Source organism: Microtus pennsylvanicus, chromosome 15 (assembly GCF_037038515.1).
Source record: "Microtus pennsylvanicus isolate mMicPen1 chromosome 15, mMicPen1.hap1, whole genome shotgun sequence".
Classification (NCBI taxonomy): Eukaryota; Metazoa; Chordata; class Mammalia; order Rodentia; family Cricetidae; genus Microtus; species Microtus pennsylvanicus.
In genome coordinates this window covers 18,001,236-18,145,414 of record NC_134593.1, presented here as the reverse complement: position 1 = coordinate 18,145,414, position 144,179 = coordinate 18,001,236, and the positions used below count along the sequence as shown (strand labels likewise).

The 144,179-nt window shown below is 42.1% G+C and overlaps 1 protein-coding gene and 2 pseudogenes across 1 annotated transcript; 1 reads left to right on the top strand and 2 right to left on the bottom strand.

Moving 5' to 3' along the window:
* Positions 1-21,516: 21,516 nt before the first annotated feature.
* LOC142835998 (large ribosomal subunit protein eL21 pseudogene) lies at positions 21,517-21,997 on the bottom strand (annotated as a pseudogene).
* Positions 21,998-37,399: 15,402 nt separating this feature from the next.
* Micu2 (mitochondrial calcium uptake 2) lies at positions 37,400-125,410 on the top strand. The gene is made up of 12 exons (XM_075949775.1): positions 37,400-37,631; positions 71,395-71,533; positions 83,222-83,253; positions 83,354-83,429; positions 93,915-93,962; positions 95,546-95,628; positions 112,505-112,570; positions 115,718-115,815; positions 119,397-119,568; positions 121,513-121,621; positions 122,030-122,187; positions 123,535-125,410. Exons 1-12 carry the CDS (start codon positions 37,422-37,424, stop codon positions 123,625-123,627), a joined length of 1,284 nt encoding a protein of 427 aa, XP_075805890.1. The 5' UTR covers positions 37,400-37,421; the 3' UTR covers positions 123,628-125,410.
* LOC142836080 (profilin-2 pseudogene) lies at positions 83,583-88,144 on the bottom strand (annotated as a pseudogene).
* Positions 125,411-144,179: the final 18,769 nt, after the last annotated feature.

Below are 144,179 nucleotides of genomic sequence, written 5' to 3'. Positions count from 1 at the left end.
ACCTGTGACATATTTCTTTGGAAAGGCTGTGGTGGGAGAGGGTTTGGAGAAGACATGGAGTCTGTGCACCAGTGTACTTCACCCTGAAGCAGTGCAGAGCCCCGGCCTCTGAGTTTTGTTAACTTTAATCCTGTGTCATTAAAGTTTCTCCTCTCCTTTTCTCTCTTCTGCCTAGTTCATTATTTATTTTGCAATTTTATACCAAACCAAGAAGCCACAGTTTGGGGGAGTTTCCACTCTTACCTGTGGCATACCTACCCCCAGTGCACACAGGCCCTCTTCTTGGACAGACAACCCCTTTTTTACTCCCAAGTGACATCTGAAAAAAGGAGCCAAGTTACTCAGGTCCCAGCTTGTTGCCAGCAAGGTCTCCAAAGTGCTATAATAAGAAAATGTACCACACAATTGTTTCATGACTTTAAATGAATCAACGAGTTGTTTTCTGTGTTATGTAAATATTCTTTCAAATATGCAGAGGCATATTTCGGAGGCGATTTCACTGACAGATCTTGTTCGTAGGCACTAATGAAGAAGATGTTTTTGCAGATAATCCAAATAGCATCAGGCTCGTAAAAGGAGACTGTTAGCAGAAACACCGCCCGTGTTTTTCTAGTGTCTTAGGCTGGCATTCCAAAATCCCAAAGGAAAAAGATGTAACTGTTTGGAACGTCATAGAAATATCAAAATTACATGAAAGAAACCTCAAAATGATAAAACAGAAGTCACACGTGTGACTTCATTTGTGGCAGGATGAAAATACAAATTGTATTCTCAGTCAGAAAATGTAAACGAGGAGTCTAGGCTCCCTCGTGTGGAGGGAGTCGGCACTACCTGACCTAAATTGCCATCTTTCTCTGAATAGGTGTCCCAAATCCTGTGATTGTGTTTAAGGTCATTGTTGCTCAAGCAAGTATATGTCCTTCTAGACAATAGGGCAATAATTTCTTTCAGCCTACGGTCGGAGGTCCTTTCTCCAAATTTCAAATTCTCGGGCTAGCTAGGCAGACCCATCTGCCGGTTACAGTTGCAGAAACTTCCTGTCTCTGGACCTCTGTGGGTTATAGAGATGCCAAGTCAGCTCCTCTTGGGATCTGCCCCTTTGGGAAGATACTATAGCCACCATAGCCTATTCCTCCACGTCTAATGAATTACTTACTGCCCTTTTCAACACTACATGGATGTTAGCTTGTGGGAAAGCGGGTCGGTGGCCATGGTGATCCTCAGAGCAGCCATACTGCTGTTCTTGAGTGTTGAAGACATGCCAGGGCAAGAACTCCTCCAAAGCAATCAATGTGATGCATTTGAACTGCTTCTGCCTCATCTAAGGCTTCTTCGACTTTCAATGCTGTGAGGCTGGGGACCAGCATTTTAGCTGTAACATCCTGTAGTTTCTGACACACAAGGCGCGTTGCATACGTGTCAGTTCTACCCACACATATGACTTGACAGAAGTAACAACCAAGACAGACATACAAACATACAAGTATCAGCATGTACATTGGAGCATCAGGCGGCAAGGGAAATTGCAGCTGTGGTGGTAAAAGCTGCTCCCTTTTGCCAGCTGGGTAAGAGTGGAGGACAGAAAGAGGGAAGGCTGGGGCAACCAAAACAGGCACAGAATGCCCATTTGCCTAATGCAGCTTCACGCTAGCTTCAGTAGGCAACACACTCACCGGGGTGGTTGCTAAACGCTGGTTTTGGGCATCCACTGTGGAGACTCTGAACCAGTGTCTCTGGAGCCTTGGACTTGCACCTCTCCCACGCTCCCAAGCAATGTTGAGGCTGTCGATCTAAAGGTCACACTTTGGAAGCAGTTGGTGCAAAGCAATAGTAATAGTTTAATACTCACCCAGACAACATCCAGAGAGCACCAGAAGACTTCTGTTGAGTTTTCCAGAACACACCCAATACAACAGAAATAGGTGCGATCCTAGCAGCAGCGTTTAAAGTGCTCCCGAGCAGAAGACCCTGCACAAAGAAGAGCTTTAGCCAGGTATGGGCCTTGCATGCCTCCATAAGTGACAGGACCAGGCACTGAAATGCATGCCTCTGACAGCAAGGAGTTCCCGCCTTGACTCCATGGATCCTTAAGCAAACCTAGGAGTAAGAAAAAGAAGAAGAAAGAAGCCTCCCTTTTCAAAAAGAGAAGTCATGTGTCAAGTGTGAGTTCTTGGGCTTAAGTTGACTTTCTTTGGGGGCGCAATATCAAGCTTGGAATAGATGTAAGATCCAATCGGGAAAGCGGAGACACGTGCTGAAAACCAAAATGCATCGCTTGATGACAGAAACTACAGCAGAGCAGCACAGAATAACCTAAAGGCTGGCAACAGAAAAGACCACCACTCAAAGGGGAGGCAGTGTTCCTGGAACCAGGGGCCAATAATTCTGAACTGCCGTTGAAGCTATGGTGAACTGTGGGCTTAGCCATGAAGGAGGGTGAGGCAGGGCAGGGTGGTAGGAGGATCCAGCAGTTTCCGACTTCCAGTAGAATGTGGAAAAGGCAAAACATTTTCCCAGGGTGTTTTCACATACATGTGGAGTATTTTATTTTAACATCATTATTTTTTATTCTCAATCAGAAAGAGCATACTCGTCCTCTGATCACCTCCAGTTGAAAGAAACCGGATGCACCCCATATAAGAATTAATCTTTTAAGAGGAAAAAAAAATACAACAGAAAGGAGGAAGAGAAAAGAACTAGTCAGATCTGGTGGCACCAATCTGCAGTCCTAGCTACTAGGGCAACTGAGGCAAGAGAATCACAAGTACAAGGCCAGCCTGGGGTACAGAGTAAGTTCAAAAGCAGCCTGGGTAACTTACCGAAACTCCGTCTCAAAATAAAAAGTAAAAAGAAACGTTAGTAAGATAGCTCAGTGGCTAAAAGTACAGCCTGGGCTGTACCCTGAATGTAACAATGGAAGGAGAGACGAGAATCCCGGAAGTTATCCTCTGACCTCCATCACTGCACTGGGACGCATGTGCATCCTCATTCACACATGTAAAAATAACAAATTCCATAAAGGCACTTTCTAAAGTAAAATGAGATAGGAGCTGCAGCGTAGGGACAGGGTACTGGGATAGCACTGTGAGGCCTTAGGTCCCACTCCCAGAACTACAAACCATGAGAGAGGAGAAGATGGGGTTGGGGAAGAGGGACTAGGTAAGCAAAAGGAAAGTCAAAGTGTGAAATAGAGTTGTGTGATGACTTGGTAAGAAGTTAGCAAGACTTCATTCTTAGCCGAGTGTGGCAGGATTTGCTTCTTATTAGACTATTTGATAGGAAGCAAAATTATTGAAGCCCAATAAAAAGTGTAGGGAGAGGGGACAGCTAGAAAGATGGCTCAGCGGTCAAGAGCCCTGGCTGTTCTTTCAAGGGACCTGACTCAGTTCCCAGCACCCACATGAGCCCATAACCATTTGTAACTCCAATTTCAGGACCCCCGACATCCTCATCCAGCCTCCACAGGCACCTGGTGCACAGACTTAAATGCAGACAAAACTTCCTGACCTAGTTGAGCTTAGTTAGTTACCATTGCTGTGAAGAGACGCCATGACCACGGCAACTCCTATGAAGGAAACATTTAGCTGTGGCGGCTCACTCACAGTTCAGAGGTTCAGTCCGTCGTGGCAGGGAGCATGGCAGCGTGCAGGCAGACATGATGCTGGAGAAATAGCCGAGTGTCCTACATCTTACAGGCAACAGGAAGTCAACTGACCGTCACACTGAGCCGGCCCTCACGGTGACACACTTCCTAATAGTGCCACTCCTTTGGGGGCCATTTTCTTTCAAACCCTCATGCACCCATGCACATAAAAAATATATTTTTTAATAAAAATAAAATTTTTTAAAAAATGAAATCTTTAAATGAAAACACTTCACTCAGTTCTCCTGCTGGATTCAATGCAAGTCTCTAAATTTGTTTTATTTCTTTCTTAAAATCAGAGCTAGTATATAACTTTAAAGGTTTTCTTCAGACCTACAATTATAAAGATTGGGTTTTTTTCCTGAAAAGGAACCAAGTTGAAAAATAAATTACAAATTGTGTGACTTATACCCACTGAGAACTTATTAGCTGGGTTTCGAGGTCTGACTTTTCTATTTTTTTGAGGCAGCGTTTCTCTGTGTGTAGCTCTGGCTGTCCTGGAACTCACTCTGTAGACCAGGTTGGCCCTGGACTCACAGAAATTCACCTGCCTCTGTCTCCCAAGTGCTGGAATTAAAAGCGTGCACTACTACTGGAGTCTGGTTTTTTAACAGAAAGGGACTGAAATATGACTCCGTGACTCCCTCCCTGAGAAGCAGCAACACTGTGATCAAGAGCTGGGGCTGGGGTCCAAGTACATGGAAGAGTGGTAGCTAATCTGAATAATGCCCTGATTTCCACGCTCAGCAACACACACGTACACACATGTACACATAAGCAAGTGTGAGCACACACAGCGACACACACGTGTGTCCCTGGAATGCCATTTACATAGCTTTTCTGAACGTTTGTAGTTAAACCACTTGACGTCCTGGCATGAATGTTGGGGAGACTGAATGAGCCCTGTGCATTGCACACCGTCCCGTACCAGTGCTGGGCTTGTGCGTGGCGTCACTTAAGTTACCGATTCTATTTTTGTCACACAGTTAAATGCAAAGGGGAAAAAGAAAACCGTTTTCTTTTTCTTGGTCAGTATTTCAGAACTTTGCAGGACACTATGCCAACATTTACCACCCAAAAAGTCTTTTAAAATTCTGAGGTCAACTAAATCATTCAAAAATAAAATGAACTCTGGAGAAGGCAAAGAGTCCCACTGAGGCACAAGATGGCAAGCAGGCTTGCTTGCTTGCTGCTAACGCGGGTGCTATAATAACAACAGCCCTCCACCCAGGTAGCACTTCTTCCAAAGACTTGGTTGCATTTTTTTTCAGAGCTATTTTCTTTATCTTGGCTAGAGGAAATAATCCCAGTTAAAGTAAGTTGTGTTTTGTAGGAAATAATAATTATGATGGTTTTTTTTTACAACCTAAAACTTTATTGAGGGAAAAAATGATATATTTTCTGTCATCTTCAATATTATTTTTAAAAGCATCACATCTTAGAACAGGCTTTCTTATTAATTATTATTATTAACAATAATAACACTAATTATAACCATCAGCCGCTGGCAGCTGCTCAGACAGAGGAATGAGAGGCTCAATAAGCCTCTTCAAGTTTAAGGTTTTCCTGCAACATATAATTTTAAAATCCTGGAAATAGATTTAAACACAAGTAATTCTATATTTGCTCCCTTAATAGTGTTGTGACGTAAGCGACCCCTTCCTATTGAACCTGTTCCTTCCAGCTGCACAGGTAACAGCTATTCACACCCTTGCAACTCACACCCAGCAGAGACAGAAACCGCAGTAAACTTCACTGGGGTCTGGAGTAAAACAACTGGTTGACTTTCTTCGAGTTGAGCTGGCAGGGTGACAGTTGCCAGGCCTGGAAACTCGAGGTTGAGCCCCAGGCCTCACACAGTAGGAGAGAACTGACTCCCACTCCCGGTAAGCTGTCCTCCGACCACCACAAGTGCGCTATGGCACGCGTGTGCATTAACACACAATAAACAAGTAAATCTAACAAATTTTAAAACCAATAAAAGAAGTTTAAAAAATAATAATCACATTTATCAGAACTTAGGAGAGCTAATCCCACTGACACTGAGCAACCTCAATTAGCCAGAGGTAATGACTTCATCTAGGCATCACTGTGGCTATTCATCGGAGAAGAATCTGGGGAAGTGACAGTAGGTATTCTTACGCAATTTCCCTTGCGTTGTTCCTTTCCCCAATCTTATCTGAGGGCATTGCTCTCAAATAACTTCCCTCGCGTCTACCTGCTTTGTGGTGTGCTGTCTCTTTTCATATCCATTCTATTCTACTTCATCAAACTTACAGAAAGTAAAAGACACTTATGTATTATCTCCTTACTCCCAAGAGTGCATAAACTTTAGTCACTTAAGTTCTTACGGACTCAGAGAAGCATGTGTGGCAATTACTGGTTCTCAAATCCCAGTGTACTATTAGTCAGCTATCTGGAAATTCTGGTGCACAGAACACACTAGAAAGTCAAGCATTGGCACTGGGCTTTCGGTAGTTAGCCTTGTTGGCCGTTACTAGGACTCGCCAAAACCTGCTTCTCTGCTCCTTCCTGGGAATGCAGAAGACTGAAGGTCCCAGCTTCCTCACAGCTGCAGAGGTCAAGAACACTTCTGGCCAGTTAGTAAACAGGATGATGAGGATCATACTCGAGTGGCGAGAGCAAAGATTGTGTGTGCTTTCCACCACACTTTCTTAAATATTGACATACTAGAAGCTTAGTCATAGGTGGACAGCCGGGGCACGTAGGTGCTGTGACCTATAGCAAGGCCTTGCACAGACGGAGAGTCCATCTTTTACTCTTTTAAACCACTTAGACTAAAATCGTGGGACTTAGCCTATTCTAATTGGTCCGTGATGGAAACCTACAAGGAGGAAAAATAAGTAATGAGCTAAGAGGTGCAGGTGAGGAGGGGAGGCATTGCTCTGGAGACAAATGCTAGTGTCGGCCTAGCCAGAACTAAGGAACAGGTGGTAAGCTAAGATGCAAGAATTTCACCAGAGACTACAAAAGTCCAGTGAAAACTACGGCTTCCTACATCTGCAAATATCTTTAGTTTAATAGTTCTCCAGGTTTCCCACACATTAATATCAACCAAATACGAGATTCAAATTAAAGCTTACAAAATTGAAAAAGAAAAATCACTGTGAGCAAGAGTCAGCAGAAACCATCAGAAATGGACACTCAACATTTTTCAGACATCCAAACTTCCATCTACAGACTACAAAAAAAACCCATGTATAATGTATAAACTGAATCACAAAAATTAGTAATCAATAGAAAATTATCAAAAGTAAAACACACATAATCCATAAATGAAAAGTAGCTATTGTTAAACTAAAGGCCAAAGATGAGAAATCAGAAAACAGAAGTACAATTAAAATCAGCAAATTGGAGATCTGTTCTGAGGAAATTATTCGATACTCACAAGGGAGAGACAAGAAAATGAAAACTAAGAGTAATTGGCAGAGATAATATAGTGGAAAGTGCAACTCTTAGTAATAGGCCCAGTGTGGTGACACACGCCTTTAATCCCAGCACTCAAGAAGAAGAGGCCAGTGGATCTCCAGGAGTTCAAGGCTGGTGTGGTCTACAGAGTGAGTTCCAGGACAAGCAAGAGTTGCATAGTGTGACCCTGTCTCAAAAATGAGCAAAACCTCTAAAATGAAAAGGAGGGGAGGCAACAGTTGAAAAGATAGGGACATAGTTTTACAGATCTAAGCACGTGAATTCTCAGATTTTGAGAACAGCACATTGTTCAGGCAAGCAGTCTTTTAAATTCTGTCGTATGAAGAATTCAATTGTTTCGCAGTGAGAGAACCAATCTAGTCTATCATTTTGCTTAGTCGGAAGTTCCTTGGCAGTTCTTAGGCTGCACTAGATTTGAGTACCAACAGATATGACAAATATACATTAATCGGTGGTGAGATGATTTAGTAGGAAAAGCACTCGCTGCTATGCTTGAAGACCTGTGTTTCATCCCCAGAACCTACATAGTAGAAGGCAAGAAGTGACGCCAGCTGTCCTCTGCCCTCCACAAGTGTGTGATGGATTGTGTAAAACCAACACACACACACACAAATACACAAATAAATGTATGTATTTATTTGTTTGATATGTGTAAACAATACATTGAGGGTTTTTTTTGAGAGGTAAAGAGTGCTTTGCTCGCCAACTGCACATAGACACATTTTAAGCTGCTGTTTACAAATTTTACAAAGATTGCTGAAAGTTAAAAGACAGATCACAAAGCCAGTCACCAGACTGTGTCACATCTCTGGATCTGTTGATTTGGGCTTTGTGGTAGACTCTGCCTGACAGAAACAATCAAGGAAGGAGTTATTTTCGTTCATAATTTCAGAGGGTTCAGTCCATCATGGGGGGGGGGAGTCATGGTTTTCACCCACCTCTTGCTCCCTTTCCCTTCTCCAACCATCTCCACTTGCCCTTTGACCTTTAGGTCACATGTGTGTAATTACCCTCTCTTGTTTCCCGTTTCCTCCCTCTAGACATTTCCTCTCCTAGCTTAGACCTTTCATATTTCATATAGCTTATCTACATGTGTGTATAAATTTGTATCTTGGTTCTATAAATGTAAGAAAACATGGAATATCTATCTGCACGTGTCTAGGTCATTTCCCTTGCCCTTCAAGTACATACCCTGGACAGCCATAGCTGGGTCAAGAGGTGGCTCCCACTTGACTCTTTCTAGAAACTGTCATTCTGATTTCCATATTGCTGTACCAGTTTGCATTTCCACAAACTATTTCTCAGGGTCCTTCTTCTGCCTACATTCTTGAGTGCAGTTGTTGTTTGTTGTCTTGGTAAGTCATTCTGAATGGTGAGAAGAAGACCCTCAGTGTGCTTTTAATTCACAGTTTCCTAATGCCTAAGGACATTCAACATCCCATTTACTGCCTGGATGGCATACATAATTTTTTAGTTGTTTATAGATTGTAGATATTAATTCCTTGTCAGATACATAGCTGTCAAGGTTTATTCCTTAGATTGTCTCTTCACTCTTCTGACTGTGAAACCCAATTTTACTTCATAGACAAGGGGAGGATGAAGATTAGGATTTAATTTTATATTTAAGAAGTTAGTAAGAGAAAAGAAAAGTCATATGAGGAAAAGAAAAAACTGTAGAGTATAAAATAAAGAAAATGGTGCTCTAAGGATGTTCAGTTATCTAAGATGTAGGTAGCTCTTAACCTTTATCTTTTTTAAAACAATATTTTTAGTTATTTGTTGAAGATTGCATATGTATACAATGTATTTGATCATATCTGTCCACCATACCTCCTTCCAGCTCCCTGTAGTGTTCCCCCACCCTGCCTCCCTCCCAGCTTCATGTCTTCTTTTGTCATTGTTGCTGCTGTTGTTATTAAACCTGACTCCAGCTACTGCTTCCCATATGCACATGGGTGTGGTTTCATCCACTGGGACATTGGTAACCAACTAGTGTTCATGTCTCCAAAGGAGAGAGACTTTCCCTGCTTCAACGATCATCAATTGCCAAGAGCTCCACCACCAAGGATAAGACCTTGGGACTCCCTCCCCCATTCACGCTGGAACTTTGACTGACTTGATCTTATACAGGTCTTTCACATGTAAACTACAATTAGTGTTAGTTTGTGTGTCCAACAGCCATGTCATGTCCAAAAGTCAGCATTTATAGTGCTCTTTCCTACTCACCAGCGCCTACACTCTTGCTGCCCACTCTTCCATTCTATTCCCTGAGCATTAAATGGCAGGACTCATCCACAACTGAGCACTCCTCATTAATTATACTTGGCACTTTCACCAGATATGGGTCTCTACATTAACTGCTGCCCTCTGCAATAAATAAATAAATAAATAAATAAATAAATAAGTTTCTCTGACAAAAGTAAAAAACAACTCAAACCTGTGGATATTTATACCCATACATACCGTAGAGGGCAGTTTGATAATATGACCATTTCATTTAACACCAACAGTGTGTTCTCCCGCCAAAAAAGTCTATGACTCCCAATCATGGGTTTTTTGCCAGGCTTATAGAACTAAGCACGAAACCTCTTCTATGATGAAGACCTCACATCCAGGCTGAGAGTGGTTGGTTGCCCCTTAGCTGTCATGCCACTATTGCACCAGTAGGCACATTTTGCTAGGCTGGTCAGTTAAGCTTTATTTTTCACAGAATCACATGGAGAGAGCAAAGTGTGAAAGGACTGCCTCTACCCCAGAAAGGTTCTAGGTCAGCAGGTGCAGGATGCGCCTGAGATTTCATGTTTATAACTCACCCCAGATGATACTGCTGAGGTAGGAATCTGAAGACCAAATATTAAGAATCACTAATCTAAGTTAATGTTTTAAAATTCTAACCAAGGGACTGGAGAGATGGCTTAGTGGTTAAGAGCACTGGCTGCTCTTCCAGAGGTCCTGAGTTCAATTTCCAGCAACCATATGTTGGCTCCCAACTGTCTATAATGGGATCTGGTGCCCTCTTCTGGCCTGTAGGTATACATGCAGGCAGAATACTATATACATAATAAATTAATTAAAAATAAATAAAATTCTAAACAAAATAACCATAGAGGTTTATTCAGTTCAAGTAGCAGAAAGTATAGTACATATGTGTGTGTGCGACTCAGAGCTCCCCGCCTGCTCCTGGGAAGAAGGCAGAATCAGGCTTAGGCAGGCGGAAGAGCATGGCGGATTCCTGCCGCCATACAGGGACGTGTTTTCAGACTGCACAGTGCTCTGCGTGTCAGATTTGGATGTAACTTGGATGAAAAGAATTTCTGTGCTGTATGCTCAGTCTCAGAATTAAAGTGCTGAGTGCCGCTCCTACCTGGCGGCCCCAGAGCTAGCACAAAATGGTACGTCCTCCATTTTGAAATTTTCCTGACTCAGCTTCAGCTGCAAAGCCTGCAGCTCATTAAGAGGTCCTGCCACGAAACACTTAAATAGTGTTGACGAAAAGCTGAACGCATGCTTTTCGGTTTTCAACCTTAGCAGGAAAAAAGCTGCGCCGTTTAAAAATGCCAGCTTTCTGGGCCATCCTGCCAGGGTAAACTCTGACTGTTTGAGGCAGGAGGGCCGGCTACAGAGAGAGGACTTGAGTGTTGTCTGTTGTAGCTTGTTGGCTGGCAGGGACCTTGAAATGCTATAAACATGGCTACAGCCAGTACCTCAGCCTTGAGGCTGGAAAGCTAAGAAATGGACTGGATCTAGCTGGCAAAGCCACGCCTTTAGTCCTACTGATATTGCTTGGTAAATTAAAGGCTCTTGTGGTCAGAAAAAGAGATATACAGTAAAGAGAGATTCAAAGACAGAGAAAATTTCTGAACGATTTACAGCGTGTTAAAAATATATGCAGACTAAAAGTTAAAATTCTTAAAGTAAAACTCTGTGACTTCAAGGCATGGTAGCACACGCCTTTAATCCCAGTGCCTAGAAGGCAGAGACGAACAGATCTCTGTGAGTTCAAGGTGTAGTAGCAAACACCTTTAATCCCAATGCCTGGGAGGCAGAGACAGGCGGATCTCTGAGAGTTCAAAGACAGCCTGGTCTACAGATCTACGCTCAAAAAGCAAAAAGTTAACCTAGAAATGTCTCAGCTTAGATTCTTAAGCGCCTAATGATTTAAAGGCGCAAATCAAAAGTGCTCCTGGATAGTAAAAAATTGCAGATTCACAATAGGACAGATTCAGACCACTAAACGAGTCACACTGTTGGATGAATGTACGTAGGCTTGAGAGAGAGAAGAAAAGGAATATAGAGAATAAAGTTAATGGTTAAAAAAAAAAAAGGTAAAGTCTTTAAAGAGACAGAATAAAGTAAAGTGATAGAGTAAAAATAAGCCGCGTAAAGATGAAAAATTCACAGAGAATCTGGATTCTTTGTATTATTGTGTTTTCTTTAAAATTTTTGACTGTGAAGGAGCTAAGTACAGAGAGACATTTCATTACATGGGCTGCCAAGCTAAACCAGAATGGATATAAGGGTATTACGATTTCAGAATTTGGGTCTAAGGATATGATGCTTTGGAGAGAGTCTTCTTTTGTTTTCACAGAGGATGAGACTCTATGGATTTCTTCTATTCCGATTTGGTATGATGGACCACGTCCTCCTGAAGGGTTGCTGTGAACATCTTCAGAAAATTGCTTTGCTCAACTGCCAACTGAGATGAAACTAGCACACAGGTTATACCAAGAAAGACCTAATTAACGACGCCCCCATTCAGCAGGAAGCAGTTTGGAGAGAAAAACTGCGCCCATATTCCCAAATATGGTTTATAAATGTTCTTTTACATTTAAAGGGGGATATGATATAGACATGAATAATTTGCATTAGTATAGATTTTGCTTTATTGATAGAGATTTACGGTCAATTTTGTTATATGTATAAATGTTTCTGATGTAACTTTTACTTGATAACTGTTTTGTTATATGTAATTTTGCTATGTTAAAGTTAAAGCCTTTTTTGTTTAAACAGAAAAAGGGGAAGTGATGTGGGAGTGTCATATATCAATCTGTTGATTTCATTGTAAGCAATAAAGAAACTGCTAGGCCCATTGGATAGGCCCACCCTTAGGTGGGTGGAGTAGACAGAACAGAATGCCGGGAGGAAGAGGAAGTGAGGTCAGACTCCACAGCTCTCCTCTCCGGAGCAGACGCCTCAGGAGAGACACCATGCTACCCGCTCCAGGGAAGACGCACGCCATGCCCCAGCTCCGACCCAGGATGGACTTAGGCTAGAATCTTCCCGGTAAGCGCACCTAGGGGCGCTACACAGATGATTAGAAATGGGCCAGAGCAGTGTTTAAAAGAATACAGTGTCCGTGTAATTATTTGGGGCATAAGCTAGCCGGAGCCAGGCGGCTGGGGTATTGGGGACGCAGCCCAGCCGCCGCTCCATATTACTACATGTGCGTGTGCATTTGTCTTCATTCCTTTCTTACATCCATGAATTACATAGGTTTACCTATGTAAAAATAAGAAAATTGCAGGAAGTTCACTGATCAGCAGGAGAACACCACAATTAGGCTTTGGAAGAAAGCCATGGGACTAACATAGCAGCAGAAAGATAAAATACTGCTTTCTTCAAGACTAGAAGGGTGCTAGATTTCTGTTGATAGAACCTACACAGGATCAAGGTCAATAAAGAATGTGTTAATAGCAGACTAGAGGAAATTAGTGAAGGAGAAAAAGAAAAAGCAGCAAAACATTATCAGCAGAATATACAAGAAAACAATTTGGCTTCAAGTGCCCTCAGGTCTTCTAGGAGAGATCTATGCAAACGAAGACATAATTATCAAGCTCAGTCAAACTGGATGATTAGGGATGGTGAGGACTTTTCAAAAGAAGTAGACTTTGTCCTAGGCCATACGTTATCAGAGTTGTATGTGTTTCTTGAAGCTATTTTTTTTAATACTTTCTCTTCCAACATGTTTTGTATTATCAATAGGGGTTAAGTCATTAACAAGCCTATTACATTGCTAAGGGGAATTACTAATTTTAAGTGCCTGGTTTTAAAAAAAATAGCATTTTATTATATCCAAAGCTTCAGTGGGCAAACAGAAGTGGGTAGCAGGATGGAGTTTCAGCTCATCTGATGAGTACTTACCTGTCATGCTTGATTATCATCATGAAAAGGAAGGAGACAGATAACCATAAATTTAATTAGAAAAGATATCAAAAAGTATATATAATGTATATTTTATGTATGTCCAAAGAAATAAAGTTATACTCCAAAGACTATGAAGTGCAGAAACACCTCTAGTGGATGTTTGATATTAGGAAAGAAACAAAAGTAGAGAGGAAATTTAAAAGGCTTGCCTTTAAAACAATAAGATACAGCTGGCCAGGGGTGGCACACACCTTTAATCCCAGCACTTAGGAGGCAGAGGCAGGTGGATCTCTGTGAGTTCGATGCCAGTGTGGTCTACAAGAGCTAGTTCCAGGTCAGTCCCCAAAGCAATAGAGAAACCCTGTCAAAAACAAAAACAAAAAGAACAAGCTAGGATAGTTATAATCCCAGGTGTTTATGATTCTTTAAATGTTGTAGAATGATAGAAGAATATTTGAACATTCTACCTTTTATATTTGTAAAGAAGGTAAAGGAAACTCAGTGACATTAAATTAATCCATTAACCGACCTTTTCTATTTTTGTCTATCTATGGGCACGGGCATATGCACATGTATGCAGGTACATGTGGGTGTACATTCAGAGGTCAGAGGATAACGATGGGTCCTGGTCCTTACTTTCTAACTTGTTTGAGACGAGGTTTCTGGTTGGTTTCCAGTATAGAGCAGACTAGCCTGCCAGCAAACTCTAGGGTATTCTCCCATCTCCCAGCAGGAACGCCACGGTTACAGGTGTACTCAGCTTCTCGTGGGTCCTGGAGGTCTGACCTCAGTTCCCCATGCTTACACAGCAAATGCTTTACCCACTGAGCCATTTCTCCAGCCTTCTGCTTGTCTAATAAAGATTTCTAGTTTAAAGAGAACACTTAGCAGCAATTAGATTTTTATATGGTGGTATAAAATTAAACTTGGCTTATTTAGAAAGAAGTCTTTGTTTGATCATAATTGGCACCAATCTGGGGACAAACACGCAATTTGCAATGCTCCTTAAATAGAATTTAATGAGAGTAACTTTGCACCTGTGCAAGCCTTGCAGCCTTGGAGCTGTGAGTGACTTCTAGTGTCATATGGAAATTTCTTCCCTTCTTCATCTTTATGGGTGTTCTTCTCCCAAGCGCACATTTTGTTTAGACATCTAATGTGAACACCCCACTTTTTATACTTCTTAGAAAGAAATAAGCAGGAGGTATCAAGTACCTCTTACTGAGGTTTCAAATGTCCAAGCCAATGAATTATTATCCTAACCCTCATCCTTTTCCTTCCCCACACTTCCACATTGCCTTCTGCCAGGGCATTGCTGTGGACTTCGCTGGCACATTCTAGCATTCTTTTAGTGTTAACGACAGCAAGCTATGCTGTGTATCTGTGTAGTGTGAGTACATGGATCAAAGTGTCTTCTTGCTCCAGAACAACCTTCATGTCACATGGCTCCCCAACATATCTATGCATCAGAACAAAGTCCGTGAATCCAAGCAACTTGAGTCTCTGACACCTCCCTGTTGCCTGGGAGCACTGCTGGTGGATCAACAGGTATGAGATGCCGTGTGAGGCTCCCCTGTTGTTGAAAAGCTGACCTGACTGATTTGAGACTATCAAAGGATGGAGGTACCATTTTGTTCTAACCTGTGGCAGAAGCACCATGGCACTAAAGCATGCCATGCAGCTGTACTTTTCCTTCAATTTCCTTTGAGATTTATGAAGACTATTTTCACTTTTGTGCTATTCCTTTGGACTAATTTTATGGGGAAAAAAGATGAGTATAAAGACATAGTCCAAGCACAGAAAAAGACTAACATTCAAATATAAAAGGGAAGCACAATAATGAATTGTACCAAAAAATATAGACAAAACTGTAAGTTTTTTCAATTAAAAAGTTTAAGATATAAAGTTGGGTGTGGTCATGCACACTTGTAATCCCAGCACTTAGGAGGTGGAGGCAGAAGGATCAAAAGTTCAAGGTCATCCTCAACTATACAGTAAGTTAAAGAAGAACCTGGGCAGCAGCGTAAGACCATATCTCAAAGCACACAAAATATGAAGTTGCATATGTACACATATGGAAGCATTGTATGGTACTCATTGATAGGTGCATGGTTTGTGTTTTTATGATTTGGTTGAAAACTGATGTGGGAGTCCCCTCTGTGAATAAAGGAACTGGCTTGGACTGATAGGACAGAGTAGACTACGTGGGGAAAACTAAACTGAATGCTAGGAGGAAGAAGGCAGAGTAGAGGGAAGCCATGTAGCCCCGCCAGAAATAGACACCGGATGAACTCTTACTGGTAAGCCATAGTCACGTGGCAATACACAGATTAATAGAAATGGGTTAAATTTAGATGTAAAAGTTAGCCAATAAGAATCTAGAGCTAATGGGCCAAGTAGTGATTTAAATAATATAGTTTCTGTGTGATTATTTCGAGTCCGGGTGGCCAGGAAACAGACAAATGGCCTCCTTACAGAAGAAAATAAATTTCTAAATGAATGCATTTTATATAGGCACCAAGTCTTCAACTATGGTCACATAAACATAGTTTAATAAGTTTGCCATTTAAACATCAAGAATTGGCTTGCAGATAAAATTTATAGGTCCAATTTCTAAGTAGAACTTTTCTCCATGATTGGCTTTAAAACTCAAACATTATAACCATGTTTTTTTATTTCCTCCACTCAGAAGCTAGAAGTGTTATATGTTTAAAACATCAGAATCAAGGAGAAATATGAGCATCATTGGGGTTTCTTGCCATTTTCTATAGACCTTGAGTTCTTAAAGAGTCAACAACAGGATGACCCTGGGGACCAGAGGACCAGAACTATCCTCAGCACTAAGTACAATAAGGTCTCATCTCTATGAGGAATCTAAAAGAGCCAGACTCCCAGAATCAGAGAGGATGATGGTTGCCAACACGTAGGAGATGAGAGAAATGGGAAGATGTTGGCCAAAGGGCACAAGTTTTAATTATGATGAATGAGTCATACCAGTGGTTCTCAACCTTCCTAACACTGTAACCTTTTAATACAGTTCCTCATCTTGTAGAGACTCCCAACCATAAAATTATTTTTGTTGCTACTTCACAACTGTAATTTTGCTACTGTTGTGAATCATAATGCATATCTGTGTTTCCATGGTCTTAGGTGACCCCCAAAGAGGTCACAAGTCACAGGTTGAGAACCACCGCTCTAAAGGATTCCATTATGGACCATTAATAATTTTTGTTGTGTATGTACAAGTTTGTACATGTGTGTGCACATGGAGGGCAGAAGACAACTTTGTGGAGTCTATTTTGTCTTTCTATATCTTTTGAGCTCTGGGGATAAAACTCAGGTTGTCAGCCTTTCTAGGCAGACACTCAGCCTGCTAAGCCACCTTGTCTACCCTATTGTTGGTCATTTACAACTGTTGTGAAAATAATCTTCAATTTGTAAAAAAAAATATTTAATTTTTTGGTGTGTCTATATGTGGACTTGTGCACATGAATGCAGGGCCTACAGAAGTCAGAAGAGAACACTGGATCTCCTGAAACTGTAGTTGCAGACGCTTGTGAGCAGCCGGATGTAGGTGCTAGGATCTAAACTGCGGTCCTCTGGAAGAGCAGAAGGCTCTTCTCACTGCTGAGCCATCTCTGCAGCCCCCTCAAACACCTGATGAGACTTCTTCCCACCAACAAACATAGCTGCTCCTCCCTATCCACAAGGGACTGCTTCCAGGACACACACGTCTCCCATTCCTTGAGTTCTAAAATGTATGGATACTCCAGTCCCCTCAGTTGCCTTTAAATGACAGAATACCTTATAACATAAATCCTATGTAGACAGTTATCTGTATTGTTGGGGATCCTCACAGGATGAGTCTGTACATTTTCATTTCTGACACATTAATTTTCAAGCGGTTCTGATTCACTAAAGGGAGTCCACTGGCATGGAGGACTGTGCAATTCTTTAAACCAGCGCTAAGGAAATGCATTCTCCTCTTCCTAGAATACTTAAGCCTTTTTGTAACCTAATGTTCTCTCTCTCTCTCTCTCTCTCTCTCTCTCTCTCTCTCTCTCTCTCTCTCTCTCTCTCTCTCTCTGTTTTGTTTTGTGATGGGGGAGAAGTCTTCTGTTCTGTGTTAATTTCACTGGTTAAATAAAGAGACTGCCTTGGCCCTGATAGGACAGAAAATTAGGTAGGTGGAGTAGACAGACAGAATGCTGGGAGAAAGAAGCCGAGTGAGTCAGTTGCCATGATTCTCCCACTCCAGACACACACAGGTTAAGATATTTCCTGGTAAGCTAGCTCGTGGTGCTACACAGAATATTAGAAATGGGTTAGATCAATATGTAAGAGCTAGCCAATAAGAGGTTAAAACTAATGGGCCAAGCAGTGTTTAAAAGAATACAGTTTCCACGTAATTATTTCAGGTAAAGCTTGCCGCGTGGCGGGATGACACAGCCCGCCGCTCTTATTACAACAGTTTTGGTTTTCAATACAGGGTTTCTCTGTGGTTTTGGATCCTGTCCTGAAACTAGCTCTTGTAGACCAGGCTGGCCTTGAATTCACAGAGATCCGTCTGCTTCTGCCTCCCAAGTGCTGGGATTAAAGGCGTGCACCATCACCGCCTGATCTGTTCTTTCTATTTATACACAGTTACATTTAGAAAATGATGATTTTTTGTCTAGTTTTCCAATCACGATGCATTTACTTTAAAGAGGGACAATATAATGTTTCTATTGCATAAAAAGGGCTAAGTATCCTTTTCTCTCTCTGCTGCTCTCCGATTCCTTATGTTAGTCTACTTTCTGTGGGACTGTAGAGACCACAAGCCCTATTCTGCCCTCCATCTCATCTCCCTGCATAAACCTTGGTCTGCCCTGCCCTTTTCATGATGGTGCTGAGATTTTAGCTGCTCCCTGTTCCCCATCAGCAGCAAACTCATCTGCCAGGTTCTTTTGAGTCTACCTTGAACTTCAAGTCCCCTGGATCTCAGCTTTTTTTCCTATTTCCTGAGTCGTGGGCTGCTTCAAGAGCTTCTGAACTAGCCTTCTGCTAGTCCTACAGGTAGAAATACTGGTGACTCCCCATTAAATACAAGATGAAGATCAAACATTCCCACCTAGAATCTGAAGCAAACCCCACTATTCTTGGATTCATAGGCTTCTTGGCCTCATTTTCTACCATACTCCCCATGCCCTTCCCATACAGGCGTTCTTCCCAAATGTGTCTCACTGTATCAAATGACAGTCCCTTCGTTCAAGTACCCGGACGGTGAGTCCTTCACGGGAAAGCCACGGGTGAGTATAGTTTCCTTTTCCGAATTGCCAGAACGGGTCTACCTCTTCTAACAATACTCCCATCACGACTCCTCCTCCGTCAAACACAATAAACCTGGGACATTTGCAGCATATATCATAGTAATTTTAATTTTATACAGCCTTTCTCCCCCTAGATTATAAACTTCTCAAAAGCAAGGACTGTAACTTTGAATCATTTCCACATATTCTAGCAAGACCCTTCATTCCCAGTGGGCACTTTATAAATATTTGTAACAGAAATGAGCAAACATTTCCTTGAAATCCGAGTGGGTTAAGCCACGGTGTGAGAAAACTCCTCAGGATCCTGATATGGGCTCCAGCTCTGCCCATTTGCTTTCTGTCTCCTCGCTGACAGAAACATGTTGGACACTCTACTATGTGCTATAGAAATGAATGAGACAGAAAGGAAGGATCTGAGGACGTTGAGCAGAAGGGACTTTACAAACCCTGCTCCTTGGCTCGTGCTCAGAGTGCTGCATGGACATTGTCCTGATCACGAACAATAACATTGCATAAAGTGCTGATAACCTAATGGGGACATGCCAATGTCCTTTGGAAGTCCTTTGATCACATTAATATATTTCTTCCTTGCGTGGGGCTCAGAAAATGAGGATGACAGAGAAGACAGAGAAGGAGCAAGTGGCAGAAAAGAATGACTTGGGAAAAATGAAAGGTCCAAGGAGCAAGTTAAAAGGGCTAGAGGTGATTGATAACCTTCGGGGTGTCTAACTGGTACCTTGCTCTGCCCGCGGCCCCTGCTGGTCTTTGATCTTCCTCTCAGCTCATCCCATCTGCCTCCTGGTTGGAAGGACCAAGATCAGGGATGCAGCTACTTCTTCCTTGGCTCCATCTGCAGCTTTGCTTCCTTACGGCCTGAGTGGATATACACAGGTATCGAAATTTGAAGGGACTCAGTTAGGGCTGTGGCTCAATGGGGGAGCACTTCCTAGCATGAACAAAGCCCCAGGCTCTAGACTAGATTGGAGGGGCATTTTTGTGGGTCAAAGTATGTTCCCCAAAATGGTATGTTCAAATAATGGCCCCCAGATACCAACAAATGTGGCCCTGAGTGAAAATGAGTCAGATAGCATTGAATTTGCAGATGTAATTAAATAAACATAAGGCCATACTGGATCAAAGGAGGACCTAGTTCCACAGTCCCTTTAAAAGAAAAGGGGGATGATTGCAACATACCACACATGCACACATGCACATGCCAACAGCAGCAACAGCGATGTGATAAAGGAAACAGGGACCAGAACAATGCAGCAGTAAGCCATGGAACCGAAGTTAGAGGAGGCAAGAAAGGATTCTCCACAGAGCCTTCAGGAGGGGCATGACTGCCAGTGCTTTCAAACCTCCCCCACCTGGGAGAGAACGCACTTTTGTCATTTCGAGCCATCCGGTTGGTGGGCATTTGCACAGCACCCCTACGAAACTGATACAGGGACTAAGGAGATTGAGTAATCAGAGACCTCGGAGCAAGAAGAAAGCTATGAAAGTTCTCCCCTCCCAAGGCGGAAGCTAATCCATTTGGCTCGTGTCACTAAACAATGTGGTCTGCACTACTTAGAAACTATTCTGTAACATTAAGTTCTGGCTGGGCAATTTCACTTTATTAAGGCTTGAAATCCCAACCAGAACAAAGAAGCTGCCACTGAAGAAAACATGGGAGTCGGCCAACTCTTGGCATCCAGTAGTTAATAAATACTTGTTGAATGAATACATGGAAATGGAATTATCAGAAAAGATCCTAGGACATAAAAGCAGAACTTCTAATCCTGAGCCCCAGAATATGGAGCTTTTGCCGTCTGAGCTGAGAAACTCAAGAGCTGTAGGGGAGCCCCAAAATTCAAGAGGAGTGGGCCTGGCATGAAATGTGTATAAAGCAATGGGCTAAGGCATCGCAGAAAGCTCTCCAGTCAGGGAAACAGAATGGATGGATCCTAGGATGGATCTGAGAGGTAATGGAGCATGTACTCATGGCTCATAAAACACGTAGTGAGGCGAAATAATTGGTCATGATGCAAGCAAAGAATGCTTCATCTTTCTTTGTTCGCAGTTTCCTCCTCAGCATCTACTGATTGTCTCTAGCAGCAAGCAGGAGCAGTTGTCAAAAGGCTCCAGGTGAGATGCTGGTCACACTGCCCCTCCCTAACAGCCCATGGGAATCTCTCCTTCCCCAGCACCCAAAGACCCAAACCACCCCGACTGCACCAGGATCCTGCAGCCCTTTCCCTTCAGGTTATATGCAGTCTTCAGAGCAAATTGCTGCCTGGCTCCATCTGGAAGACTTCCAGCCTCCCCAGGAACGGAGCTTTTATTTGCTCTGGGTTCTCTGAGTGGCACTGCCCAATTGAACTTCTGAAATGGTGGAGTATTCTACCTACCCAGACCTCTACTAACTTGAACTGTAGTAACTGTAACGGCTGAACTTGCTTTAAACTTTTGACTTAATTAATTTAAATTTAAGCAATTTTTTCGCGGTTGGTACCTACTATATCTACAAGCCAGTGTTAGATGTTTAAGGAAACGGACCATCTTCATTGCGTCTCTCTTCTCCTGCCTCCTCACCCCTGACTCTGAGTGACAAGAACCAGGTCATGAGCATCCTGTCCCTGTTCTGCCTGTGGAGTAAGAAACATTTTAGGGGACTGGTGGAGTTGCAAAGGACCCCACTACCCACCCATCTGGATAAGCCATCACTGAAAGGAATTTGATCACAGGAATGAATTAACCCAGCTCCACTTGGATTTTCATCTGACAGTTCAAGTGACCTGTATGTCGGTCACTCAGCACTTTTTAACAGCCACTAAGTGACTTTTTTTTTTTATCAATTAGTATGAAAAATTTAATAAAATCTGAATAGGAAAGACAGAGTGAACCAGCATTTTCTTTCAGGAAGAAGACACCACACTTCAACTTAAGAAAACCCCTTTACGGTCCAGGTCTTTTATTTCCTTTTGTACTTCAGGCCAGAAATTTGTACGGAATGGACTCCAGCAGCTCAGGCTCCATCCTGTTAGTCCTCATGATGTGTGCTTCTCTAGGTGGAGCAGGCTGGCGCTTCAGCTGAACCCAGGTGCCCTTCTCTTTGGCTTCCTTTTTCTTCTGGTCGTTTTCCATCACCTGCTTCAGGAAGTTGTCTCTGCTCTTCGAGTACTTGATGTGTTCAATCTGCACAGTAATTCTCTTGGCAAGAATCTTGCCCCTAACTTGCTTGTTTACAATGATGCCCACAGCATGCTGAGTGACACTGTAGACTCTCCCGGTTTTACCACCGTAACATTTATGGGGCATTCCTTTTGAACAGTGCCCATTCCCTTGATGTCTACAATATCGCCCTTCTTGTAGATTCGCATGTGCGTGGCCAAAGGAACAACTCCATGTTTCCTAAGGGCCTAGAGAACATATAGCAAGTGCCCCTCCTCCTCCCCTTTGTGCTTGCCATGTTGGCGAGTTACTGAAAGATGGCTACCATGGCCGAAAATGCCACTAAGTGATAGACTGTCACACTGCTCAGGAGGGGCTTCCCTCTAACTGGGGAGAACTCATCATTCATCAATGAAATAAAATTCATATTAAAATTAGATATTCAGGAAATGTGTGTCTATTGTCTAACTTTAGCTTATTTGTTTTGTCTGTGTGTGTGTGTGTGCACATGCACATGCACATGCGTGCACACACTAAGTAACTGCTAGTGACCTTGGAGACCAAAGATGATGATCTGCCACGTGGTTGCTAAAAACCGAACCCCAGTCCTCGCAAAAACAGCAAATGCTCTTAACCACTGAGCCATCTTTCCAGCCCCCAAACATAGGGTTTTTACAAAAAGATACTGTGCCTTTTCTAGGGTACAAAGACTCTTCCATCTCAGTCAGAACTCTCACTACTTACCGTGGTTCTCTCTGAGTTACATCAGGGACTTTGGGAAATCTTAGAAACAGTCCCCATCTAGTTCCTACCAAACCTGAACTTGCCTTTGATCAAGCTTTGCAGGGCGTTTACATGCGCAGTGTTGAAAAGCACTAATCTAAACAGAGTTGTCCACACTGACGCCACTGAAAGATGTAATAGACTGGTCTTTGATATTATATTTTATAGGATATTTAGTATATTTTCAGAAAGCTCACCAGTTATCTAATTATCTGTTAGGGAATACAAGAAACAAAGGATTGGAAGAACCATGAGAGGAGGTTTCTCAAGTCTTTCATATGCTGACATTTCAGCGAGTGTCCTCATTTTGCTTGTCACTGCTTGGTGAGAAAATGGGCCAGAAGAGTAGATTGGGGCCCTAAACTGGCCACAGATCTAAAGGGTAAATGTAGGACAAGTAAGTACAATTATCTATGTTTGCCTGGCCCAAAGCTCACAAAAAGGAGGTTCACGATATTAAATTCAGGATGGCTACTTCCTATCTCAAATAGCTAGCTTGGGTTTGGGAGCCACACCAAACAGTGACTACACAGTTAAAACCATCAGTAATGAGTGGGGTTGATTCTTTCTTCCCTCAGTTGGCCCAAGGAGACAGAGGACAGGCTTGTGTCCAGGCTCACATCATCTCAAGCAAAATGCAATTTTCACTCCAACTTCAATAAAAGTTTTAATAGGCAAAGACTCCATGAGCCTGGGGTTTTCTGTTTGTTTGTTCTGGTTTGCCCACCTTTCCCCCTTTTCAAAGAGAGGAATCCAGAATCTTAGGTTGCCTCCTTAGACAACCAAGATGACTTTCCAGTTCTCCAGTGGTTTAAATTTGAGAAATTCCTTAGTACTGTGGAAAGGCATTGAGATTAAAAACCCTGCATTTTTTAATATTTTCACCTGTCACTACTGATAAAAATTTGGGCAAGCCAATGGTTTTGTTTTTGTTTGTCATATTGCTAATCATATAAATATTTTAAATGAGGGGTTTCCACCAGTTTCTCCCAAACTGGAACCCTTTGGAATTAATTTCACAAAAGGGCTGAGTGGTAATGACACATGCCTTCAGTCCCGGCACTCAGGAGGCAGAAGCAGGATTTTCTCTGCGAGTTTGAGATCAGCCTGGTCTACAGCCTGAGTTCCAGGACAGCCAGGATTGTTACACAGAGAAACCCTGTCTCAGAAAAAAGAAAGAGAAAGAAAGAAAGAAAGAAAGGAGGGAGGGAGGGAGGGAGGGAGGGAGGGAGGGAGGGAGGGAGGGAGGGAAAAGAATTTCACAAACGAAAGATAACAAGAGTTCAAATAATTGTTCTCTTTTTTTAAAAAAGCTTAACATCAGAATTATCCACTTAAACACAAAAATACTACCCAGAATGTTCTCTTTAGCTACTGTGCTTTGTTGGGTCCCCAGATTAAAGGGGAGGACTAAGCTATCTCAAGCACAAAGTCTCTCATAACTTCCGGAATTAGCATGGAACTGATATTTAGCAGCCTTGACTGAAAATGAACCTAAATCCTCTTTAAGCTGTAGTTCGAGCCTAAGCCCTCATAGTCTGGGGGCTTAGGGACAGCAAGTCACCGTTTTCTGAACAGAGATTTGGTCTGTAGACTCCATGGAGATTGGCGCGCACCAGGGAGGGGGGTCGCCCCAGGAACTTGCCGGCAGGGGGGTGGAGTGGGAGAAGGAAGCATAATTTCACAGGTGATGCGGCCATAGGTCTTTCGGGTCAGAGGCAGAAAAGCGGGTGACTCCCGCGAGTGCACTTCTGTTCAGCTTCTTTCTTAGCCTCTGCTAAGAAGGTAATGCTTGCTTTTTTTTTTTTTTCCAATTCTGGAAACCCAACCTCGGGTCTTAAACTCGACCCTGTATCACCCCATCCCCCAGCTCCATTCTCTATTGCCTTGAGAGACTTCAGACAGTCACTGCTTTGTAAAAATCAAGAGCAGGTCTGTCCTTAGGAGGGACACCTGAGAATTGTTCAGTCTTTGAACATCCTGGGGACTTAGTAATGACTATTAAAATACCACCCGTGTCTTAGAGAAAATCTGACTCCTCTTTAAGAGGATTCACATCCCCGGCTTGCACCAAACATGAAAGCTCTACTAGCCATGGGAGCGGACCTGACTGCAATGAACCAATGACACACTCTGGACAAGAAAATGTGTTCTTTGGTTACAGCACAAATATGAACCCCACAAAAGGAGATGATAAGCTATATTTGCAATACCATTTATTTGCTTCTGTTTTAACTGTGAACTTGCTGTATTCTAATACATTTTTGGTGTTACACATGGCAGCTACAGGGAAGCCTGTAAAAAATGACTTGAAATCCCCATGCCAAGTGGAGCATGAAGATTCGGTTTCATTTTCAAAACTGCTCTGTGGAGACGTAAGCCTTACAAAGCAATTCTCGTTTTACTCCATTAGAGCTCCAACAGCTGTGGGGTGAATTATAAAATGTATTTAACCCAATCTGAAATTTTGAATTTTGATCTCTGAAGAAAGTATTTGGAAAGCATAATATTTTGGAAGAGTCTCACACCTGCTTTAAAGAAAGGGAGTGGGGGGTTTAAAACTTTGATAGAGTGTCAGCAAGCAAGCAACATTGTGAGATTTTAACAAAGCCAACCCTGGTAAGAATGCCTCAGATCTGCAGTGTGCAATCTCCTCTGCACAGCTATCTGGATTAGTAGCATTTTCTTCCTCCATCCTCCCAGGCACATTGTATTCCCACCAGCACACAGAAACCTTATACAGACTCAAGTGAACACTTCTTTTCTTCACATGCAAGTATACGAATATCGATACACTTGCTCATCTGTATTTCTGTTTGCTCACTAGTCACCCATAATAGCCAGGCTTGTAAACTCAGTGTATCTTTCTCAAGTTGCATCCACCCTCTGATGTGTTAACTAATCAGGACCCAGGGCCACAGTGAGTTTGCAAAGCCTATTCCATCACAGGTGACCACAGCAGGGAGCAAACAGTCCCTTCTGTGGGGCTGCGTGTCTGCACTGACGGTCCATGGGACACACAGCTGCCTTCCCCCCAACCACAAGCAACTTCAGATAGGGCTGATACCAGTTTTACCTGCATCTGAGGCAAGGTGTAATTCATCATTGCCATCATGGCTGAAGAAAATTACAGTGCAGAATGTGTAATGCATCTTTTTCTGCAGCCTTGATCATTGTGGTATCTACATTAGAGAAAAATAAATAATTCTGTCTCTGTGTGTGATACATGAATGTGGATATGTAGGTATGTGTGCCCTGTGCATGCATGCAGAAGCCAGAGGAGGATGTAAAGTGGCTGTTTTGGCTAATCTGGTTGGCCTATGAGCTCCTAAGATCCACCTGTCAGTCAGTCTCCCAGTGCTGAGGTTACAGGTATGTATATCTATGTGCAGCTTTCTATATGGGTCCTAGAGCTTCTAAGTGAGATCCTCGAGCTTGCCCACTAAGCCATCTCCTCGGACCCCAAACAAATAAATATTCTTATATTTATTTCTTAGGTCTCATGTGCTATCTCACTGATTTTCTCTATTTTAAATTCATCATAAGATTTGCGTTGAAATTTACAAACACTCTACAGTCATCCACAGCGGAGTGGTTCCTGGTCGTTGTTTCACCATGGGTACCAAACTCTGAGGCTGCTCAAGTCCTCTGTAAAAATGATGCAGTATTTTCATAGAATCTGTACACATCGTTCCATATACTTTATCACTAAATTACTTACAATGCTTGACACAATATAAATTCTCTCTATGCATGATAGTCATATTATAGCATTACAGAATAATAGCCCTCAAAAGTCTGCACATGTTTAGCACAGACACAGTTTTTCCAACTGTTTCCTTGGGGCGTGTGTGTGCATATGTGCATACGCCGCATGTGTGGAGATTGTTGTCCTCTTTTTTAATTGTTGCTGCCTTTTAAGTTATGGCCTACTCAGCAGCTGCAATGCTGCTGTAACCAGCAGCAGTTAGGCTGCAAGAGTTGCAGCCTAAGGAAATTTGTTCCCTCAGGCACCGACTCTTTCAAAGCTACCAAGAAAACCTATTTAAATCTCTGTCCCTCTAAAGAACTCAGGATTCAAAGGTTGAGGTAGAATTCTGCTTCCCAGAGAGGCTGAAGAGCAAGCAGCTCACCTCTTCACATCTCCCAAGAAGTTTTTGAGCTTCCCCTCACCCCTCCTTAAAAACCCTTCACCCAGCTCCTCCCTACAACTTCCTGTCAGCTAGCTGCTGACTTAACCTCTTGACTGCAAGTGATTTTTATTTAATCAGACACATCTTTGCATCATTAAACAAATGTTCCAGAGCATAAATGAAAGTAACACACTGTAAAATAATATTCTACAACAGAGATGTGTGTGCAAGCACGTGGGGGATCAGAGGTCAATATCAGGTGATTTCTTTAATCACTTTCCACCTTGCTTTTAGACACAGGGTCTCTCAGTGAACCTAGGGCTGACTCCTAGGACAAGCTGGATGGTCCAGGAATCTTCCTGTCTCTTTCTTGCTTTTAGACACAGGGTCTCTCAGTGAACCTAGGGCTGACTCCTAGGACAAGCTGGATGGTCCAGGAATCTTCCTGTCTCTTTCTTCCCGGCACTAGAATTCAAGCCAGTACCTCCATGTCTGGCTGATTATATAGGTACTGGGGATCCAAAATTGGGTCCTCATACTTGTACATTAAATGATCTACTGAATGAGCCAATTCCCCAGCTTCTCAAATATTTTGGACATATATATGTATGTATGAGTGTGTATGTGTGTATAAGTAATGTGTTGTGTGTGTGTGTGTGTGTGTGTGTGTGTGTGTGTGTGTATAATAAATGTGTATGGATTCAGAACCAGGACAGAGAGAACTAATTGCATTCTCCATATCTACATTTAAATGAAAACCATAATCTTCTTGTAGTTATAGCCAAGTGTAGTAGTGTGTGCCTATAGTCCCAGGTCCCTGCAAGGCTGAGACTAGAGAATCACTTGAGCCCAGGAGTTAGAAGCCAGCCTAAACAACAGAGTGAAAAGCTGTCTTTTAAAAAAGTGCTTCTGGCAAAACACTCACACATAAAATAAAATGAATAAGTCTTAATTATTTATTTGTTTGTTTATTTTTTTCAGGACAGTTTCTCTGTAGCTTTGTAGCCTGTCCTGGAACTCGCTCTCTAGACCAGGTTGGCCTTGAACTCACAGAGATCCACCCGTCTCTACCTCCCAAGTGCTGGGATTAAAGGTGTGCGCTACCACCGCCCAGCTAAGTCTTCTTTGAGACGTGCAAGAATGATGCCTTTGGTGACACCAAGTTTTCTGCTGTGCTGGTAGAACCACCACCGCTGAACCTTCCCAGTGCTAGCCTAAGTTCTCAGGAGCTGTCCGGTGGCCCTGGTGATGGTCCCTGAAGCTGGAGCTCTTGTGGTCAGCCCGGTCAAGCTCTGGTCTCTGTCCTTTTACCCCATACCCTCTCCTCCTTTGGTGGCCTGACTCCTGCTCTTGGTGGCCCTGTCCTCCAGTCCCTCTTCACAAAATGGTTTTTACTTCTGTGGATTTAATAAAAACTTCACTGAGTCACTTAAAAAAATAATTTTAAACAAAGTATTAAAGAAAGGGCTGGAGAGATGAATGGCTCAGTGGTTCAGGGTACTCATTACTCTTATAGAGGACCTGGTCTTGGTTCCCAGAACCCACATGTGGCTCATAAATATCTGAAACTCTACTTCTCACCTCCAAGGACACTGATGATACTTTTCAAGAAGTTTATTTGAGAAGCAAATGTTTTAGCTGAGCTGGTGTTACACACCTGTGGTGAACTTAGAGACAATGGCACCATCTCCTCTGAGGAGTCCAACCAAATCACAAAGACAAAACTTCAACCCCTTGCTCTTTTTTATCATAATAAAAACTATGAAGACGATGCTCCTCCATTTGCTCTTCTGTTGATTTAAGGCGTAACTGTTGAGTCGGACGGTGCTAGCACACACCTTTAATCCCAGCACTTGGGAGGCAAAGGCAGGCAGAACTCTATGAATTCAAGGCAGCTTGGTGGAGGGCCTACCCACTGCCTTCCAGTTTAAGATTTGTCTCATGTGGTCACAGAACTGTACAGGCACTGAGTAAAGCCAGACACAGAAAACCTCTAAAACAGTATAGTATGCTTTAAAAGGTGCTTAGGTGCTGAAGAAAGAAAAGAAAAAAGGTAGAGACTGTCATAGAAAAAAGCTTAAAAATAATGAGGTCTTTAAAGAAAGAGCAGAGTAATATAAAAGGAATAAGCCATGTAAGGATGGAAAAGACAGAGGGCATCTGGATCCTGTATGGTGCTTTGTTAAGCTAGAATTTTTAAATGCTGATGAGTGAACACAGCTGCTGAGAGACATTGGCCTGCAGAAGGGACTGCTGAATTAAACCACACTATATGCTTTAGGAATGTCTTGGCTTCAGAACAGAAGTCTGGAAATGTGTGGTGTTGGGGGAGAGGTTGTGTTTTTGTTTCCACAGGAAACAAAATGCTATAGATTCCTTCTGAGTTAAATAAGATCAGGCTTGCCTGGGGAAGACCTCCTGAAAGTCTTGGCTACAGACATGAAGGGAAAAGTCAGGAAAAGACTAAAGGACAAGTGAGATATATGCTGATCTGATCCCGCAACATGGGAACAGCGCTGAGACTGGATGAAACATGACAAACCTTGGACAGAAGCCTCATGACTTATTATTACAAGCCATCCTTTCATATGACATGGACAGAGCTTTAGACGAAGTCCAAACAGACTTATAAAGTTGGAAGATACCTATTACCTACTCAAACATAAAACAAAATCATCTTTAGCTGACTTGTACACACCACACTTTCCATACTTGTTAGCCGGGCAGTGGTGGCGCCTGCCTTTAATCCCAGCACTTGGGAGGCAGAGACAGGCAGATCTCTGTGAGTTCAAGACCAGCCTGCTCTATAGAGTGAGTTTCAGGACAGGCTCCAAAGTTACAGAGAAACCCTGTCTCGAACCCCCCCCCCAAAAAAGCAGCAAAAACAAAAAAAAAAACCCATACTTATGTTAAGGTAAATGATTTCAGAAAAGGATCACACAGCATGAGACAAGCAGGTGATCCAACCTCTCAGAATGTCTCTGCTGCAGTTTTCTCAAAATTCTGCATCCAGAACAATTTCAAAGCTGCTAGCTGAGCTGGTCCTGTCTCACAGACTATGCTAGCCAGGACTTCAGATAAGTCCTGAACTTTTACATTCCATAGAGGCTAGACAACAAATAATGCAGCCAGTTTTCCCTGGACTTGACCATTATCTAAATTTTCTCAGGGTCCCCTAAGGATACCATTACCCCCAGATAATAAAAAGTAATTTTAAGAACACAACACTCATATTCCCAAGAGGTGGAGTGGGTGGTTTTTGGTCATTCAGTGGATTACTGGATATTTATCATCATTTAGAAGGTTGGGCTGCAAGTTGTCATTAGTCATAGTCAGGGAAGAAGAAAGTAAGCAAAGGAGATAAGATTCAGGGATCTAGTTCTGAAAAGAAAAAAGGGGATATAGGAATGAAAAGATAAAAGGGAAGATCATTGAATCTATTTTTGAACTAAAAAAAATTAGACTTAAATTTTTTTTTGATTTTTTTCGAGACAGGCCTCTGCCTCCCAAGTGCTGGGACTAAAGGCATGTGCCACCACCGCCTGGCTTAAATATTTTACATTGGTATGGATTTTTGTATAATGATACAAATTTAAGGTTTTGTTATACTGTATATATATTTCTGATCTTGTTTAAGGTATTTTTTATATTGATACAAATTTGAGGTTAAATTTGTTTCAACATATTGTATATATGTTTTTACTCTTGTTTAAGGTATTGCACCTACGCAGATCATTTTAAAATGTAAAGTTCTAGTCCTTAAAGTATATAATACAAACTTTAAGATAATTAAGAGATGTAGGTTAGTAGTTAATCATTTTTAACAATCAAATTTATGGCCACATTAGGTATGTTTTCCAGGTCAAACAGAGATATAGTTTAGATAGATGGTCTTCACACACTTCAGAGACCTACAGAATATGGCATTTAAGATGTTTTAATAACATGAGATTTTTCATGACAGTCAGATACATCTGCTCCTGGAAGCACCAATTTACTTCAAAAAAGGATGATGAGCATCCAAGATTCTCCATATGGAGTTTGCTTTCATTATGGCAAAGTTAGCCACTGGGCAAGAAACTGTCCTTGCCTCAACACTAACAATAGTTATCCAAACCAGACAAGCAGGACACAAAAGAAAGCAACTACCAAACTTTGCCAAGACAAGGTAGGACAATCCTTTCAAATTGCTGCTTCACAAAAAAAATCTGCCAGATATTCTAGGCCCGTAGGTCAAACATGGATGCCCCAACATTGAAGAGGCACCTTGGGTGTCTATCCAGGCAACCAGATGCCTTTGTCATTTCTATAATTTTGGAAGTTGTTTTGCTCTGCACTTCCTGTTCACTCAGGTAATGTTATATCATTATCAGATCTCTGATGGAGTTGAAGATGAGACAGTTATAGTTACAGTTTTCCTTATTACCAAATTCAGAAAAGAAACACACAAAAGAGGTATAAAGTGTATAAGGTTGAGAGAGATAAAATAGTAAATTATTTACCTAAGAAAATGTTTTGAGGTACAAAAAGACATTTTGGGTTGGTAATACAAGTTAGGATAGAAAATGAATTAGGTATAAAACTTTGAACTCACCAAGATAAGATAGATAATGGAGTATTTTCTCTGAATTGGACAAATATAAATGAGTTGGACACTGTGAAAGTTTTTTTGGTTTTTTTTTGTTTGGTTGGTTGGTTTTTTTTTGGTTTTTCGAGACAGGGTTTCTCTGTAGCTTTGGGGCCTGTCCTGGAACTAGCTCTTGTATACCAGGCTGGCCTCAAATTCACAGAGATCTGCCTGCCTCTACCACCCCATGTGAATGTAATTCTTATCTGATAATTGCTATTGTTTATAGTTTTACTGTGTTAGAGTTAAAATGTTCCTCTTATTTATACAAAAAAGGGAGAAATTCTGTATGATATTTTTATCTCACTCTGACACTCCTGAGACTGACAATAAAATTTACTTTGAATCAGAGGGCAGAGCTAGGTACTAGCTGACCAAAAATAGCCTTAGACGTTTTAAAGGAGCAAGGACATATAGAGAGACACAGGAAGCAGTGGACTGAGCCTTAGAAAGATTCTTGGGCCTTTTTGGATGGAAGGAAAAAAAGAGAGAGGAGGTCACTAGTCACTTTTCCACTGCTTCTCTGATTATTTAAGTTCTTACCCCAATATCTGACTCCCGTTTTTATTGATAACAAATAATTAGATAAACACTTCAAACAGTGTGTCTCCCTGAACCCAGAAATTACTAATTGTCTAGGCTGGCTGGCCAATAAGCTTCAGGGATCTACCCCTTAAGGCCTATTGTGTTGGCACAGTTACATGCCACAGTAAAAATTCAGGTTCCGGGTACCAAACTAAAGTCCTCATGCTTGTTCAGCAGGACTTTTCCAATCCAAAATTCTCCCTCAGTACCCTAACTTAAATTTTTGGTATGTATTTTTAAACTTGTAATTATAAACGTGTAGAGTTAAGAAATAAACACACATAGATGGGGATCCCATGTTTTAAAGTCTTGAGCACAGAAGGCACAGACTATGGCAGAGGCCCAGGCAGCACACAGAGAGTTCAACCTCAATCTTCTTTTCATGCCTGGCACATATTTCACACTCCATACAACTTGTCAAATGAAAAACAAATATCACTTTGGAGTAGTACAGAACACAAATTTTAGAACTGGAAAAATAAACTGAAACCCATCTTCTCATTTTCTGACAAGGAGATGGAGGCCTGGGAGGTTAAAGCACACAGCTAATGGATGCATGCTGAAAGAAATGTTTGAGGAAGATTGAGCTGACATCCAGCTACGGAATGCTGGGGAGGAGGAAAAGACTGGAAGCAGAGGCATGCGTTAAGAGACGCTTGCAATCATCACAGGGCGAGGTAATGAGGGTGTAAGCGGGGATGATGAGAATGGAATGAGAACCAGGGGAGGACCTGAAAGACACAGAAAAGGCTCCTCTTGGCAGGGCTGTCTTGCTGTCAGTGAGATTTCATCTTGACCTATTTCTACACATGCTGGTATCAATCATGAGCCCCAGATATTTTTACCCATGGCCCAAACTGCACAGAAAGACATAATTAGCAATCCTTTTGACTCATCTAGGGCCTCTGAGAGTGAATCATACCCTCTGCCACCCAATTATCTACCATAAACATAGTTCAACCTCCAAACTATTCTAAGCAATGGTTCTTTATAACGTCCGTTCAAGGGCTGGCTTCTCCATTAACATTGGACTAAGCCCAACCTCTTTAACTTATCTTTTAAGAATCCCCCATATTTTTCCCCTCCACCAAAGATAATCAATCTTAATGCACATTCTTCTGTAATGTAACAGTAAACAGCCTTTCAGAATCAGATCATAATCTTTATTTATCCCACGCATGCTAAGATCAAAGTAGCATTTGACTTCATAGCATCTTTTAAGATGTTTCAGAAGTACAATGCCCTTCTCAGTTTAAAGAACTGGTTGGTTTCTTTGTTCAAGACCAGAAATTCATAGGAAATTACATTACTGCATGTCAGGAGTTAGGAAGATAATTTGCAGTAAGCCATTGGTGAGAAAAATCAAAGTGGTCCAGGCAGGCAAAAGACAGGCATGGGGTAGAAAGTGTGAGATGCGGAGGTCAGCTTCAGGGTAGGTGAGAATGCAGCAAATGAGGCTTGAAGCCACAGGCAAAGGCGTGGAAGATCAAACGGGCTGACAACTGTTCCCCATACAGCCGTGCGCAGCATGAGGACATTGTGGACAGTAACAGGCCACACATACAGCCATGGACCTACAAACTTGTAATGCCATTGAGCACGGTAGCACGAGTCCACAACCCCAGTATTCTGGGGGCTGAAACAGTAGGGTTGCCTTTTGGGATGTGCCATATGTTTGAATTTGTTTTGGTTTCTATGCTTATGGGTGCTTTGCCCGTATGTTTGTCTGGGTACCACATGTGTGCACTGGCGAGGCCAGAAGAGGGACTCAGATGATACCTTGGGATTGGCTTTATAGAAAGGTGTGAGTCACTATGTAGGTACTGCAAACCAAGCCCGGTTCCTTTGCAAGAGCATCCAGTGCTCTTAATCACTGCGCTCTCTAGTCCTGAGATGTGTCAATTTTCCAAGCAGTACATGAATGTACATACTGTGAAAATTGTTGTATCTTCCCACCCCACCCCAGCCACTGAGACGCTTAAGGTCAACTCCAACCCAGCATGTCTGCTTCAAGCCTTATAGACACACATTGTATGCAGTCATCTTGACATTCTACCCCAACTGCATACTTCTCTTCTGCATACTTCTCTTCCCTGTATGCTTTTCACCCACTGCTCCAGCCCAATGGTGAAGAACCACCTGGCACTGTTGTTGAATCTAGTCTTGCCACCAGTGGCGGAAAAGGCCCCTTGTAATTGTTCCTCTGCCATTTCACTTTTGTTCCTCCTCCAAAGAAAGAGCCCTGACTAAGTGAATTAAGAACCATATTTTGAAACCGTCCATGGTACCATTCTGTTTCTCTCCAGCGACCACTTAAAACAGACTGGGTGTTACAGCTGAAGAAGCAGAAGTTCCTTCTTTGGGGATTGGTTTATAAACAGCATGGTTGAAAATACACTCCAGCTCAGGGCTTTTTTTCTATAGCTGGGGATGAAGAAATGAACAAAGCCAGGGCCCCAAAAGACCAATATAGTTGGCAGCTGCCAGAGACAGTTTCATACTTAGCATGGTTAGCTGGCTAGAGATTGGTTCTATTAAAAGACCTTGTTTTCTCTGCAAGAGAAAAGTTTGAATACATTAATGCCTAACTGAGAGCTCAAAGAGGCTGGACATGTAAGGAGAAAACAAGCTAATTACGAAGCCGTTTTCCAAGCAAGGTCAAAGATTTCCACCTCTAAAAAGAATCTGCAAATCTAACAAGAGGCTTTGTTTTGAAAAATAATTTTAGCGAAGGAGCAATATATTTCTGCATGTCTGTCACCCCAGACATGGGGTGTACCAATGTTTCATCGGAGCCATGTATTCACTTATTCATATGTCTGTTAATTGAATGTCTAGTGTGTGCTGGATGCTGTGCTTGCTAGATGCTGGGAAAACAAAAGACATTCTCACCCCTGAGGATGTCAAAATGTGAGGGAAACAGTGTTTTTAAATATGTTGAGTGATGTAGCAAGACTATGCGCCACTCTTGGGCTTGGGGCCATGACCGAGTAGTAGATATTGACTCCACTAAGTAGGTAAGGGAACTGTGCAAATTAGATATAGCTCAAAGCAGATAAAGAAGTGGTTTCTGGAAAGTGTGGATAAGCTACAAGATAAGATATCCATTGTGTCTCAGCACATCCCAGAAATCAATCCATTGAATCACCAAGAGTCAGAAACAAGCTATGCATCAGTAATTCAGAACAATGGAATGCATGTCAAGAACTAGGAAATCTAGCAGAGATGTAAATAAACCTGAGGATACACATCAGGTGAGATATGAAAATGCAGGAAGTCTCAGGTTAATGTGGGTTAGTGATCTGGAATCACGGACATCCACAAGCTCATTTGTGATGACAGAGCTGGAGTAAGCCAGATCTTAAGACTAACTCCCATCTGTCTTGAGTGCACCGTGCGCCAGGCCTTTGGCTAATCACTTCCTATAAATTATCCCATTTCATTTCCCATCTGAAACTGAGAGGGTTGTTTATAGCTGAGAAAATTGGGACTTGATGCCCTTAATCACGTCATGTTTCTGGTAGAGCCTGGCTTACAAGTCCATGCAGAGCAAGTCTACTTACTTCCTTTAGGAAGGCACACTAAAAGGGTTTCGGAGGAAGTGAGGAAGCTCTGACTGCAGATTAGAACATACTGGCTAGGATGAGGGGAGTGAAGATTAGGGATGGGCAATAGTTCAAGTGGGCTCCTATTAACTTGTCACATTAGATTTGGAATGGCAACTACTGTCATTGTCTTCACTGTCTTGTACACACCAGGAGTTCTGTCATCGCACCCTCGCTATATCACACTTGCTACACACCTAAGATAAAGATTCTAATGACTGACCACTTCAGAAGGTGAACAAGAGCATAATTAAGTTTACTCAGCAGTGAAGGATAGAGGGTCTCAGGCTACAACATGAAGCCAACTCTTCTGCAAGGATGAATCCCTTTCTATCACAAAAGAACAACCAGGACTGAGGTCCTGGTCCACATCTGCCATAGAGAGGACAAGTGGGGCCCTAGTGACAGTGACATGGAAGTAGGTGTGTACCTGCCGTTAGTGCCAGGCGGGATCATAGCTATCATGCAATGTTTTGGAAGAACAAAATTTAAATGGAACATTCAGTAAATCACAATTGTTTAAAATACAGTGACTTTGTTTGGGAGTTCTGAAGAAATTCCTTGTCAGAAGTCTAGATCAGACATTATTAAATAGAAATGAAAGACCAGGAGTTCAGGAAGAGTGGACAAACAGGGAGAGACTCTTGAAAAGTGTTAGCCAGTTTTTCAAGATGAAAAAAAACTCTGTAGATGGATGATGGTTTTTCTGTAACAACATGTGTAAGACTTAATGCCACTACTAGCATCGTGTACATTTAACTGCAATCAGAAACCAAATTCTAGGGACTGAGGACACAAATCATCAGCTAAGAGTGCTTGCTGCTCTTCCAGGGGACCAAAGTTGCATTGCTAGCACCAACACCAAATTGATCACAACCGCCTCTACTTCCAGTTACAGGGGATCCAGCACCCACTTCTGGATTCCAAGGGCACACACCCACATGTGGCATACGTACACACACGCATACACACAAATAAAAAAATGTCTTGAAAAATAAAATGTTAAAGTTTGCTTAGCTGCAAAAACAGAGGTCTGTACGAGAGAGCATGTACACACATTCTTCGTTTTCTTTTGACGCAGGATTTCACTATGTAGCCATGGGTAACCTGGAACTCACTGCAACTTGTGGTAATCTCTTTTCTCCTTCCACCACGTGGGTCCTGAGGGCCCAAGAAACTCTTGATATAGCCAGGCATGTGGCATTTATGGCAAAAACAATGTTGGAGAAAATGCAGAACTTTTCGGCCCCATACCCCAGCAACTTTGAAGATGGGATTCTAGTGTTGCGAGCATGCTCACAGTGATAAATATTAACACTCTTTGAGGCTTAGTATAGATGTATTTCCCTCTGCAGATCCAAAAGTGCCCACTTAACCCTGACATCCACTTTCCAGAGAAGTCTGGGGAATGAAAAGTCATGCTAAAACTAACTGGACTCCGTATTTATCATCAAACACCCTTCCGATTTGTTCCCTTTTCCTATACTCCCACCACCACCACCAAACACACACACCCGTTTAAAATCTAGCGTGTCTGACATATACATAGTCACGGTCTTCCACCCAGTACTTATTTCCCTTCCTTTTTAAATTTTAATTGTATTCTTATCAGGGAGGTGTCAGAGGCCAGAAGAGGGCGCAGGATCCCCGGAGCAGGAGTTACACGTGGCTTTAAGTGTAGGAATCGAACCGTGGACCTCTGGGAGGGCAGCAAGTCCTCTTAGCCCCGACCCATCCCTCCAGCCCTATCTTGGACAACGGTGGTACCTCCAACTTGTTTGGTCAATTTTCCAATTAACTCAGCAATCTGACACCAGAGGGGACGGTCACTCCCGACCGCTCTTAAACGTCGAGGAGGCAGCCACACCTAGCTCACACGCGGAGAGCACGGGTGGAAGCCGCTGAGATCTCGCGAGAGTCAAGGCCCTCGTGACTTCTCAGGCACCAGGAGGTGGGGGCGGAGCACGGCGCTCAAGCGCTTCCGCAAAGATGGCGGCGGCTGCGGGGAGAAGCGCTCGGCTGGCGGCTTGGGGCGGCAGGCTGCGGCGCGTGCTCGCGGCCGGACGACAAGCCGTCCCGCGTGCCGGCCCCGTGGCAGCGGCTGTGGCCGGCGTGGCCCTGGCAGGGGCAGGAGCGGCGTGGCACCACGGCCGCGTGAAAGCCGCTGCGCGCGAGGGCAGCCTGACGGTGCTGGCGCAGGTACAGCCCCGCCCTCGGACGCCCCTGGGAGGGAGGCGCGGGAGACCCCAGGCCGCTGCGCGTGCCCGGAGAGCCGGGGAGGCGGGCGGCTGGAGGTGGGGGACGCGGGTGGGCGTGGCTCGGGGCCGGCGTCTGCGGGAGAAGGGGCGAGCTGGTCTGCGGGCGCTGTGTGTCCCCGGCCTCCCCGGGAGGGACATCTGGTAGCCTCCCTAGCGAAAGGCTTCCCTGGTCGCTGCTTTGTACGGAGCGGTGGAGTCGTCCTGTTAGGTGACTTTTCCAGTCATGAAAATATCAGTTATAAAAGTTAAAACAGTTGGTGGTTGTAGATTCTCTATGTTCTAATGACGACTATTACATGAGCCTTAAGCGTTGATGTTTTAGTGGACCCCCGTCTACTCAGTGAAACTGGTTTTCTTAAAACCTGGGCTGTTAGGGTGCTAGTGTTTAGTGCCCTATTTCAAGGTAAATATTGCCGTGTGAAAACTCAGGGAAATTTGGAAGTACTACCTCAAATAGGGAGAGACGTTTCAGTGTTTGGTTTTCACTTTCTTAGAATTAAAGGTAGTACTTTATTTTCCTTATATGTTAGGTTTCTATTATCCAGGTCTAATGGAAAACTCAAGAAACAATACAGCAAAAAGAAAAGCAAACCTTTCGGACTAAAGGTTGGTAAATGTTGGTAGTATGAAGATAAATATAGTTTATGCATGTGTTGGCACCAGTCTCGCACCACATCTGATTGGAGAGGCAGAGAGAACTTCTCATGCAATGTAGCCTTCTGGTTAAGTTTTCCTAAGGTTTATTTTTATTTTATGTGTATGAGTATTTCGTCTGCATGTATGTATATACACTGCAGGCAGGCCTGGTGCCCAGTTGCCAGAAGAGGGTATCGGCCCCTGGAACTGGAGTGACAGGTGGTTCCAAACCACCACGTGAGTGCTGGGAACCGAACCCAGGCCTCTACAAAAGCAGCAGGTGTTCTTAACCATCTTATGCCAGACAAATTTATTTTTCATTGTTGGTTTTTCTGCTTGCATATTCAATTTCATCCTATTCAGAACCTCAGATTAATTTTCCACGCGATGTTATTTTGACTTAGAAACTACTAATGCCTTGAATAATAAATTTACTTTTTTTCCCCCTGTTGCTGAGTTTCCCATATACTACGCAGGTAAGGTCTGTTGACACAAGCTCGGTCTGCTCCTTGGATGAATAGAAAATGAGTTTTTATGCTTTTACTCCCAGGGTGGAATTCCTTCCTCTAGTGCACTCGGTGTAGCTCTGGCTTGAACGTTCTTCCTCTAAGGCAGTGATTGGAATGTGTTTTCCAAGGGGGACCTGTTAACCCTTCCCCACCGTTTGGGGCACATGTGTGCATACAGTTTTATTTTGTGTTTATTCTACTTAGTATCACATGTGGATCTAGTTTAAGAATAACCTTCATTTCCGCTTATCACACTAAATGATGTAAAAAATGGTGAAGTTGTATTAATGACTTCCTATTCTTTTCTGTTTTCTTCCATGATGACCAACAGCTTGAGGTTTGTGTGGGGTCAACAGGAATAAGTGTAGATGTCCAGGTCATGAAGGAACAGACAGGTTGGAACTCTTCTTTCTTTCCCTTCATAATTATTGAAATCCTTTGTACTAAGGATGTGTGACCGCAGAGAGCAGTTTTAATGCTGGCTGCCCATTGGAGGGTCCTACAAGAGCACCCAGCACCCTCCTGCTCTCCTGAAGGGATGAGAAATAAATGCTTCCTGGGACTCCTGGGAATTCATTTGGCTAAAGGAGTGTAGGTAAAGGAACACCTGCTCAGAGATCTACGAGGAAGTTTGACTCAGCAAAGGAGTGAGCTGTGAGCTGGGTGTGTGCAGCGGCCTGGAATGTCATTGATCACCTAAGCCAAATGGCAAGATAAGGACTGTAGTAGCCTTGGCAGGAGTTCTGCAGTTTCGTGGATACCCACCCCCACCCCTACCCCACAGAAAGCGGCTTAGGTAGAAGTTACTTTGTTTTCAGTGGCCTGTGATTAAACTTGTTTAATTAGAAGTACAAACAAGGCACACTAGACCAGCTCCTTAACTGTGGGTGGCACTTTCATGCGGAGGGCCATCCCTGGATGAGGAATTGTTTAAACAAACAAACATAAATACACAGTGAATCCCCAGCACTTGTAGCAGTGCTTGCCTACCTTACAGCATATGACTTCACTGGAGCCTTGTTCTGAACACAGCTTTGGCTCAGATTCCAGACTACTGTGTGTTATGAACTGCAGTATTTTTACTATATGTACAAAGTTTCCTACTCTTACAGAAACGTAGTGGTTTATTAACAGAAAAGAGGCATTCAGTATGTTTCTACCATCATTCCTCGGTGTGTATCAAATTACTATATCTGTAATTGTATTGTATTTAAATACGTAATTTGAAAAATTCGTGTTACTGATTCTTAAAAGTCATTACATGAATTTTGATTTGGGATTAAGACATAACTTCCAACAATTTCTGAAGTGCTCCTAAATGCTTACGAGTCTTTATACATATTGCGTGTTTATTTGATAACTAGAAAAGCAAAGTGCCAGTGAAGCACCCCCCCCCCCAAAATCATTGAAAATGTTCTACGTCCTGCACTGTCAGATCCCCAGCCAGGATTTAAGAAGCACACCTATCTTATTAAGTACTTTTAAACTTTTATTACATTTATTTGTATTGGTGTGTATGGGCTCAAGTGCTCTGCACCTATGGAGGCCAGGGGTGGTGGAGTCTGTTCTGTCCTTCACCGTGTTGAGCTTAGTGATCACACTCAGGTCTTCAGTCTGAGCAGCCAGCTGCTCTACCCACTGAGCCACCTCACAGACCTGTGGTTTTGGTTGTTTGGTTGTTGTTTTTTTTTAATTTTTTTTCATGTGTATGTGTGTGGAGTTTGTGCTTGCGTGTAAACATGTGTATGGGTACAAGTGAAGGGCTGAGGTAATGTCAGGATCTTCCTAGAGCTTTCAGACTTTGGCCCGTCTTGTTAATCAATCAGATTGCTCCAAGAAACCCATGTCTCCCTTTCTGACTGAAATTACAGACAGGCTACCACACCCAGCTGAGGGCATTTATGGATTTGCGTGGGCTCTGGGAACTAAACTGTGGTCCTCTTACTTGCTGCAAGTACTTTTAACAGCTGAGCCATCTTCCCATCTCTACCCCAAAATTTGCTTTCCTCTTTAATAAATGGTAAAAATATATGCATAAAATGGTGGTTGTAAGATAGCTTGATAATTTATTGTTAGTAGATGGTTTATATACCTATTTTACATATCTCTATATCTAGGGTCTTAATTTTAAAAGAAAGTTCAGTGGAAAAAAGGGTCAGGACTGGAAAAGTTTAAGAAGCCAGATGCTAGCATTTTACAGCATGCAGCTCTGTCTTGAACAGGATTATTATTTTCCTGTTATGATTGGTACAGCATCTCAGTATCATTCTGCAATCCCTGTTAAGCCTGCCATCTTATCAAGCTGTATAATATTTGCTTTGCTCTATGGGAAAATGTCAAGGCCTTAGAAAAATGAGTGAATTAAAAACGAGTTACAGAGTTGTCACAGTAATCGGGAAATGGTGGCACCTTAATCGGGACTGGTTGACAAGATAAGCTGTACAGAGTGTGAACTGCTCATCTGTGTAAATGTGGTTATTACAGTTTCAGAATATAGTAAGTACAGCAGGGAACAGTACTGCCTCCTGCCAACGTTTGTAGTAGAACGTGCTTCAGGCCTCATCAGTGGGTGAGGTGCTTCTAAAGTTTGTCCAGTTAAGTAGAATACTGGATACTAGCAGTTTCCCTGGCTTCATTTCAGATTTATTTTGTTTGCTCTTCACTATCTAACTAGTAAAATTATTTGGCCTAACAGCAGACATTATTACATTTCTCTATTCTAAGTAAAAGTGAGGAAGAGTTAGTCCACATTCCTTAGTGTGTACATTCATTGGTGTTTTATTCCCCTTAGAAGGGTTAGTTGCATTTGTATTTATAATTTTGTTTGTTTGTTTGTTTGTTTTGTTTTTCAAAACAGGGTTTCTCTGGGTTGCTTTGGAGACTATCGTGGAACTTGCTCTAGAGTTCTGGCTGGCCTCGAATTCGAATTCACAGAGATTCACCTGCTACTGCCTCCCGAGTGCTGGGATTAAAGGCGTGCAGCACCATTGCCTGGTGTGTGTTTATAAATTCTTACAAACTCCTGCTTCACTAATCAGGTTTTTCTTTTCTTCTCTTTTGGAATTATTTTATATACTTGTTTTGCCTATAGCAGAATGGCCATTTGTCCGTTTCATCTCTGCATTTTGTACATAGGACAGTGATGGAATGAACTGAACTGTGCAGCATAGTAAAGTGGCTTTGGTTTAGCTGGCATTTATAGAAAGGTTAGCCAGCCTGGTCTACAGAGCTAGTTCCAGGACAGGCTCCAAACCACAGAGAAACCCTGTCTCGAAAAACCAAAAAAGAAAAAAAAAGAAAGGTTAGCCAGAAGCATAGAGCAATTCCCATTGTCCCAAATAAACTCAGTTATATTCTTGGAACCCTAGAGACATAGCATGTTCCCAGTAGGAAAAAGTAAAGACAAGACTATACTCTTTTCTTCTGTTTTCAACAAGTATATTATGACTGGCAATAAATGCAATAAATATATAAATAAATTGATATGGCCTTTGTTATAATAATAATTATGTAATAATTTTCTCAAAAGTGTAAAACTTCATCTCTTTTATTTATCCACATGAAATTGAGATTTTAATACTACTAATATTTATATATGTCTCTGTGCAACAAGATTTTTGTCTTTTGCTATTACATTTAGTAAAGCAAATATCAATTTTAAAATTATGTAAAACCAATGATTTTTGCCCATCAAAATCCCAGCAAAATTCTTAAAAAGACCTCGAAAGAATGGTACTCAACTTCATTTGGAAAAGCAAAAAATCCAGGATAGCCAAAACAATCCTATGCAATAAAAGAACTTTTGGAGGCATCACAATCCCTGACTTCAAACTCTACTACAGGGCTACAATACTGAAAACAGCCTATTAGCATAAGAACAGACAGGAGGACCATTGGAACCAAATAGAAGACCCGGATATCAATCCACACATCTTCAAACACCTGATCTTTGATAAAGAAGCAAAAAATACCAAATGGAAAAAAGAAAGCTTATTTAACAAGTGGTGCTGGCATAACTGGATGGCAACATGTAGAAGAATGAAAATAGACCCATATCTATCACTATGCACAAAACTCAGTCCAAATGGATCAAAAACTTCAACATAAAGCCAGCCACACTGAACCTTATAGAAGAGAAAGTGGGAAGTACACTTGAACATTGGCACAGGGAACCACTTCCTAAGTATAACCCCAGCAGCACAGACAAAGAGAAACAATTAATAAATGGGACCTGCTGAAATGAAAAAGCTTCTATAAAGCTAAGGACACGGTCAATAAGACAAAAACAACAGCCTAGAGAATGGGAAAAGATCTTCACTAACCCCACATCAGACAGAATATACAAAAGAACTCAAAAAATTGGACACCAAAAGATCACATAATCCAATTAAAAAAATGGAGTAAAACCTAAACAGAGAACTCTCCACAGAGGAATCTAAAATGGCTAAAAGACACTTAAGGAAATGTTCAACGGCCTTAGCCATCAGAGAAATGCAAATCAAAACAACTCTGAGATTCCATCTTACACCTGTAAGAATGGCCAAGATCAAAAACACTGATGACAACTTATGCTGGAAAGGCTGTGGGGAAAAGGGAACACTTCTGCATTGCTGGTGGGAATGCAAACTGGTACAACCCCTTTGGATGTCAGTGTGGCGATTTCTCAGAAAGTTAGGAAACAATCTTCCTCAAGATCCAATAATACCACTTTTGGGTATATATCCAAAGGATGCTCAATCGTGCCACAAGGACATGTGCTCAACTATGTTCATAGCAGCACTGTTTCTCATAGCCAGAACCTGTAAACAACCTAAATGCCCCTCAATCGAAGAATGGATAAGAAAAATGTGGTACATTTACACAATGGAGTACTACACAGCAGAAAAAACGATAGCTTGAATTTTGCAGGGAAATGGATGGAACTAGAAAACATTATTTTGAGTGAGGTAACCCAGACACAGAAGACAATTATCGCATGTACTCACTCATAGGTGTTTTTTAAACATAAAGCAAAGAAAGCCAGGCTACAAACCACAATCCTAGAAAACTTAGACAACAATGCAGACACTAAGAGAGACTTACATAGATCCAATCTACATGGGAAGTAGAAAGTAGAAAAAGACAAGATCTCCTGAGTAAATTGGGAGCATAGGGACCTTGTGGAAGGGTTGAAGGGGAGAGGAGAGGAGAGGCAGGGAGGGGAGCAGAGAAAAATGTAGAACTCAATAAAAATTTAAAAAAATCAATGATTTCACTCCATCTAAACTGAGAGGCTTCCACTAATAAACCTCAGACCAATTAGATTATTTTTTTATTTAAATAGGCCTGGCATATGGCAAAAGCCATATAGTATATTTTGGTGTTGTATAATGGTTAGATGCTGGGGATTGACAAAATAGCTCTGTGGGTAAAGGAGCATTTGCCAAACCTGACAACCTGAGTTCAGTCCGTAGACCTACATGGTAAAAGGGGAGAACTAACTCTTCCTGCAAGTTGCTCTCTGACCTCCACAGACATGCGCACATTTATGTACACAGCATGAGTCAGCAAGTAAATGGTTTAATTTTTTTGTTAAATGCATGCATTTGTGTAATACTATTCACCTCAGTTGAAGGTTATGGAATAATGTCTGTATCTTTTCAATGCCCTCAAGACTTTTTACGAGAAAGAAACCCAGAAAAGCAACAGGGTCAAAAAATAGCTACCCACCCCTAGGTAAGGAAGAATGGACCCTGAAGGAGGTAAGGTGTTAGGACACATGAAGCTAAATGTTGGCCCCTTTGATGGAGACATGGATATACCACAGCAATATACAGCCTTTTGCTGGTGAAGAAACCTGCCAGCAGGAGTCTGCCATTGTTGGAAAGGGTAAGTGGGCTGAACCTGATCTGTACAGTCCTTCAGCTCCGCAGCATTTCATAAGCAGTATGTGCTGGACTGTGGAGACTGAAAGCTCCTCTAGATTTGCCGTGGAAGCTGCTTGGTAGACTTGGTTGGGAACGCCCTGGTGTGAAGGATGTGCTCCAGAAGGTATGGCCACAGCCTTGTACCTTTGATGTGGGCCTTTGGGCTCCACCTCTGAATAAATAAGACAGACTGGGACGTAGAAACAGATGCCTTTCTATTTCTGGTGTCTTGCAGTATCAGTCCCAGTCCTCTGTTGTCAGGCTAAAGTTGTTCCAGCTGGCAAAGGAGATGAAGTAACAAATTCCAGACCCTGTGTCATGGAGACGACCTAAGAAGAGTGGCTGAGGAGTTGAGAAACAGTACATGGATAGCTGGTACAAAGTGAAGACAGTTCCACCAGGTTTCAAGGGACCAGGAAACAGTTAGTTGACTACTGATAGCAAAGGATTTGATATGTGAACTTCTGGAGAGATGTGAGCAAGTGCCTGTTCACCCTAGACAGCACTGACCAAGGGAAGGGTTCGTCCAGTCCAACCTAGTGAGCTAATAAGTTTGTGTTGCTTAGTAGCAGGAGCATGGGTGATGACAAGATGGCTCTGACACTGAAAAGTCCAACCTTGGCATGGGCATAAACCTCTAAGAAACTGTATAGGTGGAGTCTCCCACTTAACTGGCTTCCTGACTCCTACAAATATACTCTAGCAGCTCCCAAGGCCAGGTACAGCTGGAACCAGACACACATAGCTGAGAGTGTGGGATTAGGTGGGAAGAAGTGACTGGAGTCCTAGGAGAGGGTCTGGTGGTCTTCCTTTCCTGTGAAAGAACTCAGCAGACTCGGTCTTAGGAGAGTCTCAGGTAGTCGCAGCTGCTATGCTTAAGATGGCAGAGGCTGAACTGGAGGGCCTATATTGGAGTGTAGTTGACAGAGCAGGTGTCCTGTTGTCTTAGGGTTCTATTGCTGTCAACAGACACCATGACCATGGCAACTGTTATAAAGGAAAACATTTCATTGGAGTGGCTTACAGTTCAGTCCATCATCATCATGGCAGCATGCAGGCAGACATGGTGCTGGAGAAGGAGCTGAGAGTTCTGCATCTTACAGGTAACCGGAAGTGAACTGAGACACTGGGCAGTATCTTGAGCATGGGAGACCTCAAAGTCTGCCCCCACAGTGACCCTTCCTCCAACAAGGGTACACCTACTCCAACAAAGCCACATCTCCAACAATGCCACTATGAGTTTATGGGAACCAATAGCATTCAAACTACCACACACACCATTAAAGAAAACTAACTGTTGCCAGGCATGGCAGCACACACCTTTAATTCTAGCTCTCAGGAGGCAGAGACAGGCAGATCTCTGTTAGTTCTAGGACGGGATGGTATACTTGGTGAGTCCCAGGATAGCCAGGGCTATGGAGAGAGAGATACTCTGTCTCAGAAGAGAACTGACTCCCCTCTTCCAGCAGCAGTGAGATGCAGCAGCTCCCTCTATGCCCCGTCCCCTCTTACTAGGGTTTCGTCCTGCTTGAGCTTGTATGGCTCTCGTGCACACTACAGCAATTGCTGTGATTTCATATGTACAATTGTCCTCTTGTGTCCTGCAAAAATACTTTTAGGATAGATCTTTGTAAATACTTGGCAGCCATAATAAAATTAATAATAAATATCAACATACCTTAGAAATAATGCATTTGTATGATTTTTGTATCTATGTCCCCTATAATCACCTCCATGACCCATATCTTTAGACATATATTTTGCCTTTCAATATCACCTTATTTTTTACTGTGATTGAGCATTTCAGGGACAAGCTGCAGTAGTGTTTGGAAGCTAGGATTACTCTTGAGTTTTAGTTTCTGTTGGTATCAGTTATTCCCACTAGCTGTCTATCTCCTCCTGCTCATCCTGATTCTACCCATGGAGATGCTGCCCATGCTATTAGTTCGCATTTGCATTTTCTGATAAGAATCAAGTGTCTCTAACAATATTGTTAGTTGTGAAGCTCAGACTGTTCTTATTGTGTGATCTAGCTCACTGTTTAAATATTACTTGTCAGAATACCAAGTAGCTTTTAAAAGATCATTTTTAAAATAGATTTTTTAGAGTATTGTAGCACCTCTATATTTTAACCCATTCAGAAACACCTCCCAACATGCTTTAACGTGTCTGAAACCTGAATACATCTTAGAATAAATCCATTGTGCTTTACAGCTCTGATCAGAGAAGCTTCTTTCCATAGATAGCAGAGACCCTTGACTGGTCCGAGTAACAGACAGTGAAATTCTAAGCCCTATATTGTACAGGTATGCTATACCCCTCCCCCACTCAGGCTGAGGGAGCTTCTCAGAAGACAGGGTCAAAAGATTGTAAGAGCCAGAGATGTGGATAATATCCAAGAAAAAACATTTTCCTGAAACAATGAATTCACAGCAATTGTGACAACATGCACAAGACTTGTGCAAACTTCACAAAAGCAAAAACCCAATGTGGGAGGAGGGGTAGACAAGAAATCCCACCCCTAGTTAGGAGCAGTTTTTAGCTGCTAGATGAGGAGTCAGTTTCCTTTAATCATATGACCCCACTCCAAGTCTAATGGAGCAATACAGACTAGACTTGATGGGGAGAGAAAAACTAAAGCCATACCTCCAATAAGCTACTAACTCTACCTATGCTCCCCTTCCTAATAGCCCAGTCTGCTGTGAACTCATCAGTGGATTCACCCAACCACTTCTCGAAGCCCATCAGCTGAAACCAAGCCTTTAACATGTTTGAAGTACTTCATAGTCACATCACAACCATGCTTACATATAACTGCCTCACTTCCATTCATTTTACTAACAGTGCTTAGAAGAGACTCTGATTTATCGGAGATACTCAACAAATTCTTGTTAGTGAATGAATGAGTAGATAGAGTACTCAGGTTGCAGTGTACATAAAATGGTTAAACTTAAGGTTGGTGGTACACTTCTTTAATTCTAGCACTGGGGAAGCAGAGGCAAGTGGATCTCTTGAATTTGAGGACAAGCTGGTCTACAAAGTGAGTTCCAAGACAACCAGGGCTACACAGAGAAACCCTATCTTGAAAAGCCCCCCCCCAAAAAAGAACAAAAAAGGCTACACTTAGTTTAAAATAAGTAGACTTTTTCTCTAAGCTTCAGCTCGTCTCCTTTTTTAAAATTATTTATTTACTTTCCCGAGGCAGGGTTTTTCTGTAGCTTTGGAACCTGTTCTGGAACTAGCTCTTGTAGACCAGGCTGGCCTTGAACTCACAGAGTTCTGCCTGCCTCTGCCTCCCAAGTGCTGGGATCAAAGGTGTGCACCACCACCACCCGGCCCATTACCATTTTTAAAGCATTTCTCCTGTCACTGAGTTGCTTTGTAGACTGTCTCTTCATAGAATTGGTTGCTGTTTCCTTGTGGTTTATGTCCTTTTGTCAGGAATACTACTAAAGCACACTGTGTCCTTACAGTGCATTAGATCAGAAGGCAAGATACAGGACATAGTTTTCACCTGGTAATATTTTAATCACATGGTGAGGGAGTATTTGTCAGGTCTCTTTATTGTAGAGTTAAAAAGTTTATGTACTCACTAGATGATAAAAGTTCGTTAGGGAACTACTTCAAGGCTTCGTTGGACATCAAAATAAGAGAAAGTCCAATTTCTTGTCGTAAATAAGATTCCAGGATGTCTAGGAAGACAAAAGTAAGCCTTGACCCACTGGTGCTGCTACTGCCCTTTCCTTCTGCTCAGTCCAGATGTTTGTTTACGCTAACTTGATACTGGAAAGATCTGCCGTGACTTAGAAAAGTGCTGTTGCCGGGACAGGCTTCTAGCGGAGAGGGAGTGATGACAGGAGTTGTCCAGGCCATGAAGGCTACAGTGCTACAAGGTCCTACATGTGCTGCAAGTGAGTTGTACATTTAGTTTAAACTCGGCAGGTTTGGAGAGGAGCAGGCCTGGTAACATGCTTCATTTAGAAGCATAACTAACTGATCCTGGGACTGAAGTTGTGTGTCTTCCTGTTTCCTGGAGTCTACGGTTGGGGTTCTGTAGTAAAAATAGTCAAGTCCTGTGTGTGGCCGTTTCCACCTCCTAAAGCAGAATGCTTATCTAACCAGAAAGCATTGGGTAGGTGACCACAGACATGCGCACATCAGCAAGTCACAGGATGGCATCAGGAGTGAAAGTGCTTGTATTTGTGGTGTGTATTTCTGGGTGAAGGAGTCAAAAGATGATAAGATATTAATGGTGAGTAAAACAGACTTGCTGGCCTGTACTAGAGGGTATTTGTATTTGTTTATATTGATGTGGCCCAGGTAATAAACTTTACAGCAATATATAGAAGCTTGACAACCATGAAACACTACAAGACCAACATGTATGTAAAGCTTTCTTACAAGAATGCAGAGAAGGGTGGGGCATTTTTGGGGTTTTGTTTTTAATCTTACTGCCTCAGGTAAAAATGCCTGAAGACAGATAAATGTTGACAAACTTTGATGTTAATAAACCCAAATGGAAGTAAAAAAAAATCAAAGTGTGTAAATGGCTAGATTATGAAAAGAAAAATGATACAGCTATCCCCTGTAATTAGAGGTAATTTGTGATTTGGCATAGCTATTTGTAGGACATGAATAAAAGCCTGTCTTCCCTTCCCTGTAGTAGGACCGTACTCTGTCTGTCTTACTGTACATCTCCTGCAGGCCAGGGAGGGAAGAAAAGCAAATGACAATGACAAACAGAAGGTTATTTCATCTTTCCTTTGGCAGCTCTTGCCTGGCACTTGTAACATTTTGACAGGGACACCTATGCATAAGCCTATTCTGAGCCACTCAGCAGCAGTGTATGGACCTAAAGATCATGTGCATGGTGTAACAGGAGTAGCAAATCTGTAGTAACCTAATTCCACGAATAACATTAGTATCTCACCTTCTGGATTTCAGTACAACTTAAATCTAAAGTAATATTTCATGAATCATATTTTAGTTCATCTGGTGATACAAAAGAATGTCATTTCCATCTATGAAAGGCCATGAATGTATGATATGTAGAGTAAATTTGTGATTACTATGAATAAGGACCCGATCTACCTTTACCCACATTCAGTGCTCCATGTCATATACTAGGAGCCTCATACCTTAAGATCCCAGGTATCTTTGTCCTCAGCCTCTTAGCTGCTATGTACCTGAGAAATGAAAATTACTTTTTAAGTTAGCTAAAATGAAATTTAAGTTGAAAGCGCAGGCAGATGTCAACACACTGCTCCAGGTATGACAGACTTGTAAAAGGCTTGCTGTCTACTGGGGTTATGTACAAGAAACTGTACATGGGTTGCTTTCTGTGGTTTGTATATGCAGTAGGGATGTCACGAGGTTAAATCACATCCTCATGTTTTTAAAACAAAGTCTTTTTCAGTTTCATTTAGCCATAATCACCCAATTAAGAAACCAGCTTAAATCAAAAGCAGACCCTTGGGAAGGCTTCTTTGCCTGTTTAAACCCACAGTCCTGGAGTTTGCAGAATGCAAGGGATTGCTCCAGGATTGAAGTCCAAGCCAGGGCACCACTATGGTGGCATGGCAGAACTCCTTTGTCTATGCATGGCTTAGTAGGTGCCCAAAGGTGGTGCTTTGACTGCCAAGGGAAAGCGGTAACCAGCTGAGTGTCTGAAGGCTCATCTGATCATCACATGGTTAGCCGAGCCAGCATCCTCCCTGTGTGCAAAGATTTGCTTAGCCCTTCTGGTAGTTCTCACTCAGATGTACTAAGTATAAAAGATAGTCAGTGATAACCAGAAAAAAATAAGGAGGCTTTGGGATTTGCTCACAAACCATATGATCCAGAGAGAACTATCAAGAGGCTGGAGAGATGGCTTAGCAGTTAAGAGCACTCATTGCTCTTACTGAAGTCTTGGACTTGGTTCCCAGCACCCACAGGGCAGCTTATAGCTGCCTATAACTCCAGTTTCAGAGGATGCTGGCCTTCCTCCTGGCCTCCCAGGATACCTGGCGTGCACAGGTGGACATACATCCATGGAGGCACTCTTACCCATAAAATAAACAACATGGGGCAGGAGATGACAAGAACAATCAGTATAGTATTTTCTAGAAATACACTTGCTCAAAAACTTCTTGTTGATATCATGTCTTGTCAGCGACTGAAACTTACTATTTAACACTCCAGCTTTTGTTTCTTTTTAAATTTTTAAAAAATTTCATGTTTTGCCAGTAGATTTGCCCAACAGCAGTGATTAAGTCCATTTATGTTATAGCCATGACAATTATTTCTTGAAACACTAAAATAATATATGCTTACTGAAATTACTTGGAATATATTAGGACAAGATCTGGGGGTGTTGGTTTGTTTGTTTCTTAGTTTTTTTCTTTAAAATTACTTGTATTTCCTCTTTTTGTTGTTTGTTTGTTTGTTTTTCAAGACAGGGTTTCTCTATGTATCCCTGGTTGTTCTGAAACTCACTTTGTAGATCAGACTGACCTCAAACTCACAGAAATCCACCTGCCTCTGCCTCCTGAGTGCTGGGGTTAAAGCTGTGTGTTACCATCACTGGCTCATATTTCCTCTTCTTATTGAAGCATTTATATATTATAAAAAGTTTGGAGGAGGGTAAAAAAATAAATGTAAAAAATTCTGCCTCCTGGCATAACTTGAAAAGACTAGTTACTCCTAAACTTTGGGAGCTATACCTTAAATAGAAAGGTCCATAAACTTACTTAAAACTGTACAAGACTTTAAGAACCAGGAAGGGACAAAGATATATCCTCAAGCTTCAGAGCAGGGACCTTTAACCTCAAGTATGTGACTGTATACCACAGACTGGACCATGTTCTAACTAAGTTCATGAAATCATGTAGAAAGTGTATGTGCATTTTTTTCAGAGACTTAACAAATAGTTGAAAGACTAAGGAAACTGACAGTTAATGAATTATTACCCATTCATATTATACAAGGCCAGGCATTGTGGTACAACCCTGTACTCCCAGCAGTTGGGAAACAGACAGATAATTCAAGGTCATTCTTCATTACATACCAAGTTCAAAACCAACTCAAGGAGCATGTAGCTCACACACAAACACACACACATTCAGTCCTATTATAAAAATAACCTTTTTAGCTCTGCAGGTAGTACTTATGGTAGTCCCAAACACTCTGAACATAGCAGAGTGAGGCACTTTGGCCCTTCTGGAAAAGCATCTTTTCCCTATGTCCTGGCCCTCCTGGCTCTTACCCACATTTCCCGTTAGTGCGTCCTGGTAAGGGTGTATCTATTCTGACATCTGCTTTTGTGTGTGGAGCAGTGAGGAAGGCATGTGTCAGGGAAATGATAGAGTGAAAACAGGATTATACAGATATCCAAGTGAGACTGCATCAAGACCAAGCTTTAGTTGGGTCTTCCTTTCTTAGGTGCCAGCTCTGAAGAAGTACGCATTTCCCACTAGCTTTCAGGGATGAGAGCTCTGGATGTTTTCCATGCAGTGTAAAATGAAGGGTCCATGCTTTTAGTTTTCAGGATTCAGCTTTGTGCCTTCCTGATTCTTAGCGTTGAAAGTCTTCACAGTGTGTCTGCAGTGTCTGCAAGAAAGAATGGCTTCTCTGCTCCAGGTGTGCAGCTAGGTTGCATGAGGTCATGCGCTTGATGGCCGTTCCTCTCATCCCTGACCTCTTAGTTCTTTTGGCTGTTTATTTCTGTTCCAGTGTGTTCTCTGAGCCCCGTTTCACTATCTTAACCCTTTACAGCTTTACAAATGGAGATAGACACCTTTGTCTGTTGTTCATTATCCATGGGAACTTGAAGATCATTCTCTTCCCTTCCTAACTTGTAACTGAGTTGTGTAATCCAAGTTCTCACAGTCTACTTATAAATTTATAGGTATATTATTAATATTAGTAAAACATATAAATTACTGTTTCTTATGTATATTTATATCTATGTCAGTGATGAACATATATAAATTCTTATAGAAAAATCTTACAAAAATTTAAATTGAGAGACTGAAACAATAAATAGCTTATACATATTTAGAAATTAATTTAAACAAAAGTTCCAAAATTACTCAGATTTTTGAAACCACAAAGTTATTCTTTGCTACTTCACTAGCAAGTCAGGAGCAGCTTGAGTGTGGGTAAATCTGGTGCCTAAAGCATTTCAGAGCTTCAGGTTCTGTCTACTCAAAGCTCTGAGTGTGTGTCCACTCTCTCCCCAAGCCTAGCATTGTTCTACTAATTACCACAGGTATAGCAGTAGATTGTCCAGGCACACTTTAAAAGAGAAAGATTAGGCCAGCAAGAACAACCAGAGTTCAGACTCTGAGACCCAGACTATGGCAGGAAAAACATGACGCTTGAAAGTTGATCTTTACCTCCACACACATACCATTGTGTGTATAGGGGCATGCACTCACACACTCTCACTCAAACACAAGTTAAATAATGAATAAATGAGGGGGAAAAAAGTAAGTGAAAGGTGACCCAAATGCTGGCTCCATTCACATTCGACCCTTAAAGTTGGTAACAACTTACAAAATTGTACTTTTTTCCTCTAGGTTTTTTTTTTTTACCCTGTTGGTGGTAGTAATGGTGATTTTTTTTTGAGACAGGATTTCTCTGTCTCTCCCTCTCTGTCTGTCTGTGTCTGTATGTATGAGTTTATGTGCACCACAAACATTCAGGTGCCTGTGGAGACCAGAAGAGGGTGCCTGATCCCCTGGAGTTGTGAGCCACCCAGCATGGTACTGGGAGCTAAACCTGGGTCATCTGGAAAAGTGATAAGAGCTCTTAACCAATGAGCCAACTTTCTACCCCACTGGTTTCATTTCTTATATAAGATTTTTAGGGGTATTCAAGTTACATATACCCCCACACACTCACACACAGACACATGCATACATGTGATTAAAAAATAAATTGTAGCTAGACAGGAGTGGCACATGCCTTTAATCTCAGCACTTGGGAGGCAGAGGCAGGCGGCTCTCTGAATTCGAGGCCAGCTTGGTCTACAGAGTGAGTTCCAGGACAGGCTCCACAGGCTTCAAAGCTACACAGAGAAACTCTGTCTCGAAAAACCAGATAAATAAATAAATACGTTTTTTTAAAAAATAATTTTAAATTTGTTCCCATTTCTGGGTTTGTTTTTGGTTTTTGGTTGGTTGGTTTACATACCTCTGAAGAGATTCATTTGGTGCAGGTTGCTAGCTTTCCAGACTTAACTCACTGGCAGGTGTTTTGTTTGTTTGGTGTGTGTGTGTTGTTTGGGTTAGTTTGATTTGGTTGGTTGTCTGAAACAGGGTCTTTCTGTAGCCCAGATTGGTCTGGAATTCATGGCTGACCTGCTGCTTCAGTATTCCAAGTGCTAGAATTGCGAGTGTAAGCAAGCGCACCCACCAGCTTCTCTGGCAGTTTCACACTGCTGCTTTCTTGTACTGAGATTAAAGAACTTGCATTTCCCCATTTGACTTTTCATAAAAGCTACAGAAACCGAAAAGGAGCAGTTCTGGATACTAGTAGTGGTGGCACCTGTTAAAGAAACTTGCGCACTTTCTTACCAGTTGTTCAGGGCTTGCTCAGAAAATTACAATATAGATTGTTAAAAATAATCACTCTCAAAGTATCTTCAAAAATTAATAAGAGCATGCACACACACACACATCATCATCATCATCATAAACTCTTCAGAAGAGTGACATGGGAGTGGAAAGGAAGTGTTGGCAAATCCCGGGTCTTAGATAATTTTACTACATTTGTGCACAGCAGATCCTGAGCAGTTTTTGCTTGAACAAGGCATTAATTTGCAAAAGTACTATGAATTCCTGTGCTTGTTCTTTGCACATTTATAACCTGTGGTTCATGTATCCTTTGGGTTGCTGGTGACCTGTTGATATGAGTCTGTAGAGGTGGCCAGCATCTCGGTGCTCTCACTGGTGCTGCTGCCTGTGCATCTGCTTTTGCACAGTTCTTGCGGATACATCCTAATAGCAGAACTGTTTCAGAAATACAGTATTTCAGGCTGTCGATGGACTCAAAGATGAAGCACAGGGGAAAATCCATTAAGTCATAAAGCAACCATGGTAGAAGGCCTGAAATCGGTTAGATCATTCATTGAGATTTACAGGAGTGTGAGACAGCTGGTGTAATCTGGGTTCAGAGCATCCTGTTTCTGAGGGATGCCATGGCTTCTATGCTGAGCAAAACCAAAGCAGCACCCTCTAGTATAGTTCACACAGCCACCACCTGTCAGTGGCTTCGTTTCCTCTTTTCCGTTTATGAAAGCATTTGAAAATCTACAGTAATAAGTATGCATATTTGTATTTGTAATAAAATAAGCACAAAGGGCTTTTGTTTCTTGTCATATGAATTGATCTTTAGTGAAATTGCACGTGGCAGAACACACACCAAGGTATCTAAAACTTAATACATTTTTAATGCCTTGAGACATGCATAAAACAGATTTTTGTATATTGATTCTAAGACTGAACTCTTTCCTTAAAATTATTATAATAGCACACCTTAAATTTAACTGGCCCCAATTCACAAGGATCCATTGGTTTGTGGTCCATATCCTCAAAGCACAAGCAGTGTTAGCTGTGTACTAGGCACTGGGGTGCATCTCCTCTTCTTGAGTACTCCGGTGAGAGCCAGACAGTCCCAATATAGTGCATTGGGGCACTGATAAATGTTCTCCCAGGGAGGACACCTAACCCAGATGGCTACTCCAGGAAGGACTCTTGGAGAAGGTAAACTAACTCATAGCAGGTAGGTTGCAAGTGAGGAAGAGAATGAGAAACAATGGATTATATTCCATGCTTAGCTTTGTCACGTGTTTCATTGCAGTCAGAAGCAAATAAGTGATCAATCTGACTTCTGGAAAGGTTCACTGAAGTCGATCAAAGGCAGCAGAATAAGTGTTAAAGCAGAGGACACCCCAGCAGTTCAGATCCATTATAAAACAGTCCTGACAGCAATAATCAGATCAGTTTAAATTAATAGGTTTGCTTCTTACAGAGGCCATTCATTAAAGAACAATATTACCAATGAAAATATAGTTTTTGTTTTTGATAAGAAATTGAAAATCTGCCCCTTTATTTTATTTTTATTCATGTGTGTGCTTCTGTAGTGTAACTTATGACTGAATACATTTAAACTTTCATAATCTTGCCATTTACCTAAAAGTCCTCATTTATATGTAGTCAGCATGTGTGCCAGGTTTTTTTTTTAATTATTTCATGTTTTTCTAGAATTAATATGTGACTGAGAGACTGCTTGCACTAGCCAACAATGAACTTTGGGAAGCCGCCTCACTGTTTGCCTTTTAAACTGAGGGCACAGATGAAGCAACTCCATTTGCCAAGGGTCAGGATGTGGGGTGTGAGGGAGCACTGCAAGTGTGGGAGCACGGGGAAAGTGTGGCAAAATAATGTTGGGATGAATCACTCTCCTGTGGCACAGCATGCAGCTGTTCTCAGGAAGCAGTGGGAGGAGGAAGGGAATCCTTTAATCCAGCCCTTCCTCGCACCATACCATGTCCCATACTGCAGGACACACTATCCTGGATTCTGTGGTCCCTGCTGGCAGCTTCTCTTCATGACTCAGCCCCCCGAAGTCTTCCAGGCTTCTCTGAAACTATTTCCCAAGAGCTTTTTCCATGGGTACCTTTGGTTTCTTCATTAGATCAAAGTGTCTGTCACAAAAGTCCCCCCTTAACTGCTCAGCATCTCCTCTACTGCCTAGGGAGGGGGACTCACACCCCAAACGAATGGTCTGATACCAAACCTGTTACTAGTTTATGCATAAATTTAATGACAGAGTCTTAAAAGATGCTAGTCTGGTGCATATCTCGTTGTAAAAAATAGAAATCTGCCAGGTGGTGGTACTGCACTTGGGGCAGAGGCAGGCAGATCTCTTGAGTTTGAGGCCAGCCTGATCTACAAAACCAGTTCCAGGACAACCAGGGCTTCCCCTATGTTGGGGGGAAAATCCTCAAAAATATAGAAAACCAAAATACCCATAACCTGCAAAAGTAATGATTGGAGCTTAAATAGAACACCCACACTGGCTAACTGCTGCTCACTTCTTTCCTATGTCTGCTCTAGCACCACCTTCTATATGCCCCTCCACTAGGAAGAATAGCCTTTCTATCTCTGCTTGGTAATTTGTCATAGGCGGTGTGTGCTGGTTGATGTTAATAACGGTAGAAAAAGTTCCCACAGTGGTATTTACCTTCTACCATATAGGGTGTAAGCTAAAGTAACTCTACTGTTATTAAGAAGAATATTATTGTGGGTGGTCCTTGGACTTCCCACAGGGCAGGGAACCCTGATTGCTCTTTGGGCTGACGAGGGAGGGGCACTTGATTGGGGGAGGGGGAGGGAAATGGGAGGCGGTGGCGGGGAAGAGACAAATTTTTTTTAATCTTTTTTTTAAATATTTTTATGGTTTATTTAACTTTATTTTATGTGCATTGGTGTGTCAGATCCCCTGGAACTGATCTTCAGACAGTTGTGAGCAGCCATGTGGGTGCTGGGAATTGAACCCGGGTCCTCTGGAAGAGCAGTCAGTGCCCTTAACCACTGAGCCATCTCTCCAGCCCCTAATCTTTTTTTTAATATTTATTTATTGTGTATACAATATTCTGTTTGTGTGTGTGTCTGCAGGCCAGAAGAGGGCACCAGACCTCATTACAGATGGTTGTGAGCCACCATGTGGTTGCCGGGAATTGAACTCAGGACCTTTGGAAGAGCAGGCAATGCTCTTAACCACTGAGCCATCTCTCCAGCCCCCAGAAATCTTTAATAAATAAATAAACAGATAAAAAAAAAAGAAACCCAGTGAGGAGACTGAGAGTTCATTCCATGAAACTGTGAGAAATAAAAAAAAGAAGAAGAATATTATTTAATTAAATTGGAGTGAATAGCACTGGTAATATTTTAGAGTGATGTTGAGAGTTTAACTTAACCCCCTAAACTGTGTGTAATCACTTGAGGTCCAAGTTCAGCTTTTGTTTGGATCACAAAAATTAGGATGTAGTTCTTAGAAGGCAGCAGAAAAGAAGGAAAAATGAATATCGTGCTATAATCTAGTTAGGAAAAAAAAACAATAAAAGAGAAGATGCTTGTTTCCCCTCCCTTCTGCCCTAGACACAAGTTGTTTAGTGAGTGGAGGTGAAGTATGTGAAGGTGTGTGTGTTATATAAGAATAAAACAACAGTATGCAACACACAACGCCATTTTCTCTTGCTGTGCTCAACTAAGCAAAGCCTTCTCTCCTGCTTCAGAAGAAGGCTGGAGTACCATCACTGGACACACAGCACTGAAATGCCAGGGAGGCTTTTCCAGTGCCCAGGGTTTCTGGGAATAGCTTTTGTCTCCTTGGCTAAGGCTCTGTCTTTCTGTAGAACTTATCATGAGACATCACTTGCCCAGTGAAGATTTCTGATTTAGTCTGGGGTGTTTTGTTTCATATACAATAAAATCTCCTTCATCCGGAACAAAGTAGAAAATGTGTAATGAGTGAAAATTTCCATTCGTAAAGTTTTTTTTAAGAGAAAATATTCAGTCACAGCACAGAATGTTCACAAGCAAAGCAATTTTATTTCATTCAGATTACTACCAATTCCAAAATAAAGGCCCCAAATGAATAGGTCTTACTTACTGTATTTTGTCTAATGCAGTGTGTCTGTATTGGACATTCTGAAAGCTGTAATACTGTAAGAAAGGCCCTGTCTGTTCCCACTTTATTCTTGAGAAACGTGGACACCAAAGAATGTTCAACAAAGAACAGAGAACTTACTTTTTGTAATTTGTCACTTCATGGATAAAAAATAGAGACAGAAGGGTGAAGCACCTGTTGCTTTAAAGGCAATAAATGAGTGAAATGTTTTAACAGAAGTCATCAGCTTTCAAAGATCTCTTTTATCCAGTTCCCATCACTCACTGCTCTTAATTCCTTTGTCACATTTTTTACTGCATTACAAGTAATCCTTGAAATCCATGGAGCATTTTATATATAACTAGAACCATGTGGATGTTTCTCACATGTTCATATAGCCCCAAATCCCCACAATTTTTTTCTGTTCCTTCTTTCCCACATATTTAGTCTTAGATGCAGGTTTGAGGAACAGTCATGGGGGTGACGGGAGGAATTCCACCCCCATTCACTCACTGGCTTCCACCTAGCAAGTCTCTGAACAGTCTCTCTAGGTTTAGGGTAATAGAGCCTCCAGCAGGCCTGAGCCTTTGATCTCAGCCTGCATTCTATCCCCCACCCCCACCCCCTTCCCTAGGAACCGGCTCCTTGGGCAGCTGCTTTGCAGTAGAGCCCTCGTTATTTATATGTAACTGTATACACTGGCCAACAGAGTCGATTTGTAGAAGCTCCTTATGAAACGTCATTCAGATAAAGAGTAAGATTAGTAGTGTTTATTCCATTCCTTCTGGAATAGTTCTGTTTATAACAAACAGGTTGGAGTAAGAAGGGACAAAAAGTTCCAATCCCCCAGGTTAATTAAGTTCAGTGCTGATACTGGGTGGGTGTGTGGGCACAGCCCAAACCTGCTGCTACCTTCATTTCTCCACATTACAGTATAAGGAAATATGGCTCTGATTTTGTTTTTAACATTTTGTTTTATGGGGCTTGAGAAGGACATACTGTCAGGGAGGCCAGGGGACAGCTCGTGGGTGTCAGTTTTCTCCCTCTGCCATGTATGTTTTGCAGATTTTATTCAGGCTATGGAGTTGGCAGCAAGCACTTTTGCCTGCTGAGCCATCTTGCTAGCCTTTTTAAGAATCTTCTTAGAACTTCCTCTAACCCCATACTGTTGCTTTTTGAGGGCATGTGTGTGTGTTTAAATAAGTTTTAAAATAGTGAATCCAGCAATTAAGATACCAGATTTGAAAACCGATTTTAGAAGATGAAAATTGATCAGTCTTCCCTGCGGTCTTGTAAAATTATTGAAGCATAGAGTACACACATATAGGGCAGTGAAAAAAGGTATTTTCTTTTTAAATTTATAGTGGTATTTTTCTGTGTTCTTAGGTTGACTAAATCCCTTTCCAGGTATTACTGTATCTCACCTGTGCTCTTCTGAGTCCATTGCCTTGCTGATTGCTTAATCTTTCCATTCTCTTTCAGAATATGGTTCCATTGTCTTGTGCTGCCCTTGCCTTAATCTCCCCCCCCCCCGAATTTTGCATAGGTACTACCTTAGATTCTTTTTGTTGTTGTTGTTGTTGTTGTTGTTGTTGTTGTTGTTGTTGTTTTCGAGACAGGGCTTCTCTGTAGCTTTGGAGCCTGTCCTGGAACTAGCTCTTATAGACCAGGCTGGCCTTGAACTCACAGAGATCCATCTGCCTCTGTCTCCCAAGTGCTGAGATTAAAGACGTGCGCCACTGCTCCCCAGCTTAGATTCTAGCATAAACAGACATTCTAGCCAGTTATGCCATTTGCCAGAAGTGATGTGAATATGTTTTCTGATGCTGCCTGTCTTGATCCTCGGGCTCTTTTATCTTTGCATTAAAATATCAGCTGAAGAACACAGCAGTACTACTAGCGTCTGCCATCCAGTAACTGAGCCGTAGAGGATTTGAGAGGTGGATGACTTAGCTAGGGACATTTTTGTGACCTAAATGTGCTTGGAAGTTCTCCCTGTGCTCAGGTTAAAGCTTGTTAGATCCAGTAGGGGTGTGCCTCTCAGTTTCATTTGTTCTCTCAATTTGGGGTACCTGCCAATTTAGCTTCATAGTTCCTAAATCAGCCACAAATATAGTCATTTCTCTCCCAACAAAGTCATAACTGGACAGGACATGGGAGGAGAGGGCTGACATTGGGCCTTCTCTGAGACATAAAGTAGGAGGGTCTGCTCTTTTCTTGGCTTTGCCCAGCCCTGACAACACTGGTGCTGGCCCATGGGAGGCCTTTGTGCAAACCAGAAGCAGATATACCTTCGTCTGCCCCTTACTGCCCCACAAGCCCAAGCTTTAGTAGGGGAGTCCCACAGTTAGTGGCCTGTGCCTGGCAGCACCACCATCTGAGATGGCTGAATATTTCACTGGCACAGGCGCGCTGAATTGTTCTCCCTGGAAGAAGAGACTCTGTTCCACCAGGCTTATCCTGAAGTTTCAAACACAATTGTTACTGTTTTGCAGGTCCTTTAAGTCAAGTCTAAAATCTTTAATTGTAGTGTCACTGTTTACTTTCGGGTTTTGGTTTTTTGGTAAGTTGGGAACAGTCGAGAACTTACCTATCTCATTAATTTGTAAATTTTTTAAATGACCTTTTGCTTTAATTAAGAGTTGTCCTCAAGAAAATACACTGTGTTGTTTTGTTTTGTTTGGGTTGAAGAAAACTAGCATGTAGATCTGATGGTCCCAGATTTTATTTCTTGGATTCTTCTCTAAAATAAGTGGATATGAAGGGAAGCCAGTAACACCTGAGCTTCCAGCGCCCTCCAAATGCTGATCAGGGTCCAGTATCTCTGAAGCAACCCTGGTGCTTAAGGATTTTAGGCATGAGCAGCAACATTGGTACTGAAATTTATATACAAAGTACAATGCTTAAAATTAAGAGTTTGTTCTATGGTTCCTACTAGTTTTGTAAGCAATTGATTTAATCCTAGGATATAATTTCAGTCATGTTTTTCTTGATTATCTTAAATCCCAAATCTGTGTGTCAGCACACTGAATTTTTGCTCACAAAGATTCTTTTTCTGGTGCCTCGTTATGACAAAGAATGAACTAATAGTGAGCTCTTAAAAACTGTGTGTTGACATTATTGGGAAGATGAAAGCGTGTGTGCCTTGTGATTTAGTTTTATTTGACGTGTAGCAGTTATTCATGACAATGTAGAACTCTGTCTACTTGTACTTTTCCGAAAGACGTTCTGTTTTCACTCATAGCTCTAATCATTTGCAGTTTATATAAGCAAAGCCCTGGTTTGTCTATAGCGTGCACTCTACAAAGTACTGTGTCTGTCTCATGAGTCAGCCAGTGATGCTGACGTCATATAGCACAGTAGATTGTGAGGTCTGTCATGTTAGTGAATCTTCCAGATAATTCTGGCTCATTTGTTAGAAGGTATTTTTCTCATAAAAGATTTACATTAAGTGCTTTTAAGCTATCGTTCTCATCCTCCTACATTTTAAGCAGCATTTTCTGTGGCTTCTGAAGGTTTTCCACATATGTGCATAGGGGCCATTGGGTGGCTCTGGTAACCTTGCCTGGCCCAAACTTTCGCAGCAGTGTGTTTTTATTCTCCCCTGCCACACTGCACTGCTCTCCCTCAGCTGTTTAACGTGCTGGACTCCAGCGTTTATATGGTTTTTCAGTGTGAAATATACATTCTATTACTTAAAAAACAAACATGTGAGATGATGCATTCAAAGACGTATTGTGCTCAGTAAAAAACGGACTGTATCATGAAGGCTGGGACCCAGGAGATATTTGTGTGGTATTTACATATATGTTGTTTAGTCTTTGGGACTGGTAAATTTCAATATGTGGGGTTTTTATTTGCAATGTTTTTATAATAAAGTTTGAAAACAGGGCTGGAGAGATGGCTCAGCGATTAAGAGTACTACTGCCTGCTCTTCCAAACGTCCTGAGTTCAATTCCTAGCAACCACATGGTGGCTCACAACCATCTGTAATGAGATCTGGTGCCCTCTTCTGGCCTGCAGACGTACATGCTGACAGAATACTGAGAATACTGTATACATAATAAATAAATAAATCTTGAAAACAATTACAGCAAAATAAAAATTTACAGAAGTTTAAAATGAAGTATGTAATAGAAAACGTTAATGAGAAACACTTTACAAATAGTTCAGACTTAGTGTGTAAGAAACTTAAGTATCCCACTCCTTTCGTTTAGATTCAGACATTCAAAGAGATTTACAACCGTGTCACACTCTTATCAAAATAAAAGTGTGGAGCTGGACTCTGTATAAAATCTGAACAATTAAGAATTTCCACTGGTTCCTTTCTACCACAGAAATGATGTGCCGTCACTCTGGTTTAGTTCGTTTTGTTTTTGTTTGTAAAATTAACAGTGTCTCAATATCACTCTGCCTTTTACCTTCCCAGGTCCCCACTTCTGGGAGTTTGTAAAGATTGAACATCTGTCCAAGAATTTAATATGTGTATGTGTGTGTACGTGTATATGTATGTATATATGCATGTATATGTAAATAAGTGTGTATATGTGTGTGCATATATATGTATGCACACACACCATCTGACTGAGGTAGTAGCAAAAAGGTAAACAGGCAGGCAGATGGAATGTCAACTGTTTATCATTAATTTTGCCTACCACTTTGGAAATCATTGTGAAGAGCTTTGTGTGGCTCAAAGGCTATGGGCCTGCTACCCCATGGAATTTGAGGGAGGGGGACTGAATTCACTGTACCAGACCATTCCTGATGTTTGCAAGCATTCATTTTCCTGCATGACTTCTTAGCCGCGTCTTCTAAGACAGACACATAGCCTGTCTTCGCCTCCCTACAGCAGGGGTTACAGGCATATGCCACCATAGCTTGCTTGTGACAGGCTTTTTAATCCAGCCAAAGCAGACCTCAAGAGACTCCGTAGCTCAGCTAATCAAGAAGCAGAAGGAAGAAGGCAGAACTGCTTACCAGTTGTTGGTTTGGTTTGTTTGCATTTGTTTTTACAGCTAGTCTCTCTGTCTTGAGCACGAACATCACTTCTTGTGAGATTCTGGCCCTGAGGATCACTGACAGGACATTTAAAACATTTGTCCTGTCTCCTCTTTCCTTCATAGAACCCAGGAGGAGGGGCCTATGGAAAGGTTTGGAGGGAGGAAAGGGAAGGGAGAAATATTCTATAATCTCAAAGATAAAATAGGAGCATAGTAATATTATTTGTTTTGCATGCAGAAGAAAACAGAATTGTTATTTCTTTAAGGCACATGTAAGTTTTCTCTACCTTACTCTTTATTAGTGATGGGCTTAACCCAGACTTGGTTCAGGTGTCATAGCATACTCCAGTTCCCATGAATATGAATCTGTGGATGTTAATATTTACATGAAACTCATTGTCAAACGAGCATTTATAATAGGATGTTTTCAGTAACTAAATAACCAACTTTATTGGATCTGTAGATTAAGTGTAAGTGCTGGGTCATGGTATGAAACATCCTATTTCTGCATTTCTTTATAAGCCCAAGTATCTTTATATGTGATGGCTATTGGATATATTAAGGGGGAAAGTCACAATCTGTGATCATTGGTATTGGAGAGATCAGTTGATAAGTTGCAAGCTGTATAAGAATGGACTGAGGTCAAGTCCCAGAACCCACATTTAGAAAGCTGGGCATGATAGTGTGTAGTATAATCCAGTATTGGGGAGGCAGAGACTAGATGATCCCTGGGGCTTACAGGCTAATCTGCCTAGCCAAATTTGTGATCACCAAGCCAGTAAGACTCCCTGTCTTTAAAAAAGAAAAAAAGGTAGACAGCTCCTAAGGAACAGTATCTAAGATTTCCTGACATCCACACAGGCACACACAATTGTGCTTCTACACATACACACAGAGAAAAAACTGTGGTTTTAACAGTATACTGCTGTTACCTTCTGTACATTTTTTGTCATGTGCTTCAGGGCAATACATTCAGCAGGCTCTGAAATAACTACCTGAGCATGGATTCGTGAAGATTTCTAACTAGTACATACCCATACTACACTAGGCACCTGTTTTTCTCAGGTGCAGTTTTGACATCTTGACATCTGTTACACCTCCTCTTCTCAGTTCAAACCGAGTTGGTTGTGCTTACTGAGTCTCCAGGCCGCTTTCTTTGCCTCACTCATTTATGAAATCCAGCCTGCTGCAATCATACATCATCGGAGACAGAGAAGACAGGAGACAAGAGGAAGGAAATCAGTACCCAAAGCAGTATGGTTAGTTTATGGTATTGAAAACAACAACAGAAAAGCCACCTTGCCGGGCGGTAGTGGCACACGCCTTTAATCCCAGCATTCGGGAGGCAGAGGCAGGCAGATCTTTGTGAGTTCGAGGCCAGCCTGGTCTACAGAGCTAGTTCCAGCTACAGAGAAACCCTGTTTTGGGGGGGGGGGGGGGGAGCCACCTCATATATATGAGGAAGAGGAACAAAGAAAAATGGGTGAAGTGAACTCAGGCACATCAGGCAAAAACAGACAAAAGGAAGGAGTGAAGAAACAAAAGAACCTGACAGGGAAGAGTATGGCTTCCCACCAAAGCCTTCTGCAAAACTGTTTAAGGCCTAAAGCACATCTCATGGTCTGGAACTCAAAAGCTGTGATGCTGGTGTTTGCACAGAGCTAGAACTAGATGTTCCCTAGATCTTTTTAACTCTTAAAATTCTGGGTTATACCATTACTGAAGAAACCACATACCTTTGTTGTAAGATAGGAAATTAAACTAAAACTGGGCTAGAAACTTCCTTCTGCTGGCAAGCTTTCACCTTGTCAGAAGGAGCTATGCATGCTATTGGGGGCTAAAAGGCATCCGTCGGTGGTCCGTGAGCCCTACAAGCTACAGTACCAACTTGCAAGGCAATGCATGCCCACAGGTATTAATGGCACAAACATTATGGTGGTAACCATTTGCTTCTGCTGGATATGAAGCCTGCTTCACAAGGGAGACCTTATTCCTGACACTGTAAACACAGTCAAAATCCTATGGCTACAAGTTCCTAGAGTACTTAACCACAGTTGTTTACATAAGTTGTTATGGCATCAAACTGCCTTTAAAATATTTTTATTTATACCCATAGACAAATACAATACTCAACCTTAATCAGATACGCTTCTCTTTGCAAAGGACTGTGGTGAATACAGAAACTCAGGACTGTACAAGTAAGTGATGACCCAACATTCAGGCTTCAACAGTGATGTGGGATTCCCCCTCTGTATGCTGTGATTACCATTAATGAATAAAGAAACTGCTTTGGACCTATAGCAGGGCAGAATTTAGCCCTTAGAACTTAGGGAAAACTAAACTGAATGCTGGGAGAAAGGAGGTGTAGTCAATGAGAAGCCATGGAGTTGCTGCCAGAGATAGATGTGCTAAAACTTTGCTGGTAGGCCACAACCTCGTGGTGATGCACATATTAATGGAAATGGGTTAAATTAAGTTGTAAGAGTTAGCAAATCTAGAGCTAATGGACCAAGCAGTGATTGAAATAATGTGGTTTCTGTGTGATTATTACGGGAGTCTGGGTGGCCAGGAAACGAACAAGCAGTCTCCTACAACATAGCATTTATGCCACCATCTCCATGTCTCAGAAAACAAGAAGTTTCGGAAAGAATATAAGAAGGGTTGCAAAATGCTGTCTTCTGTGCATGACACAGCTATTACAAATAGATTCCACAAGGCAGAGGTTAAGCCGGGTGGTGATGGCACACAGCCTTAATCCCAGCACTCAGAGGCAGAGGCAGGTGGATCTCTGAATTGGAGAGCAGCCTGGTCTACACAGTGAGTTCAGGATAGCCAGTACTACAAAGAGAAATCCTGTAACAACAACAACAACAACAACAACAATAATAATAATAATACAGAAATCTTAAAAAAAACAGCAGAAGTTATCTGTGCTAAGTGTACAAGACTGAGCCTGTCATCAGTCATGGATGGAGAAGGTTCACACAGCCGAACTTTTAGCTACTAGTAAATTTTGGGGAAGGGCATTGTCTTCAATTATGGGCCCACAGGTGAGCCTGCCAGGGTAAAATGAATAATTTAAAACTCCTGGTCACACAGATGGCCCTTGATAAACTCAGTGTGTAGCAAGACCAAAAAGAAAAGAAAAGAACTGAATGTGAGAAAGGCAGGTTTGTAAGGAAAGGGGTTGATGGGAGTGGACGGGAACTAGTGGGGGTGGGAGCCACCGTAGCATGCACGTATGAAAAAGAGCAAGTTTTTCAGAATTAATAAAGAAATCTCAGGGCTGAAAAGAAGACTTAGCAGTTGAAAGAACTAGCTGCCCTCCAGAGGATCCGGGTTCAGTTTCCAGCACCCACATATAGCTCGCAACTGTCTGTAACTCCGGTCCCAGAGAATCCAACATGTTTACACAGACACACATGCAGGCAAAACACCAGTGCACCTAAAATAAAAATAAATAAGAATTTTCTAAAAAAAACCAAAAATGCGGGTGGTAAATATCAACTGTACTTCTATCGTACACAAAGCAGCAGCTCAGTGTGCTGCTACGCATTAGAGTGAGCGGAAACGTCACTCCCAGGCTTGGTGGGCTACTTAAAAACGAGGCAGAAAGAATTCGGTTGTTATAATAGCACATCCTTAGAAAACCACACAGTAAAGCATCTTTCTCCTCTTGGTAATATCATAACTGACTGAATGTTGGCTTTATTGATCTTTGAAACCATCTAGTAGGTTTGAGATTTGCTCAGAATAGTTATGAATATGAAGTAAAGCAAAATAAAAGATGAACACAATAAAACTGGCATTGACAAGTCAATCCAAATTCTATAAAATAACCATAAATGTACAATACACACAAACTGCACTTGTGAGCCTTCAAATTTTTCTTTTAAAATTTGGCTACTGGTTGATAAATAATAACAATAATAATAATAACCCAATCAAAACTGTGTTGGTTTCTTAATTTGGAAAGTGATAATTTCACAAAAGTCCTTCTCCCCCCCCCCCCCCCCGCTTAAATTTTATAATAGCAAACAAATCTATTCAGGACATTCTACTCAACTTAAATTTGATAAAACCAGGGAAGGAATGCATACTAGTTAGGAAATGGGCATCATTTAGCTTTGGACTTAGAGAATGGCCAGTTCTAGTCCTTTCCTTTGTTAGTCTCTAGACTCTAGCTTATATCCTCATCTTGGATGAAACCTTCTGCACTGCATCTTCTCTCGCAGGAGCTGCTATGGGAACGTGTTGGAGACTGAGGTTGGTGCCATATGGGCTGTGCCGTCAGTTACCTACTGTGTTAATCTAGGCAAGCTGGTTGACCTTAACAATCCTACATCCCTTTCTTTTAAGGGGTGCTTAAAAGAAAAAACTGGTTCCAACTGGGTATTTTGAGGATTAGAGAGAACATGCTTATAAAGATGCTCCCAACCTGCCTTGTGCATCTTACTCACTAAGTTATCTACTGCATTGCTGCTGACATTTTCTGCTACACAATTATCCCCTTGGTTCATTTGCATTCTGACTCCTAGTGTTTTTCTGAAATTAGTAGATGCTCAATTAAGTGTTGAGCTCAGAGGGTAAAGCTATGGGAAGATTGGTAGTAAGATGGGAGCTGGGAGCAGCCACTGTATACCTCACAGAAGAAATAAAGGGCGCTGTTGACTGCTGACAGCAGAGTTCTCAGTCTCAGTGAGAGGCAGTGGAGAGGATACACAGAGGTTGGATGCTAATAATGGGGACTGGAAGGCTTTGGGCTAGTAGAATGGGTTTGTTTATACTAGGGAGTAACAGGAGCTCAGAAAGCTACCGTACCAAATTAAACTGCAAGGGTGTTGGTAGAGGGTATTGAAGGGTTCCAACCACTGCTGGTGGGGAGTCATGGTTGTAGTCACATTTGGAGGTTATTTGTGGGCGTGACCTACAGTTCTGTGCAAACAAGTTCAGAAATTAACTAGTAAAAAGATTCTTGTTACCTTTAGCTAATAATATTGTTCACTAGAAAGTAATTTAGCCAAAATGTAAGTAGATGCAAGCAATCCAGTCAGCTATCCAGCTCCATAAAACGGCACTTCTTAAAGGGTTGGCTCTTCAGAAATGTGACTCTGTGAGTGAAAGGGTCCTAGAGACAAAGATTGTATAGCTCTTGATGCTCTTCTTAGAGACTCATGGAAAATGATAACTGTGCTTTGGAGCACTTGATGCTCTTCATAGAAACTCATGGAAAATTATAACCATGGCTTGGATCACTTGATGCCCTTCTTAGAGACATGGAAAATGGTAACCTTGGTTTGGAGCGCTTGATGCTCTTGGAGAGGCCTGGAGCTGGATTCCAGTATCCATGTCAAGCATCTCACAGTTGTCCGTGTCTTGAGGGGATCTGACACCATCTTCTGGCCTCTGTGAACACCCACACATGTGGCATATGCACAGATTCACATTGTTTTTAATTAAATAAGCATTTTAATTAAAAATGATAACCACAAGATAGAGAAACTTTTAGAACTAAACCTTCTAGAGAAAAATACAGTATCTTTTACACAACTTGCTATGAAAGAGCAGCCGGTTTGTATATTTACTTCCTACATATTAGTTAAGACCAGGAAAAATAAGATCGCTACAAGGAAGAGGACAGCCAGAAAACCAGAATGTAAACTGCCCCTCTTTAGAACACCAGTAGACAGAGGGTTGAATAAAGTAGTGGACTAGATAATTGGTTGAGATGTGAAAAGAATTTAAACAAAAAGAAATATCAAAAAAAAGGAAAATTTAACAACTTTGATACAGAAATTAGAAAAGCACCAGTAGTGTCTCAGGGTTTGAGAGTGTACTTTCTCTGACGTGATTATTAGTTTTGCTATTTTCTTAATAGGCTATAAGTTAGTTAACTATATGCCTTTAAAAATTCTTCTATATAGTCACAACACAGTCTCATGTTTAGCTTCTTTCTGTTCTAATCCCTAAGCTTTGCAAATGCAGGTAGGTTTCTGGTTTTGCTACAGCCCACCCTCCCATTCCTGGCCATACACATAAATTCACTATCAAAGCACATAGAACTTCCTCAGAAATTAATGTTTGTCCGACTTACCACTGCTTTTTCTTTGGTAAGCAAAATGATATGTGTATATTGCTATGTATAAATGCTGATGTTTTGCTATATGTGTGTGTATGTGTGTTTTATATATAATATTCAGAAATATTACCATAATTCCATTTTCTGATTGCTAGGATGAGTATGATGCATGTAATTAAAACTTGCCCCTAGACTGGGTTATAGGTCAGGGTAGTGCTTTTCCCAGCTTGTGCAAGATACTGCGTTCCCTCCTCACCTTTTTTCTTTTATAATAACAGTGTATGGACAAAGTAGCATTGATGTCCATTATGTTGTGGGTATGCTGTCGGCACTAAATAGAATGCAGAAGGAGCAAAACTGGATGTTTAGCAAGCCTGTTGTCTACTTCAGGGGAGAGAATTAGTTAGGAATTCACATCAGCCAAAAGAAGTCTCTGGTGGCCTTGAATATGAAGAGATGTAAGCAGCCAGAATTCATTTTTTCTTCCATTTTGGTTTGTGTAACAGGAGGAGCGGACTGATTGTCGTCCTGGCCACCCAGCCATCTTACACCCGAAATAATCACACAGAAACTATTCATTTAAACACTACTTGACCCATTAGCTCTAGCTAGTTTCTTATTGGCTAATTTTTTTAAATATTTATTTATTATGTATACAATATTCTGTCTGTATGCCTGCAGGCCAGAAGAGGGCACCAGACCCCATTACAGATGGTTGTGAGCCACCATGTGGTTGCTGGGAATTGAACTCAGGACCATTGGAAGAGCAGGCAATGCTCTTAACCTCTGAGCCATCTCTCCAGCCCTTATTGGCTAATTTTTGCATCTTAATTTAACCCATTTCTACTAATCTGTGTATAGCCATGTGACTGTGCCTTACTGGCAAGATTCTAGCCAGCATCGTCTCAGGCAGGAGATCCATGGCGTCTCTCTGTCTGCCCTTCTTCCCAGCATCCAGTTCTATTTACTCTGCCTACCTAAGTTCTGTCCTATCAACTAGGCCAAGGCAGTTTCTTTATTCATTATCCAATGAAAGCAACACACAAATAGAAGGACCTCCTACACCAGGTTTGAGTCAGCAGTCACTGTCTGTCGCCTGTGTGTCAGGGTAAATCCCAGTGTTGGTGCTGAGTATGAAAAGTAGGTGGTGTGTCCTGGAGCATGCATAGCCCAGTGAAAAGGATACCGTAGGAAAGCAGTGTGGGGTGAAAGCAGCACAATATCATGTCAAGGCTCCACATGGGTGCCAAAGTTGTCAACTGCATGTCGCAGTCTGCCCAGCACAAGGCCCATCTGTGTGTAGGAAGATGGCATGGGAACCCGAGGCTGAATGTCTTGAGGGGAGCAGCAAGCACAGGATGTTTCAGCACTGTTCTCCAGCTGTTGGGAAGGCTCGGCTCTAAGACCTGAGAGACTCCAGCACCAGCAGCGTGTGCATGTCCTTTCTGCATGGTGCTAGTCACAGTTGTGTGAACAGAGCCCTCACAGGAGAACATCTGTCTTCGCCACTCTCTTCCTCACCATGGTGACAGTGGCCTTCTGCTCCTCCGGAGAACAGGGCTCACTGACTCCTCCTGTGGCCGCTGTCAGTGTCCCTTCAGAGGACTGCTTTGTCTTACCTAAGGACCCACCTGCCGCCACTGTCTCCCATTTGTGCTGTGTCACTTCCTGCCATCGCAGTGACTCTACACATTTGTGAATGTCATGCTCCCGTTGAAAGTAACTCCCCTCCAATTAGTCTCAATTGGTATTTTAACTCAGTGTCTAAAAACGTAGGGACTTAGTTGATATGTATTAAATGACTACTATAAACTTTGGGGCTGTGAGATCTCACTCTTTAAAGGTAATTCTAGAGGTAACTGAGTTGGCAATGATACTGAAAAACTTTTTTAATTATTATTTCTTTTTCTTTTAGAAAAATGACGTGGGATCAGTAGAGAAACTTTCTCTACGTAAACAGCGGTTCATGCAGTTTTCATCCCTGGAGCATGAGGGAGAATATTACATGACACCCCGAGACTTCCTCTTTTCAGTAATGTTTGAGCAAGTGGAGCGTGAGTGACTTTTTTTTTTTTTTGTAAACTTAAACATGAGCATTGAAAAACCTGTTTTCAAGATTAATGACAGCTTTTTTGTATTTAAATTATCACCATTCTGTGTTTTGTGTATTTTATTGTTATGACAGTTGTAAACTTTCATATGTATTTATCTTAGAAGTAGTTGTTTTGTACGGATTTTTTTAAATGAAAAGTAAGTGTTTTTAAGATGCCACTAAGAAGATTATTTAATAATTTGACTGGATATTATTAGTTTTTGGTGGAATTAAGGTTTTAAATTGAGAGGAAAAATAAACTAAACTAATTATTAAGGAAAGCCATATATCAGTTATTATGTTATTATGCTGTAAGTAGAAAAATTCTGAAAAAATATAACCAAAAATTAAAATAACAAAGGACAATGACTTTATAAACAGTAAGCTCACAATTATACCACAATGGCAGAAACCCTAGGTGTACCACAGGAACCAGCCGGGCTCACCCCAACAGACTGTGTGTGCCACAGTGCTGTGAACCTTCTCGTGCTGACACAACGTAACAAAATGCTGGCTTCTCAGTAAGTAAGCCAATGGGCAGCAGAAGTGTGAGGGCACAGTGCGGGGCAGTCAGCAGGGTGGAGTGCACTGGGAAAGGCTGACCAGGGCAAAAGCAGGTGAACACTCTCAAGAACCCTGGGGACAGGAAGTCCCCAGTCACTGGAGATGGAGAGCTTGGGGCATTTCTTGGAGATCACATTGAAGAATAAATAAGGGCTAAATTGTACAAAAGATCTCAGTGACGGCTCACCCACTCAAGGAATGTGTACTTGGCAGGGCTCTGTAGACTTCATCTTGGGGGAACAATGAAGGTTTGGAAATTAGAAAATAAAGTAATAACAATGTGCTTTGATTATTTTAATAAAGTCCCATGGAAGGAAGTTTAGCAGTGTCAAAACTTTTAAAATGTTGACCTACATTGATATAGTAAGATACTAATCAAAGATTTAAAAAATAGTTTGGGTCACATGTGGTGGTGCACATCTTTAATCCCAGCTCTCAGGAGGCAGAGGCAAGCGAATCTCCATGAGTTCAAGGCCAGGCTGATCTACAGAGTGAGTTCAGGACAGCTAGGACTACATAGTTGAGATCCTATCTCAAAAAAAAAAAAACCAAAGTAAATAAATAATAAAGTAATTTAACCTCTGACATGAACAGAACTTGGACATTATCACTTCTGTCCTCACAGCAGAAAAAGGGGGGAAAAAAAGGTTAAAAACTATAAAATCAGCAACTCAAGTCCATCAAGGGTCACAGCAGACTTAAGGTCCCTGGGGACCCTGACCTAAAACTAGAAACAGATAGGTCCACAGGGTCAGTCACCCAGAATCTACCAGGACTTTATGTCAGAAATAGTTTAAGAATGATTGATTAGCTGCTAGAATCTCAGTATAGACCAACTTGAGGGATTAAAAACTCCTGAAGAGGAGCAGTTCATGTGGCTTGAATGGTCAGAGCGCTCAGTTCTTCAATCCTTCAAAGCCACGTGGAGTAGAAGGAAAAAACCAACTCCACAGAGTTGTCCCTTGAGCCCCACATGTATGTATGCGATGGCATGTGCTGGCGCACACATACAATAATAATAGTTTGGGGTTTTTTTTGTTTGTTTTTTTGTTTTTGGTTTTTCGAGACAGGGTTTCTCTGTAGCTTTGGAGCCTGTCCTGGAACTCCCTTTGTAGACCAGGCTGGCCTTGAACTCACAGAGATCCACCTGCCTCTGCCTCCCGAGTGCTGGGATTACAGGCGTGCGTGCGCCACCACCGCCCAGCTTAATAATAATAGTTTTAAGATTTATTTTTAATTATGTGTGGGTTTGTGCTCCTAAGTGCAGATTCCCCAAAGACTGGAAGTCTGGGATTCCTGGAACAAGAGTCATACTGTTTTAAGCTGCCCAGCCTAGGTATAGGGAGATGAACTTGAAGAAATGGCTCAGTAGTTAAAAGCTTTTGTTGTGCTTTTAGAAGACCCAGGTTCAATTTCCCAGCACCACATGGTGACTCACAACTCTCTGTAATTCCTATTTCAGAGGATCCAGTGACCTCTTCTGACCTCTACAGGCACCAAGTACACATGTGATATACATTGTAGGCAAAACACTCACACATAACTTCACACACACACACATCTTTAAAAAAAAAACCTACCCCTCACTGACAATTCCAATTCTATGAAATAGAAACTCATTCTAGACTGTTATAGCCAAACAGAGTTTGCTCTCACAAAAGATGAAAACCTTATGAGAATCAGTAGATTTTGCTGAGGGTGCTGTTCTGCTCAGCTGCACCCTGCTAAGCCGTCTGTCAATTACTAATATGTGTATTTGAGTCTCCGGTGATTCACGTATATGTCATTTCTCCTTTTGGCAGTGTGTGTATCTGTGTGTGTCTCCCTGAGATAAACATTTCTTAAATAAGACAAAGTACCAACCAAAAGAACAAGATTCACCCTTATTAAAATAGAACTTTATTCATCAAAAGTTGCCTTAAAGAAATTGAAACAAGTTCAAAACTGGCAGGATTTATTTATAACACATAAAATGAACACGAGAATATGAAGCTACAATTTTAAAAAAGTTTGCACATGGAAGAGTGAAGGTCAGGTCATCTCAGAGTATAATTACTTCAGAGTGACATCACTGGAGAAACTGTCACTACAGAAAGGGCCATTTGGCCTGTCTTTTCCTACATGCCACAAGCCATAAAGATTCTTGTGAGAGGGACATCTTTCACAAAGCAAAGCCAGAAAAACAGCCTTGATCACCAGACTGGTGACTGCAGTAATTCATCACAGCCCCAATTAACAAGTTCTTTGAAGTAACCTTTAGCTTCCATTAGCTTATACCCCCGCCCCGCCCCATATCTCTTAACGACATCCCTAGGATATAGCTTAGTGGAGAGATCCATTTGTCCTGTCTGTCCTTCCTAAATTGATTGTTGTCTAAATATCAAAGCATCTTGCTTTAGTTGTTTCTTCAAGCTCCACTTTCTTGTGAGGCTTTCCTCATACATGTCAATTTAATAAAACAGACTTCTTTATCGACTCATTAGATCCAACCGAAGAGCCCTTCTAAGGGCTAAAGGTACTTACCTGGGATGTGTGAGGCCCTAGCTCCCATCCCTAGAACTGCTCAAGAAGACTAAGCAGGGAAGAGTGCTCTCCTCTCTTGACCTTTTTCTAACCCCCTCCTCTGTACAGCTATTAAAAAGTGGAAGAAATAGATATTCACGGAAGAGAAAACAAGAAAATGAACATAAATTCTTCCCTTGTTTGTAACTGTGGTGGGATAAAATTCTACACCTCTTATTGGCAAGTGTCACAACAAAGTTTGAGGAGGCTGTAACCAGAGGTGGAGAGCTCCAGGAACCTTTATACTCTTGGTTGGAAATGGAAAGCTCCACCTGCTTTGGAAAACAATTTGTAACTGCCTTGCAAAATTCAACATTATAGAATTTTCTACCAACATTCACATTTCTAGGTATATATATTCTATACCCAATAGGAACACTTGCTGGTGTGTCATAGGATATGCAAAAGAGTGTTTATAGCAGCAGCATTAGGTTAGCAGAAAAGCTAGAAACCATCCACATGTCCTCTGGTGAGAGAGTGGATAAAGCAGGCTGTACTCACAATGGGGAATTCTATTCATAGAAGTGAGTAAACTTAGTATCTGTTATAGCAGCATAAAGAACACATAAATCCACTGCTCACTGAAACTGATAGAAAAATGAAGAATCACATTTACAGTCTCTGGAAATGCGTCTGAGGTGTTACAGGAAATTTAGAAATGTCTATTCAAGTTAAGCTGCTAAAATTGATAAGAAAATGTTCAAGTCTAGAGTGCTTTAACTAAGACTGGCATTCTCCCTCCTGTTGCAACTCAGTGAGACAGAAACTCGTTCTAGCCTACAACAGAAGGAACACAGCTCTGAGGGCTATTGGGAGGAGCGGTGCTCTAGGCTTTCCTTTAGAACTTTGCTCCTGCCCTGCCCTGGCCTGCCCCTGGAGTCGGAATGCTGTGGGGCGCTGAAGGGTGGGAGCACCCTCTTCTCTCCCACCCAGTCAGTCCTTATTTGCTTGTTTGTAGAGCGGAGTGGAGTCTCTGCCTTTCATTCTCTTCCACCAGGAACACTGGAGATCTGGCCACTCTTGTTATGGCTTGAAAGGCAGAGAGGGTATCCAGAAGAGATGAAGACCTGGGGTTCACTTGCTGAACCAGCATTACTCAGAAAGAGCAGCACCATTGTCCTTCCGTCTGGCTACAGAACTCTGGCCTGAGTGATAGAAATAGGTTAAGCAAAAACTTCTGGTCTCCTCATTTTTAACATAAAATGGAGATTTTTCAGCCACTCTCAGAAACATGCACAGGTCATTCAGCTAGACACTAGCATATGCCTGTAATCAAACACATTGGAAGTTGAGGCTGGAGGATTGCTAGTGTGAGGCCAGCTAAGATCCACAGTAAGCAAAATCCTGTTTCCAAAAATATAAAATAAGATAAACAAATAGGTGTAGGTTGTGGTAAGAGGTAGTTGAGCTGTCAGGGATAGATTCAGGCCAACCTACGTGCTGAGTGCTTTGTCTAAGAACACTTGGGAAGGAGACAAAACTGAGGCATGGGGAGCTTTCCAGAGGTCATAACAAATATTAATCACCCACAGTGGGAATTAATCCTTCATGGGAACCTAAATTCAAAAGATGATCTCTAGAGCAGTGTGTGTCTAGGGTTCTCATCAAGTCAGCAGGTCCAAATTGTCTGGATTCAGCACCCTAGTGAGCTCAGGAAGGAACTCAAGAACTGGGGCATTCCCTAAAGTGCTCGGCACTGTTAGAGGACAGGGTGAGACACAGTCTTTACTAAAGACTGTCTGACCAGACACTATGTGCATTCACGAGCAGTAAGTGAGCCATGGGGAAGGAGCCGGTACCTAGATTCCCACATATGTCATCTGAATTGTCCCAGGCCCAACAGCAGAAGCTGAAACACAAAGAAACAAAACCTGTAGCATCACTGAACAGAAGTGGGCAAGAGAAATTGCTTGCGGAGCAAATCAGATAACACATTTAACAGAAAAAAAGACACCAAAATAGCCCCTAAAATATGTTCAAAGAACTACAGTAAACTATGATTAAAGACTGTGACATTTCTACTTTTATTATTCTTTGGAATGCGGTTAAACCATCAGAAGGCACCGAGCCAAATCAAGACTTCAGTAATTTTGCAAGCCAAATAATACATCCTTTATGCATATGATGTTTCATCTTCACTTTTCATCGTGGATAAGATAATCTTGGTTACATTCCTACGGATCACGATGAACAGCAAAACAAAGATAAACTGAGCCAAACCACTGACCCGTGCTCTCTGGGTAAATGAAATGATGCAAAGCAATCTAAGATTTATTAGATTTTAAACTCATTTACCTGGCATTATCTTTTTGGCCTTTTGTTAATAGTATGCTTTATTAATACAATTGATGAGGCTTATGTAAGCACTCTGCATAGCACCCCAGATAGATACTGGCAGCACCTTTACTGGGGTCCTGTAGGCTTAGGTCTCTGTTGTGTGCTCTGCTTGCAGCACAGGCTCTCTGGCCAAAACACCATCTCCCCTTTTAAATTCTGTCTTGCTGCACTCCCTTCCAGTGACATTTTTTTCACCGTTCACAACCCATGCTACTAATTGTCCTAATTTTACAGTCAAATTTCAAAATTTGCATCTCTAGCAACAACTAATTAATTATCCTCCACTTTCCTGGCTACCCAGTGTGTCTATTCTCTGCCCTCATAAAAGTGTCTCGCATCCACTGTTCTGTCATTCCAAGGTCCCCTTCGCTGTCCTGCAGCCACAGGGTTTGCGACTTTGTCACTCTGATAACTACTTGATAATATCCCTTTTATTGAAACTGCTGGGAAGTCACACACAGATTAGAGCCACTAAATTCAGCCTCACCTAGATCCTCCAAGTCATTTGTGCCGTATGCAGTTTGCTTTCTCTAGCCTTCTTCATCAGCTTGCCCAAATCGCTCAATTTCTCAACCTCACTGTTGATCACATCCACAGATTTCACCTGTTTTAAGCGAGCACGTGGAGGCTGAAAGTCAAGGAACCATTTAGAGTGCTCTTGTGCCCTGTTAGCTACCGCCGCTTACCTCTCCCTGCCTTGTCTGCCTCCCTCCCTGTTTGCCAAGAGGGTGCATCTCCCCTTCAGCTAGTAGAAATGTGACCAACACAAGAGTTTGGGGGTTTTGTTTGTTTATTTTGTTTTGTTTTTCAAGACAGGGTTTCTCTATATAACAGCCCTGGCTGTCCTGGAGCTCACTCTGTAGACCAGGCTGGCCTCGAACTCACAGAGAGCTGCCTGTCTCTGGCTCCCGAGTGCTGGGATTAAAGGTGTGCGCCACCACACCTGTTGAGAAGAGTTTTAACATTGGGGGGGATGATTGGGGCACAGTGGGTAGAGGAGAGGGTTTTTCTAGGACAAAAGCCCTGAGAGGACAAGGGTGAGGGAACATGGTGGAAGCGGAAATTAACCAGGCTCTTCGAAAGGCCCTCACAACATCAGGAAAGGGATAGTTACCATCCCTGTTTCTACTCTCATTGAGTGAGAAAGCAGTTTCAAGTTGTAAGAAAGGGAAGAATGTCAGAGGCTTGCAGAAGTAGCGTTAGTAGTAAGAGATAATGGATTTAAAAGACAGTGTGATTGTCAGTAGCCTTATTAAAGTTTCGTGTAGGGCCAGCTATCAGTTGCTCAAGAAATCTGGGCAAGAGGCACAGAAGTGACCCATCATTCCCTTATCTCTGTGTTCCAGTCTCTCTGTGTTCCTGCGCTTTTAACCAAGCACCCTTGAGGTACTTACTCCCATTAGTTAAGTGAGAAGTATTGGACATATGTGAGGTGACTTACCACAGAATGTGTCACTGTGCTAGGGCCGAGGGTAGTACATGGAGTCATGTGGACTGGAAGCAGTCTCTATGTCTCTAGGTTAGCGCCAAAGCCTCCTGACTTGTTTCTAGATCCACAGAGCAGTAGTATCTGCTTCCGAGTGTTGTAGATGGTGAAGTTAGAGAGTGTGAGAAAAAAGGCTGTCCATTTTGAAAACAGAAGCCGTTCAATCTGTAGAGTGGAAAATGCAGTCATCCAGAATCAGATGCCCGCCACCTAGTAGTCACCAGCATTCTTAGCACATGTCTTTTCTGGCCTGCAAAATTTTTACAGAGATAGAATTCACATGCCATAAGGTTTACCCTTTAAAACACCTTTTCACTTACAGATGTAAGACCATGCGTTGTCTGCTGTGCACTTCATAACCAGCCTCTTCTGTTTAATGTCGGAGCAGTTTCCCTGTCATTGCTGCTTGAAAAAATGTTGACTGTTTCATTAGTATGCTATAATTTAACTATATGGGAGCATTTAAATTTCCTACAGTTATTTTACTAATATGAATATTTTCATAGTGAGTATAATTTTTTATGTCTTTGCTTAACTGATTCTAAAATGATTTTCTGAACTTGTAATCATAAAATACAAACACTAAGACTTCTTAAGAGTATTATTAATTTGTCTGCTAAGACAAAGAATCTGATGATTTCTGTTTCTGCCTAACTGGGAATTTTCTCAGCAACTTTCAATAATAAATTGTTTTATTTCGTTACATTTATCAAGAAGCACTATGTTGTGATATGTTTTTGCTCTTTTGGCTTTTAGGGGGAGCACCACCCAGCTCCCAAATAAATCACACATGGAGGCTTACTCTTACTTATGAAGGCCTGGCTTTAGCCTGGCTTATTTTTGTCATCTTAAATTATCTTTTGCCTCTAGGCTTTTACCTTTCTCTTCTTCTGTATGCCTTCTTTACTTGCTCTGTGTCTTGCTGCATAGCTGGGTAGGTGGCCCCTGATGTCCTCCTCTCCTTGTTCTCTTTCTGTTGTTCCACCTCCTCTCGTTTCTCCTTTTATGCTCTCTGCCTGCCAGCCCCGCCTGACCTTGCTTCTACCTCACTATTGGCCAGTCGTCTGTTTATTGGGACCATTAGGTATTTTAGACAGGCAAAGAATCACAGCTTCACAGTTAATCAAATGCAGCATAAACAAAAGTAACACACCTGAAAATAATATTCTACAATACACTATTTTTTTTAGATTTCAAGAGCAAAATTTTACCTAGAGTAATAAAAATGGACAGAGAACATCACACCCTTTCTGAGTAGCATATTTAGTGTACGGAGCAGTGAGTCACAGATGGCATTTCCATATCTGCCTGTTATGAAGCTTGATCATGTTCGCCTCCCTTCCTTTGCTCTTCTTCCCCATGCCGTCCTCTTCCTTTCTTTAATGTCTCTTTATTAAGATCCGCTTGTGAAAGAAAATGTGTGTCTTCTGAGCCTGCTCTAATTCATCTAATATGATGATCTCCAGTTCCTCCCATTTTCCTGCAAGTGACACAACTTCTTTACGGCTGAGTAAAGTGTTATTGTGTATCTGGAGCGTGCTTCCCTTTCCTTTTAGCTAGTGTGGACACCTAAGCTGCTTCTGTACCAAATGCGGTGTTGAACATGGAAATTCCAGTTCTCAAAGCACAGGAGGACACTAAAGCCACTGTTAAAAAATGTATCAGCTATGAAGTCAGCACTCTATGGAGTCTTGTACCCCTTCCTTCTGCCAAACAGAAATCAGAATTCTCAGGGCACTTGGAGATGGTACAAGAGTAGCCATTTCATAGTCGCTCGGTATATGACATTTTCACTCTGGCTTTTTTGAAAACACATGAGCACATGCACACACCCTTGAGATGGTGCCCAACAAGGATATTCTTAGTTGTCACCCTGTAAGGTGACAAATAACGTAAAACTTCCTTATCCCTGATGCATCACCATCCCATCCCCACCTGGGGATTGGCTGCATGGCCTGCTTTAAAAACAGGTGTCCTTCGTAATCTTTGGGACAGACTGCACCTCCCCTGAGATGCGGGAATGTTCCCACCCTTCTCTCCTACGATCTGCAGACATTTCTCCTGCTCGTCGTTGTCCTTTGTTGTTGCCCGCACTGATGATGCCTCTCCGACTGCAGAAAAAGCTATCAGACACTCGTGATGTCTATTTTACTTTTGTGTTTATGTCAACGGGAAACTGCAAGGAGTTTTATTCCATCTTTAAAGCTCATTTCTCAGTATCAGTTTTGACTGTTTTGGAATATGACAGTAAAGAGGTGTTAACCCAGAAGACTTCCTTAGTGCCCAGAACATTCCAGCCCCTTCTCTTTGACAGTTGAAGCATTTCATTCAGTTCCCACGTTAATTCTATCATGTTTATAAAGCAGAGGCTAGTACCAGATATTGCCTCTGTGCTCCTGTGACTGCTGAGTGATGTGGTAGACATAGACCCTTCCTGGCACATCAAGCCACAGATTAGCCTAGTGCTTATAACACCGCTCCTCTGTTCCATGATCATCCTATATACAGATGAACAGATTTTGTAATTACTATGAATTAACCAATGTTTCTATTTTAATTTTTATTCACAACAGTCAAATGCCTTTATAATCATATGTTACTGATGAATCAGTTCTGTGAAGACGAGACTATAGTTACATTACCGTCTTCACTTGGGTCAGGTTGTCCAGTATCTGATTGAGAATACAGATTTTCCACTGGCAGTATTATGACCTAAATCGTCCTACTTGTTTGTTTTATATGTATGATGAGGATAGTACTATTATTCAAAAGCCTAGGATCTGGGGGTGGGGGTGGAATACTATGAAAATTAATTTCACACCTTCATGCTAAGCACTCACCTACACAGTTAAGCAGATATGAGGTCTCCCTTCTTCAGGAGTTTCTATAATTTACTTCTTGCCTTAATTCTTGTAGTATATTATCACTCATGACTTTATTGTGGCACTGTTCAGTGCTGTTTCTCTGGCACTGATGTTACTGGATTAACCGTTTGACAGTCTGACGTCCAGCTTTAAGTAAACAGACATTACCTAACTCATTAAGTTTCAAATAGATTTTTTTAAAGCACATGACTTTTTTTAAAGTTCAAAAAAGGCATCTAACTATCATATATTAGAAGCCGCTTCAGATCCTCGATTCCCTTCCACCTTCCCACTGCCAGGTATTGCCACCTCACATGCTTTCCGAATAGAGTGCAATCTCTTTCAAAAACTGGGAGAACTAAAAATAAAATATACATGGTAATGAACTTTAAGAAAAATGTTAGGAGACCAAGCATGGTGTCACACCCTAAGGCAGGAAGGTCACCAGTCTCAGGCCAGCCTGAGCTATATAGCAAGACTAGCCTTCAAGAAATAAAAAAGAAAAACATTATGATAAATTTGAATTATGATCCATTTCTTTTAAGTTAATATTTTGAATTTTAATTAAAAATGATAAAACTGCCTCCATAATTATATGTATAATTAAACTGTTAGATTAAGAGTTAAAATAGTCCTGGGCATGTTGCCATACAAACTCATGAAATAAGACAAATGGATGGCTGCTCTCAGGTGTACCTGTACTACAAAGCAAGTTCCAGGACAGTGAGCACTATATAACATGACCTGTGTCAAAAGCAAACAAAAAGTTAAAATATATGTATTGCACCATTTTCTAGAACAAGTAATCATCATTATATTACTAATTTTATACACACTTTACAGACACAGTTGCAGATTGTATAGTAACTTACGTGCTATGATGGCCCCTGACAGTCAAGAACTTTCACTCACAGGCACATGATGCTCAGCGAAAAACACTAGACCAGGATAGTAACATGAAACCTCACAGATATGATTGCAGATGTTTCTACACCTGCACAGTATTGTTCATCACTAGGTTGAGACAGACAACATTTATTATTTCAATGAATTTGGAGAGCCCATGTAAGGAGCCAGATATAGCACCGTGGCATACATCTGTAATCGCAGCGCCTCTACAGTGAGATTGGAAGTAGAAGACTGGAGAGCCACCCAAAAGAAACCTACAGGCCAGCTAGGCTAGAGTGCACATCATAGCAAAAACATGTAAGACCTGTCTCCTAAGCAAGGTGATGGGAAGGGGCTCTTGAAAGTTGTCCTCTGATCACCCTGCATGTACTGTGACATGCACACACCAACACTCACAAAATAATAATAATAGTAAAGTTTTTAAGAAGTATGAAAACCTGGAAGAGCTTCAGGTCTCTATTGTCTAATAAGACATTGTGAAGAGCAACTGGGACAGTCTTAGTCACCCCTCAAACTGGGCTGGACAATGGTATACTTAAGAGATCGCTGTAGAATTGGAACAGGGCAGCTTTCCAAAACTACCCTATTGAAGTGACGTCTTTGAATCAGTGAAACCAAAACACTGACTTTAAAAAACAAAGGACTCACGTGGCACAGGTCAATGCACAGTGCCCTCGGAATAAAGACTGTAAGATGTCACGTGTGTGAGAGAGACGGAGAATGGGCCTTGCAGAAAACTGCAGTATCATTGTGTTCACATTCAGAATTCTTTGGCTCCTGATTTTACATTAGAGATATTGACTAAAGTCGCCAGCTTTATTTCTTACCTAGATTGAGTTGTTCATTTTAGAAATAATTTTCTTCTTTAATGCAGCCTGAGTTTGGAGAAGAAGTGTGAGTGCTAAGTCATGGTTCTTCTTTGTTGTAGGTAAAACACTAGTCAAGAAGCTGGCGAGGAAGGTAAGAAGTGCTGGGGCTTTATGTGTTCGTTTGGGGTGACCTGGAAAATGAACTTGTATACCTTAAATTGAAAGATTTTCACTTGTGTTTCTGTCCTAAGGATATCGAGGATGTACTATCAGGAATCAAAATAGCACGCTGTGGATCAACTTTTTTTAGAGACCTGGGTGATAAAGGTAATTTTCAATCATTGTTAAATTTCTATGTATATATTTAACTAAGTAGTGTTAGATAATGAAACTGGGATATTTGTGCCATGTGATTTTTTTTTGGTTGGAATAAATTTATTTAATCTGTTTATAAACAAGGTGTTTAATAGTTATGGCATTTTTAAATGCATATTAAATCAGATGAGTTAGACTGTATACCAGATGTAACAAAGTTCAGGGAAAGAAATGGACAAATCAGCAACAAGATTTGTTTTTAAATCGGTACATTATCCACAATGCCCAAACAATAGAAGCAAATACTAGAATGTCCCTAAAGTAGTGCCATTCGAAAGAAAACCCATCTCACAATAGCAACAGTTGATTTTAGGAATAGTATGGCACAGAATACATATGAAAAAATACATCACAAGACAGCCAAGTCCACAATAATGTAACTTCGTATAAAAACCTAAGCTGCAAATAAACATTGGTCCCATGAAAAATAAACTAGACACACTCCAGATGGTTATGTTGGGAACCTAATATCCATAATGGCAGCCTTTTACAATTTTACTCAAGAAGAGAGCTGGTGTGCAAAGACAAGAAGTCTGAGCTACTGCAATGACAGAATGTCCCTGGGAATCTGATCGGCGTGGTTATTGTAGCAAGGTCATGGGAGGAAGTGCCTGCTCTTGACAGTTGCACTCTTCATATCCTATAGACACTACAAAGAGTCTGTCTCAAGTGCAATCATAGTATTAAAAGCAAATCACCTCAGCTCTCGATAGCTTGTCAACAAAGGAGGTATTAATTAAGTTAAATAAACCAGGCACTACACAAAAGAATGGAAAAACCAAATACCTCATGTTTGAAAGGAGGGATGAGGAAAGAGTGAAATAAAGATGCATGCACTTTTTCCTCCCAACCATGCGCTACAAAAGGAAGACTAAATGAGCCAAGTAAATGCTCAAAGTGCTGAAAAGACATTGATCAAATTAGAGATTGTACAACCAGCACCTTGCTTAATATTAACTTATTTTAGTAATCAGTATCCCATTAATTAGTTCTTAAGACAAAGTGATGCCCAATTTGGCATGCCCTCTTCCCCCAATTTCAAGATTTCATGCAAATCATTATTGTGCTGCAGTTATGATGCCAGATAAAGGTTGGTTACACACAGTGGTTAACATACAAATGACCCTTTGGGAATCATGACATTAGAAAATAGATAAAGAAAAACTAGCTACCATCTACAGTCTGGTAGCACTGTGATCGTAATTGGGGTGGTGATGAAGACAGTTGATAGATAGAAGGAAGAAGCTGCTTACACATCAGACCTCCTCAGGTATAAAGCAAGTTCATACTCTTTCTTGTTAAGTGTGGTTCCATGGACGCCTTCCTTTCCCATGACTATAACCAGTGCTCTACCAGCTCTGCCAACAGCAACATTGTATGTTGGCTCCCCACCTTGACTCTTTTTCCGGATATCCATTGTGCAGTCACCATCAACATATAGGCTATCTCTGATTACTGAACACTTCTTTGCACCAAGAGTCAAACCGTTGGTAAAAAGAAACCTTCCTGGCCTTTTCCTACAATCATATCTATTTCTACTGCCATGGCTGCCCAGACATATTTGGCGTCGCAGTAGCCGACAATGGCGGCCTCATGGAAGCAGCCATCGTCCATCAGGTTATCCATGTAGCTCTGCCAGACACTGCAGCGGGGACGGCAGGAGCAGAAAGTGCCATGTGATTTAACTGGTGTTTCATGGTGTAATAAATGGTTGAGAAATAACTTTCTCAAGTTTTTTTTTTTTTTGGTTTTTTCGAGACAGGGTTTCTCTGTGGCTTTGGAGCCTGTCCTGGAACTAGCTCTTGTAGACCAGGCTGGTCTCGAACTCACAGAGATCCGCCTGCCTCTGCCTCCCAAGTGCTGTGATTAAAGGCGTGTCAAGTTTTTTTAAGCAATAAAAGATAAATTATTTAACATCAGTGATTAAGTCCTAGAGAAGGGTTGAGGGAAAGTGGAGAGAAAAGAGATAAGGCCTGTATGGAAATTAAGGAGTCCTGTACAAAGAAATAAAAAAGCCAGGCAAAATGAACAGAAGAAAACCATGAGAATGCTTCCGGGGGCTGAGAGAACATGGTAAAGAGGAGAGGTAGGCCACGCATGCAGATGCACACTGAGGTCCTAGCCTTTGGAAGGCTATATCCTGATACCAGCGTTTGTCGAAAGGTTTTCCTGCACTGACTGAAATGATGTAACTTCAGTCCTTGAGTCTGCATCACATCTCTTGATTTACATACATTGAACATCCTTGCATCCCTGGATACAACCAGCATGGCCATAATGTTTATTCTCCTTATTGCATTCTTAAATTTAATTTGCAAATTATTGTGGCTTTTTGTGTCTGTTTACCAGGAAAATCAGTCTGCAGTCTTCTGTTGCTGCTGTGCACTTATATGGTTTTGATATCAGCTTCTCACAATTAGTTTTGCAGTTTTCCTATCTTTCTGCTTCATGGAGTAGTTTGAAGAGTGTTAGTGTTACCTATTCCTGGGTATGATTGGTAGAATGAGGGAAAGAATCTGGTCTTGGTCTGCTGTTGTGAGACCTTACTGCCTCTGTCTCATTGCTTGTTATAGAGCTGTCTAAATTAATTATATCCTCTTGATTTAACTTTGGTAGCGTACCTGTATCTATGAATTCATATCTTCTAGTGTTTTTGGAATGTAGATTTTTTTCAAGGTAGTCCTTCAAATGTTCTTTTGGATTTTGTTGGTATCTGTTGTAATGTGCTGGTTTCATGCCTAATTTGATTGATCATATCCTCCCTCTCTTTTAATTTTTTTGAACAGTAGTTTTTCTATCTTGTTTATTTTCTAAAAACCTACTTTGTTTCATTAAGTCTTTGTATTGTTCTTTTAGTGTCCAGCTCATTTCTATCCTATTTCTTATTATCTACTGCTTTGGGGTTTATCTTGTTCTTGTTTTTCTAACACTTTTAGATACACCTTTAAGTTGCTCAAATATAAGATCACTGTTTTTCAGTGACATTGCACATGGAGACCTGAAGGTAACCTCTGGTGCCCTCCTCAAGAATACTGTCTACCACTGTGAGACAGGATTTCTCATTGGCCTGAAGCTCACCAATTAGTCTAGACAGACAGCCAACCCAGGAGGCCTCTTGTTACCACCTCCTCAGTGCAGTGTTTACAGCATTGTTGGGGGTGGAGGGAGAGGGTGGCATTTGTTCATTCCTGGCTGCCCAGACCTGAAACAATCACACAGAAACTGTATTAATTACAATACTGCTTGGCCAATTAGCTCAGGCTTCTTATGAACTAACTCTTACATCTTAAATTAACCTATAATTCTTGTATTTGGTAGCCACGTGGCTTGGTACCTTTTATTATTGAGGCATTTTCATCTTGCTTCCCCTGCATCTGATGACAACTACAGACTGAGCCTTTCCTTTTCTCAGAATTCTTCTATTCTGGTCACTCTACCTATACTTCCTGCCTGGCTACTGACCAATCGGTGTTTTATTAAACCAATACAAGTGACAAATCTTGGGTTTTTATGTGGTTGCTGGTGATCGAACCCAGGTCCTCATACTTGCAAAGGAGAGGCGTTATTGACTTGAGCCATTCCCAGCCCCACTGTGGTTTCCTAACATAGCAGTCATAGTTAGAAACTCTACAGATGTCTTACCTGTACCCCAAAGGTTCTGATAGAATGTGCTTCCACTTTTAAGGAAGTCGTCATTTTCTTCCCTGGTTTCTTCAGTGACCCAGTGACTTGTTACCTAAGAGTACATTGTACAGTGTAGAAATACTTGTATAATTTCAATAGGTTCTTTTGCTGTTGATTTCTACTCTTATTGAACTTTGATCTGAAGAGATACAATGAATTCTTTCACTTCTTTCATATTTGTTCAGACTTGCTTTATGGCCTCTGATGTGACCTACTTTAGAGAAGTACTTAGAAGAATGTTGGCTAGAGTACTGTGTAACTGTCTTATTGACCTATAATTCTTGGAATTCAATAAAGAATCTTTGTAGTTAATTTGTTCTTGTAGATAACCAGGGTTCAGTTCCCAGCACCCATCCATAGCTCCAGTTCCAGGGGATCCAGTGCCCTTTGCTGACTTCTGAGGGCCTCAGGAATGCAAGTTGTACACATACATTTATACACATAAATACACATAGACAAAACACTCATACACATAAAAATTTTAAAATACTGGGAAAAGACAAAATAGTAATTAAAAGAATAACATAAAGGGAAGGAAATGGCAGTAACAAAAGATACAGTGTCAGAGAGGCTCTTTCTGAGTACTGTAGGACTGGAGTCTGCAGTGGGTGTGCCAGGGCCCTGTCATGTGATCTTGTAGACTTGTGTCTTGCTATGATTCTTACTGGTATGAGCCTGATCTAGACAAGGGTTAGAAGTCAGCCAGAGCAGTCTTCATTTGGGTAGCTTCCTTTGGGTATAGGGGCCCTCTGCTGGCCACAGTTAGCTTTGCAGAGGTTTTCCCATCCTGAAACTTAGTTGTTATCCTGAAGAGCCTCATACTGCAGGGCACCTCCCAAGTGTGTTGGGCATAAGGGAAGAAAACACGGCCTGAGATCCTTACAGACAAACATCTCCTTCACGTTCAAACCCACTACATAGTGAACACCCTGCTGGAGGGCTACAGCTGTGGACAGGTAGTTCCCTAGAGCTTCAGAATCCATAGTCTTTACAACAGAATCCTCGAGGTCGACCTACCCACTGACCTCAAGCTTAGGGCTGTCAGACTCCAGTGTTATTCTCAGTTAATGAGATCTGCCCCTAGCCACCAAGAGCAGGACTTCCTCCTTTATTCTTCACTGGCCAGCCTCAGCCTACAGCCACAGAGTCCTTGGTTTGTAATTATCCTTGTGCTCAGGGTCAAGACGGTGGTGCCACTGTGGAACACGCTTTCTCACCGGAACCTGAACTGGATTGAGGTTTCTGAGAACTGTGGGCTTGTGCTGTGAGCAGTATTGCCAGTCCCTTCACCTTGAGCACCAGCATTTCCTTCTGGAAGGGCTCCTGCTCCCCACCCCAAGCCCTGGGGCTAGACTGCAGGAGCTTGTGGCTGAGTCGCCTGTGGTTTCTCCAAGCTATCCTCTCATTCCTTTGTGGTTTCTAGTGCTGGTCCCCTCTCCGTCTGGAATCCAGTCTGCTCTATTTGATCCTGGCTCTTCTCTACCATTCACATAAACCAGCTGCTAGCCCACCATTTTTGTCCTGAGTACTTGATGCTTAGAGTGATATAGGTCAGTGAGGGGTGTGATATAAAGCCATTTTTGAGAAATAGTTGTCATTGTGAGAAAATTAAATGAAACCTAGTTGAGAGGCCTGGGCATGAGCAGAAGAGTTAGGAGGAGGAAGCTGGGGGGGGCGGGGGCAAATAGTTGAGGGCATGTTAGTTATGATGGAGAGATGAGAGCATATTTCTTACTGGTGAGAGAAAAGGGGCAGAGTTTAAGCACAGCAAATCCTAAAAAGTAGGAGAAGAGGGATTGTTTAAAAGCCAGAGGGAAAGGCCATCTTGCCACTGACTGCTGGCTTTTCTGTTGTGCCAGGAGGGAGAAGATAGATAGCGCCCATCTATATACTGTAGCAGGCCCTGAGGAGCAGCCTGGACAAAGCAGAATAGTGGAGAAAGTAGTAGGGAGGAGCTTCCATGATAAGAAAATGGATTGAACTGATTGAGAAGCAAAATAACTGTGAGAAGCTTCAAGTAGAGATGTGGTTCGTGAAGAATGGAGCTGCTGGTCAGCTGTGTGCTCGCCCTGCATTCACGTGGAGCAGCAGAGTGCTGCAGCTGAGTTAGAGTTATGCTGGGCGAGTAGAGGGTAGTCCTGGAGGAAGCCATAAAGAATGCTGACTACTAAAGAAGTTTGACAAAAGCCGGGTGGTGGTGGCGCACACCTTTAATCCCAGCACTCAGGAGGCAGAGGCAGGCGGATCTCTGTGAGTTCGAGGCCAGCCTGGTCTACAGGAGCTAGTTCTGGGACAGGCACCAAAGCTACAGGGAAACCCTGTCTTGAAAAACCAAAAAAAAAAAAAAGAAGAAGAAGTTTGACAAATTGTACATGGATCCTAAACAGGATAGTAATAAAGGAAGTCAAGTAGGAAAGGAGAGGAAGAAAAGAAAGTTTAAAAGTCAAGAAAAAGCTGCCAGTGATGTTAGAAAGCATACATGGTGGGGAAAGAGTGGGTGGTTTGAAAAATAAACATTTAGGAATCTTCAAAATAGCTCTAGGGGTATGGCTCAGTGGTAGAGCTCCTGGCTGATGCGTGAGGCACTGTGTTTGATCCCCAGGTCCACAAAACAAATACATGTATACACATTACTGCACTCTGGTAAAATATTAATCAGTAGCTGCTTATGTCAAGTTCTGTTCATCCCTCAGTATGTCAGTGTATAGTAGGCAGCACAGAATTCCATTACGGTGCTAATATTGAATTACCCAGTGATCTTTACACTCTAGTATCCCTATTGCAGCAGTTCTCAACCTGCGGATTGTGCAAAGGTCGCATAACAGATATTTACATTATGATTCATAAATAGAAAAATTACAGTTAGGAAGTAGAAACAAAACAGCTTTATGATTGGGGTCACCACAGCATGAGGAACTGTATTAAAGGCATAGAATTAGAAAGGTTGAGAACCTCTTCCTATTGGATCCCTCCCAATCATAGCACCAGAATAAACCTGTGTGCTTTAGAGGTAACAGTCTCCTACGATTTTCATATTGGGAATTTGTAGGAATGTGTGTGCTCTGAGTCAGCAGACTCAGCTTTCCTGTACTTGTGACCAGAAGGATGCAGGGAAAGATAAATTCTGGCACTCATGCTATCTTCATTTGCATTATCTCCGCAGGGATTGCAGAGTCAGGTGCCTCAACTAATAAAAAAAGTCTAGTCATCACAGACAGAAAACAATTGAGAAGGAATTTAGCAGGGATTTTCTTTGCTTGTTTTTATTTTCTGTTGAGATCTCTATTTCTGAGAAAGAAGGAAAGATTCACCTGTACTTCACTGCCAATGTTAATAAAACTGTGTAGAGAACAATTTAAGATACTCCATTTCACACCATATAGGATCTATCAGAATTTATAACATAGCCAACAAAAGGTAGAATGTTCTTGAGATAAAATTTACTATGCTTTGGAAAGAAAAGTAAAGTATAAATTATGCTTATTCTGAATATTTAAACTGAGCTAGATTGTCAATATACTTGCCTCAAGGATGTTCTGACTATAAATTACAAGGCACATTGTTGTAAGATATAAATATATCCCCACGGAAGAGTGATAGCCCAGGCTCTTTGGGAAATACAGTTCTCAGAATGCCGTTACTGAACATATTGTGTTTGAGTGTGGTTCCAACTTTAATATATTTCTGGAAGTGTAGGAACTGTTCACTCATTACTCCTAGTGGCCCCTAAAGATCCTTTATCAAACTTTAAAGCTAAGTTTTTATGAATTGCTCCCTCTCTCTCTATTCCTCTGTTCTATTTGTTTTTTGTTTTGTTTTGTTTTTCGAGACAAAAGTTTCTCTGTGTAACAGTCTTGGAACTCACCTTGTAGACCAGGCTGGCCTTGAATTCACTGAGATCCTCCTGCTTCTGCTTCTACTTCCTGAGTGCTGGGATTAAAGGTATGTGCCACCACTACTCAGCTTCTAAAGGTAAATTTTTAAAAACATTTTCCTGTTTGTGCTGGGCGTAGCTTAGTGATTGAGAACACTGACTACGCTTCCAGAGGACTCAAGTCCGATTGCCAGCACCATATGGCGGCTCACAACTGTCTGAACTCATCCTTATGGTGCCCAGATATATGCAGGCAGAACACCAATACACATAAGAATAAATAAATAAATAATTGTCTCTGTATCGTGCAGCTTTGAAACTGCCACTTAGCAGCATTCAGTTTCCCATCAAAGTAACAGGCACTCAGCTGTTTTCCAGAGGGTGCCCTTGGATGTGGGTCTCTCTAGAAGCGCTTTCTGAGGCAGCTAGGAGGCGCTGCAGGGCTCTCCGTTGTCTTGTACTGCATCTGGAGCACAAGCCACTGTTTTTACACTTCTCAACTGTGTTTACTTAAGTCAGTGTTTCAGAGAAAGACGATGGAATTTTCCTTTTCAAAAAATGTCTATGCTTAAAGGGCATTTACCTGTGTTTAAAGACAAGAAAAGTCTCCTTTGGCACCAAGCCCAGGACAGTCTAGAGGTTGCTCCTCCCCCCCACCCCCTCTCTATTCCTTTGAAATATAGAAAAACACTATTTTCCCCTTTTTTTTTAAGGCCGCCAAGGGATGAAATGCTTTGATCCTCAGACTAACATTAGAGCACTTCTTCCAGGAGCAAGACATGACAAACAGAATTTATTCTCCCTTCATGTAACACTGAATAGTCTTCAGAAAGAGGTATCCATAGACGGACTACATGTCCTCACTCTGAGAAAACACAACTACTTCAAAATCAAGGGAATAGCTGAGTGAGGAGAGCTGGTGAGGACAGGAAGTCAGCACCCAGCCTTTGAATATTTTTACCTGGGAGGCTTTGAAGTGATATGATATGTAAGATTCGTTTCAAAATAATCTACTAAGAAGAGGTAGAGATTCAAAGACAAAATAAGACTCACAAGTTGATAATTATTAGGCCTGAGTTTCATTATATTATTATCTAGTATAATAATCTATAAGTATCTGTGATTATAGATATAATATATAACTAAGAGTCTATGTGATTTTATCTGTTGTTGAGTTCTTCATGATAAAGTCTGTTCAGTTGTAAGTTGTGCATTTTGCTAGTATACCAAGCTCCTGACCAAGAGACAAATTGTTAACTCCTCCAACAGCCATTCTTGTTAAAGTCAGACTTCTGCGTTTACTGATGCTCCTCATTGCATTAACCTAAAACCCATCACTACTCCAACAAGAAAGTTTATTTAGTGACCAGATACGGAGCTAGCCCTAAAGCTACCTGGATTTGGAGCTCAGACCAGTACCCATTTTTAAGCCTTCCAGTTAACTATGGGCTCTCAGGCTCTAAGTGCTGTCTTGTCTTTGCCCATGGCCTCCTAGTCCTAATTATAACTCTCACATCATCGAGTGCACACAAAAGAAGTCAGTGCCCCGGCATTCTCGGTAGAAATCATGCAGAACCGCTCATAGTGGCCTAGCTTCAGTCATGAATTACCCTGAACCAGTCCCTAGAGCAGCCTGTTCACCAGCTTGGGCCCCAAGCCACTTGCTATCTTGGCTGGCCACTGTTTTGTCAGTGTGACACAAGGTAGTGTCATTCAGGAAGAGGTGATCTTTATTGAGAAAATGCCTCTTTAGGCAAGTCTGTAGGGTGCTTTGTTTATTGGTGGTTGATATGGGAAGACCCAGATCACTGTAAGTGGTGTAAGAAAACAGGCTGAGCAAACCAGCAAGCAGCACTTGTTCATGGCTTCTACTTCCTCCAAGTTCCTGTCTCTACTTCCTACCCTGACTTTCTTGTATGTGGACTGTTTTATAGAACTATAAACAGAAGTAAACCCTTCTTCTTACCCCAGGTTGCTTTTGGTCATGGTATTTTATCACAGCAACAGAAACCTAACTCAGTTAAAATGCCTCCTTCAGTATCATGGAAAAGGAAGGAACAGCAAGGTGTCCCACCCAAACTGCATGTTTAAGAATGAAAAAGAATGGTTTCTCAAAGGGAAATAAAGTTACTACAACATTTTAAGTTATACAGTTTGACTTTCTCTATAACCAAAGCTGAGCTACTATAGTTGTAAATTTCCGTCAATCAAGTAAGGTATTACAAATAGGAAAAACTAAGTCTAAGTTACATAACCTACAGATGAGATGCTAGTGAACTCCTGTTACTTGCTAAACAGCAGCTGTCAGTATTGTTCAGTGAAGCCAAACTCATAAAGAGATTTGCAGGTTGGTGTGACCTCTGTAAGCCAGAGACCCAAGAGCCAAGATTGGGATTCAGTCTCAGCCCAAAGTCTTGAAAACCAGGAGAGCCAGGAGTAAAAGTAGAGGGATAGAGGATGCAGCAGGTAAGGAAGGGGAGGGCAGGCCTGAATTCTTTCCTCGGCATCTTGCTGACAGACTAAATGATGCTCACATGTTGAGAGGTCAGTCTCCTCTATTGAGTCTACCAGTCCATAGACTGATTTCAGCTGGAGAACCCTCATAGATATACCCAGGAAAATGGCCAATCCTTGCCTAATCTAACTGACACATAAGATTCACTATCATGACCTCCTTGCTGGAGGTAAAACTTGATGAAGAATGGTGTCTTTTTTAAAATGTGGCTGTATTTCAACTCGTATTATACAGTGGTTTCCACTATACCAAAGCTGTAGAATAAAATGTCAAATTGTACAGAGGTGAAGTTTCAATATTAGTTATTTCCATGATTCTCATCTAAAATTTATCTCCTGATTTATTTTTATGTTTTCTCTTTCAGGGCTAATTTCATATACCGAGTATCTTTTCTTACTTACAATCCTTACGAGTAAGTATACTGCTTCTCTTTATAACAGTTATGTGGAGTTCTCATTCTTAACAAGCAGGACTTGAAATTTGATGTTTCTGTGTTTATCACTAAAAGCATTGGGAATAGAGCTGGTGAGATGTCTCCGTGAGTTAGAGTGTTTACTGTACAAACATGACAACCTGAGTTCAGACCCCAGCATTCAGAAAAAACAGGCATGAGGGTCTGCACCTGTAGTTCAGTACTGGGGGTGGGGCTCACTGGCTACCCAGTCTAGTAGAATAGCGGAAAAAGCTCCAGATTCAGTGAGAGCCATAAGGTGGAGAGCAATAACCCAAGCTCTCCACATCAGCCTCTGACTTCCACAGGTACGTGCACAGGTGGACTCACACGCACACACACACAAATCTTAATCTCTCCATCTGCAAAATAATGTTAACTTAGAGTGTGCTCTTCTACCCACACTCTATTTACTTTGTTTCTGAGACAGAGCATTTGCTGAACAGAAAAACAGGAAAATCATAGTTAGTGTTTTCTGAGGGAGAAGAAAAATCATAGTGTTATCCAAGAGAAGGAAAAAAGAGAGAAATCATGGTTAGCCTTCTGAGAGGTGGGAGAGGGAGGGTGAGTTCTCACAATGTGACCCAGACTGGCCTGAAACTCTCTTAAACTCACAGAGACCCTTCTGCCTCTGCCTCAAGGATTAAAGGCATGGGACACCATATTTGGCCTCTTAGGGATATTTAAAAAAAAAACTGAACAAGATTCTTGCCCTTCAAAGTATCCCAGTAGTGGAAACAGAAAAGATTAAGGAATTCTCATACATGGATGAGACTAAGCAGACATGACAACTAAATGCAAAATACCTTACATTGATTCTAAAGCAAACACAGCATAAATGAAAATTACAAACTCTGCTGCTCATGGTTCATATGCTGTAGCAATGTTAATATCTTAGTCTTGATAAGTGTGTTTTGGAATTGTAAAATGTTAACGCTAGAGGAACCTGGCTGAAGGGTATGCGGGCATACATTTTATAGTTGTCAAGAATGGCAAGATAAAAGGTTTTTAAAAACTAAAACAGAAAAGTAAAAAAGAATAGCAATAATATGAAAATAGCAGGAGTGCCGTGAGAATTCCAGAAAGCCAGAGGTAGGGTCAAGTTCTCACGGTAATTTGCTGTTCAGAGTGTGCAGCCCAGCCACAGCTCCATGGGCGATGTCGAGAGGCCAGAGCTTCAACATCAAGTACTGTTTGAGAGAGAACTTTCCTAGAGGGGTAGTGATAGAGCACACTTTAATCCCAGCACTTGAAGGCAGAGGCATGTGGATCTCTGAGTTCAAGACAAGCCTGGTCTACAGAGTGAGTTCCAGCACAGCCAAGGCTACACAGACAAAACCTGTCTCAAAAAAGAAAGAGAAAATAAGGAATAAAAAAGAAAAAGTAATAAGAAAGAAAGAAAATATGAACAAGATCCTTCTTTCCTCTGGCTTTTGCTTATATACTTTTTGGTCATTTTTTTCAAGTTGGAAGGTTTTTGTAGCTACAAATACTTAGCATTTTGCCAGCAAATAAATAATTGTTCATTGTTCACCTCCTTGCAGAACCTCACACTGGATTCCATGTCGCTTTTAAAATGCTAGATGCGGATGGTAATGAGATGATTGAAAGAAAGGAGTTTGTTAAGGTGAGCACATGCTTGTATTGGGGTTATCGTAACACCTGGTGCTTGTGCGGTGATTGACATTTCCTTTAACATCAAAGCAGTGCTCACTGTTTACATTTGAAGGGTCACACCATTTGCACGTTCAGACCTAGTTCCTAGTGGCAGAGAACCCGGGTTCCATTCTCTCTTCTGGCCTCTGCAGGCACCAGACACATACATAGAGCACAAATTTACATGCGGGCAAAGCACTCATATATATAAAATAAAAATAAATTTAAAAACTTCTGAAATACAGTCTTGGGGAAATGACAAGCGCCTAGAGCATAAGATCCTAGGAGAGATGCACTTCTGGCAGCTGCATCATACAGTTTTAAAGAATGCATGTTAGGGCTGGAGAGATGGCTCAGTGGTTAAGAGCATTGCCTGCTCTTCCAAAGGTCCTGAGTTCAATTCCCGGCAACCATATGGTGGCTCACAACCATCTGTAATGAGGTCTAGTGCCCTCTTCTGGCCTGCAGACATACACACAGACAGAATATTGTATACATAATAAATAAATAAATTTAAAAAAAAAGAATGCATGTTAAAGATGTGTTTTAAATCACTCTCGTATCAAAAACAAGTAATAGAAAGGTAAGCCAAAAAATATAAATTAGTGCAAATGTTTTAGGAACTAGGTACAGCTAATATTTGAAAAACTGTAAATACAGCTGAGTATTTAATAATATTTTTTCTGAGGACATAGTTCTAAACCTCAAAACAGTGAATTCCACTCTGTTCTCTAAAAGCTGGTGCTGATATGAAAGAAACATCTCGGAGCAAACCGCTGGTTGTACTCTGTAGTTTATGCAGAGGAGGAAATGCATACAAACTATGTAGATTGTGAGCATCATTGTCAACCAGTGAGGGTATGTGAATGACAAATTATGTGTGTACATAAATGACTGATTTGTGGCATATTGGTTGGTTGGTTGGGTTTTGGGGGTTTGGGTTTTGGTCGGGTGTTTTTGTTTTCCCAAAACAGGGTGTCTCTCTGTGGCTCTAGCTGTCCTGAGTACTACTAGTATTAAAGGTTTGGGCCACTATGCCAGCTATGGGGGTGTGAAACAAATAGCAGTCTCTTTATTATATATGTATATTGTTCATAGAAATAAGATGATGCTTGGGCCGAAAAGCAAAACTGCCATCTGCTTTCAAAGTTAAATACATGCTTAGTGTATGACTTGAGAATTTTATTCCTAGATTTACAGTCAAAGAAAAGAGAGTATATAAGTGGGTGAGGTGGCTCAACCATGTAATCCCAATATTTGTGAAATTTAGAAGGCTTGCCATGAGTTCTAGGCCAACCAAGGCTGTAGAGTGAATTCTAACCCAGCCTGGGCTACAGAGAGAGACCCTGTCTCAAAAACACAGAATAGCTGGCAAGTGAATCTCTGTAAGTTGAAGGCCAGTCTTGTGTGTATATGAAGTTCCAGGACAGCAAGGCTACATAGTGAGACCCTCACTCAATAAATAAATAAAAATAGAAAACACATGTTCACCCAGGACCTGAATATAAATATGCATAGCAGCTTTACTCAACCCCAGTCTGGGGGCAACCAAAATGTTTGTCAAAAGTGACTAGATGAGGGGCTGGAGAGATGGCTCAGTGGTTAAGAGCATTGCCTGCTCTTCCAAAGGTCCTGAGTTCAATTCCCGGCAACCACATGGTGGCTCACAACCATCTGGAATGAGGTCTGGTGCCCTCTTCTGGCCTGCAGGCATACAGGCAGACAGAACACTGTATACATAATGAGTAAATAAATAAATATTTTTTTTTAAAAAAAAAAGTGACTAGATGAATAAATGTTATTTATGCAATAGACTTCTACTGCGCAACAAAAAGGAACAAAGTATTAAGTAAGCAGCAGGAGGGATGAGTCAAAATGAAGGAAAAAGTATGAACTGTAGGATTCTGTGTATATACAGTTCTTCATGTCCATACCCAAGGAAAGCAGACCCTTGGTTGTCTGCAGCCAGGAAGGAGTAAAGGGAGAGAGAAGAGGTGCTGAAATGCTGAATACTTCAAGTCTTGATCACTGGTGGTTACATGGCTATGTAAGGGGTATTTTGTTCTACATAAATTATACTTAGTAAAATTTTTGACCCAGCTCCATACCGTAGCTTTGAAAATGGTTGTTTTTTGTTTTTTGGGGTTTTGTTGTTGTTGTTGTTGTTGTTTTGTACAAGAAACTCTTGCAAAGCCTTGAAACAGAGGAAGAGCAGAAAAAGACCTCAGTAGAGAATGAACTGTAAAACAGTGGAGCCCCTCAAAAAGTAGACTCACCAATGCTTAACATCATTAGGAATGATCCAGAGTAGATGTGTCCATCTAGGCCTGTGAGGAAGGGAGGGTGGATGATATGAAATCTGAGTAGGCTGTCATGTGGCAGGCGGACCCTCAGGGCTAAAGTGCAGAGACTGTCTTACCTGAAGTGACCAGGAGTGGTAGCTCTGTTTATTTTAAGAGTTAATTTTAGAAATAAAGGCAGTAGGCCAGGGAGATGGTACTTGCTGCACAGCCTGAGAGCCTGGATTCAGATCACCATCACCCACATGTGGCCATGCACATCTATAACCCCAGTGTGGGGATGAAGGTGGGTACATCTCGGGAACATGCCGGTCAACCAGGCTAACAGAAACCAGTGAGTTCCAGATTGAGGACAGAGAGCAATAGAAGAGGGCATCCATCATGGTGCTCTGGCCTCTGCTCAAACACAGGCACTCACACATGCCTGCAGATATACAGCATTTAACATACACATGCCGCAGTAAGCACACAAAAATACCTGTGTAACAAACACATGATTAAGTTAAATCTCTGCTCTAGAATAAAGGCTTTTTAGTTGAATAGACTAATTTAAATTCCTTGTTACTTTTCTTACCTAGATATAGATGTAATGTGTGTAGTCTCTGTGATTCCTAGTGTAGCAAAGAGCACTCATGAAGGTAAGGCAAAAGGATCACGAAGTTCACACCAGCACAGGTTATATGGCAAGTCCCAGTCCAGAAAAAAGTGTTTTACAGTGACGTGCAGCAAATACGTAAAGGTACTTGGCAAAGCAGTCTAAATAATGACTCCTCATAGGTTCTTATGACTTTTTTCCATCTGTTACAATTCTGTACTAACTAGAAGCAGATTTATCAGCAGTGTGCATTTATCAGAGTGCAGAAGCCTTATAAAAGAGTTCTCCTCAGTCTCATTCCCAGTGATGGCAATAGTTGGCTTTCCAAGAGCAACAAGCAGAATCCTGGAGAATCCAGAAAAACTAAGAGAAAGACTAGCAAATCTTGGAAAGAAAAGATTAGCAGGGGAAATGTTTAATACCAAACTTCCTAAACGGTAGAATAGATAGGGACTGAGTGGAGACATCTGAAGTTTTGTTCGTCAGCAGGAATTACTACAGAAACATTTCAAAAGAGAGGTTAAGTAGATTGGATAGATAGCTCAGCAGTTGAGAGCATTATTTTTGCTTTTGTGTAGGACCCAGAGCCTAATGGCAGCTCAAAACCATCTGTAACTCTAGTTCCAAGGAATCCTATGCCCTCTTCTGACATTCACAGGCACTAGGCACACACACAAAACATTCATACACATACAATGTTTAAAGAGACGTAGAGACTGGAGAATAAATAGGAAATGAAAATTTTCTATCAGTAAATTTGGGAAATTATTTTGAGATTTGTGTGTGTGTGTACGTATGTATACATATGTACATGGATGTGTATATATGGAGCACACACATGCCATGGGTCACATGTCATAGGACAGCTAACAGGAGGCAGTTCTCTCCTTCCACTGTGGATCCTGTAGTTCAAATTTAGGTCATTACAGTTGATACTCTGAGCCACCTCACCGGCACCCCCTTTTGAGATATATGATCATTTTTAAAGGAACTTAAGTTAAAGCAATGGAAGGAAATGCGCTTGCACAGATAGAACCTGAAATATCTTTACAGTGTCTTAGAAGACACCATTGCTGTCCAGCTACTTCATCTACCTTAGAGAGTAGTGTATATGAAAAGGCCATGAGGTAGAGAATTGGTTCTCTCAGATTAACCAACCTGTAGAATTTGCACATGTGTAATTCTCCAAGACCTGGATAAACTTTGTGGTGTTATTCCTGTTAGTCATGAGGTGTCTGTCTTTATAGTAGTGGAGTTAGAGGCGATTTTCTTTTTGGGGGGTGGGTTGAGAGGGGTTTCTCTGTGTAACCCTGCCTGTTCTGGAACTCACTCTGTAGATCAGGCTGGGCTTGAACTCACAGAGATCCGCCTGCCTCTGCCTTCTAAATGCTGGGATTAAAGGCGTGCGCCACCACCGCTCAGCTAGATGTAATCTCAGATATACTGAACAAGACCCCTGCAGGTATCACTGTCACAATTCCAAAGCTCAGAGTTGCACTTCAGTAATGTTTGGGGGTGACTTGAGGCAAAAATCACAAAGCCGTGGTGGCATGGAAGCTTGTCTGAAGTCTGGTCAGCTACAGAAGATGGTAAGTACTCAAGATGGCTTCAAGACAATGGCGACTGATGGCAGAATACCCCAGCCTGCTCTCTGACCTCCACATGCACGTGCACAACACATAGAAAGTGACTATTGGGACACATCACTGATTGTTTGAAGGCTAAGGCTTTAAAGCCAACCTTGTATGCCTATAGTGGGCTCTTTGTGCTGGCTATAGAAATGGAACTTGATAGCCAGGGGATTGATACATTTATCAATTTTTGAAGAAATAATTTCAAGGAAGAAAACTACATTTCTATTAATTATTTTAATTGTTTAATTTCCATGGTCCTTAGTTTAATAAACTTAAATATATATATACACACATGCATATATATTCATATTCTTGAAAGAGCCAGGTATGGTGGTACAGTGATAAGATACACATCTGTAATGTCTTGTGAAAGTGTCCTAATGTGCAGATTGCCTCAGTTTGTAACTTCCATACTAGTGAGCATTTGTGCTTAGTTAACATCTAGATGAAAAAGTTGTCGGGTAGCACAGTGCCTACTTTTTCAGCCTGAGAACTGGCGAAAGTGGCCATCTACGTGAGTTGCACTCTGTCAGGTGTGATAAACAGTATGGACAGTGATCAAAGCCAGTAATAGTTGATCTATGTAATCTTTACCTTGATAGATGGTGCGTCTGCTTGTGGGCCGAGTGCCAGGGTTTTAAGCAGCTTCTCTAGACAGTAGATTAATGACCAGTCTGTTCACCGGGGAAACGGCTCCTTAGGTGGTCCTTTCATTCCGAGCTACTCTCAGACTGATGGAAAGGACTGTGCTCTTAGTATAAGAGTGTTAGGAGTTGATCAAACTAAATACACCTGCTAGAGTTGCTGCTAAATACATAGAAAAGCCTTTGATAGAGTTTATTCTCCTTGGTTTTGTAATGATTCTCCCATTCCTGAATGTAAACTGTCTTGGAAGCAAAGAGAAATAAAATTGACTCTGCCTAATCCATTTTCAGTCTGAAACTGAAAGTGCTGGTCAACAGAGATTCAGAAATCCATTCAACAGTATGTCTTCAGTCATTTAGAATTTCTTTTTTATTGTTTTGCTTGTTTGTTTGTTTGTTTGTTTTTCGAGACAGGGTTTCTCTGAAGCTTTGGAGCCTGTCCTGAAACTAACTCTTGTAGACCAGGCTGGTCTCGAACTCACAGAGATCTGCCTCCTGAGTGCTGGGATTAAAGACGTGCACCACTATCACCCAGCTAAGTCATTCAGAATTTGTATGTAGCAGATAGGCACCTGGAGGACCTTCCACAGCTAATCTCTATATCTGTCCCTGTGACATGGCACCCCTGTGCCCAAGTCCTTGTTCTTCCCTCTGCTTGGTTGTCCTTACTGCACTCATTCAGGCATTTTCAATCATGCAGAAGCTGGCACTCGTGTCATCAAGGAGAACCACCTGGAGGAAGCCTCCTGCACCCCCAGCAGTCTCTCCCATCCCCTGCTTCAGTGTTTTATTTACGGTGTGCAGCACCAACAATTGCTCTGCATGTCTGTTCTCTTCAGCCCATTAGAATGGAAATTCAGTGACAGCAAGGAGCTTTCTGTCTCCCCAGCACCTCCAGCAGTGCTTTCTCATAGAGCAGGCACACACAGCTTGTTACATAAGCCAGGTTCCATGCTACCATGTCAGAGAGTGTCTTAGGGAAGAGAAAGACCCTCTGACCCAAATGTTGAACTGAGATGTTTAGGTTCATACTCTCAAATGTCTCAAATGGAAATGTTAGAATTCATATAAGCACTATAATCTTTTTTTTAAGTCAAATTTAGTCACACACACACACACACACACACAGCCCAGGTGTGGAAGTCAAAGGACAGCTGTGAAAGTTGGTTCAGTCTTTTCCCAGTGTGGGTCCTGGGGATTGAACTCAGGTTCCCAGGATTGGCTCAAACACTCTTACCCACTGAGTTACCTCTCTGGCCCCAGACACTGCAATCTTCAGTGTTCAGAGGCTATCAGAACCTCTTTCTGAGTCCAAACTAAAGTGTTCTAGTTAAAACCTAACATTAAAAGATTTATCAAGCACAAAATCCATCAGGACAGGTCCTTCCTTGCTATTCTAAATTTCACACTGTGTTATAAGACTCCTGAGAAATTCATACTTCAATTAACTAATTACATATTTTGGTTTGTTTGTTTTGTAACTTTTTGAAGAAAGATTGTATGAAGGTTAAATTCAATTGTATTTAATGTTCCATAATAAAAGAACAAGTTTTAAGCTTTCTATAAAATTTATAATTAGCCATTTTATTGATTGCATCCATCTTTATTTATTTTAAATTTTATTTATTTTAAATAAATAAAAATTTATAATTATTAAATTTTATTTATTTTAAATAAGGTATTTATTTTAAATTTTTGTGTATGGGCTGGAGCGATAATTCAGTGTTAAGAGCACTGGCTACTCTGGAGAAGACCCAGGTCAATTCCCAGCATCCACTGGTAGCTCACAGCTCTCTGTAACTCTAGTTTTAGGGTATCCAACACTCTCTCTTGTGGTCTCTGTAAGTGGCAGCATGTAGTGTACACTCGTGTGTACAGACAAAACATCCATGTTTCATTTTTTAAATTTTACTTACTTACACAATAGCTTTTTAGAGAATTTTTTATTTTTATTATGTGTATGGGTGCTTTGCCTGCATATTTTTAGTACACCACATGTATGCAGTGCCCGTGAAGTCCAGAAAAGAGCATCAGATTCCTTAGACCCTTGTGAGTGCTCAGAACCAAATCCAGATCCTCACAGCTGTTCTCAACCTAGGGATCACATATCAGAGCTTCACATTCCAATCCATGACAGTAGCAAAATTACAGTTATAAAATAGCAGCAAATAATTTTATGATTGAGGGTCACTACAACATGAAAAACAAGGGTCTCAGCATTAGGAAGGTTGAGAACCACTGCTCTTGTAGAGTCTACAAGGACAGCAAGTGCTCTTAACCCTAAGCCATCTCTGGCACCTTATGTGACAGATTTTCAAAATGAATGAATAATCTGGAAAGGAAGGATATATTAACAATACTTTGTATCAAAGGAGACCGTGCCACAGATGCTACTGATAGCCAAGCACAAAAATGGAATATTGAATATTGTGGCACCCAGTTCATATGTGCTCCGATGAAATGGACTCATGTCTTCAATAAAACTAACAAGATACGGTATCTGAATTGTTCATAAGCCTAGAAATCACTATCCCAAAAATCTTCCCACAAAGACATTCAAGTGCACATGGTTTCATTGGAATTAAGGAGGTAATGCCAAACTTTTACAAACCCTCCGGAAACACAAGATAAAGGAAAGGAAGCCCAAGATGTTCCTGGTAACTAAAACCAGAGAAAGACCTGCCAAGAAGTAAATTCTAGTCCTGTCATCACAAACCAAAATACAGAATTCTGCCCTTACCCAGGAAAAGCAAACCAATCCATGTGTGAAGTGCAGAATGAGGTCAAAATAGAAATAGCAGTGAGGTCCATAGCTAGGAAATCAGTCAATACAGTCCACCACCCTGACACAGTAACAGCAGAAGAGGCCATGTATACATATACTGTCTCTTTCTTTGTTGTCCTTTGGCCTTTTGAGACAGCCCTTATGTAACACTCAGGCTGGCGATGAACTTCTGATCCTCCTACCTTCACTTCTGAGTACTGCAGGTCTGTGCATGCACCGTCATGCCCAGCTAATCATGTCAGTATACACCAAACATTAACCAAATGTATCATTATTAAAAGTCAGTGAAGTGGGAAACAGAGTCTTCATTCTGATAAAGAGTATTTGCCAAATCTTAGAGGGTCTGGGTATAGCTCAGGAGCTCACATGCTGGGGTGCAGCTCAGGAGCTCACATGCTGGGGTGCAGCTCAGGAGCTCACATGCTAATTGCATCAGACCCTGAGTTCAATCCCGAGCACCAAGAACCCAGCATGATTTTGAGGGGTGGGGGATCCTGGATGCTTTACATGAGCATCAGGAGCAGGCAGAGAGGTTTGTTTTTAACTATAGTGTTCAGTGTTTTGCTGGACGTACCAGTGACAGCAGCCATTCAAGAAGAAAAAAATGCATGTGAAAAGGTTAGAATGGACCTCTGCAGAAGCAGGCCTGACCCAGCAACCTCTGAGGGAGCAGGAGCCAGCGACCTCTGGAGCAGACTTAAGCCAGCCAACATCACGTGACCAGGCTCGAACAACCTCTGTAGAAGCAGGCCCAAGCAAGCGACCTCTGGGGGAGCAAACCTGAACACCTCCAGGATTGCAGAGTACAGAGGGACCTCTGGGAATGCTGAGCAACCCTCCTGGAATGCGATTAACTTGCAGGGTGACTCTACCAGGAAGAGCAATCATCTGAACCTTGGATCACCAGAGACATGGCCCCAACTACACCAATCAGAAAGAAAGATGGGTAGACAAGGTAAGAACACACCCAACATCACAAAGAGCAACACACATCAACAAAATCTAGTGGCTCTACAACTTCAAGTCTTGAACACACCAATACAGAAGCAATACACACCTAGCAGAAGAAGAAAATAACTTTAGGAAAATGTTTGAGGCCCTTAAAGAGGAAAGGGGAAAATTCCCTCAAAGAAAAGGAGGAAAAGACAAACAAAAAAATTGGAAGAAATCAAATCCCTTAAAGAAAAACAAGAAAAAACAAATCAAACAGGTAAAAGAAATGATTCAAGACTTGAAAACCAAAATATGGACAATAAAGAAAACACAAACCAAGGGGATTCTGGAAATGGAAAATATGGGAAAACTATCAGGAATCACAAATGCAAGCATAAACAGTAGAATACAAGAAGTGGAAGAGAGAATCTCAATAAAGGAAATAGTCTCATCGGTCAAAGAAAACATTAACATAAGCTTAACACAAAATACCCAGGAAATATGGGACACCATGAAAAGACCAAACCTAAGAATAATAGAAATAGAAGTAGTCCAACTCAAAAGCACAGAAAATTTAACAAAATCATAGACGAAAACTTTCCTGATCTTAAGAAAGATATGCATATGAAGATATAAGAGGCTTATAGAACACCAAATAAACTGGACCCAAAAAAAGTCCTCTCACAACATAATAAAATGCTAAACAGACAGAATAAAGACTATTAAAAGCTGCCAAGGAAAAATGCCAAGTAACATATAAAGGCAGACCTATCAGAATTACACCTGAATACTCACTGGAAACAATGAAAGCCAGAAGATCCTGATGAAGCATTCAATTAAGACATATGTAAAAGAAACACTTATAAAGCTTAAATCAGGGCTGGAGAGGTGGCTCAGCGGTTAAGAGCACTGCCTGCTCTCCCAAAGGTCCTGAGTTCAATTCCCGGCAACCACATGGTGGCTCACAACCATCTGTAAAGAAATATGGTGCCCTCCTCTGGCCTTAAGGCACATATGCAGACAGAATACTGAAAATACTGTATACATAGTAAATAAATAAATCTTTTTTAAAAAAAAAAAGCTTAGGGGCTGGAGAGATGGCCCAGAGGTTAAGAGCATTGCCTGCTCTTCCAAAGGTTCTGAGTTCAATTCCCAGCAACCACATGGTGACTCACAACCATCTGTAATGGGGTCTGGTGCCCTCTTCTGGCCTGCAGGCATACACACAGAATATTGTATACAAAATAAATAAATAAATAAATAAATATACTTTTTAAAAAAGCTTAAATCATACCTCAAACCCCACACACTAGTAGTGGGAGACTTCAACACCCCACTCTCATTACTGGGCAGGTCTACCAGACAGAAACTTAACAGAGAAATAAGGGAACTAACAAATGTAATGACTCAAATGGACTTAACAGACATCTATAGAATATTCTATCCAAACATAATATACCTTCTTCTCAGCACCTCATGAAACCTTTTCAAAAACTGAGCACATATTAAGTAATAAAGCAAACTTTAACAGATATATATTTTTTAAAAATGGAATAACTCCATGTATCTTATCAGACCACCATGGCTTAAAATTAGATTTCAACAGCAACACTAATTTCAGAAAGCCCATAAACACATGGAAATTAATGCTACCTGAGTCACCAATCTGTCAAGGAAAAAATAAAAGAAGACATTAAAAACTTCCTAAAATTCAATAAAATGACCACATAACATACTCAGATTTATTGGACATAATAAAAGCTGTGTTAAGAGGAAAGGTCATAGAAGTAAATGCCTACATAAACTGGAAACATCCCACACTAGTGAGTTAACAGAACACCTGTGTAAGCGGAGGCTGCTCATTCATTTCCCAACCACCCATACCCAAATCAATCACACAGATAATATGTTAATTACAACACTGGCCAATAGCTCATGCGTATTTCTAACTAGCTCTTACATCTTAAATTAACTTATTTCTATTAGTCTATGTATTGCTACAAGGTTTTGGCCTACCGGTAAAGTTCTCATATTCTGGCATCTTTTTCCTTCAACAGCTACATGGCATCTCCTTGACTCAGCCTACTTTCTATATATATCTCGTCCAGCCTGGCTATATTCTGCCCCGCCATAGGCCAGAGCAGCTTTATTCATTAACCAATAAAAGCAACACACAGAAGAACATCCCACATCATCTCCCCTTTTCTGTCTAATTAAAAAGGTTTTTAACTTTAACATAGTAAAATTACATATACAAAACAGCTATCAAACAAGAATTATAGTTACAATATTTAGTCCACTTATATTTGGCAAATTAAGGAAAATACTCTATCATCTATCCTATCTTTGTGAGTCTAAAGTTTATATCTAATTTATCTTTTATCATAACTAAGGAAAATTATAACTATCTGTCTTCAGCTCTTCAAAGACCCCAGTTGGATATACTATTACCTAAGTAAACAGGAAGTGCATTGTAAGCAATTTCCAAAACACTAGAATTGACAGAGACATCTCGATGCCTCGATAGGCAACCAGAGTTCTTCTGTACCATTGGAGCATCCTCCTTCAGCCTATGGGCCCATAGTATCCAGCAGACTTTTCCGCGAAGCAGGAAATTTGAGGATGTATTCTGCCCATATTGCCAGTTTGTTAGTCATGTTCTTCTGTTTCCTGCAGAATATCTGGCAGTTATTTCATGAGGCAGGAACCCTAAAGAACTGTCTCACCTTTAGGCAATTTCAGCAGCCATTTTTCTGTGTGCCCTGCATGTTCGGTTCATATAGCATACCATCAAGCAGTCCAGGCAAGAGCAGTTTCTTGCCCAAATGACTAGCCTTGTCACATTGAAGGCAAATTCTAAAATGAACTTCTTCGATGCCCATCAACGTCTCTGAAGTAATTGGTGCTGCCAGAAGCAGACATGTCTCACTGTTGAGAAAAGTCTTAAGTTGTTAAAACATTTTAGATGCCATATTCTGTAGGTCTTTGAAAGGTTTAAAGAATATCTATCTAACTGAAAATTTTTTCTGTATGTCTAGAAAACCTAACTAACATTACTGCAAGTTTGACTCTTAAAAATGACTATTCTATAATTTTTAATTATATATTATATTTTTAAATGAGACATATAAACATAATACCTTAAACAAGAGCAGAAATATATATATGTATATATATAACAAAATTTGCCTTAATTTATTATATCAATGTACCGGCACAAAATAAAGGCAATGCAGATATCAAAGAATATTTACCAGTTTATTGTTAAACTTACTGAACCAAAGTTCCAGCGTAGCACAGGTAGCGAGGAACAAAAGGGCCGAGCCGCCTCTCCGCGCACCCTTTATTGGCATGGATTCGCCTGAGGCAAACCCCGCCCTCTAAAGGGAGCTGATTTAACCCCTTTATCTCCCCCTTTTGTCTAAATAAGACACAACTAAACCAAATATAACTATAACAATAATAACAAATGATAAATATAACAAACAATATTGAGAGCAAAAGTTTTGCTAAAGAGTAACTACAATTAGACAAAAGGGGGAGCAGACACAGGCAGCGCGCGCGCCGGCGGGCGGTTGCGCACGGGAAATCTGGCCAGGGCGGCTCGGAACAGAGGCTTAGGCGCTGTTAAAAAGGCTCTGTGGATATCAAACTCACTGCTTGATACTCTAACAAGCAGCAGGGAAAATCGAGTCGCTCAGAATCTCAGCTGTTTCAGCGCACGCCCAGAGAGACTGCTCAGAATCTCTACTTCTTCCGCGCGCGCCCAGAGAGACCGCCGCAGCGACCCCGGGGTGCAAGAGACTCCGTTCGGGGCCGGTTCTCGGCAAAGCCCCACGTTGGGCGCCAGATGTACCGGCACAAAATAAAGGCAATGCAGATATCAAAGAATATTTACCAGTTTATTGTTAAACTTACTGAACCAAAGTTCCAGCGTAGCACAGGTAGCGAGGAACAAAAGGGCCGAGCCGCCTCTCCGCGCACCCTTTATTGGCGTGGATTCGCCTGAGGCAAACCCCGCCCTCTAAAGGGAGCTGATTTAACCCCTTTATATCAATAAATCAAAGACCATACCAATGTAAAGTATTCATTTCTATATTATATCCCACCTTAAATGAAAACAAACATTTATAAAAAATCATTTTGGGAAATTGGGCATAGTTTTCTCCAAACTGCTTCCTGCTGTTTGGTGGGTGAAGTATTTTTAGGCTTCATGGAGACCTTTAAGGGAGTCTTGTTCCATCAAACCATATTAACTTGGAAAGAATCTACAGGTTCTCTTCTTCTGTGGAAACAAAAGCAGAACATCTTATCCAAAGCAACATATCCTTAGACCCAAATTTTGAAGTCAAGATACCTTTTAAAATATATATGCTGGTTTGGCTTAGCATATTGAACAATGAAATTAAGTATATCTTTATAGTTAGCTCTTTCACGGGCAAAAAATTCAAAGAAAACACAATAACATACATAATCTAGACTGTGTATTTTCTATCTTTATGTGACTTTCTATACCTCTTTAATCCATGACTGTACTCTTTTATATTATTTTTACTGTCTTTTTAAAGATTAGTTTTATTTTTAAAACTATTTGCTTCTTTTTATAACTGTACTCTTTTTCCTGTCTCTCCCAAGCCTACATAAATTTTTTGAACACAGTGTGACCCATTCAGAGGTTTATTTTTGTCTAAATCTGTCTTTATTGTGTATATCTAATCATTTTCTGACCAGGAGTGCCATTTTTTCCCTAAACGTTAAGCAAGTGTGGCTAGGACCAACTCTGTGGCCCTGCCTGTTGGTTCTGCCCCATCCAACATGGCAGAAATATGTTCACCAACTCTGTGAGTCATGCTCACCACCCCAGCTCTAGGAAGGCAGTGTGTCTGTGCACCATTAGGTAATTTGTAGCACACTACTCATAAACCCATTTAAATGCAGGTCCTCCCAAAAGAGTCAGGGTTTTTTTTTTAATATTTATTATGTATACAATATTCTGTCTGTGTGTATGCCTGCAAGCCAGAAGAGGGCACCAGACCCCATTACAGATGGTTGTGAGCCCCCATGTGGTTGCTAGGAATTGAACTCAGGACCTTTGGAAGAGCAGGCAATGCTCTCAACCTCTGAGCCATCTCTCCAGCCCTTAAGAGTTAGAGTTTTTACTGCCAGCATGTACCAAAAAGCCATCTCTTAAAGAAGCTATGCAGTTTTTGCTGCTAATGCTGAGTCAGGAAGCCTTCTCTTAAATGAGCCACGCCTCTGCTCACCACCAGCAAACAGAACCTATCTGAAAAAAAAAATGCAGCTACCAAGAAGCTCCAATTGACTCTCGATTTTGTGGATCTAGAAGCCTTTTTTTTTAATTAAGCTTTCTGAGGCTTTATGTGGATGTACATTGCTGAACATTGGGTGCCATTTTGTAAGCAGAAGCTGCTTGCTCATTTCCCAGCCACCCAGACCCGAATAATCACAGAGATACTATATTAATTATAACACTATTTGGCCAATTTCTAACTAGCTTTTCCATCTTAAATTAACCCATTTTTATGAATCTGTGTATTGTCACAAGACTGTGATCTACCTGTAAGTTTCTGGCATTTCGGCATCTTTCTCCTTCAGCAGCTACATGGCATCTCTTCGACTCTGCCTACTCTCTCTGCATCTCTCTTCCAGCCTGGCTATATTCTGCCCTGCTATACACCAAAGCAGCTTTATTCATTAACCAATAAAAGCAACACATGTACAGAAGGACATCCCACATTATTCCTGAAAACACTAGAACTAAAAGAAGCAAACTCACCCAGGAGGACTAGACAGCAGGAAATAATCGAAATGAGAGCAGAATTCAACAATACAGAAACAAAACAATACTAAGAAACAATGAGACAAAGAGTTGGTTCTTTGAGAAAATCAACAAAATAGACAAACCTTTATCGAAGCTAACCAAAAGGCAGAGAGAAATATCCAAATTAGCAAAATCAGAAACAAAAAAGGAGACATAACAACAGACACAGAGGATATCCAGAGAATCATCAGGTCATACTTTGAAAACCCATACCCCTCAAAATTGGAAATTAAAGGAAATGAACAATTTTCTGGATAAATATCACTTACCAAAATTAAATCAAGACCAGATAAACAAATTAAATAGGCCTATAACTGCTATAGAAATAGAAACAGTCATCAAAGGTCTCCTAGCCAAAAAAATCCCGGAACCAGATGGTTTCAGTGCAGAATTCTACAAGATTTTCAAAGAACAAATACCAATACTCCTCAAATCAGCTTCTTCATTAACCAATGGTAATAAAACATTCACAACATACAAAAGGGCGTCTCTCCTCACAGGTAGACGAATAAGCTGAAAAGTGTTGGAGTCAGTGCGACACAGCTCAGCAGTGAATACAAACAGGTCACATGCATGAATCTTGAGATAACCATGCTGAAAGAAAAAAGGCACATACAGAACAATATGCAGTGTTCGGTTACACTTGAAAACAATGTGAAATTAACTTAGAGAAAAAAGCAGAATTGCTTCCATGGACATTCAGGAAGGACAGGCTGACAACAGAAAGAAAAAAATTTCAAGTGTACAAGGCTAGGATCTGGTTTGTTTGTTTGATTGGTGGTTGGTTGTTGTTGTTGTTGTTGTTTTTCAAGACATGGTTTCTCTGTAGCTTTGGAGCCTGTCCTGGAACTAGTTCTTGTAGACCAAGCTTGCCTCAAACTCACAGAGTTCCGCCTGCCTCTGCCTCCCAGGTGCTGGGATTAAAGATGTGCGCCACCACTGCCTGACCAGGATCTGGGTTTTAAAGTATGTGAATTTTTTCTTTTTTTTTTTTTCTTTTGGTTTTTCAAGACAGGGTTTCTCTGTGGTTTTGGAGCCTGTCCTGGAACTAGCTCTGTAGACCAGGCTGGTCTCGAACTCACAGAGATCCGCCTGCCTCTGCCTCCCGAGTGCTGGGATTAAAGGCATGCACCACCACCGCCCGGCTGTCAATTTTTTCTAAAGCACTGTCCAGAGTAACAAGCAGTGAGCACCCCAGAGTGCTGCTCCTCCCAGAGGCTGAGTGTTCCTTACATGGAAGTTTGTTGCTCTTATCTTTGTTGGATTATGTTCATTTCTGCATGAAAGAAGTGCAGGTGTTGGGCAAAGGAGGGATTCGGAGTGTGAGAATTGGGCCTGACGCTGTGCCATGGGGTTTTCAATGGCAGACATAAAAGGTGAAAGTGATGTCAAGCTTTCAATTGTTTCCCTGAAGCCAGGAGGGCGTGGCGCACAGGGGAGGGAGGACTCCAGAGAACCCAGCATAAGCCATTTGCCTAACTAAACATAAAAGGGTGCCAAGTGTAGACTGATGATCTCTGACTTAATGTTAGCAGTTTATAAATTACTAACAAGTCATTTTTTAAAGAAAGTCCTGACGATTTGTTCCTAATTGATTTACGCCATAGTTAGAGATTGTGTGCACATCTCACTTCTTTTCAACCCTTTCTTTTTTTTGCTTCCCGCACGAAGACTGGTACGAATGGCTCTGGAAGGTAGGTAGGCTGCTTAGCAGACTCAGTTTTAAGAAACCGTTAACAGTTTTATAGTTAACAAAAATATACGTATTTCAACATGTTACAAATAAATAAAAGAGAGAACATATGTAGAAGAGTGGCGTTGTATGTGATCGCATCTGAAATGTGGCTGTAAAGTGTCAGCGGTGTAAGAAACACGTCCAAATGGAAACCATCCGAAAGGAGTGAAAGGCAGACTGCAGCTTGTCTGCTGGAGGAGCTGCTGCTAAGCAGAGAACTGCGGCCCTGGCGGCCTTTCTGCCTGCTTAATCCTGCAGTCTTGCATGGCCTACAGCCAGCCGCAGACAGCTAGATGCCCTGTAACAGCTAAGCATCTGTCTTCAGGTTACTTCAGTTCTCCATTAGACAGCCATGTAAGTGTGTCTGTAATCTTTTCAGTTGCAGAAGATCATAAGTAAACAAGATGACTTCAAGACAGTGAAGACGAATGAGGCCGAATCCCAGGTATGTAAGGAAATGCTTCCAAACACATGGTGTTGGTAAAATCTGAACTCTGGTCCTCACACTGTGTGCTAAGTGCTCTACACACTAAGCTGTCTCCATAGCTCATTATCTCATCTCATTGTGGCTTCAAGGTGCATTGTTGTATGGCTACAATATTTATGCTGTCATTCCCCTTTGGGGAAGTATTTAACATACATCTGTCTTTCAGAGTTCATAAGGCTGCAGGGAATAATCCTAGGATTATGCTATTCTATAGGCATGTGACTATATCTTAGGGATAACTGACCACAAATTCAGTTGCTGGATCCAAGCGTGTGACTGTTGAGTAGGTTAACAGACTGACCAGTATTAACCGGTATTCGTGTGGGACACTACTTTCCATTCCCACCAGTGGTATATACCAATACATTTCAGCTGACTATCATCTGGTCATTGTGCGTCCATCTTACAAGATTTTCTTAAACATCTGAATCACTCTACTTTAGAACATATCTATTTCAAATGTATAAGTTTTTAAAAATCACAGCCTCTGCCAAGAGCACATCTGTATCCCAGCACTCAGGAGGCAGAGACAGACAGATCTCTGTGAGTTCAAGGCCAGCCAGAGCTACACAAAGACACCCTCTCAAAAACCAAATACAACCTCCCCTCCACTGACATCACAGCAGGGGAGGATAACCTGATGCCAAGTTGTCTTCTTAGGAAGAAACTTATTTTTATTTAGTCCAGACTAGAGAATTGCTCAGTTGGTAAAGCATTTGTATTAAAAGCCCAAGGTCATAAACTCAATCCCCAGAGCCCACATAGAAGCTAGATTTGGTAGTGTATGCTTGTAATCCCAATACTGGGAAAGTGGACAGGAGTATCCTTGGGGTCCCCTGGCAAGCTACCTAACCTAACCTAGTTGGTAAGCTTTAGGCCAGTGAGAGACCTGATTCCCAAACAAGTGTTCATATTCCTGAGGGTGACACCTAGGGTTGTCTTCTGGCCTACACATATACAAACACTGTTAAAAACAACAGTAATTAGGAGCTGGGGAAATGTCTCAGCGTCTAAAGCATTTGCGTGGAAGCATGAGAGCTCAACTCATGTACACTGTGTGGCTGGAAGAGCCACAGTGACTGCAGCTTTGCAGATACAGGGCTCTGGCAGGGCAGGGCCAGTTAGAGACCCTGCCTCTCTGCAGTGGCGAGCAATCCAAAGGAACTGCATCAGCCTTGAGCCTCCACTTGTGTGCACCAGCAAAGACACCTGTGCCCACACATGTGAATGAGCGCATACACATGCACGCCACATATACACAATGGCAGGTGTGTATTAGTACGTGAATGAGAAATTCCCTGAAACAAAAATGAAAACTTAGCCGGGCGGTGGTGGCGCACGCCTCTAATCCCAGCACTTGGGAGGCAGAGGCAGGCGGATCTCTGTGAGTTCGAGACCAGCCTGGTCTACAAGAGCTAGTTCCAGGACAGACTCCAAAACCACAGAGAAACCCTGTCTCGAAAAACCAAAAAAAAAAAAAAAAAAAATGAAAACTTAGAAATATTTGTTTTCTTAGAGCAAAGTATGTTTAAATTGTTAAAACAGTGCAGTACTCCTTAAATCTCAGAATCTGGGGCTCTGAGGTAGAGTTACAACTTCAAGGCCAAGTTGAGCTATGGTGAGATCTTTACCTCAAGAAAAAGGAAGAGTGGGGCTCAGAATATTGACTGAGCTTCCAGAGGTCCTGAGTTCATTTTCCGGCACCCACATGGCAGCTCACAGCTGTCTATAAATCTGGGCCTGTGGGATCCAGTACACAGACATCCATGTAGACCAAACGCCCACATACATAAATAGATCTTTAAAGAGGGGAAACAGGCAGGGAGACCGACAGTGCACTCCGCGGTGGTGCTTACAGAGTGTCCACAGAGTCCTGGTTCAGTTCCAGCACCACTTAAGTGAAGCGGATGTGCAGCCCAGTCTAGGAGGGCACGGTCCTCCTTGCTACTGGAAACCTGTCTCAAAAGAATAAGAGTTGAAGTGGACATGTAAGGTAAAATCAGAATCTCTTAACCAGGGAATTTAGAGCAGATGTGGTGTGCAACTCTAACTTCATTTAATTTATGCTCAGAGCAAGACTTAAATCCAAATCTAATTAGAAAAACAAAATTCCCAGGGAATTAAGGGAAAAAGTTGGTAAATATAATCAAAATACATTGTATGAAATTCTTAAAGAATAGTAAAAATATTTTAGCTACCATGAATTTTACTCATGCTTTGACATTTGGTCTGATGTTTGGTAAATGTCAGAAGTAGAAGCTGAGCTTAAATTTGGGGACATCTGGCTATTGAGTTGATTTGTCCCCTCATTCTGTAATCCTGAGGCAGACACCCTCTACACTTCACAAGATATGTAGAGCCTTAGGACTGTGGAAATCTGAATCTAAAAATAAAAAATTCTACTGATAGCCAAACTGAGTGGAAGAGAGAATGAAGACATGCTTTCACAGATAATGGTGTCTGTGGGCCCGGGGCAGACAGGGCCTTTGGCTAAGAGTGCCAGGGAGCTGCAGGCCTCCAGTTGTTTGAGTCACGCAGCCCCTGTTTTAAATAGCCAGGTTCTGGAGAAAAGTAAGTCTGTGATGCTGACTGTAGTTCAGTAATGGCCCTGTCTGGACTGCCACTCTGTGCAAGGAGAAGTCAGCAGTGAGGACAGAAGTGTAGGGTGGAGCTGGAAGGATCACTGGGCGCTGGACTCCAGGCCACTGTGGTGTGGGCTGCAGAGAGCCTCTGGGTGGCAGTGTCAGGGCACTTCAGGGAGCGCTAGGAGGGACTTGGTCCACTAGTCCAGCGCGGCAGCACGCACCTGTAGCCCCAGCTGACCTGAAAGAGAACGAGGAGACCCACCCTGGACTCTCTAGACTTTCAACTTTTCCCCATTCAGTGTAGTTTCAGCTGTAGGTTTGTCCTGTTAGGGTGTGTCCCTTCTGTTCTTAGATTCTGTAGAGTTTCATCACAGGATGGTAGTGGAAGTTGGGGGGAGTCCTCTTAGCCAAGGTCGTAGGCAGGAGTGACTGCCCTCATTGCCTTCACGTCCTACAGGACACGCTCGTGGACACTTCCCCAAGCTCATACCCACAGGTTCCTTTCTGTGCTTCTTTATAGGAACCAGCAGTGAAAGAGTCTGGAATTAACACAACCCTTCAAGTGCGTTTCTTTGGGAAAAGAGGAGAAAAAAAACTTCATTATAAAGAATTTCGAAGGTAAACATAAAATTTGGGGTAATGTTATATGTAAGAAATGAAGAAACTATCCGGGTGGTGGTGACACATACCTTTAATTCCAGCCCTCAGGAGGAATACACAGGCAGATCTCTGTGAGTTTGAGGCCAAGCTTGCCTACAAAATGAGTTCCAGGATAGTCAGGGATACACAAAGAAACCATGTCTCCAAAAGCCAAGAAGGGAGGGAGGGAGGGAGGGAGGGAGGGAGGGAGAGAGAGAGAGAGAGAGAGAGAGAGAGAGAGAGAGAGAGAGAGAGAGAGAGAGAGAGAGAGGAAGAGACTGAATATCCTCATTTTCTAGAACTGCAGACTGTAAGGCAGCAGTTGTTGGCTTCTGACCCCTTTGGCAAACCTGTCTCCAGAATACTTACATTGTGATTCATAGCAGTAGTAAAATCACAGTTATGAAGTAGCAATGAAATAATGTTGTGATTGGGGTCACCACAATATGAAGAACTATATTAAAGGGTCACAGTGTTAGGAAAGTTGAGAATCCCTGCTCTGCTCTAAACCTAGATACTCTTTATGGTTCTTTAAGGTACTTATCACTGAGAATGTAACCTATAAAACATAAAGTTACTATTCTTAAATATTCCAGCCCATTTTTTAAAAATAATATCTGTTTTATAAAATGTAATAGTTATTTTTGGTTACTTGATATTGGCAAATAAGAGACATGCCCCAAGCATCACTTTGGATTTTTTGTTTTGGTGTTTTGAGACAAGGTTTCTTTGTGTGCTTTTGGCTGTCACTCTGTAGACCAGGATGGCCTCGAATTCACAGAGATCGCCTGCCTCTGCCTCCTGGGTGCTGGGATTAAAGGTGTGCGCTACCACCACCCAGCAATTTTGTTCTTAACACTAAACAAGCAGCCCAGTTTAACACAAAATAAGGTCATGCACTGTGTTCCCAAGTGCAGCTCTGCTGGGACCAGCACTGGCTCATCTCAGCCGGAGTTACTGTGCACTGAAACGGTCCTGAGGTGTGGACACTCAGCTCTTGTCTATACAGGCCTCTTCTGCAGAGGTCCAGCAATAAATCTGCACGACCAACAGCTGTATTGTGAAAATAGCCAGACAGCGCGGTAGGAGGCAGACGGTTCCGTGTCTCAGATAAAGCATCATGCCAACATACTTCCCTGAACTTATTTCTTCGTAAAATTAGAGTATCTGGTTATTGTAATCCTTAACACAGTGGAGCCCTGCTTACCTCCTCCCTGGGCCTCCCTGGAGCACTCTCTAGAACACGGTTTCTAAACAGGTACTAGAAAGCAGCAGATCAGAATACTAGAAAAATCCTGATATGGAAGGCAAGGGGCCTGCATCTTCCTTGGCTCCAGCATTTCTGCTAAGATTTGCTAAGTCTATATATACATATACACCATGTGCTGTTGTGTCTCAAACACTAAGCATAATCCTTTTTACAGGCTATGTGGGAAACATCATGCCATTCTGATGCATTGCTCTGAATGCTTCTGTCAATGAAGAGATTTTACCCCATGTGGGAAGTTAGGAGTAGATTAAAGGGAGACCCAGGGAAAGGCGTGTAGCCCATGAAGATAGATGGGCTCTTATGTACGTTTATCAGGTGGTTTTCTTTTTAAAAGGCCCTTGGCATTGCAAAGAAGCTGCGGTGTGAAGAGAGGTGTGCTCTTCCCTTTCATAGCTGGTAGCAGTGAACCGAAGCACGCTGTAGCCAGTGTTGTTTAGAATGAGGTGTCACCTCCGCTTTTCTCTTGTTCTCTGTCCAGTTGGTCACCTCTTGGTCCCTCGGTTCTCCAGTGCTGCTGCAGCCCAGCACACTTCTTTGCCTCTTGCTCCATCTCCTTGGTCAGCCTCCCAGTCTCTTACCCTCTTCCCTCCTATCTCAGAAGGTGGAAAAGAAAAGCACAGCTGCCGGGCGGTGGTGGCGCACGCCTTTAATCCCAGCACTCGGGAGGCAGAGGCAGGCGGATCTCTGTGAGTTCGAGACCAGCCTGGTCTACAGAGCTAGTTCCAGGACAGGCTCCAAAGCCACAGAGAAACCCTGTCTCAAAAAACCAAAAAAAAAAAAAAAAAAGAAAAGAAAAGCACAGCTGTTGTGCACGCCTCTTTGCTCACTACAGACTCATCTACAAATAAAGCATTCTTTTAATTATCCTGATGCAAATCAGTCAGGGCGCAGTTAGCACTCAGTCAGTTAAGTGCTTGTTCTATAAACACAAGGACCTGAGTTCATTTGCCAGCAGCTATATGAAAAACAGACATGGCGACACATGCCTGCAACACCAGTGCTATGGAAACAGAAACAGAAGGATCCCTGGAGCTCACTGGTCAGACAGAGCCACTGAATCGGCAATGGCAGACCCTGTCTCAAAAAATAAGGTGGAAAAGTGATAGAGGAAGACAACAGGCTTCAATCTGTAGCCTTTGCAAGCACTGAAACACACATACACCAACACGCACCCATATACACTAACACACATGCACCCATACACACACTAACACACACACTAAAGCACGTGAACACGCTAACACAAAAAAGTCGTTGACTATTATCATAGTACACAATACAAAAAAATTCAGTAAAACAAAATACAAAATATATCAGTAAAATATCGCTATCCATTAGTTCAACCCACAACCCAAAATGCATTCAGTTTTAGACAAAATTCTGCTTTGACCCAGAAAGAAATACAGCATCAAAAATCTGTGCATCCGGTATGTTCAGCAAATGTCGCAGAGATAGACATCTATGCCCATTCTCCCCTCTACACTTGGAAGCTTACAGGAGAAATGCAGACCCTAAAGCAAGCTACTAACAGTGGTGGTTTTCTCCCACTAGCCTGATTGTATGTATTTCTTTATCCCATGTATATATTCTACCCATTTTAAACTATACCATGGCACACAAAAGGTAAAAATTATTTAAAGGAGATTGCAACACTTGAAAGCATAGGATGCTCATAATGGCTTTGACATTACTTAAGTAATAAACCTTAGTGCAATTTTTCTAGATTCTTGTTCAAGAAAGTAAAAGTTTAATCTGACAGCTATCAATGTGACTTTGCTCAAAGTAACATGCTGGTTTTATTTTTTTAAAAAAAAAGTGTGTGTTGTCACATAGATTCACGCTGTTGCCCCAAAAACTGCAGATAATTTCATGTAGACCTAAGCTTCCGATACAAAGTCATTGTTTCTATGTTGGTGTGCATTAATTATTAAGCTGAAAGGAATGTCCTTCCCTATACTTTAATTTTTCCGGCTATTGATGTTTGTGCATTGGGAAAATGCTCTTTTCTGTAAATCTGTTAAAGCAGCATTCAGCAAAACTTTTACACCTTCACACCAATGGCAGCTGTGGGTGCCAGCTGTAGTCTGCACAGACCTGCTGGACTATTGGACTTGGCCAGTCTCTGGCTGCTCTCTCACGCCCTGACACAACCCCGCTACAGTATTAAGGGGAATGCCGCTCGCTGCTCATACCAGCAGTTGTGGGGAGGCAGGAGCGCCTCACAGCCCCGCTACAGTATTAAGGGGAATGCCGCTCGCTGCTCATACCACTTTTCTACTTTACTGTTTAGATTTATGGAAAACTTACAAACTGAAGTTCAAGAAATGGAATTCCTTCAGTTTTCTAAGGGTCTGAACTTCATGAGGAAGGAAGATTTTGCAGAGTGGCTCCTTTTCTTCACTAACACTGAAAATAAAGACATCTACTGGAAAAACGTGAAAGAAAAGTTGTCGGTAGGAGAGGTCGGTATACCTTTTCTTTACACATTTGAGAGACTTGAAACAGACCAGAAATTTCATGGGACATAGTGACTTGTAACTGAAGTGATGCAGCCAGGTCAAGGACACTTCCCTAGTACTAGCTCTCTGTCACGAGCTGCCTCCCACACTGCACAGCCCCTGTGAGGCTGCAGCTCCACCGTGGGACAAGGCTCTACCCAGCGCTGAGTGCTGCTCTGGAGAGCTTAGCCAGAGGAAATAAGCAAGGCTGTTTGGGAAGAAGACCGTGGTTGTCTCTGTTTACAGAGGATTTGACTATGTACCCAGCGAGCCCAACAGAGCCCCCTTGAAAACCATCAGGAAAAAATTGAATTCAGTGAAATGCTGCTGTGTCATTAGCATATTAGAAGTAGATGTCCCGTGGACACATTTTCACAGGAAATGTGATTTGTGTGTGAGCTTCAAAGTGGTGATCACCAGACTCGCAGTCGTGGTTTTGTACGCGTCTGAGTGACTTTCTGTTGCTGTGACACCATCACTAAGGCGATCCCACTATAGATGGTTATGAGTCACCATGTGGTTGCTGGGAAGTGAACTCAGGACCTCTAGAAGAGTAGCCAGTGCTCATAACTGCTGAGCCATCTCCGGCCCCTCTCCAAGTTCTTTTTACTGGTAAAGGTAGCTTTTAAACTTAGGTTTTGCCGGGCGATGGTGGCGCACGCCTTTAATCCCAGCACTCGGGAGGCAGAGGCAGGCGGATCTCTGTGAGTTCGAGACCAGCCTGGTCTACAGAGCTAGTTCCAGGACAGGCTCCAAAGCCACAGAGAAACCCTGTCTCGAAAAACCAAAATAATAATAATAATCTTAGGTTTTGTTTATTCTTAAGTACGTAGATACTGAATCAGATAGACCAAGGTTCAAATCTCAGTTCTACTCCATAGACCTTGGTCAAAGGAACCTAAGAGTTGCCTGCCTGAGGTTTAGGCAAAGATAATACACATCTTAGATGGCAGAGCTGAAGTTTCAGCATCGGCCACCTTGTCCAGTGCCCTGTACACTGGTTAAGTAGGAGTGGCCCATTGAACAGGGTGTTAGTAGTCTCCTTGGCTGTAGTCATAAAGTACAGAAAAACCAATCTTCTCTCTGTTCTGGAGATGTGAAATCTAAGATCAAAGTGCCAGCAAGGCTGGGTTTAAACTGTTCTTTGCTGTCTGTCCTCTGTGGCCTCGGATGGTTGCGGCTCTGTGGGGTGTGTGCATGTACACAGGGAGAAAGGGAACAAGAGCAGCAATGAGTATACATACTTACGTTAGTGTGTATATTCCCGTGGACATCAGACTAACAGGACTGCAACCCTCCCAGGACCTCACTTTACCTCTGCAGCCTCCTTCAAAATGAGAATCAGGAGAGAAGCTAGGACTGGTCCAAGAGTGCCCCATCCACACAGCCACACGGCAGCCTCACTCTCATGGACCTCCTGCAGTTCTAGAATCTAGTGTTCTGTTCTTCTGCTGGGAGGCTGGGAGGGGGTTGCTTTAGGTTTTTTGTTGTTGTTTTGTTTTGTTTTCTTGTTTTTTAAGACAGGATTTCTCTGGCTGTCCTGGAACTTACTCTGTAGACCAGGCTAGCCTCAACCTCACAGAGGTTGCCTCTGCCTCTACCTCTGTATTCCACTCTGTTCTGTGTCTTTAGCATTTTATCAACTTGCTTAGAAAGATCTAAGTTCATAAGCTTTAGGATAGAAGACTTAACATCAATAAGATTGCAATGTATAGTGGGGTGGTGGTGACACACGCCTTTAGAGGCGGATCTCTGTGAGTTTGAGGCCAGCCTGGTCTACAAGAGCTAATTCCAGGACAGCTAGGGCTGTTGCACAGAGAAACCCTGTCTCGAAAAACTAAAAAAGAAAGAAAAAAATATTTCAATGTATATGTAAAATTATAATTTAAAAACCTTTTATTTTATTAGAGCATTAGTTTGGATGAGTTCAAGTCATTTTGCCATTTTACAACGCATTTGGAAGACTTTGCTATCGCCATGCAAATGTTTAGCTTAGCTCATCGCCCCGTGAGACTGGGTAAGATACAGATCATTTCATTTTTATTGTCTGTAGGTAGCTTCACTATCGAGTAGATGATACCGATGAGGGGGTGACTAGCAGTAAGATAATGTTATTCTCCGTTCATCCACCCGCAGGCTTACTCAGGAAACACTTTATCTGCTTTTGCTTTCTTATTCTCCCGAAGGGGAAGGACATGGAATTAAATATGTTACTGGGAACCTTGATTACCTTGAAATGCCCTGCTTTACCCTCATGACATTTCTCAACCAAACGCATGATTTGAATACTCTCGTGATTTGTGTACACTTGTGATTTGAATACACTCGTGATTTGAATGCTCTTCTCAAATAATGGGAAACTGTGGATTAAATCCACTTAGACTAATTTACCTGTTGATCGGCAGTTTCTTGCTGTGCTTTTCAGCGGAGTTTAAGAGAGCTGTGAAAGTAGCCACTGGACAGGAGCTCTCAAACAATATCTTGGACACCGTCTTCAAGATCTTTGACTTGGACGGCGATGAGTGCCTCAGCCATGGGGAGTTTCTTGGAGTATTAAAAAACAGGATGCATCGAGGTTTATGGGTAACAGATTTTAGTTTGTTTATTTTTTGTTTTTTTTAATCTGTGTTTTTACATGTTAGTAATAATAGTATTAAACCTAAAATTTAGAGCAAATGAAATATGTTAAATGGAATCTTTATCATTTATACAGAAACTAAACTACAACCAAACCCTGAACTGTCTTTCACAAGAATGATATTTACCATTTTCCTTGCTTTAAAAATAACCTGAGTCTGGGAAAATGGTTCCATTAGTTAGGCCCTGAGTTTGGTCCCCAGAACCAGGTAAATGCCAGGCACAGTGACATGTACTTAAAATCCCACTTCTGGAGAGACAGAGATAGGTGGGTCTGTGGGTTTTGCCAGCTAGCCAGACTAGCCTCCTTTTTGAGCTTCAGGCCAGTGAATGACACCCAAGGCTGTCCTCGGACCTCTGTCATTGTACATACTTATACACACGCATGCACACACACTTGGACATACATGCACACTTGTATATTGAATGTATACATACTCACATACATCTGAATCTAATTTCAGAAATCACAGCCTAGTATCTAACCTTGAGTCTGACTTTGGATCTGACCTTAGATCTGACTTTGGAACTGACCTTGGACTCATTAGGTTCAAATCCTGCCCTGTCATGTATTAACTGATGAATCTTTTTTGTTTTTTGTTTTTTTGAGACAGGGTTTCTCTGTGTAGCTTTGGAGCCTGTCCTGGCACTCACTCTGTAGACCAGGCTGCCCTCGAACTCACAGAGATCCACCTGCCTCTGCCTCCGGAGTGCTGGGATTAAAGGTGTGTGCCACAGCCACGCAGCTAACTGATGAATCTTGAAGAGCCACTTAGTTTGTTCCTCAGATACCTCATCTGTATAATGAAGAAAATGATCAATTTACCAACAGTGCCTATGCAGGGAGCTAACTATGAAGCACGCAGAACCCTCAGTACATGTCGTGGCTGCTCATAGTCACATGCTGGGCTCTGAGTGGGCGACAGAGAAAGCCCAGAGTTTTGTTTGCATTAGCATCTACTAGAAGTACTCTCATGAAATAAATTTGTGTCAGAATAACTTGGCTTTACGCATCTGCACAGACAGTAAGTAGATAGTTAGGAAGAGAGCCAGGAAAAAGGGATGGTCAAGAACTGATGCTTGTGTTCCTAACATAAGATTATTCATTTACAATTAGAAAAGGATCCTGATTCCCACAGCACATGTTATCTCAGAGAAATTAATAAATATGGGTTTCATTACATGCATTTGGCAACATAACCCACCCTCAGCTTTCTTTAGAGAAGTATGGGAAGGCAGTAAGCAGGGCCACGAGACATGATCCCAGTGACTGACCTATCTCTCGGGTGACAGGTGTCGCAGCAGCAGAGTGTGCAAGAGTACTGGAAGTGCGTGAAGAAGGAGAGCATTAAGGGAGTCAAGGAAGCCTGGAAACAAGCTTTTTAAGAAAAAGATGTGTAGCAATTACATTGCTTGAAGTGCCAGAATTTGTGACATTTTTTTCAAAGAATTAATTTTCTCTAAATCTTTATTGAGTTGCGTTGTAATGTAAAAATGCCATGTACTCATTTTCTGGTTCAGGGATTGAGGCGGGGGGGCAGGGGGTAAAATGTATGCCACAGTGCGCATGTGAAAGTCAGAGTCCAGCCTGTGGGAGTCAGTTCTCTCCTACTATGGGAGTCCCAGAGATTGAACTTGGGTCATGAGCTTTGGCATCAAGTGTTCTTACCTAATAAGCCCTCTATCCAGCTCTGACTCAGTAATTGCTTGGTAAATTTTCATTAAAGAATATAATAAAAAGAACAGAAAATATTCCTTTACAGAAACACACACTACATTGTCAGAGGCCTGTATACAGAGTGATGCTTTGGTAAGCTGGAGGCCGAGACCTGTAATAAGAGCAGTGGGCTTCATTCCTGCCTGGCTCCTGGCAGCCTGGCTAGCTTATACCCCAAAATAATTACATGGAAACTATATTCTTTTAAACACTGCCTTGGCCCATTAGCTCTAGCCTCTTACTGGCTAATTTTCATATCTTGATTAACCCATTTTTAATAATGTGTGCAGCAGCACGAGGTAGTAGCTTACCAGGAAGGATCTTAACCTGTGTCCATCTTGGAGAGAAGAGCTATAGTGTCTGCCTGAATCTGCTTTTTTTTTCCCCAGCATTTTGTTCTGTCTACTCTGCCTATCAAGCTGCTGTCCTATCAAAGGCCAAAGCAGTTTCTTTATTAACCAATGAAATTAACATATAGACACATGACCCTCCTCCATCAGAGGCCGTCACTGAGCCCTTGGACATGAGAATGAGAGGTGCTTTCTAAAAGACTAAGCAAGTGCCACCTGTGACAAGTCTCACTCCAGGCTTCCCTCTCTGTGTCCTGTCCTGTGTGCCTGTTCCCTCTCTGTGTCCTGTCCTGTGTGCCTGTTCCCTCTCTGTGTCCTGTCCTGTGTGCCTGTTCCCTCTCTGTGTCCTGTCCTGTGTGACTGTTCCCTCTCTGTGTCCTGTCCTGTGTGCCTGTTCCCTCTCTGTGTCCTGTCCTGTGTGACTGTTCCCTCTCTGTATCCTGTCCTGTGTGACTGTTCCCTTGCCATATCCTGTCCTGTGTGACTGTTCCCTCACTGTGTCCTGTCCTGTGTGCCTGTTCCCTCTCTGTGTCCTGTCCTGTGTGACTGTTCCCTCTCTGTATCCTGTCCTGTGTGACTGTTCCCTTGCCATATCCTGTCCTGTGTGACTGTTCCCTCACTGTGTGTTCTCTGCCTTGAAAATAACCTGAGAGTGATGGTGGCTTGTCTGGAAGCAGGATAAAGTATTGACAGTGATACAGCAAAAATAGGCTTTCTTCTAAATTTTCTATACTTTTGAGATATAAATACAGTACCCTCTCTCCCAAACACATAGGTTTGGGGGCTCAACCTGCACAGGACACAGCTGAGTACCACACTTTCTTAACAACACACACAATGATCATAAGATCAAGGTCTCATAAAGGAAGATATATTGGGCTACGGGAAACATGCAAGATGGCACTATAAAGTAGTTGGCAGTAAAATAAATATGAAATAATATTATGGGGAAATGTATGTATATGTTTATGTATGTGTGTACAGGTGGGCATATATATGTATGTGGAAGCCCCTACTCCTAAAAGTAGCCCCTTACCCATGTCCCAGAAGTAACCCCAATAAACTCATTAGTTCACCAAGCTAGACTTGGATGATACTATTACTTTGGTCTGTTGTGTTTTTTTGAGATTTCCTTATTCTGTGTGTATAAGCATTGTACTTACTGTGTGCACCTTGTGTGTACCTGTGGATGTTGTAAGCCACCATGTGGATGCTGGGAACCAAAACCCAGGTTCTTTGCAAGAACACAAGTGCTTTAACCCTTTGGCCATCTCTCTAGTACCCTGTCCTTTATCTGGTGTTACCACAACATGAAAATCATAAAATGTTAGGAGATTTTTGTGGGCTTATAGTTTGGCACTTGGATTACTTTGAGACAGAGTCTTGCTATGTTACCCTGCCTGTCTTAGACCTTGATATGTAGTCCAGGATGTCCCTAAATTCAGAGACTCACCTGCCTCTGCCTCCTGCATTGTGGGACTAAAGGATATAATGACAATGATGTGTTGCAGTACAAAACATTGTACACACCTGCAAGACCAGTTGACTATAGTAGAGACGTCAGGTGCTTTTCATCAGGGCACCCAGAACATTACATAAAAGAAGGGGCTTGTTTTCAACAGTGTGCTAGGAAAATCCCGTGTCCACATACACCTGTCATCTTCCAAGCTCATGGCAGCTCAGTGAGCTCTAAGCACTGAATTGTATGCTAGCCCAAAATGCCAGATTCCTTTCACAGTCCTCCCAAAAACAACATGGTCAGGTCTACAGAGCAACCCCCCATGATCCTGGTACCAATTTTTCTAATTTGTTTTCTGTTGCTATGACAAACAGCATGACTGAGATCAACATAGGGAAGAAAGCATTTATTTCAGCTCACCTGTCCTACAGTCCACCATGAGGGCAGGGCAGGGCCCTGGAGGCAGGAACTGATCCAGTGGCGTGGAGGAGTGCTGCCTACTCAACTGCCCTTCGTGACTTCCTCAGTCTGCTTTCTTATCCCACCTGCCCAAGGGTGGCACTACTCCCAATGGGCTGGGCTTTCCCACATTGATAATTAATCAAGAAAATGCCTCCTACGGAATTGCCTACTGACCAATCTTATGACAGCATTTTCTCAATTTAAAAAAAAAAAAGCACGCACTCCTAGGAATTCAAATAAACATTTACATCTGGTAAATCATTGTATCATTATACATTTAGGCAATATATGTAAATACTAGTGTCCTTCAAAAGATGAGTAGAAACACAAATGTATGGTATACATAGAGTACAACATTACTCCACTGTAGTAAGGAGGCCACTTGGTTCCTGGCTGCTCAGCCCAGAAATAATCACACAGAAACTATATTAATTAAATCACTGTTTGACTCTAGCTTCTTATTGGCTAGCTCTTACATATTAATTTAACCTATTTCCATTCATCTGTGTATAGCCACAAGGATGTGGCTCACCTGGTAAAGTTCTGGCATCTGTCTTCAGTGGGGCTACATGGCTTCTCCTGACTCTGCCTTCCTTCACCCAGCATTCAGTTTAGTTTTCCCCACCTACCTAAGTTCTGCCCTATCAACAGGCCAAGGCAGCATACAGAGATGAATCCCACATCACGCCACTCTGTCATATAAAGGGATGAGGTTCTGGTACATGGTACACCACGGATGGATCTTGAAAAGATCACATACACAAAATGAAAGCCAGCAGAAAGGACTCATGTACAGTGGTCATCTATCTAGAACTAAGAGTGAAGTGGGCAGTGGGTGGTCACCTGTAGTTAAAGAATATAAGAGTTTATGAAAAATTTTGTGAACATGTATTAATGATGGGTGCACAACAGTAGGGCTGATATCACTGAGTCAAATATTTGTAAATAATGAAAGTTTCCATTTTTGTATGTTATATATTTTATCACAATTTTTAGATTTGCAGTGTAATATAGCAAAACCCACTAAATGTGTACTTGAAATGAGTGAACTGCCAAGCATGTGCATTATACCTTAATACAGCTGTTATTTTGTTTTATATAAACAAGATTAATCAATAGATTCAGTATTTGGAAATAGCCAGGAAAAACAAAGGATTGGAACTGGAATTCTCATCTTTATCTTCCTAATTTTTTCCCACAACCACCAGTAATTTTCAAAAAAAATACATTTATTGGGAGAGGTGGCACACACACATGTGACGTGGGATGCATGTGGAGGTCAGAAGACAACTTGAAGACTGTCCTTCCACCATGTGGGTCCTAGGGATCAAACTCACATCTTCAGTCTTGTCAGCAATTGCCTTTCATCCTGAGCCATCTTGCTGACTCCCACTGCCATCTTTAATGGATATTTATAATGTCGACTTATTACTCAGATACTTACCCCAATAATAAATACCTGAAGTAATCAATTTGTAAAAAGAGAAAGGTCTTTTGGCTCATGGGTTTAGAATTCCCAGTCCATGATGAGGTATGGACCCAACGCTTACAGGTTTCTGTTGGGGTCCAAGGTGGCAGTGATGGGAAGTACATGGTAGGAGAAAGACACTTACTCTTGGCCAGAAAGAGGAAGCAAGCAACAAAGGTCTCGTTTCCCTAAAGCACATATTCTCGATGACTCAAAGCCCTCCCTCACTAGGCCCTTCTAAAGGCTTCACTGCATTCCACAGCACAAGATGATGAGCAAACCTTTGAAAATGTGGATCTGTGGAATTAAAACTTGCACCACAGATTTATCTTTCAAGGTAAAGCTCTAACACACACGAATTGTAAAAAATAAAATAACATGTAACCAGGAATTCATGCACAGCTGTCTTGGAAGAGTGCCCCCAAATAAATTCACATTTCTGGAACACCATTGAGCCAGTGCCCTCTAGAATACCTAACAACTCAGCAGAAAAACAAGGGAAGAAACTGGGCATGGTTGGTTGCGCTGTAATCCCAAATATCTGGGAGTCCAAGGATAGGATCTCCTGAGTTCAGGTTTTGAGGCAAACCTGGGCAAGAGTGAGATATTATGTCAGAAAGGAGGGGGGGGTTGCTGTGGCATAAAGAATGCTCTTATACACTATAAATATTTGTCACTCATATTGATTTAATAAAATGCTGATTGGCCAGTAGCCAGGCTGGAAGTATAGGCAGGGCAACCAGACTGGGAGAATTCTGAGAAGAGGAAAGGCAGAGAGTCAGTCGCCACCCAGACACAGAGGAAACAAAATGACAATGCCTTACTGAGAAAAGGTACCAAGCCACATGACTAAACATAGATTAAAAGTTATGGGCTAGGGGGCTGGAGAGATGGCTCAGTGGTTAAGAGCATTGCCTGCTCTTCCAAAGGTCCTGAATTCAATTCCCGGCAACCACATGGTGGCTCACAACCATCTGGAATGAGGTCTGGTGCCCTCTTCTGGCCTGCAGACATAAACACAGACAGAATATTGTATACATAATAAATAAATAAATTTTTAAAAAAGTTATGGGCTAATTTAAGTTGTAAGCGCTAGTTAGTAATAAGCCTGAGCAATAGGCCAATCAGTTTATAATTAATATAAGCCTGTGTGTTTATTTGGGACTGAATGTCTATGAAACCTGGAGGGACAAAAACTTCCTTCTACAGAGCGGGAGAGAACAGTTGGAGGAGCAGGAATAAAGGGGGTAGAAATGGGGGAGAGGATAAAGGAGGGGAGGGAGAAAAAAGAGGGGAGAAGAAAGTTAACAGCAGCCGATCTCTGTTCACTGTGAAAGGTGAGAACACACAGATTGCTCTGTGCTCATTAGTTAGCCGAACTCAAGTTAAGACAAGATACTAATCCATACATATCAGATTGGCAGAAATGTGACCCTGCAAAGGTTATCATGAATTCAGGAAACAAGATCCCTGTGTCTGCTGGCTATAGGCTGTCTTAAGGAAACCTAGAAGGAACCTACCTCCTGGACAGATGTGCCTTCCTGCCAAGACTGCCTCCGCCAATGTCCACCACTAAGGAAATGCAGAAATAAAATGAGCCATGGAAAACGAGCATGGTGAGAACTGTGGCCTGAAACAGCAGGGAATGTGTCCGATATAAGCTTACGTCATGGGAAGCGAGGCCTATATGTAGCAACCACAATTTAGAAGTTAGAAATTAGACCCATTGGGATGGCTCAACAGGTTAAGGTACTTGTCACCAAGCCTGGCAATCTGAGTTTGATCCCTGGGACCCACCTGGTGGGAGGACAGAATAGATGCCCACAGTGTCCTCTAACCTCCACATACGTGCTCACTACGACATGTGGGTGCCACACATGTCTACATGCAAAAAGGTGAATGAATGTGGGGGAGACAAAGATTGCTCAGCCCGGTCTCCGGCCCTGCATCACCACCTGGAAGTGTGAAAATGGATTTTGTCTGATGATACTGTTTGTCCAGTCAGAACGTAATTCCACAACACAACAGCAGGTTCATGTTTACACTCACTGTGTTTCTGAAACCTCCAACAGCTGGCACATGGTGAGGGCTCCGTAAAGTGCAGCTAACACACAGCTGGGGGAGAGGGCAGCACAGGACAGATGAAGCACTGACTTCAGGAGTCGAATGTGCCCAGAGCTGCAAAAGAAAATAAATCATAACTTTAAAAATTCAGGGGTGTCGGGGGCTGGAGAGATGGCTCAGAGGTTAAGAACACTAGCTGTTCTTCCAGAGGTCCTGAGTTCAATTCCCAGCAACCACATGATGGCTCATAACCATCTGTGATGAGGTCTGGTGCCCTCTTCTGGCATAGAGGTGTACATGCAGGAGGAATATTGTATACATAATAAATCTTAAAAAAAAAATTCAGGGGTGCCAGGTTTGGTGGCACATGCCTTTATTCCCAGTATTGAGGAGGCAGAGGCAAGAGGATACTGTGAGTTCCAGGCCAGCCTTGTCTACATAGAGAGCTCCACGACAGCCAGGACTACATAAAGAGACCCTATCTCAAAAATAAATGCATATTCAGGGCCTATGAGATGGCTCGGTGCCTAAAGGCACTTGCTGCCAAGGCCGAGTTCAATCCTCAGGACCCACACCAGGGAAAGAAAGAACTTGATTCCCAAAAGTTACCTTGTAACCTCCAGATGGCTCTCCCACCCACCCACACAAAGCAAATTAAAACATTTTTAATTAAAATTTTTAAATTTAGACACATTAAGGATTATCATAAGAAAGAATGCATATTCTAGCCGGGCAGTGGTGGCATGTAAACAGAGACTGCTCTTTTGTTACTGGCTGCCCAGACCTGAATAATCACACAGAACCTATATTAATTACAACACTGGTTGACCAATACCTTAGGCATATCCCTGGCTAATTCATATCTTAAATTAACCCATTGCCATTCATCTGTGTATCACCACAAGGCTGTGACCTGCCTGTAAAGTTCCAGCGTTCTGGCATCTTTCTTCTTTGGCAGCTACATGGTATCTCCTTGACTCTGCTCTCTCTCTCTCTCTATCTATCTATCTATCTATCTATCTATCTATCTATATATATATATATATATATATATATATATTCCAGCCTGGCTGTATTCTGCCCTGCCATCAGCCAAAGCAACTTCTTTATGAACCAATGGTAATAAAACATATTCACAGTATACAGAGGGAAATCCCACATCAGTGATGCATGCCTTAAACCCCAGCACTCAGGAGGCAGAGACAGACTGATCTCTATGAGTTCCAGTTTAGGCTCCAAAGCTATACAGAGAAATTCTGTCTTGAAAAAACCAAAAATAAAAAAGTTTTTTTTAAAAAAAAAAGAACAGAAAAAATGAATATTCTAAAAATGTGGTGTGCAAATTCACATAGTACAACCACTTCAGTGCCGTAGAGTAAATGAGACTAAAGGAGGAAAAAGAAGTGATGACGTTGGGAATATCACTGCAGTCGCTTTCAAAGAAAAAGAATTCCACACCAAAGTTCCACAAGGTGGCACCCTTGCGTTCCAAAACCATGCCGAGGCTCTAGCACACAGGAATGTGAGGCAGGGAGGCCCCTGGAAAATGATGCAGGGCTGAGGACAGCCACGACTTGGGAAGTGTTTGCCTGCTCCCCACATCAGGCTGTATTGAAGAGGAAGGGAATGACCTTTGACTCGTGGTGAGGTTCCTTCAGCGTCACCACCACCAAACCTTGCTGAAACTGTCCGTGCCTGCTAGGGGCTCACCCTTGCTTTGGTGGGAATCAGTCCTCCTTCCAGGAGAGTGAAAACAAACAGGTTGGCTTGTGACACTCGGGTTTGCACAGTATCTGTGAGAACTAATTGGTGCTGAAAGAAACACCAAGTAAGGCCCAGAAAAATAGGAGATATTAATATTTTCACCTCAAATATATGAGTCATAGCTGTATGAAGTGGCCCCGACTACAAAAGTATATGATCCAAAGAAAAGGAAAAGATTGCTCAATGCAGCATCATTTCAGATAACATTTGGAAATCACGTGACTATCCAGCACTGTGAAAATGGATGCGTGGATTGAATGATTGAATTCTACGCAGCCACTTAAAGTGTGAGTGGATAAATGAAGCTGCAGGATTCTGCCGATGGCAACGCTATCATGGCGCATTGTTCCAGCATCCTTTTCCCAAACACTGTGATGCTAGGCAGCGATGGGGGACGCTGGTTCCCTATACCTGCTGCCAACACCCTGGGCTCTGCCTGCAGTGAGCAGTACCAGGGAGGCCGCAAGCCTGAAGTTGGAAGACAAGCCCTTTGGTGTATCCAGTCTCCGCTTTGATTCCTGCAGCCTTTGGTACCAGTCTCTGGCTGCTTTTTGTTTTGTTTTGGCGTGCCTAAAACCAGCTTCATTGTGTGTCCACTCCCCACCCGCAGAGGCTCCAGCCCTTGCCTCCAGGCATCCTCCCCCACCATCCCTGAGCACGCAGGACTGTTCTGGTCTACAAAGGGAGTTCCAGGACAGGCTCCAAAGCTACAGAGAAACCTTGTCTCAAAAAAAAAAAAAAGTTTCTAGATTGTAGTAACTTCTGCTTCTTGCATTTGTGTCCAGGCCCGGAACATGATAGCTGCTTCCATGGGAATTTTCTCTGTGTTTCTCAGTGCTCTTTGGTTAAAATTTCCTAATACCTATGTTAAGCCCTTCTTTGTCAAAATCAAATTTTATATTTTAATATTTTATGTGGACTAGACTGATAAAATGACCATGTGCAGTTGGGCAGTGATGGTACACACCTTTAATCCCAGCACTCTGGAGGTAGAGGCAGGTGGATCTCTGTGAGTTCCAGGACAGCCAGGGCAGCAAAGAAAAATCCTCTCTTGAAAAACAAACAAACAAACAAACAAAAAAAGACCATGAAACTGTCTAGTTACTTTTCTATTGCCGTGTTAAGACACCATGACCAAGGTAATGTAGAAAACAAAATGCTTATTTGGGGCTCACCATTTCATAGGGTTGGAGTTTATGACCATCCTAGGGGGCCTGGCCACAGGCATGGCAATGGGGCAGTAGCTGAGAGCTCACATCCTGAGAAACAACCACGAAGAAGGGAGAAAGCAAACACTCAGAGTGGGCCAGCTTTTGAAACCCAAAGCCAAACCGCAGTGACAAACCTACTTCAACAAGGTACCACCTAATCATTTCTAAATGGTTCCGTCAGCCAGAGAAGAGGTACTCAGACATGAGTCACTAGGGGACCCTTCTCAGTTAAGTCACCTCACAGAACAGAGGCCCAACACAGGCAGCCAGCGCTGGGTCTTCTGAGATGGTGAATGTTCACCAAGGAGAACCCGTCCACAGTCACTGCAGGGTTTTCTTTCAGGTTGAAATATTCCATGCCTCGATGTAAATTCTGGGTGAGATATATTTTTATTTTGTTTTTTGATTGTTTGTTTCTTGAGACAAGGTATCACTATATAGCTCTGACTGCCCTGGAACTCACTATATAGACCAGGGTGGCCATGAATTTACAGAGATTTGCCTGCCTCTGCCTCCTGTGTGCTGGGATTAAATGTCTCTGCCACTATGCCTAGCTACTTATTTCTTATTAATTTACCCCTAAATACACACACACACACACACACATATATATAATGTATAAAATTTCACTTTGTCACCACAGCAAATTCTATGAAAATGACACATCTTTACTATACAGGAGAACCGAGTCTAAGGACAACAGACAAATTCTACAACCTCCCATAGTTAATAAAAGATGAAGCTGAGATTCTGCAATCTGTATTTCCTACTGTGTCCTTGAAGACCTTGTTATAGTTTGGATGTGGTTTAACAGACCAAAAAAACATATGTTAGAAGCTCAGCCTCCAGTCTAGATGTGGCAGGTGATGTCTAGAGGTGGTAGGAAGAACCAGGACCTGACAGGAGAACGCTAGGTCACTGAGTTGGGGTGGTGATGACTTCAGAAAGAACTACAACAGCTCTTAGGGTTCCCTGATAGGTTCCTGTAGGTAGAGTTTTCATCTGGACCACCTGTCAGCTCTATCCCACCAGCTGGCTCCCAAATAACCACACAGAGACTTAATATTAATTATAAATGCTGGGCTGATAGCTTAGGCTTATTACTAACTAGCTCTTACAACTTAAATTAACCCATATTTCTTATCCTGGCAGTGGCTTAGGTAGAAATCACTAGTAAAGAGTTTAGAGGAAAATATGCTCCTTCTAAGCCTCCTATACCTCCCTCCTGAGTACTGATTAATCCCTGTGTGGCCCTGCAGGCTTCCCCTTCAGATGTACAATTCCTCCCCCACCAGCATGATCCTTTTATAATGCTATGGGAGAAAAAGCACTCTTCCCAAGTGATCAAGGTTGAAAGGGGGGCAAACTGTGTCTTTACCATGGTGCTGCCTCGATTTTATGTCAATTTTACACAAACTAGAGTAGTTTTAGAAGAGGTAACCTCAGCTGAGAGAATGTCTCACTAGATTGGACATTTGATTTTCTTTCTTTCTTTTGTTTTTTTGTTTTGTTTTGTTTTGTTTTGTTTTTTCGAGACAGGTTTCTCTGTGGTTTTGGAGCCTGTCCTGGAACTAGCTCTTGTAGACCAGGCTGGTCTCGAACCCACAGAGATCCGCCTGCCTCTGCCTCCCAAGTGCTGGGATTAAAGACGTGCGCCACCACCGCCCGGCCCCCTTCCTTCCTTCCTTCCTTCCTTCCTTCCTTCCTTCCTTCCTTCCTTCTTTTCCTCCCTCCCTCCCTCTCTCTCTTTCCAGAAACTGGCATTTACTATAGAGGAGGAAGAGGTCACTCCTCAGGCTGTGACCACAGTGTGGGGCAGGGCCTACATAGCCTGCATCCTCAGCCTGGGGACTGTGTGGGAGAACAACTGCTTGTGGCTGCGCTTCTGGCATGGGTGGCTCATCCACTTCCTGTGTGGCTTTGTTGATGTAGATACAGCTGTTGTCAGCTTCCTTCTCCAAGTTTATGCATGCACACAGGGGTTACAGCCCCCCTTGTCTTCCTTGGGGCGCCGCATGTGTCATAGTCCTGGCAGAATCCTGCTTGGTACGAAAGAACTCAGCCCATTGAGGGAGGGGCCATCCCTGGGCTGATGGTCCTGGGTTCTATAAGAACACAGGTTGATCATGCCATGGGGAACAAGCCAGTAAGCAGCACCCCTCCATGGCCTCTGCATCAGCACCTGCTTTCAGGTTCCTGCTCTGAGTTCCTGCCCTGACTTCTCTAGATAGTAGACTGTACTGTGGAACTGGAAGCAAAATAAACCCTTTCCTCCCCTAGTTGCTTTTTGGCGGTGGTGTTTATCCCAGCAATAGAACCTAACTAAGGCAAACATGGAGACGGTACCTTGTTTAAGACAAAGCCAAGTGTTACTGAGAGTGTAACACGAATTCTAATTGTTCTTAATAATAAAAACTTGGAGTCAGCTATCAGGAGTGAAAGCTGAAGACCAGAGAGGCAGAGCAGCCAGCCACTAGTTCTTACCTCTACGAACTCCTCAGACAAAAGGGGCGATCCTGTCCTTGGACTACATCCTCAGACTGACTGCTCCTCAGATTGCTTCTGTCTCCACCAACCCTCAGACTGCACTGAGCTCCTATCTCTTCCCACCTTATATTCCTCTCTCTGTCCAGCCACATCGCTCCTGTCTCCACCTTCCTAGTGCTGGGATTAAAGGTGTGGGATCCCAAGTGCTGGGATCACCTTTGTGTGAGCTGTTTCTCTTATAGACTGGATCAATTTTGTGTAGCCCAGAGTAGCCTTGAACTAACAGGGATTCACCTGCCTCTGACTCCTGAGTCCTGGGAGTAAAGGTGTGTACCATCACTGGCTAGCCTTTAGTGGCTTAGCTCTGTACTCTGATTTTCAGGCAAGCTTTATTTGTTAAAACATAAACAAAATATCACTACAGAAAGTCTTATGCAGATTACTTATGCACTTAGCACGATGCCTCTAGCACAGCATATTGCCTGTATGACTTCCTTTCCCATAATTTGCAACTTTAGGAAAAAAATGGATTGCTGCTCAGCCGGGTGGTGGTGGCACACACCTTTAATCCGAGCACTCAGGAGGCACAGGCAGGCTGATCTCTGTGAGTTTGAGGCCAGCCTGGACTACAGAATGAGTGCCAGAACAAGCTCCAAAGCTACAGAGAAAGCCTGTCTCAAAAAACCAAAGAAAATAAAAGAAAAAAAAGAGCCCTTGCTGCTCTTGTAGACAGCTTAAGGCTCAGTTCTCAGCACCCACATCAGATGGCTCACAACCATTTGTGACTTCACTTCCGGGGAATCCCATACTCCTGGCTTCTGTGGGCACCTACCTTTCATGGTGCACACGAAAACTCACATAAGCACCCACACACATGTAACAATAAAATAAATCTTAAAAAAAAAGAAATAATTCACAACAGTGTAGTCATGAGAAATCATGATCAGATGAACCCAAATTGAGGGACTTTCTACAAAATACCTAACAACAGTTTTCTGTTCGTTTGCTTGTTTTGGATTGGGGTGGGGTGGGGTGGGGTGGGGTGGGGTGGGGTGGAATGGGTAGGGTGGGGAACAGGGTCTCACTGTGTAGCCCTGGCTGACCCGTGCTGTGGAATATTATTTTAAGGTGCATTACATTTGTTTGTGCTGTGGGACATTTGTTTAATGATGCAAAGATGTATTGCATTCTTCTATGTTGTGTGGGAGCCCACGTGTGACTCAGTTTCCATCTGGAGTCATCTCTGACTTAAAGAAGGCATTTGAGTTCAAGCTTGCCTGCTCTGCTTTTTCCAGTAACCTTGAGGGCTGGGAGTAACATCTGTGTTAGCCCACAGAAAGAACATTTTGCCCAGATGAAAGAGCACATTTTCTACTAAGATTTGGACTGGGGTATGCCAGCCGGAGGCACTCCTCGTTAGAGATTAGAAACTGCTCAGCTGAATGAGATAAGTGCACTTGCTTGAGCTTCCTCCCAAGGACAGTGCACAGGGGGGTAGCTGACTGCTCTGCTCTTTGCTCTGCCTTTTGACTGTATTTAGTACGTATGCTGTCTGCGAAATAAACTCAGGGCTGTTTGGTATTTACCTTCAGTTCCCCCCCCCCCGGGTCTATTCTATGTTTCTGTCTTCATTTCTCTTAATCTGCCATTTCCTATAACCCCACGCCCCCTCCCAGTTACCCTCAGCTGATTCCTGTCAGAGTGGGCTCTGACAATGCTGCATTTGTTTAACTCTGTGACGCTGTGATTCTCTGCCTGTCTAAAACACCTGATGGTCTAATAAAGAGCTGGGCAGCCAATAGTGAGGCAGGAGAAGGGATAGGTGGGGCTGGCAGGTAGAGGGAATAAATGGAGAAATCTGGAATAGAGGGAGGAGACCATCAGGGGCCACCCACCCACCTACACTGCAAGCCACAGAGAAAGAAGTAAAGAAAGGTATACAGAAATAGAGAAAGAGAAAAGCCCAGGGGCAAAAGATAAATGCAATTGTGACTCAACACCTGCTCTACGCTCTACAGTATGGTTTGCAAGTCAGGCAAAGGCTGGTACACACACACACACACACACACACACACACACACACACACACAGAGACACAGAGACACAGGTCATCCTCGAAACAAGAATGCCAACTTTATTGTGTTCCAGGACAGCTTATATAGGATCTCCTTGACTAATGGCCACACCCTAACTCTCAGCTGCAAGTCCACCAGAAACCACTCCCCTGTCTCATGCTCAAAGCAGCTGCAAGCATAGGAAAACAAGTTGTTTACAGGAACTTCAGGGTCTGGGGGTTCAGGGCCCCCAACATGTAATAATTTAAGGTAAGAAAAATGGGTTAAAAGCAAGTCAAGCTAGGGCCGGGCATTTATAAGAAAGAATAAGGCTATGTTTGTGATTTATTTGGGAGCTGGGTGGCAGGCCCCCCCAAAGAATAAACATAGTTAAAAGCAGCCACCTACACACCTGGAACTTTGCATGTAGACTAGGCTAGCTTTGAATTCCCAGAGTTCACACACCTCTGCCTCCATGCCCTCTGCTTGCTTGCTTGCTTGCTTGCTTGCTTGCTTGCTTCCTTCCTTCCTTCCTTCCTTCCTTCCTTCCTTCCTTTCTTCCTTCCTTTTCTTTCCAGGATTTGTCCTCAAATTCTACAATAGCTCAATCCTTTCAAAAGTGGAAGTTTTATTTTATTTTATTTTTAACTAAAGGAGCATTGCGTTTGAGGGACTTTCTAAGTCTTTTATAGTATATGGGAGAAGGGGGCCTACAGGATGGTGTCTCAGGAAAAGGTACCTGCCTTGAAAGGCTTGCAACTTGAGTTCATCCCTGGAACCCACTTAAAGGTTGAAGGAGAAAACTGATGCCACCAAATAGTCTTCTGGTTACACACACAGTAATATTACATTAAATATAGCAAATGGGCCAAAATAAATTATGAGATATATATATATATATACACATATACATACATACATACCCAAAAAGCAAAATGGTTAAATCAAATTAATGCATCTGTCACCTCAAATACTATTTTTGTAGTTAGAGCATTTGCAACTGACCCTCAACAATTTGAAATGTGCAAAATACCACCATGACCACCACGCTGTGCCACCAAGGACTAAAATACATCCCTTCTGTCTCACTGAAGCATTGCACCAACATTCTTACACACACACACACACACACACACACACACACCCCTCTGGTAAACATCTTTCTCCTCTCTGCTTCTGTGAATCTGATTGTTCCAAATTCACATACAAGTGAGAATACTGTATTGTCTTTCTGGGCCTCTTGGCCAGTACTTTTCCAAAATGTTTTTCATGCGAAACAAAGACTGAGAAACCACAGCTGGACTAGAGCTGACTAAAAGGCCCAGTGTCTACACACATATGAGAAATCCTGGGTCAGAAAACGGGCCTTGGTGGGGATTGAGATATCCCAGTGAAGCCGCTTAGATAATATTGTTGGACCCATCCTAACTTCTGAGTTTGTACAAATATTGGCAGTTAGGTGAGCTGACATTCAGGGAAGCTGGGTGAGGTCTCTACGGAAATTCTCTGTGCTGATTTTCCAACTGATCCATAAAACTAAGATGGGCTCAGAAGTTTAAAAAACAAAATAAGGAAAAATAAAACACACCAGAATCCAAAACGCTGTACTAAAGCTTGTTTCCATTCGCTGTGTAAAAATACACCATCAAATGTTACTTTCACATTCTGCAAAGTCATAATCTGGAGAAGATTGGGTGGGGGTCAAGATTTGGACCTGTTAGCTACCAGGTGTGTGTGTGGCCTGGCAGTAGGGAAGGTAAGCTAACATAGGGACACATGGGCCCCTTTGATCATCAGATTATTGAAATGCTGACTCGGGGAAATTGGAATTTCCTCAGGAATCTCATGCTGGGAAAGCTCTGAAGTTTGTGTGGAGGGTGTGGCCTCGTTGGAGGAGGTGTGGCCTTGTTGGAGGAGGTGTGGCCTCATTGGTGGAGGTGTGGCCTTGTTGGAGGAGGTGTGGCCTTGTTGGAGAAGGGGTGATCCTGTGGGTGGTTTTGATGTTTCAAAAGCTCAGGTCGGGGGCTGGAGAGATGGCTCAGCGGTTAAGAGCATTGTCTGCTCTTCCAAAGGTCCTGAGTTCAATTCCCAGCAACCACATGGTGGCTCACAACCATCTGTAATGAGGTCTGGTGCCCTCTTCTGGCCTGCAGACATACACACAGAATATTGTATCCATAATGAATAAATAAATATTAAAAAAAAAAGCTCAGGTCCCGCCTCTCCCTCCCTCCCCCTCTCCCCCTCTCTATGTGGATGAAGATGTATACCTCTTAGCTAGTGCTCCGGTACAATGCCTGTCTGCCTTTCATCATAGTGATAGCAGACTAACCCTCTGAAAGCCTAAACAAGCTCCCAATTAAATGCTTTCTTTTTTTCTGAATCACTGTGTCTCTTCACAGCAAGAGAACAGTAACTAAGACAGGCACCTTAGTCATTTTGATCTCCACTGCTGTTTTTTGCAGGCCCTAATGTATAAAGATCACACATAGAGGTAGACTTGGTGGTACTTGCCAGTAACTTCAATGCTGCGGAGAACAACCCTGGAGGATGGAGAGTTCAAGGTCAGACTGAGCTGGGGGTGGTGGTACAAGCCTTTAATGCCAACACTCAGGAGGTGAGGCGGAGGCAGGTGGATCTCTGTGAGTGCAAGGCCAGACTGGTCTACAGAGCAAGTTCCAGGACAGGCTCCAAAGCTACACAGAGAAACCCTGTCTCAAAAAACGAACAAACAAACAAACAACAACAACGAAACAAAAACCAAGATTAGATTGAGCTGTGTGTGGAGCCCTGTCTCAAAAACAAACAGAAATAAAACAATAAAAAAAAAAACAGCCGGGCGGTGGTGGCGCACGCCTTTAATCCCAGCACTCGGGAGGCAGAGGCAGGCGGATCTCTGTGAGTTCGAGGCCAGCCTGGTCTACAAGAGCTAGTTCCAGGACAGGCTCCAAAACCACAGAGAAACCCTGTCTTGAAAAAAAAAAAAAAAAAAAAAAACACTTTAAGAGCAGAGTCTGTGCCTCTGGTTTTTTGTTCGTTCATTTGGTTTTGGGGTACTAAGGGTGGAACTATTATGGTTTTCATGTCAGCTTGCTACAAATTAGAATCACCTGAGTGTAGCTTCTCGCCTGAACAACTGTACTGATGGCCATGACTGACGTGGGAAGAAGGAAGATGGTCTGGCCCTTAGCTTACTTGGCCTTCCCTCCTGGGGCTGAGGTGCAGCGGCTGGCACCCATGTTCCCTTCACTAACATCATAACTTGCTTTTCCAAGTTTTCAATGTGGGCAGAGACCAGACCATCTTCAGGAACCTTCTAGGCTTCTGGCACCAGACTGGGACTGCTGAGGTTCCCGGCCTTGTGGACTGAGTAACTAAAGGTTGTCAGGAGAGAGCCTGGTGTGAGGCCGCTGCTGTGGGACTTCTCTGGCCACTGAGACATGAGGACTCATGACCAAGTCACAACCAGCTTCTCAGCTCTCAAGTCTGACTCTGCTGTGGTTATTGTTTTAAAGCTGACTAATTTGAATCTGAAGATATATATATCTTCCCATTGGTTCTGTTCTTCTAGGAATCCCTGAGTAACACAGGAACCTATTTAGGTAATGAACCTGCCTGACTCCATTTTGAAGGCAGGAGCGTTATGCTGTATTATTACAAATAAGTTTCTATTTACTGTAAGAATGAGTTTCTCTCTTTCTCCCGGAACCTGACCTTCCCCAAACCATGACCCCGACTTGCTTTTGAGAATTACCTTACTCTGCCTGACCCTCCCTGAACCTCCTTAGTCACATGATGATTTTTTTTTGAGTTCTGTTTACCTTTACTGTCCCATTGTCTCTCTTCTGTAAAACCACTCATAATTTTACTCCTTAAAAGGGCTCAAGAGGTAAATTTGGAGCTGCTCTCTTTTACCCAACTTAGTAGGAAATCACTAGCCAACTTCTGGGTGCACCCCAAAAAATATCAAGCTTGCTTTAAATTTGGCTCAAATTGTGGTAATGGTCTTATTCTCACCATTGGGATTAACAGTATCCACTAGAGAAGACTGCTCAGACCTGGGTTTAAGCCAATAGAAAGTCGGTGACTACATTGTATCCCAATGTTTCAGATCCCAGTGTATCCCCCAAGCCTTTCTCAGGGTGAGCTTTTTAAGTACAAAAACCATGTCCCCAGTTGACATACTTCAGTGAACCTGAACATTTAGCCACAATCAGAACTACAGAAGCCAAAAAACAAGGTTGGTGCATTTAGAGACTTTGCCAAAACGATGGATTTTGATCAATTAGACTTTTTAGTTTTGGCAGGTGGTGCTGTCTATATGATGAGTTTTACAACCTGAATTGTACTCCCATCAGGAAATCAGTTATGCAAGGGTCTGGTACTGTGGAACAATCCTTTTCTACACTCTGAATATGTATTACTCTCATTGGTTAATAAAAAACTGACAGGCTGGTAGCTGGGGAGGAATACAATGTAGTCACAGGAAAGTCAAACAGAATGATGGGAAGAAGGAGGATGGAATCAAGAGAAAGGCCAACCAACTGCCTCATAAGCAGGACATGTAAAAAGGAGGTAACAACCCATGAGCCACATGGGTTAAGTGTAAGAGTTAGCTAGTAACAAGCCTGAGCTATTGGCCGAGCATTTATAATTCCTATTAAGTGGCTCTATGTTTATTTGGGACCAGGTGGTCTGGACAGGAAATGTCTATTTGCATTCTGGGTTCTTTTTACAGAACCTGGGACCTGGCAGGTAGGAAATGTGGATGCCTTGGAGTCACACCTGGTGCTTATCACAGTTCTTTCCTGGGGATATACTATCTGTGAGCCACTGTCAATCACCATCCAGCACTGTCCTTGCCAGACACTCTAATTGTGACAAACTGTTTCATTACACCCTCCTTATTTTTATTTTATCTATAATAACCCATCCACGTGAAATTACTAAGCTAATGCCATCTTGCCCTGACTCATTTTGTAATCACTTACACAGTTCTCAGCCCTCTACTCCCTCAACAGTCATGTCCGCCCCAACACATTTGAGATTTCCATGTCCCTGAGCATGGCTTAGATGTACTAACCAAAATAACTAATATTTATACAAACTTAAATAACCGAAGAAGGTATAAATCAAAATTAATTGCCATGTTGTATCTGACATAGCTACTATGTTCTGTCAAAACAAATGGTACCCTGACCCTCATCCAGCATTGATGTAATTGTGTTTTTTGCCTTTAAAAATGCTATATCCCAGCCGGGCGGTGGTGGCGCAAGCCGGGCGGTGGTGGCGCATGCCTTTAATTCCAGCACTTGGGTGTAGTAGTAGGAGCAGAGGGGCTGCGTCCCCGGCACCCGGCTGCCCGCACGGCTAGCTTTAGCTTATGCCCCGAAATAATTACACGGAAACTGTATTCTTTTAAACACCGCTTGGCCCATTATATCTAGCCTTTTCTCAGCTAACTCTTGCACCTGGACTAGCCCATTTCTTATAGTCTGTGTAGCCCACGAGCTGGCTTACCAGGAATGATCTTAACCTGCGTCTGCCTGGAGTGGGAGAATCATGGCGACTCCTTGACTCAGCTTCTTTCTCCCAGCATTCTGTTCTGTTTACTCCACCCACCTATGTTTTAACCTATGAGGGCCAAGCAGTTTCTTTATTGCTTAACCAATTAAATCAACAGATAGAAAGATGACCCTCCTCCATCACTTGGGAGGCAGAGGCAGGCGGATCTCTGTGAGTTCGAGACCAGCCTGGTCTACAAGAGCTAGTTCCAGGACAGGCTCCAAAACCACAGAGAAACCCTGTCTCGAAAAAAACCAAAAAAAAAAATGCTATACCCCTGAGCTTTGACACCAAAAGACATAGCCCACTCTTGGTCACTGGCCAAAAATTAAAGGACTCATACTTTTAATTGACTCAATCAGTGTGGCTATCTGTATCTCTCTTATGGAGTTGCTGCCCATGGGCTGGGGATGAAGTGGGGCAGGACTAGATCACATCTTTCCTTGAGGCCTACATAAAATCCCTAGCACACATACAGAAACCCGAAAAGCACCAGATACCTGCACACCATCAGGGGTTCTAGCTCTGGATGTCTAGAACCTGGCCCTCGGGGACCATCAGTGAGTTGCCTGTAGTTCTACATTTTCATACCCATGTGCCTCAACTTGCCTTTTTTGGTTGACAGAATCTACTGAGTCATTTGTTCATAAAGCAAGACACAGCCCACCTGCAGTTCTCAGAAAAATTTTTACGTGGGTAGTGCGTTGAGAACTGAGTCTTCATCCACTGTGAATTCCATAGCTGAGGCACCAAAGGTGAGCTACAGAAAACCATCTGGATATATTTACTATGTGTTTTATGTGACGTGGAGTCTTTAAGTATGAATATCCAACAGGGAACCCATCCATCCTTAGGAATGGTGGAGCGGGAATATGATTGTCACATAATGGTAATAAACAGGAGCCCAGCAAGGCCTGTTGGTTCTTCCAAGGCCTCCATACATTCTGGGCTAATGGCTTCTTGGGGTTTAAGCAAAGTGCTTTCCTGTGCGGGTTCTGTATTCTCCCAATGAGCCACATCCTCTGCCCCTGCATTCTTTCTTCTACTGATTTTTTTCTTTTAATTTTTATTTTATGTGCATTGGTGTTTTGCCTGCATGTATGGCAGTGTAAGGGTGTCAGATCTTGGATTTAAGGACAGTTGTGAGCTGCTATGTGGGTGCTGGGGATTGAACCCAGGTCCTCCGGAAGAGCAGCCAGTGCTCTTAACCTCTGAGCCATCGGCAGTCGTCTTCTCGTTTTTATTTATAGCCCTTTTTCTTCATGTGTTGTGGAGTTCTGCTTTAGTTCAGATACATGAATTCGTTTCTTTGTTTTGTTTATCGAGACAAGGTCTTA

What these genes read in the sequence shown, in the direction of transcription:
- Micu2 (XM_075949775.1), top strand. Translation starts at nt 37,422, where the DNA reads ATGGCGGCGGCTGCGGGGAGAAGCGCTCGGCTGGCGGCTTGGGGCGGC. An exon ending in AAAGAAAGGAGTTTGTTAAG is followed by an intron (nt 95,629 to 112,504) that starts GTGAGCACATGC and finishes TAATCTTTTCAG; the next exon opens with TTGCAGAAGATCATAAGTAA. An exon ending in TCATCGCCCCGTGAGACTGG is followed by an intron (nt 121,622 to 122,029) that starts GTAAGATACAGA and finishes TGTGCTTTTCAG; the next exon opens with CGGAGTTTAAGAGAGCTGTG.